This window comes from Lepidochelys kempii, chromosome 18 (genome assembly GCF_965140285.1).
Source record: "Lepidochelys kempii isolate rLepKem1 chromosome 18, rLepKem1.hap1, whole genome shotgun sequence".
Lineage (NCBI taxonomy): Eukaryota > Metazoa > Chordata > Testudines > Cheloniidae > Lepidochelys > Lepidochelys kempii.
The window spans coordinates 16,737,282-16,881,460 of NC_136397.1; the positions used below are offsets into that span (position 1 = coordinate 16,737,282).

A 144,179-nucleotide genomic window follows, 5' to 3' on the forward strand; every position below is an offset into this window, starting at 1 on the left:
AGGAAAAGGCGTAAGACTTGCCAGTGACGGAGGTTAAAGCCCCACAAATTCAAATTAGAAATGAGACACACTTTTTTAGCAGTCAGGGTGGAGAACCAATGGAACAAACTCCCAAGGCAAATGGTGGAATCTTCATATTTTGAAGTTGTCAGATGAAGACCAGATGCCTTTCTGGAAGCTGCATTAGCCAGACACGGTATTGGGCTCAACACAGGGATAACTGGGTGAAAATCTCAAGCCTGTGTCAAGCAGAAAATCTCACTTTTGGCCTTGAAATCTACTAGTCTAATGATTTACCCACGCACTCTTTATCTACAGTATTTATATGAGCCCCATCACCACAGCATCTCACAATCTCAACGCATTGATCTTTGCAACCCCCTTGTACTATTATCTCCATTTTACGGATGAGGAACTAAAGATGAGAGAGACTAAGTGACTTGCCAAAGGGCATGCAGAAAATCTGTAGCAGAGCCAGAAACTGAACTATAGTGTCGCAAGCCCCAGGCTAGCACTCAAACCATTGAACCTTCCTCCCTCTTGCCACTAGTTTCCAGAGTTTTCCTACATCCCCCATAGGATTCTGTCCTGCTTACTTGGCTTACATCTGCTCCAGGAATAAGCCCGGTCTTCTGAGTTACTAATATTGCCCAGACTCCACACTGCTGCTATGTCCTGTCATTTACTGACTTGAAGGGAGAAAACTTAACTTGCTGAAGTTTAACAGAAGGATAGAGGGGTCCCTCTACTGGTGCTATTGGGAACTATCTATAATATAAACCTAGTTTCAGAGTAGCAGCCATGTTAGTCTGTATTCACAAAAAGAAAAGGAGTACTTGTGGCCCCTTAGAGACTAACACATTTATTTGAGCATAAGCTTTCGTGAGGATGAAGTGAGCTGTAGCTCACGAAAGTTTATGATCAGATAAATTGGTTAGTCTCTAAGGGGCCACTAGTACTCCTTTTCTTTTTAATATAAACCTGAACATTTAAAAAAACCCAATGATCCAATGCTATAATACATAAGTTTTTGAGCTAATAACCCTTTCTCCCTACTTGAATGCTAATCATAAAACATATGTAGAATGTTTAAAAAATACCAAGATTTCCACTGATAGTTGAGTGTGCTAAGAGGGATTTTTAATGTAAATATTGCAGTGTTGCCAACTCCTGTGATTTTATTGAGTCGCACGCTAGTTAATGCTAGTTAAATCCCCAATTCCTAGAGTCCTGGGATTATGTGCAGATCTCCACTTTTTAGCCCTCTTGGTTTTGGAGAAAATCTTGAAAAAGGGACTTGAATGTAAACCGAAAAGCTCAGAAACCAGAAGACAATTTTTTTTAAATTGTTATTATTTTAAAATCTCATTACTTTTAAGCCAATCTCATAATTTTTGAATGTTTTGGGTTGGCTATGCTGAACACTTCATAGCTCCCTTGCACTTCATTGGGTGCATTTGCTAAACTGCAGGATGCCCTGGCTAAGCGAGTCAGACTTACAACCTGGTCAGAGTCTGCCCTCGGTTCGCCCAGCATGGGAATTATTTCGTTTACAGTACTTGGGGGAAATATGCCAGGTGGGACTGGCAGAACAGTGCAGGGTGACCCAGGCAAGGCATATAAGTGGGGTAGCTGCAGATCAGAATCGAGTGCATAGTCAGAACCATGTAAGGGCCCTGAACTGAAATAGAAGTGATACTGCAGGTCTTGAATAAGGAAATTTGGCAGAGCAGTGCATGGGAAGCATACAGAACACTTGCTTTGCTTGCACTATGGATTTCTTGGCAGTTTAAGACCTTCCTCCCTTTAAAACAATTTAAGCTGGAGGCTTTGCAAAGACACGGTTCCTCTCCTGTTGGGAGTGCTAACAAACCTCCAGCATGCTCTCATCACCAGAGTTCTGCCTTAGCCCCTAAACCTGGAGTCTCTTTCATTGCTCATTTGCATGTTCCAGCAACCAAGGTGTGAATCACCACGCAGAGCACCTTTTACACTGGAAAAACTCCTTTAAAGGAGAAAAAAAATGAAAAGAGTAGGGGGGAGGAGAACAGCCTTCAAGCCATCCCTTTCCTGTTTGTCTCGCCACATCCCCGACATACCTCAGAAGTGAACAACTGCCAAGTCTGTCTTGGCCATTTGATGGGAGAGAAAATGCAGCAGATGAAAGGATCTGGGAGCAGCCATAATGTCAGGTTCTTGTTGTCACATATCCATGGAGCAAAGCCAGAGGAGCTAGTGAGAAAAGAGAATAATGTGATTGGCCAATTTTTTCAAAAGCGTAACTAACGAATGCAGTATGCATGTTGAATATTACAGTCAAATATGCAGTCTGAAATTAGCTCTAAGGGACAGCTACCCCAGGTGCGCCTGGCTAACGCTGGTCATTCAAATATTTTAAAGAGATAGCATGCAAGCCTGAGCAGATCTTTTTCAAGGTCTGAACACAGCAAAGAACTAATCATGGGCTTAACTATAAGCATATGAGGTGTCCTGTTGAGACCACTCAACCTGCCAGGTGTGGCAAAATGAAGGCCAAAATTAAAAAAAACAACACAAAACTTCAGGCAGGAAACAGAGTGCTGCAGATTTCTCTCCTTTAACCTAAAAAGTTCTTTGAGAACCTTAGTTACAAGATTCTGCCTTTCTGATGTAAGTAATGGCCAACAATTAAAGTGAGGGGATGCCAGATTTTCATAGAACATAGATAACTTTGGGAATTATTAGCAGTGTCTAGAGCTGGTTGAAAAACAAGAACATTTTTGGGGGGAAAATTTGACCCTGTTTTTCATCAAAAAAATTTGAATTTTGTTGATCAGTGCTGGTGACAGCCTTTGAAGTGCGAGACAACTGGGAAGTTTCAAAGGGAGTGCTTGCGCGGAAAGTTAAGCATACTTAAATACTTTGTTGGAAGGGGCCTGACTTGATTTTGTTTTACTTGTGAATCAAAAGCCTGGCTTCCAGCAATATACATCTCATTACTTAGATTATAAACTTTTTGGGGCAGGGAGCTTTGTGTCTGAAGCCCTTCCAACTCAGCCCTGAAATGCAAGAAGTCAACAGGCCAAGCTGGTGAGTGTTTTATGCAAAAAAGGAAAAGATTCCTGTTTTTCATGAGTTTTTTGCCCCCCCCCGCTTTCCTTCCAGCCCCTCCCCCTCTCAGGAATAAATGAGAAAAGGGGGGAAAAAAGGTGGGGGAAGAGGTAAAAAAAGAAAAATGGGGAATGAATCAAAAATCCAAAACAATTTTGATTGTCAGTTTTGAAAATCCAAACTCTTGGAGGTTTTTTGATTTTCACCTTTTTTTGTCATTTATTGCGAAAAAATGAAAATTGTCCCCAAACATATTCGTTACAAATATTCTCTCTACAAGACAGAAAAGATGGGCCTGTGGCTGCAATGTCTGATGTCTAGAGAGGATTAGCCAGTACAGTATAACTAGATCTACAACTCATACCAGCAGAGAGTTCTTTTACTGGTACAGCTTATACCAGTTCCCCCAATAAAACAAGCTGTAGCAAAAGGACTTTTTCTGCTGGGATACCAGTGTCTACTCTTGGGCTTTTGCCAGTATAAAGAATCAGACCCCTGACATCATTGTACTAGCAAATGTTTCTAGTATAGACCTAGCATCACGGGCTGAGACAAAGTTGCATGAGCTAGAAAGCATCTCTAGGTCTTCTTGCCAGAAGCCATCTCAAAAACGGGGAAATCTAAAAAGGTTTAAAAACAGGAACTGGCTTTGTCATGCAGGTACCCACCTCAGAGAAGGGAAAGTTTCTCTCTGTCACGTGGGCAGGCTCGGTAAGAGCAGTGTGGGTACAAAAGCACGGAGCACTTGGTTATTTTCAGACTCTATGCTCCCCTCCACGTAATTGCCTATCAGCGTTTTGGGTAGAGTTGGGGTTTTACCACATGCAGGCTCTGCAATTTTCTACCCGGTGAAGAGGAAGGGGTTAAAGTTCAACTGGGCCATCTCTTTTTTTAAGGTTAAACCTAAAAAAAATAAAAAGCAGAAAGCTGAGCTTTACCGGCGCCAACCTTCAATATCAAATCAATACATTTGTCAAATTCTATAGACTGTAAGGGCCCGATTTTCAGCTATGTCATTCTCAGTAAAATCAATGCTCAGCCCACCTCAGAAAATGAAGCCCAAAAGGTCTAGATTCAGTTCTATTTTACACCATTTGAGGCGGATCCAAAGCCCCTTGAAATTAATGGGAATCTTTCCCTTGATTTCAGTGGGTTTTGGATCAGATCAGGACCTGTATGTGTTATTTGATTAAGTACATGGGAATTTGGTGGGAATTCTCCTAGTTGACTAGGGAAACCAGAGACAAAGCTATGAGATTCTGTCTCCAGTCTGCTCTCTCTCTCTTTCTTTCACCCTAACAGGAGCTTTGTGCTCCTCCTGCTTTAATTCAGTTGGTTAGATCAGTGGTTCTCAAGCGGGGTACATGTACCTGAGGCTAGGGGTACGCAGAGGTCTTCCAGGGGGTACATCAGTTCAGCTAGGTATTTGCCTAGTTTTACAACAGGCAACATAAAAAGCACTAGTGAAGTCAGTACAAACTAAAATGTCATGCAATGACTTCTTTATACTGCTCTAAAGACTATACACTGAAATGCAAGTTCATTTATATTCCAATCAATTTATTTTATAATTCTATGGTAAAAATGAGAAAGTGAACAATTTTTCAGTACTAGATACTTTTGTATTTTTATGTCTGATTTTGTAAGCAAGTAGTTTTTAAGTGAGGTGAAACTTGGGGGTACGCAAGACAAATCAGACTTCTGCAAGGGGTACAGTCATCTGGAGAGGCTGAGAGTCATTCTGATGTGGTTGCTTTTGGTAGAACCAGCTGCAATCCAAGTAAGTCATTGCTGCACCAGTTCCCCACCGTTTTGCCAACATCCCTCGAATCATGGCTTTATAGACCTGTTCACACAGCTCTGCTGATGCACCTCATTCCAGCACCCCTGTGTAATTCGAGTCCTGATCCACAGGGAAGCTGGACCAGGACAGCGAAGGATGAGATGCAGTCTAAGGCACACACACACCCTGTCCCCTTGCCTGCAACATACTTATGCACAACTACGGTTGAGCACCAGGAGAACACTTCTCTTGCAGGACCAGTTGAATGTAAACCCAGCTCTCTTTAGAACAGAACTGAAAGGCTCTCATTGTGATGCTCAGAAAAAGAGTGCTCAGAAGTGCAAGATCTTATAGAAAACACGTTGCCCTCAATGGAACTACCACAAGTTACGTCAGCCGAGGGTCTGGCCCGCATGTGAATCCGTCTCCAAAGAGGGTATTCGATTCCTTTTCTCTTTCACGATTTTATGACTGCCCAGGAAGAGGGATGAAAATAAATGTCACGGCTGTTATACCCTAAGTTGCTTGAATCCTCTTTTTCATCTAATTTTTAACTGTCCCTTCTAAATTCCCTAAAAGAAACAGGAAAGCTCAAAAAATCAACCACAGAAGCCTTGACTTATATCAGAGCATGAAGAAATTGCTCTTTTATATTTTTTAAAATGGTTAAATCTGTTCCTTATTTTCTGCTGGCAAGGTGGTTAGTCCTGGGCAGTTGTATACATTTACCAGCATTTCAGGGCTGTAGTCTCTAGAGGACATAATGATTAAAATGCAGAATGTGGGTTAACAAGAGGCCATCAGCCCAGAGAGGTATGGCACCCTATGGAGTTAATCACTCCACTCTTTCCCCAAACTCCATGGCCCAGAGACAATCCTTCCCAGCTCCCAGAGATTCCTGCTTCCTTTGATAAAGCCATTCAAGGGAGAGTGATGCACCTGTTCATCATCCTGGGGGGGAGGGATAGCTCAGTGGTTTGAGCATTGGCCTGCTAAACCCAGGGTTGAGAGTCTGATCCTTGAGGGGGCCATTTAGGGATCTGAGGCAAAAATTGGGGATTGGTCCTGCTCCAAGCAGGGGGTTGGACTAGATGACCTCTTGAGGTCCCTTCCAATCCTAACCTTCTATGATCAGTTCTTTTGTATTCACTGCGCTATTAAAATGAGGATGGTATTTGCCAGCTGTGTTGTTGCAACTCTGTGGGCTGCAGGACTGACCAAGGGCATCATTTCATGATGTTTTAATGGGCAATGCCCATCTCCTCTCCAGGACCCCTTATTATGGGGAACTGAGGCCCCAAGAGGCTAAGTAACTTGCACAAGGTCACACAGGCAGGCTGTGGCAAAGCAGGAAATCAAGCCCAGGTCTCCCACATCCTAGAACATAAGAATGGCCCTAGTTGGTCAGACTAAAGATCCATCTAGCCCAGTATCCTGTCTTCCGACAGTGGCCAGTGCCAGGTGCTCCAGAGAGAATGAACAGAACAGGTAATCATCAAGTGATCCATCCCCTGTCGCTCATTCCCAGCTTCTGGTAAACGGAGGCTAGGGACACCATTCCTGTCCATCCTGGCTAATAGCCATTGATGAACCTATCCTCCATGAACTTATTTAGTTCTTTTTTGAACCCTGTTATGGTTTTGGCCTTCACAACATCCTCTGGCAAGGAGTTCCACAGGTTGACTGTGTGTTGTGTGAAGAAATACTTCCTTTTATTTGTTTTAAACCTACTGCCTATTATTTTCATTTGGTGACATCCAGGCACACACACCAACCACCGGGTCATCCTTCCTCAGACCAAATCAATAATACCTGGTACATTCACAGATCCCAATCTCTGCTCTTGGGTGCAAGGACAGAAAAGTGACATCTCAAACCAATTGCTGATTATCTCTCTTAGGTACTTACATGGCCCCCAAATATCATGATAGCTGAGTACCTCACGATCATCATTGCATTTATCCTCACAACATCCCTGTCTGGTAAAGAAGTGCTGTTATCCCCAGTGAAACTAAAATGCATGACTTTCAATGAGATGTAGGCTCCCAAGTCATGTAGGAAGTTTTGAAAAATGTTATCCTATGTGACTTTGGAGCACAAATCCTAAAGTCAATGCTCAATACTCTCTAGGGCCCAGGTCCTCAAAGGTAACTACATGCCTAGCTCCCACTGGAGTTAGGTGCCTAAATACCTTTGAGGACCTGGACCAGGGCTTCTTTGAAAATCCCTCCCTTGACCTTCATCGTGATGACTTGCACCAGGCTACACCAGGCATGTTGAAACACCCTAATTCCCCTGTTTTGTCTAGCCAATTATACAGATTACACACACACACACTTTAGACAAACGTTTTATTTTAAAAAAAATTCCTCCATTTACGATAGACTATAATACAAAAGTTTGTATACAACGTGTATTTCACTGTAGGAAATATTAATTACACTATATGTATAACATATAACAATACATATTTTTTAAAAAACATGTTTTCAGGCAGCTGTTGTGTTCTGGAATACATTTGCCACATTTTGGCACATGTGGTGACTATTTTGTATACAAAATAAATATTTCTTTTTAACTACATATTGAAGAGGCATTTAAAATGAAAGACTTCTCAGCTTTGCTATAGCATTTGGATTTTTTCCCTTCATCTATTTTATACACTCAGGCATACGAAATTACATCTGAAGCTATTTACAGGAAAATATATTGCAAAATCGTGTAACACATTATGGGTAGGCCAAACTCACTCCAGGTACGTCCACGCTGCAATTAAAAATCCATGGCTGGCCTGTGCCAGCTGACTTGGGCTTGGGCTAAGGGGCTGTTTAACTGTGGTGTAGGAGCCGGGGCTCTAGGACCCTGTGCAGTGGGAAGGTCTCAGAGCCCAGGCTGCAGCTTGAGCCTGAGCATCTACACCACAATTAAACAGCCCCTTAGCCGGTGTCGGCTGGCACGGTTCAGCTGCCAGTGTCTAACTGCAGTGTGGACACACCCTTACAGGCATGTTAAATATTGTGATCATATATATAAAAATCACGTTTTACATGATTGTGAGTATACATGTAAAATATATTATAATATATACACAGAAGTACATACACACACAGTAAAGCCCTGATCCTGCAAACACTTATGCACATGCTTAGCTTTAAGCACAGAAGTAGTCTCTCTGGAGTCTAGTTTGTATATGTAATAAATTATACCCATTTATATTAGACAAACCAAAATATGTAGGGCATAATTAACTTATTCATTTGTACAGTGCAAGGGCAGATCCTTTGCTTTTGACGCTGTTGAATGCCAATAACAAAACTTGTCACTCCTCAGTTTTCAAAGAGCTCTGAAAGATTTTTCAGAGTACTTCAAACATGAACCCTCACCCACACGGCCAGGAGGGAGGTAAATATCACCACTCCCGTTTTACGGACAGACATACTGAGGAACAGAGGGATTCAGTGATTTGCCAAGACCAGTTTCACAGCTTGTATTTAACAGGGCACTTCCCATTAACTTTAAAACCCATTCACCCCCTTGAAAATATGATGAGCCAACGAGAAGACGCGCAGCATCTCCATTACAGATACACTTGGCAACCAGTGTACCATTTGTTCCTGCTCCAACTGAATTTAATTGCCAAACTCCTATTTATTTCAACCGGGAGCAGGATCAGGTCCAGTGCTTGGTCAGTTCTTGAGTGTGAACTCCCGCAAAGCGTTCAGATACAGGATGGCAGCCTGTGTCTGGATTGTCTATCCATTACCGGCAGGATTCTGCATAGTTGTACTGTAATGCTACCTGCAGAAAGCCCTGGGTGTCACTACTGGAATATCAATCCATTGGCTCTTCCCAGCCAACGCCACATTTCAAGAAGAAGAAATATATCTAGGGGGCCTTGTGTTTTCTGCATTGTTTACATTGTCATGTTCCGCCATGCTAGCAAGACAACACCTGCATTCCGAGTGGGGTTTGCGGAGGTTACTTAGCGAATAACGATAATCCTGTGGGCCCAGAAAGGGGTTCAAAAGCAACAGCGGAAAGGGGCAAGAACCAGTGACAGGGGAGCCTGATGGTTTGTGAACCTCCAACTATTTGGAGCTTTGAATAGTTGGCTGGAGTTTGATTGTAATTTCGTTCCGCATGCTGATTCAGTTTAATTGTAATGTCAGGGCCAGGAAGGCCTTGAAAGCTACGCCGTACCCATGGGGGCCAAACACACAATGTAGATATAGGCAGTAGGCCAGATCCCCAGTGGCACACACGTAGTTCCACTGAAGTCAGTGGGTTAGGATCTGGCCCAATAAATACTATCTATGCTTTCATTGGAAGTTCTCTATTCCTTCCGCTCCCCTCCCTTTTTTCATAGTCTCTGCATTTGCTTTTCATGCCGTCTGTTCCCACCTTTCACCTACTTTTTCCCATTTGCAAACACTCATCTTGACAGGATGTTCATTGTGATGCACATGAACATAAATAGGAAGCACAAGAGTGGGTGTGCACTGGGCATGCAGGTAAAGTAGCGGTGCAAATGCCGAGTCCTAAAGTCTGAAATTGAGACAAGTTGCATGCTTGTTCTCTTTGAGCGGCCGTCTCTTAATCTTCTCCTCACGTATCTGAATTTGCTTTCTCTCCAGGCTGTGAATATAAAAACTCTGCCCTTATACATAGACACACAGATTTGGACTACCCTCTAATAAGGGCTATTGGGATGGTATGAACACACTGGTTTAGCTTAACAGGTGTCTGACAGGCAGAGAGGAGCAGAATGGCTCCAGATCAACACCTCTCAACAAATGCTTAAAAACGGTTAAGAGGCATTGCTGGAGTTATTACCTTCCATGATTCTGTTTCCATGTCTCCAGACGACCTACAAAATGGTTTTGACCAGGAAAGGCCAAGGCCCACAAAACACAAGACAAAAAAAGGATACTAGCAAGGTTTAAAGGGGGCCACTCTCTCAGGAGGAGGGAGAGCCAAAAGGGAAACCAGACTGGAATGAGACTCGGACAGAGGAGCCACTTGGGGGTCTGCAGAAGCTAGGCCTGCCTAGGTCACCAAAGGATGGTAGGGGTAGACTGTTGTTTTGAAATCCTTTCTTGAATGCATTCTACTATTGCTAAATACAGTATTTTGGGTTCTAAAAGGTCTGCTTACCTTATACCATTGGTCAAACTCCCAAAGGGAAGAACGGTAGGTGCCCAAACTCAGTTGGACCTGCTCGGTAAGCTCAGTTGATACCCATGGTACTATAGCCCACGTCTCAGTCTAAGAGTGGGAGAATCACAGATTCCACCCCGAGAGAGGAACAGGCATGAGGCCTAAGACCTGAATGGGTGCACTCAGAGAGACCAGAAAGGAGACAGAGGTGCAGTCAGCCCTGGAACGAGCACCAGCACATACAGAATATTCCTTTACATGGGGAGTATTTGTTGCATTGCTAGGTTCCTACTGTCTGGCACAGATGACAGTACACTGTAGTATAACAGGGAATCAGTTTTTGATGAGGCTGGAATTGGAGTCGACTTGCTCTTCCTGGATAGGAATTCGAAAGCTCTTTCCATCTGAAAAACACAGAGTACAGAAACTTTGTACAGAGCAGGAGGGGAAAGAGAAGCAAATGGCTCTTCTGGTTCCACACACACACGGGCGCACAGAATTACTCCGGCAGGGAGCGACTTCTAGATTACTGCTTGCTGGTCTAGCCGATATGGGGTATCTAATAGAAGTGGGATGGGTTAAGGGAACAATGGGAACCTATTTTATTGGGGCTGTGTAACGAGAGGAGCAGGCAGCAGAGGGCTGAACCAGAACCACGCGTATAATTGGCTTTGAATTGAGTGCCCGCCCCCTGGCCAGTCAAACAATTCAGTCATTTGGAAGAGGTGAATGAAAGACCCTGCAGCAGCTCATTTGTACATGGACAGAAAAGGGTCACACCTTCAGCAGGCATCTTATAAGGTTGCCCGGCAGAGTGGCAATTTTTTATTATTTATGTATTATTGATTCCCCTCTCCCCAAGTAAGGGGGAAAGTAGAAAAGAGATAAAGAAAAAAGGAAGAGGAGTACAAAATTGCACATAGAGGGGGAAACACACGTGCTGATGGCGTACGCAGACACAGTATATTTCAGCCAGGCTGGTCCGGTGTCACAGATTCACTCAATGAGTATATGAAGCTATGTTATTTTTTTCAGCATGCTGTATCAATCCAATCCTTCTCCTCCGCGAGCTGATCTCCGTGGTGCGGGTATGTGTCAAATATTTTGGTAGCTATAAAGCCATACAGAAAAGAGAATAACGAAGTAAAGAGAAAAAGGAAGGAAGGGGGAACGGTAAGCAAGGCAGGAGGAAGAAAAGATAAAGGACTGGGAAGAGAAGGAAGGGAGCAGAGAGGGGAAAGGAGAACATCTCAGTTCCTATCCACTAGGGGTTTATTAAAGCCTTCTAAAAAGTTAAACCAAATCTCTTCAGATTTGTCTGAAGTCCCTCCTCTCTGAAATACTGTCTGTCCTTTAGCTACCAGGTCATCCCGATCACTAAGTCAAGCTTTTACCCCTGGAGGCAAATTTCTCTTCCATCTAAGCAAGCCATTTAGCTACAGGCACTGCTCTAGAAAGCCAAGCTTTCTGTGAGCTGCAGAGTTTCCAGGGTGATCAGATACATCCCCCAAAACAGATCTTAGCTCTGGCAGACCCGCACCTCCAGCAACTGACTGCACTGGCCAGACCCATGCATTATAACTTATGCAGGGACCAATATAAAAGAAAAATCATTTTCTGCTGGATCAGCCTTAAAACATAGACCACAAGCAGAGTTTTTAAATGTTTTTCAAGGCACTCTCCCATTGGCTAAGGGCCAGGGATGTATGCCAATCTTTGTTCAAGGCCCACCACAGATCATTTAAATTAGAGAGTCATGCAGCGAGAGAAAACTTTACTGTTCACCAAACTTGACTGTCCAGAGGACAAGCAAAGTTGATCAGTAGGATTGTGAAATATTTTTGGCAGACTCCAATGGGGCTGTGTCTACACTGCTAAGCAATAGGGTTGGAACCCTGGGTCCCGGCTTGACTCAGGCTCGGACACTCTACCCCATAGAGTCCTAGGATGTGAGCCCTGGGTTAGCACAATGTGTGTTTAGTTGGAAGGGGGATTAGGAATTGAGCCTGAGTTTCAACCCTGGGCCTACTCTGCAGTGTAGCCATACCCTGAGAGACCCAGGTTATCCACCCATTCTCTCCAAATTAATAGTGTAGAACAGCAAGCTTTTAACAGAGACTCACCGAGTTGTCCATTCACAGGAGGCCTCTTTGTCTTATCCTTTTTGGTCGTCTGGATAGTCAAGAGGAGGATGGACATTCCAGATACCATGAGCAACGTTAAGCAAATCAGAATGAGCGATAAGGACCCTAGGAGAAAAATAAAGGAAGAACATTACATATGCACGAGAGAGAGAGAGAGAGAGAGAGAGAGAGAGAGAGAGAGAGAGAGAGAGAGAGAGAACACACGCACTGCTGAGCCCCTGCGTTATTACCATCCCAAGTTACATAAGATGTAGGCACTCTGATGCCATGATGATGAGCATTACATAAAAACTTGTTAAATCAAATAAGATGAGGAGCATGGAATCTGGGAGACTGAATGCATGAGAAAGTGATGATTCCAATAAGGATAATGACATAACTGTGGCAACCTCACAACCATGAAGGGAACCTATCGCCCTACAATTAAGGCTACATTCATGTCACAGGAGTCAGAGTGTCCACGTTTCCCATAGTTTTTAAAAGCTAACCATGACTGCAAGTGGGTAGGTGGCTACGATGGTAAGAGATTAAATCGTTTCACTGAGTTGACAGTTCATGTGAGCTGCCAAATTCAAATCTAGCACGTACATGAAGCTAAGGAAGAGCAGGAACCAAATCAACTGGGGAAGTGGAAATGAGCTCATTCTTCCTGCCTGAGGAGGGAATACACATGGGAGGTTATGGGATGCCTGGGTGGTACAATCACCTTGTTAATGCCTTGATTTATTTTTTTAAAGATAGAATTATTTATGTGTATATACAGGATGAGAGGAATGCTCATTGAGAGGCTGTGGGAAAACAGGTCTGAGGAGGAGAGGGGGGCTGCATGGCATATAGGGTTAGGAGAAGGCATCCAAAAGCTTGGGGAAGGGACAGAGGAGCTTGTGGAAAAAGGTAACAAAGGGGGCATGCAGAGGAAAAGAGGAGGCTGGCAGGCAACAAGTGATAAGATGTTGGCACCAACAGAACTGTGTGGGGAGTTTGAAACCGCTAAGGAAGGTGATGTGGAATCTGAAGTGACTGGTTACAAAGGGGGCTGATATAGTTGGAGGAAGATGAGTTTGGCAATGGCATTTTGGATAGACTGCAGGGGAACAAAAGAGTTGTTCAGAAGAGCAGGCAAAAGGAGGTAACTACTAGAAGACAAGACTCAGCCTTCCCTTACCCCAGTTAATCTCCTTTTTAACAGGAGTGGTGGAAATGGTGTCTTTGGATGTGAAGGGGGTGGATGCTGTAGTAGATCCATTGCTTCTGTGGCTGATGAGAGAGAGGTACAAGGTGGATGTTTGGAGTGTGGTGGCCTGTTTGTCCTGGTCATCGCAGATAGCATCTTCTGTTTTTGTCCCAGGTTTCAGAGTCTTTTTACCATAAGCGATGCAGCTGCCAGTGTAAATAAATAAATGGAATTACTTAAACAGCTTCAATGCCAAATATAAAGGTGACCTGCACAGGAAAAAAGATGGAGCATATGCACATTTTTGGGAGGGTGTGTGTGTGGGGGGGGGTGGGGGGGGGCAACGACTTCTTTATGTTGTATAATGGAGGCCTGGATTTTTATTTCATTTTTTTAATTTAAAAAAAAAACAACAAATCTTTTCCTGCTTACTTGAACATTGGAAATTCAGATGAACCCTCCCAAAGTGGAGCATGGGTTTCAGCTGTATTCCCAACTTCTGCTCAACTAGAGAGAACACCATGGGAGGAGACAAAAAAGAAGAGGGGTGAAGAATTGCTCCCAGGGAAGAAAACATCATTGTTTCAGGCAATGCATGCTGGGTTAACATGAAAAGACTCCGTGCTTGTAAAACTAAACTGGCTCTTTACAAAGAAGACTGTTTACATGGATGTCGGGACATCAGCTAGCATTCTCTAGTCATGTGCACACAGACCAATTTCCTGGAGCCTCCTCCAAACTCTTCCCTCTTGCAAGCTGTGGTCCTCCCTTCAGCTTCCATGTAGTCTGCTACAATCACGAATAGCTTCTCTGTGTGAGGTGGTGGAGCCCTTTCCAGTTATGTGACATTTCCACTTGGCCATCTTTCTACTGAAACCATCATGGTGGAAAAGGGAAAACGCAGGATACCAATGCATCCCATGAACTGGCACATAGCCCACTTGCAGGCATCCTAAGAGTCATCATGAATACAAGTCTTACTGCGTTTGTTCCTGGCTTATCTTCGGGAATTCCATATACTAACTTTAGGGAAGGAGATAGAAGGGACTGCTGTGAGCAACTCTTAACTACTATGCAAGAAACAAAAAGTTTAAGCTCAGTTTGTTTGGGTGAGGGATACGTACTTGACCCAGGGCCGACATCTGTCATTGTTTCCATTGGAAAAATGCCCATCAGGACAAGGGAAGCATTCTGAAAAATAGATAATATTTTAAAACTATGGTTGTTTGATACAGATTTGGAGTAGCTGTGAACATCCTTTGGATAAACCAGGAGCAAGAACGATACATGACCATTACGACGATACCTTACATGTATAAAACAGCTTCCATTCCAGAGTGTCATGCAAAACCAGAGTACATACAACAGCACCACTGAAATTGCAGTCAACATTTGGATATGTACAAAGGGAAAGTAGCATACTGAACAAGTACAACACCCTTTTTATTCTGTTTCCTGGTGAGGTACCTTGCGTTTCCTGCAGCATTTTGCACATCCCCCTGTTAGCAGTGGTTGTCTTGGAGACGGAAATAATTTACAAAACAGCCAGCAGGTGCTTTTCACTAGGAGGAATACTGTCATAATTTTTTAAAAAAGCTAATTACTCACCTTTTCCTGACGGGGATTCCTCTGACGATCTGCTGTCGTATGGGGTGTAACCCTTCATGCACATGCAAACTGTATCGGATATCTTATCACACTTCTTCACCTCCATGCTTCCCCTATCTAGGAGCAAAGAGTTGGGGAGGTGGTAGGGAAGAAAGGAAATTAATTAAAAGCACAAATGAAACTGGCCTAGTGCTCATTGTTCTGCACTGGCAAACGAGAGACATGGAGGTCAATTCTAGTCTCTTGAAACTCTGTTTGCATGCAATGGATTCCCTTGTGCCATTTAACAAGGTAATTAAAGAGCAAATGAATGGGTTCAAGTTAGAGTCTTTGACTTGAAATATGAAAAAAAAAAGCAAAATTAAACAAAACCATTTTTTCCCCAGTCAAAATTAAAAAAAAAAAAAATCCACCAGCTCTTATAATGGCTTGAAAAAATGAGCAATTTTTGTGTGTGCAAAAACTTTGTCTCCCAGCCCTTTGGGGAGTAGGAAAGAGAAGGGGGGCCTGAGAAGAGCACCTAAGGGCTTTAGGGGGATAGTCTGGGGACCCCTTGTAAAGAAGTGGCCACTGCATAGCTGACTTACCTGTGTCACAGACGGTGCAGCTTTTGCACGAATAGTAGTTATGCTTTGAGTTATAGTATCCACGTTGGCAGGGGACACACTCCGTTTCTGATGTTGGCGAGCAGCGGTTTTTCATTTCCTCACCTAGGACAAAGAGCACGTATGGGAGAGGAATCCCTTTGTGTCACTGTCCGGGCATTAACAGCCATGACCCACTTCTAGACACCGATTAGCCTTCTGAAAACAGACAGGAACATCCATCCCCTTCACCAATGCATCTCAAACAGCATTTTTCTACAATGGAACTTTTTGAATTATTTGAATGTCAGGGTATGCAGCTGAGGTCACTGACAAGGGTCAATTTGCCACTACAGCTGTGATACAAGAGGCTGATATCTGTACAATACTGTGGCTTTCCCACAGTACCTCCACCAAGATAAAAAGTCATTTGAACTGCCTTAGTAGGGACCAAGGGGCAAACAGATGCACTGGATGCTAAAGCAGGTAGGTTGATAGACCTATTATGACATGCAGCAATTAAATAGTTAATATGAATGTCTATAGCATCTTTCTCCAGGGGGATCTCAAAGCACATTAAACATTAATGTATTAAGCCTGACAGCCTCCCCTCTGAGGTACTGATGCATCCATCCAAGCTCTTCTATTGGCACTCATCATGGTAGCAGATATTGTCGTCCCCTTTTTTTAAACAGGAAAATAGACCCAGAGAGAGCAAGTGACAAGGTCACACAGTAAGTCCGTGGCAGAGCCAAAACTCGAACCCAGGAATACTGCCGCTCTTTAATAGAGACTTGCAGCAGGTGGATGAAAGTACAGATTCTCCAGGCAGGAATTCCCAACGCAAGGAATATTTACACTGACACATGACTCATGATCTTGAGTCAATAAAGGGCTCCTATTTGAAACAGGGAGGTTGCTACAAAATTGTAAAAGAAGTTTCAGTAAATGGATAAGCACCTTCAGTTGAGCAACATTGTGCAAAAGAAAATGTTTTAAACCCAATCCTGCATATTTCCCTTGACTTCTGAGCTTGTAGGATCAGCCCCTATAGCCCAGATCCTCAAAGTTATTTACGCATCTGACTTCCATTGAAATCAGTAGACCATATGAGTCTATATAACTTTGAGGATCTGGACATACTTTTCTCAGTCTTCTCTTCAGAGCACTTCCCCCTGGCCCAAACTGAAAATACATTGACATATCCATAGAACGGGGGGGGGGGGGGGGGCGCGGAAGGTGTGGGAAATTAACTCTTCACACAAATGTTTCAGTTTTGTTTTGTACCCAAATCAGTATTAGCTCTGCCTTTCAGATTTGTGGTTTGATAGCACTGAAGTCTTTCCTAGCGTCATCCAAAGGTGGACCACCTCTAGGAGTTGGAAATTGATTCAGCCTCTCTCCTTAGACACAGGTGCCAACTATGATAGCAGTGTCTAATATGAACACCAATTCATTTCTAACATGCTCAATTAGCATGGCGTCTGTCCACTAAGAACTTGATTAATGTCACCAAAATCATTTCACTTTCACCAAAACAGCTGTCAGAGTAGTCTGGATTCAAACCACTAATTCAGGAGTGACAGGAGATGGCATCATTTCCCACAACTGAGATCAGAGGAGTGGAGTTCTTCAGCGTTTCGAGCATTGGTCCCGAGTTCTAATTCTGGCTCTGATGCTCATTTCTTCTGGCATTGGGCTTAAATGTTCTGTTTCCCCATCTGCACTATCCCACTGTTATTTAGCCCACTCACAGGTATGTCAGGAAATAATCAAATCACATTTGTAAAGTGACATAAAACACTACAGCACGGCTCTCCTTCTATTCTAGAGATTGCTGCTATCTGCTTTACTCACGGCTGTTACAGGCAGCTAGGTAACAGATCTCATGTGTCTCTCTCAGAATTAGAATTCCCCCTTTGAGGAGTACTTGTTTTAGATACACACGGCATTATACTAAAGGAATGCCTGAATGGACAGGAAGTGCCCCCTGTTAACTGTTGGTCAGTTGTGCCCTGAAACTTGCATATACTCCCCAGAGAACTTGCATATAATGGGTAGGTTTTTTGCAAGAAATGAGGCACACTCATGTTGCTGCAACAGATAGTGCAACAATACTGTACTTTGTACTTTCAGCTGAGTTCAGAATGCTTTTCAAACATTAAGTTTCACAACACTTTTGAAGTAGGTAACAATTCAATCTAGTTTGTTTTGTAGACAGATAATGAGGTGCAGGGATTAAATGACTTGTCCAAGGGCTAACAGCAGTCAGTGGCAGAACCAGGAATAGTATCAAGAGGTTCCGAGTCCCATCTTATCCTCTAGGTATCGAGACACATTTCCTGTATCTTGCTAATGGCCTAACATACAGTATAGGCCAGTGGTTTTCAAACTTTTTGTATTGGTGACCCCTTTCACGCAGCACATCTCTGAGTGTGACCTCTCCCTTATAAATTAAAAATGGGGGGGGGTAATTTAATGGGGGCTTGGGACTGTCAGCCTCATGGAGCTGACAGCTGGCGACTCCCATGTAACCACCTTGCAACCCCCTGAGGGGTCACGACCCCCAGTTTGAGAACCCGGTATAGGCTACTTGAAAATAAGGAGCAAACATTTTTATGCTCAGTACTTTTGAAGTCCAGCTGTAATTAATTTTTTATTCTCCCACCCTTGCTCTTGGAAAATGAGGATCACACTGTACTTTTTTCCACCCCACTCATTCATTTTCTCTAAGTTTCACTGGGTGCTAACAGCAAGCAGTTCTGAGAAAGGATAACTCATTATTCTCACAGCACTAAAACCCATTAACTCATTATCTTTTGCTCATCCTACACTCTCAGGAAACAGACTACTCTCCTGAATGCAGAATGTTCCAAGAACTGGCAGGCAAAATTCAGGGCATTTTCTGAGTAGCTGGGAGAGAATTCATTTGAACAAAACCACAACACCCACAATCAAATGACTTTGTATCACAGAAGATACTGTCTAGATCAACTATCTTGACTGCTGCATTTTCATATGGCAATTACCAAAGAATATATATCTCCACTGTTTTACCTCAGTAATTAATTGCAAGACATAGGAATATATTTGCCTGCGGAGACAGGAGGGAGAAAGGTTCACCCCCCGTCTAGAACTGACTCAGTAGCTTCTAACTAAGCGACAGCCAGTGGAAACTCCCTCACCACATTAAGGAGAAAAGAAGTAGCATGTGACCCATGAGGGATTGGCTGTACCCACTTTCCAGGGGTGGGATGTATCCCAGAATGAGGAACTCAAAAACCCTCATAATTCAGTAGCTTTGTGAATACCCTGAGAGGGCTCACGCAGAAGCCAAGTCTCAAGAATGGGGATCTGTTACAACCAGGATCTTTGGAAAAACACTGGTTTCAGTTTTCGCTGCAATAGCGAATGCAGTACAAATTTTCCATGGACAGGTGGATGGAACCGTGAAGAAAGAAAGAGCTCTCATTTGGAGATGCAGAGACAACTCTGTACAGGATTTTTTTTAAACGGAAACCTCTTGCAAAAAGGTGCAGGCACACAATCTAATCATCCTGCACAGGTGAGAATGTACCTTCCCTTCCTGTCAGCCCTGAACTCTACATGCAACTTTCTATTAACAGACTGCCCAGTGTGGTGTCACATGCCAGTTGTGGTTACTCTCGGTTGTCAAGTAATTTCTATAATCATATCCAACTAACAGTGCCTGTGTATTTTTTTTTTTGCACTTTTCCACTTCCTCAGCTCTGTCTGCAGAACTGTCATTCTGCTCTAACAGCAGCTGCGACAAAGAAAAAACAGACAGAGCAAAATTCATTCAGTTTCTACCAAAAAGGAGAAAGTGGGAGGAAACAAGTACTCCGTTTGCTGCCACCTATGGTCTTGCCAAATTGTGCTCATGAATTACGTGAAGCAATGAGAACTAGCTCTCTTCACAGGGAGAAGTCCACATGGCATGTGGATCATGCCTGCAGAGCCATTTAAAAATCCAAGGATGCCGGCCATCCATAAATCTTGATTTTTCCAGGGATATTTGGCACGCCCTGTTCTCTTCAATAGGACAACATATGGTCGGTCAATCGACACTTTTTTTTTTTTTAAACAAAAACATGTAAGCTTTAGCTACAGTAAACGCTGTTTCAACGGAAGCAGCTTTAAAGACATCTTGCACAGTCTTACCCTTAACTTTACTAGACCTATTTTCTTATGACGACCCACCATCGCAACTACAACGTAAGTATTAGTGCCAACAAGGCTTCTATGTCCACCAGCATTTTAACCAACATGGCATTTCCTCCTAATCAGAGCCAGGCTAGACAATAGGTTAGTTAAGGTGTTGGCAGCCAGTCTGTCTAGCATCACGGACCTGCACCAGTGGGAAATTTTAGGAAAAAGAAGCCAGCGTAGACGAGCCTTTGAAGATTTCATTCCGTAGAGTGACGCATAGAGTTTCTCACAGTTACCCACTTAAGTTACAGAAAGAGTTTATTGCAAACTAGACAGAATTCTAGACATCTTATAAAACAGTATTTTACAGTTCAGACTGTTTCCTACATATCAGTAACATTTTGGGTTCACAAGATTATTTCCCCCACCCCCACCTCATAAAGTGCTGGACTTTACATCTAACAAGGACTGTCAATATTGAGTTGATGATGAGGACTTACCAGGAGCACAATCCCTGCAGCATCTTTTATGTAAGGGATATTCAAATTGTCCACATATCAGCCCTGAACACTGCATAGCAGAGAGCAACAGGAAGAACAGAACAGCAGTAAAAGAAGAGAAGACAAATTTGGCTAATCCTCGTCCAGCCATGCTGACTCTCCACTTCCCCTGCAAAAAAAAGTAAACTCTAGGACAGGTTGAACCTAGACTGCGGAAGAACAGGAAGGCAATTCATATGCCTGCAATGGGGAAATTCCCAGCCATGTACCACCTCTTTTCAGCTCCTCCTCTTTCAGCTTTCGGGTTCCTTCAAGGAAGCAGGGAAAATAAAGTTTTCTAAATCAATTCTATGAAAGAATTATTTTAGGCCCTAAAAAAAGGGCCACATGCCATTTCTTAGCTTAAGCTTTTATTAGGAACGAACCACGTCCTTCGTGAGAAACCCCAGCCTTAGCCTCCCATTATGTGAGCTGAAGTGCTGTCACTCATTTTGAAAGCCAGAAGGAGGAACAATAGTTTTACAAGAATTCTGGTGAGCAGCTTTTAAGGATAGTGGTTAAACGTCACATATTAGCCTCATGCTTTGCAAGTATCACTTCAGCTAGTGTAAATGGGCAGGGCTTTAATGGAGGGAGAAATAGGAGACAGTGTCCACCATTATTAGGACAAAATTAACTCCTAAGTACTAAAACTAAGAGTGTGGTACATCAGGGTACAGTGGAAGTGAAATACGGACTGTGTACATGCTAATTCCACAGGGGCTAGGTGCACATGGAATCAGCCCCTTTGCCCTTAGTACAACAGTGGGGCTACTGCATTAGAGCCACAGTAGCTTCCACATCAGCTGCATTGCTCTAGCCAGGGGAGTTTGGCCTATACACGAACCAGCTATTCTGACCCTTCTCTCAAAGCCTTCCTGTGCTCTATGGGAAATGAAGCACCCTGCAGAAATGTTTCCCTTAGGGCACAGGAGATGAGGAACCCACATGGATGTCCCTTAGCGTTGTTTGGTGTCCTCCTGTACAGCAAAATCACACCAGTTCTGTTCCCTTCCATGACTGAGGAGGAGGACCTGAAAGAAGGTGTGCCTGGGACGTGGGAGGGGGAAGCCAGCAGTAGTGAGAAGTGTGGGAGAGGGCATCAGCTTGTTCTCCTTCATGCACTAGTACAGCACAGAAAGGGAGAATGAGACCGATGACAGAAGCAGCAAGGTTTCACCTACATTCATCATTCAAGTTTTATCAACAGGAGTTAGATACACAGGTTTCAGGGCTCCCAGAATCTGCTTAGCTACCCTAGTGATAATGGCCTCTAAAGGTGTTTAAGCCAAGGCCCAAATTAGAAGACAATAGTCAAAAAGGGATTTTATTTGATTTTTATTTAAAATTTGTCAAGTGTTTTAGAACCAGACTTCTAAGCCTTGGCATTTCGGATGTCAATTTACAGTTCACTTGCAAGAAACCACCACCAGGTCTCTATTGAAGGGAAGTAAATTTGGACCTGAAATGAACGACGTCCCTTATAATCTGATACAGTTGAGAGGACTGCAGAGCAATTCTATTGCTGTATTTTATTTATGCTGTTCCCCTAAGGTCTCTGAATTTTTAAAGACATACCCCAATTTTTTTCCAGTCTATAGTCCTCTCCAAATAATTGGAACGTTACAGCATTAGTAAAGCCGTTCCTTTCAAAAGAAACCAGAGCTGCAGATTTTTTTTTTTTCATTCCAAATCATCTTTTGCTCTACCTGCAATGAAAAAAGAACATGACCCACGCTGGTCTGTACATAGGAAATACAGGGGCCTCAGTCTTGCTAGGTAACATCACTATAAAAAAAAAATCAGGTAAATATAATTTTATATTTTACTGACTTATTTCTTCCCCTTGCAACTTTTGATCAAATTCAATGGTCTTCCTCCTCCTTTCATAGCAAGTAGCAGGATCTGTTTATTCATTTGGAAGGGAATCAGAACAAAAGACTTTGATGTGGATGAAATTTACAAACAACATAAGGTTGGAAATGTGCTAAACTCATTTAAAGCAAAAACAATGTAAACGCTGATGACTATGTATTCAGATGCTACTTCATTACAATTGAATGCTGGTAAAGTATCATTCAGTTGGTAAATACTGTTAATGTACACACTTTACATTGCAGTTTCAGGAAGTTGTAACTATATGCACACACCCTAAGTTATATCACACAATGAATAACTCAACGTTAGTCTACTAAAGACCAAATAGGTTTCATTTAATTCCCCCCACCTTTCCCCAAAACACAAACCCTCCCACCTGCCATGTGCCGGTGATAGCTTGGCTACCAAGCACTTTATAGCAGTAGGCAGACTGCTTTTATGTTATGAACAGTGGTAAATGACCATGGATAAAAGCTAAAAAAATCAACTACTGTAAGTAGTGCTAAATGGAAGAACTGGATCAATAGTAGATTACTGGCAGATGAAAACTGTCCTGTGGATAAAAATCTGACAGATGCAGAAATTGGGAAAGGCAAGATTGGAAGTAGAACACTAAAGAACCATAGGATGATTAAACAGAATGGTATCTGAACTTAGTTTCCTTCTTTGTAAAATGTGGAGAGAGGAATCTGAGTCTCTCCACACAGCCCAGTTGCCCCCTCTCTTCCACCAAAAGGGGTACTAGTTCTTGAAGAGGGGGAGGAGACAGACAGATTGTGTAGATCAAGTCTCAGTTTCTAATCCTCATGATGGCAACTGAACAGATTAATCCACAATGAAAAAGGTAACAGTGATGCCAGGGTAACATCAGGTGTGAGATAAAAAAAAAAAAAAAAAAAAATCACATCAGAGGTATTGTTTCAGGCCCTGTCTACACTACAAACCAACCATGTTTAAACAAAACCCGAAGTTGGTTGCAAGTCCTAGAGTAGTTGAGGTCTAAGTCAGTCTCTGGAGACTCATTTTAAAAGGAACATCCAGCTACTTTTGATTATGAGTAGAACATGAGTAGACTTTCACAATTTCCCCACTCTTTCCCCCCTTCTATTTGACTTATTTTCACTTCATGATTCAATTTCTTTAATCTGAGGTCTTAAATTAGTTTGTCTTAACAAAGAATCTCAATGCTGGAGCATTTCCAAAGCACAGAGAAAAATATTTAATGCAAAAAAGATCAATGTATATAAAAATACTTTGATACAAGCCATTTAACAAAAAAAGGGGACATTTTAAATCAAAACGAACAGCAATCTCTGTATTTACATTATATTAAGAGAATAAACTTGATCAGATAGAACACACCTTAATTGAAATTTCAAGCAATCCCCCAAAAGATGGATTTTTTTACAGCAAGGGTAAGGCTAGAATAAAGTGAAGCATTTTTTATTTTAAACATGAGTGGCTATGACCATGGTGTTACACGATTCTCCATAGAGATTACCGCCAAAACAGATTAAACCAAAAAGCTCAAGGACCCTTAAGAAGTTCTGAACTGCCTCTGCTAGAGCACAGTACAGCTAGAGAAGAGTGGGACATACATTAAACCAGTGGAGGTTGAGACCAATCCTACTTGTAGGGATTAGCTTGTGAGACCTAACCAAATAGTTCCACTCATTTAACTAGTTTTAACAAATTTAACCAGACAGACAGAGTGAATTCTAATTAGTTGCAACACAGCTCATGATTCTAAAAGCTGAATCCATTTTTTCTCCCTGCAGCTCCCTGAACATTCACAGGTTAAGACATTCCCCTCTCTGTATTTAGATATGTGAACAGTTTTGAAATGAAAGTGATTAAAATGAGCTTCTCGTTCCCACAGCTGCAGAACAGCACAAGAGTGGAACTTCTGTGACACTGTAGATCAGTTTCCATTCTGCTTTAAATCGAAAAAAGGATTTCACTTGTAAAATTTCAAACACTCCTGTTTAAAAAGGAAAGTAATTTTTCAGATTGTGAAAGCAGTGTTGGAAAAGCAGTTATTTAATAGTCTCCAACACTGCACACCCAATATCCAGACTAAAACGTATTGTGAAAAACGCAAGAAGAGGAGGAGGATGAACCAAAAAAGTACAGATCGGGTTGGACAGCCTTTAAATCAACGTGGTTGCCATTTCCTTTCTCATGGCTGTCTGTTCTTTCCAGCCATATGGTTCCTGTCAGCAGAGTGCTAAAAGAAAATACTTACTCTGTTCAAAAACTTTGACTCAGATGCAGCAGGCTTCTCATTCGTATAATGGAATGCAACGAAAGCCATGCCTGTCCAGCCAAAAGCAATGGTGAATATCAATAAGCTCCTCAGCAGTCAGAATTCAACTGATGGAGCCTTTCATTTAGAGTGAATATTTTAAGAGAGTGTTCAAATTTTTCTTTTCTTCACCCAGCTAGTGGCTGCTCTAGTACATTTAGAAGTGAGTGAGGTGAATATATATTAAAGGCAGCTGAAAACACAACCTAATCAGCCCACCTGCATTAAGACAGCGTGCACCTCTGATGCAATTTACAGCTGACATTCATGAGCTGAAAAGTACATATCCACACCCCTAGATATAAAGGATCCTGTGCTGAGCAAAACCAATGCAGCTTTTAAGCCAACTAATTCCTTGCTGGATTCTCCTAGAATGCTGTCAGAAAAGAAATATCTGAAACGATCCCCTTTAAAAAAAACTAAGATCCTCCAATGTTAATGATGATTTTCATAGATCAGCAGCTTCGTAGGCAAGAGAAGTTAGATATTTAAAGATGCCTTCACAAGGCCTAAGCTGAATTTTCAGCTATAATAACTGCACAAGGTAGTATGAACTGGTTAGTCCAGATCTTGCCTTGTTACTTACAGCCCTTTCCTTCTTTATACTGAAGGTTAAAGGAGAACTGCAGTTCTTTTATATGGACGGGGTTTTTTTTTAAGTCTAGGACAACACATCATACACACACAACACATATAGCAGCAAGGTAACTTTTTGTTTTTGGAAAGCAAGAAGGTGCTTCAGAGCTCTGCAGAGATGAGCATGATCAGAACTCCTCATGAACATTACGTGCGTAGTCCATAAGCTTGCTGCCAGTGAAGTATTCGCTGTATTTCAGGATCTCCTCCAGCTCCAAGTGATGGTTCTGATTCTCATCTGCCACAGCTATCATCTGCTTGGCTTCATTTAAGGCATTGTACTCATTCATAGGATCCATGTATTTCTACAACAGATAAGAAAGGATTCAATTTCTGCCATTGGGTGCAGTACAGCACATGCCTCGAAGCCAAAATTTGGAACCCTCAGCCTTTGACTGTTTGAGAAAATACTGAGGCCTCCATTATTTGACCCAAAAATGAATATAAATGATAGAAAGTACCAAAATACGTCAGTCTGCCCGGTCAATAACTTTCCTCTCAAAGGTCCTTCCAAACCCCATCCCCTCCTTGGTTCTACCAAAAGTCCAAAACTTCTCTGATGTTAGCTGGTGGCTGACTGCAACTGGTATTTCTACAATTTGTTTGATGTGGAAATTGGCCTCCAGCAGTCTTAGTCAGTGACAGAAAGTAAGAGACGTCTGCAAGTTTCCAGACACCAGATTAGACCTAGAATCAGGCAAGGAAAGATCCCACACAAAATAAAAGTAGTGGTTGCTCAGGCCCCACTAGACAACTTTGGGGATCTTTTTTATTTTTGTTTCCTCCCAATTTCTTTTTCCGAGGAAAATTACACCTGCAAGTAGAGAGGCTGAGTTAAGGTCTCTTTGATAGGCTAACCCTCAATCTTTTGGATTAACACTTTTCTGCATAGGCGTTTATTACAAGACCTCTTTTACAAGTAAAGCTCATATGACTGATGAGAGAAATTATCTGAAACCCACTCTGCATCATGCTTTGTTCACAAAATTGCCAGGAGATGCAGATGCCTGCTATCTGGTTGTTCATGAACTGTAGGAGACATTAAGAATACAGCTTGATTTTTAGAAAGCAAGTTTAGCCTGCAGTGCGGGTAACAAACAATATCTTTGATCTTCTAACCTGAGCAAATGTGATCAGGAAGTCTCTGATGGAAGCCCTGGATCCATTTTAAAGTCACTTCACTTCCCAACTCTAACAAATTCTATGAGCATGTGCGTGAGACACACAGGCACAATAAGCGTTCTGTTGATACTGGTTTAAGGAATCTGTGCCCTGACAAAACGACCAAACCTCAGATAAAAGACACCCGTTGCCTCTTCATTTAGACTTTCTTAAACAATGTAAAAAGAAAAGGAGGACTTGTGGCACCTTAGAGACTAACCAATCTATTTGAGCATAAGCTTTCGTGAGCTACAGCTCACTTCATCGGATGTATAAAAGTGGAGAATGCAGTGAGGATGCTTTTATACATACAGACCGTGAAAAAATGGGGTGTTTATCACTTCAAAGGGTTTTCTCTCCCCACCCCACTCCACTCTCCTGCTGGTAATAGCTTATCTAAAGTGATCACTCTCCTTGAAGTGATAAACACCCATTTTTTCACGGTCTGTATGTATAAAAACATCCTCACTGCGTTTTCCACTTTTATACATCTGATGAAGTGAGCTGTAGCTCACGAAAGCTTATGCTCAAATATATTGGTTAGTCTCTAAGGTGCCACAAGTCCTCCTTTTCTTTTTGTGAATACAGACTAACACGGCTGCTACTCTTAAACAATGTAGATTTTCATGATAAAGGAAGGTTTTTCTTTCAAAAGACAAAACCCGATTTTTTTCAATTTAAGTTATTATTGAATAGAATTTATCAGTCAGACACCACACATGTGGAAAGTAAAAACACAAGGCATTTGTAAGGACTCTCCCCCATTCTGAACTCAAAATATTCCACTATGGAGAGAAAAAAAGGATTCCATTCATGATATAGGTAAAGCTCTTCAAGTCAGATAAAGCAGCAACAAGTTCTACCAGAGTAATTTCAAGGTGCCAATGGTTTCTAAGACTTACTCTCTGCCTGGCAGATTTTTGTAAAATGGAAACTAGAAAGATACAAATTAAAATCTCTCACAATGACTAACCCAGAAACAAAAAACACATCAACCAAATGTGATCACCTGTTTTGATAAGATTGCTAAGAATGTCCCATTTTCTGTGATGACTTAGTTTCACACAAGAATTGACACTATTAAACTTTGGCTCTATTGAACATTAAAACGGAAACAAATTACAGAAGTTTCCACGACATCAGGCTTTGAGTAAATGAAAAAAATATAGATTAAGTTGTAAGAGGTTTCTTTTCTTGCATGATTTATGGGTGTGGGCACTGGTGGTCACTTTTAGGAGGAAGCATTGCTTTACATGCACTGAGGACCTGGGACAGGTGAAGCGAACAAATCACAATATTTAAAATTTGAGATGTATTTGTAACTATCAAATAACCAGGATTTCTGAAGGAAACTTTTGATCTAGATAGCCTCCTCCAAACCCAGTGTCAAAAATGTGACATGCAATACTGTGACACTAGCAAACCAGATTCCAACTTACACCAAGGTCCCCATGCTCACTTGGATACTGACAAATACATAGCTGGAATCAGTCTGGATCACCTGTGTGTTAGTACTGGTAAAACAGGTACCCAAGTTATAAAAACGTCTTTAGCATTTAGACTTTATTGAATGCTTGTAAATTGCTGCATGCATTAATCTCACATACAACATCTGTATCCCATGTTATAAGGCAACGGTGGGCAAAATTTTTGGCCCGAGGGCCACATCTGGGAATAGAAATTGTAGGGCAGGCCATGAATGCTGAAAAAAATTGGGGTTGGGGTTTGGGAGGGGGTGAGGTCTCTGGTTGGGGGGTGCGGGCTCTGCGGTGGGGCCAGAAATGAGGAGTTCACTTTCCTCCCTACTATTCCAAATTTAGATTTTGGAACTCAGAACTTTTTGCACATGTTACTGATTACTCCTTTAATAAGCATCTAAACAGAGCATCTACCTTCTGGAATTTTGTTCTCTTATTGCTCACTAATCTTATTCCTCCCCGCACCCACACACACGTGACCTCCCTTAGACGGGAGAACCAGTGAGAAAAGACTCATTAACTCTAGGACTCCTTCACATAGCAAGACAGAGCATAGTCTGCCTAATCTGATTCATCTCTAGTTTTCATGTTTTTAACAATCCAGTCTTTTCAGAATCAAAATCTCTTAACAAACAACAAATGCATGTGGTGAAGTCGATGGCGCACCTACTTGGCAACTTTTACAGGTAAGTGACTTTTGAAAAAAGTATATTCACAAATCATGGTTCTCACTTTTTTTTTTAAATGAATTTGAATACACAGGTTGTCAGTTACTCACATTCAGATCAGAAGTGTGCTTCTACTCCTATCAATGATTTGGTTTTGTGCACTACACATTTAAAAATTCCTATGCAAGGCAATATGCAAAAGCAAAACAAAAAAACCCCCCAAAAAACAAAACAAAAACAAAAAACAAAAACCTGGCATGTAAGCTAAAGTTACTCTAGCATCCTTCTATGTTTGTACCTGGTTATATTATGGTCCAAAATGTAAGCATAAGAACTGCATCTTTTCCATCACCCTTCATTTGAGGCCAGGTTTTGGCTTCCTCTGGGTTTGGAAAGTGCTGTCATATTTTCAACGATATACATAAATAAAATAATGATTTCAGAGTCACCCACCTCCAGCTCTTCCATGGTGACAATGCCATCGTGGTTGGCATCAATCACTTCCTCAAATTCCTTCTTTCTATCTTTCACCCAGTCATCATCAATATCCTGAGCTTGCTGGTTCTCTACTGTACCAACAGGCAAGGAAATGAACTCTGAAAGGGTGAGTTTCTTATCTCCATCTTGATCTGTAATGCAAGCCAAAAAACAACTGGAGTGAGGAGTCTACTTACAAGTGTCCATTAAGAAGTAAGACATGAACAATTCCTAGAGTTCAAGGCTCTTGGTGGTACCCTGTGGTTCCAGCACAAGTGTAAGTGAGGAAATTATAAAACTGATTCCATTTGTTCCTTATAACAATTTTATCCGGTCTAAGTTATGTTTCCAGTTAAAGTAGAAAACGATCAGTCAAGAAAATGGCTGGCTAAGTGAGATAAACCCTGTGTTTCAGTGTTGACCTTCTGGTTATAGGCACAAACCCAACTCCCTAGGTGCAAGAAGTTCTGTAGTTCATACTGCTCAAACTGCTTATGCCTAGGGGTGATCCATGCCATCTCTGATCTGAAGCAGAGCAGCAGAGAAAAATGAACCATATACTGCTTACACTACCCCTCACCTGCAAATAAAGTGACAAACAGGAACCAGTTCTTTCTGAAAGGACACTCAAAGGATATTAGGCCAAAAAACTCACATGCTTTAAGAATGATTCAACTGAGAAATCTTGACTTGCAAGTTATTTCATTTTTCCAACCGAAGAGAAAGTTAAAAAAAAAAAAAAAGAGTCATGCAACGTACTGTCAATTAACAGCTCACTATTGTGTGGACAGTAGAGGGCTTTGTGCACCAGCTGGTCAGCCAGTCTGGCTAGATGTAGAACACAATTGTTCCCTCCGCTTCACCGCCACTTTCATAAACCATGTGTGTCCTTTCAAACCAGCTTCTGGTTTATGAATGATGACAGCATGTTTTTAATCCTCGCCAGCATGCACACAAATTGGCCACAGTGTTTTAACCTGTTTTTAAAAGAGTCTTCACAATGTACACTTTTCCATAGTTTGTAAAGGTTTATAGTATAAATTCCCATGCATATCTTAAGGCTTTACTTGTACTTATTTGAAAATTATTCCAGTAAGTCCCTTACTGAAAGACATACAAGTTGAATTTCTTCTTGACATGCAATTTGGAAAAATGAGAACTCTGGGGGTCTCCAGAGCCCTGGACTTGTGACATTTTAACAACATTAATTTAATGCAGTAGGGATTCTTAATATATGTGACAAGTGTTTCCTTGTCGATGTTTGAAATGATCTTTTCTTGATATTGTAATCTTTGAAGTGTGCGATGTGCATTAGAAGAAACCTACAGAAGGATTTGCAGTAATATTTTTTAAGACTTACTACTGATGATTGTGAATTTGTTTTTGAAATAATGAATTGTTCTAGCACTATTATAAAAATACATCAATCATTCTAATTAAAATGGTGACAGAGGAAAGTTAAATATATGAACCAGACTCTATTAGTAGTCCAATGAGAGGTATCACAATTTTATTTTATGTATTTGATGTTTGCCTGTGAATGGTATAACGAAGGTTACGTTTTAGTCATGGGTATTTTTAGTAAAAGTCATGGACAGGTCACAGGCTGCAAACAAAAATTCATGGCCTGTAACCTGTCCATGACTTTTACTATATACCCCTGACTAAACCTGTGCTGGGGGGAGGGGGGGCAGCCCTGGGGGGCACCATGGGTACTTGGAGAAGTGGGCAGGCCTGGGTCGGGTTCCCAACCCAGCTCCTGAGAAACCAACCTCCAGCTTCTAGCTCCACCCCAAGCCCCAGTTCTACAGCTCCCATTGGCTGGGAACCACGGCCAATGGGAGCTGCGAAGGCGGTGTCTGTGGATGGAGGCAGCATGTGAAACTAGGAGGTGAAGGAGGGGAGTTCCTGTCACCCTTCTGGGGAGCCCCCCCCAGGTAAACACCGCCCTGAACCCCAAACCCCAGCCCTGAGCCCCCCACACCCAAATTCCTGCTGCTGGAGAATGGGGAGGCCCGAGACTGCCCCAGCAGCAGCCAGTGCAACTGGCCAGGAGTGCCCGAGCTGCTCAGGTGGCTCCCGGGGATCAGCTGCACAGGCTGCTGCAGAAGTCACAGAATCCGTGACCTCCGTGACATACACAGAGCCTTAGGTATAAGTGATAACATTTAAAGCTCATTTGTTTTGATATAACTGTAAAGAAGCATTGACAACCATCAAATCTGGGCATGCCTATCCTAGATAAACAGGAACATCCATCATGCTTTTAAGATATATTCCAGAACCGACACAGACTCTTGCATTTAAACAGTTTTTACATTCCAACAAGCAGAGAAGTTATTTTGCTGAACTATTAACAAGTTAAAAAACACAGCAATGATTTTGTGGCAATGAACACTTGTTGAGGTATTAAGTTCTTAGAAATATCGACTATTTCCTACTTTAACATGCGTAAAAGGTATGATTTTGGATAATCTACTAGTGGTACCTGGAAAGGACAAAGTAGTTAGTTTCCACAGCGTCCTTGTCAAAGGGCAACCGAGCTCAGAACACCTCAGTTTTCCTCCTTCAGACTCTCCAGTAACTCCATGTGAACTTTCTTGACTCACTAATACCCTCTTTGGGGCTGGTTTATTACTAAAACATAGTTCAAATAATCCATAACGAAAGTCCCAAACGTAGTTCATTTCTCACACCCAGCGCATACCATCCTCAGTCTCAGATCCTCAAGTTCAGACACAGCACATACTATGTTCTAGCGTCTTCCACCACACCCAGGCTCTTTGTCAGTCCTCTCCTGTCCTTGAACCAGGACCGCCACCCCAGCCCTTCAGCTCGAGTGCGACCCCGCTCTTCCGAGCGGAGCGTCCCCCACCCCAGCTTCTCTTATGGGAGTTAATCCTCCTCATGGGAGCATCTGTCATGCCCTCTATTCTGTTAACTGTTTTGTCTAAGACAGGCCAAGAGGTAGACCCTTCCACTGTTCCTCTGGCTCCAGCTCTCTAGCGTGGAGTCATCAGTGGATAAGCTTGTCTACTGCACCCCTGCTTCAACCCTCTCTGGCCCTCAGTTTTGATTCTTAGGTTTAAAAGTCAGCAAACAACTCCCTCTGCTGCTCTCTTGCTTTCAGCCTTCCCCCAGGAGCCACCACAGCTTCCTTCGGGGAACTCCTCCAGTGTCCTGATCTCAGGCTGCTCTCACTTGCTGATATCTCCCCCTTTAGTGCCCAGTGCCCTCTTTTAAGACTAACTGGAGTCAACTGACCAATCATGGGTGCACAAGCACCTTCCCTCTTATAGGGCCAGTGTCACCCTGTGAGAGTCCTTCATGCCATTGAATCATAAAATGACGAGAACACGCATCAAATCCATCTATGCTACAATCTACCAGATTGAGTGACCTTGTAGTAACACAGCAGTACCCAAACATACTGTAGTATGGTTGGGTCTTGCCCGTATACAATGAACCAAAATCTATAACACCCTTAGAGTTAGTATTGTGTTACAGGCAGAGTTCACCACTGATATAAGCAGGAGCAACTCCATCGAGTTGCCTCCAGAGCTGTACCCTGATGATAGCAGTTTGGTCCCATCCACACATACAAGATCAAATCATGTTTCAGTTTGTTCCAGGATGCTACTGTTAAGGAAAAGTTAGCACATGTGACTCCATTTTGGTTTGGAGCCCACCATTGTTTAAATGCCAGCACATCATACACCAGGAGGAGTGATCCTTAGATACTGATCCTTAGATACTGAATTCCTGTGAAAATTCCCCTCCTTGTTTCCAGCCTGCCTTGACTCCCAGTATCTGGTTTTTGTCAGTCTCTAACTCCCTGTCTCTTGGCCTTGACGTGAGGCCTCCCATTCTGATAATAAAAGTTACTGATGCATGGCTTTAGGACCATGCTGTGTAATTAACATACTGGTATAGCACGAGGAATGCACCAAGCAGGGATAGGTGGTAGATAAGACAAGGGTTTGTTTATTGGCTAAGGTTTCCGATGCACGAGGGCAACATGCTTTGCTAGAAAGTATATAACCTTTGTATAATCTATATTCGTGGTCCCCCCTGGCTAGCAGGGGGGCACCACGCTCGAGCGTAATAAACTTAGTGTTTTTTGGGAACTCTGCTGTTGTGGACTTTGTTTCTGTGCCTCAGCCTAGATTCGAACTGTGCGTGTCCTACCAGGTGTAATTCGCAGCATTGGTGTGCGTGTCCTACCAGGTGTAATTCGCAGCATTGGTGTGCGTGTCCTACCAGGTGTAATTCGCAGCATTGGTGTGCGTGTCCTACCAGGTGTAATTCGTAACACTACCATGATGTAACATGTCCCCAAACAGTAAGTTTTGTAGGGTACACAGGTCCCAAATAACTGACATACCTAGATCACGGATGATTTCTTTGACCATAAACTTCAGCATCCCCCTACTATGCTCCGGATGAAGAAAAGACAAGAACTCTTCCTCATTCAGTAACAGGTCAGCAGGTGGATTGTCAGCTTGGTACCAACGGTCTTTCAGGTTATCTAAAACTTCCTGTGCTAAAAAAAAAGTGTAATAATCAGCCCTGTAAACTTAATAGTAGTATAATATTCTGTATTTGGATAATATAGATTTTATTTACAGTTGTTAAAATACAACACAATTTTTCATGAATGAATTTATGTAAGATAGACTGACCTGTTAGCTGGAACCTGGTTTAATACTTCAGGGTACTAAATAAGTAATCTCTTACAATGATGGAATGTTTCACTCCAAAATATCCCCAACTATACAAAGAAATCATTTCCTATGCCACTGAAATATAGCTACCTTTGGGACAAAAATAATTTTAGCAAACACTAATACTACAAAACAATTTAGTACAGGACATGGAGAGTATTGAGAGAGCCAAAACAATGGGGTTAACACTTCTTTGTTTGAAAAAGAGTGCCATGGTATCTTTAATGGCAACAAGTTGTCAGACTCAGTATTTTGGTTTTATGGCTTATCTAAAAGATCATCTTTAGCAGCACAATACCCCCTACCACCATGCTGGTAACTGGTTCAGAAAAGACAAAAGACTGTCACCTACTAAATCACAAAAACACTACACCGCTTAAGTGTTCATTGAATGTCCCCAATCCAAACAGACTTCTCTGAACCTGATTTGCTCTTATAGATTTTTCAGCGTATCTACCAAGTTAAGTTATTGGTATTGGTACTCTGCTGGTATTCTGTGCAATCCTTACATCAAGATTTGAGGACTCCAGTAACTCAGAAAGAGGCTATGGGCCTATTACAAGAGTGGGTAGGTAAGATTGTGTGGCCTGCGACATGCAGGAGGTCAGGCTAGATGATCATGATGGTCCTTTCTGATCTTAAAATCTATGAGTTTATGAAGAAAGTCATAGGCACTCTCAAGGATCTGTTCCTTCCAAGTTTCTAAATTCTATCAATTTCAAACAGCTAGAGCCATACTTAAAGTTTGATTAAAAGAAAAAAGGGGGGGGGGATGGTTCCACTCCACCCCCCCATATGTACCATGTACCACAAATGTACCTTATGTCTGAATCATTTTTGACTCAGCCTTCAAAAACAAAAAACAAGAACACTCCAAAGACCTTGGTCAAAGACTAAACCTGTGAAATTTCAGCCCAATAGATGAAAGTTTTGGAAACTTATAAAAGACTTAAACAGCTTAAAATGGAAATGCTGTGGCAACCTTAACCATAGTCATCACTCCAGCTGCACAGTAAAAACTAAATTTACATTTCAATGAGTTTGGAACTCCTCTCAGTAATCCAAGTGTTCTATATTAGAATTGGAGTATCTGAGAATGTTTTATTTAAAAAAATTGGTTGTATTATAGAGCCAAACCTTGCAAATTCTTCAGTTATGGTTAGAATCTAGTAAGTGGAACATTTTTGCTGTAAGGAGCGGATGCAAATTTAACCACACATGCACAGAGTTATATCGGAACAAAAAAGGCCAGCTTACGCTTCTGTTCCTTTCATTTTTTTGCACGCGTCATATGGCTGACAAGCATTTTTTTTTTTTAAACGCGGATGTTTTCCTGAATTTGACTGACTGAAAAAAATTACTATCCGAACAATAGTTTCCACTGCAAGTACACTACAGAGTTGTTTTTTAATCTGCAATATAATTTACAATACACATCTAGACAGTCTGGGACTGAAACTGAACTTGAAGGGATTAAATACATAACGTTTCTCTCCTCCTATTTTGGGCATTTTTAAGGACAGAAACACTAGAAGTCCAGCCTCTCTCTCACACCCACCCACCATGCCAACAAACATTTAGCAAGACCCAACAACATTCTACATAATCCTGTGATGCAAGTCCAAAATTAATGTGTAAATTCCTTGTGACAGGGATCATGTTTTATCTGTTTTGGGAACTGTCTAACACGCTTTTGGGTGCTGTTAAATTATAAATAAGGAAGAAAGTATCAGTTGCCTCTATAATTCTAGAGCCATTTCACAATTAATGATCTTTCCCCAGAATTTAGAACAGGGTTTATCACAGAGGGCGGGAGGAATCCTTCAAATGGTCTTAGTATGTACTCCAACTATGGGGCAAGTTTGGAAACAAGCACAAACTACAGTTTACACTGTTTATTTTTTAAACTGAGGTTCCCTCTGTCCATTTCTTACAACAAGTTCTCCTTCCAGCTTTAGAACATGCTAGTCAGAGTAATACCAGGAGCCAGCCAGAAAGGAGTTAAAATAACCAACGCATATTTTGAAAAGGAGAACTAGAAAATCCAAGTTTCCTGGGCAACTTTCTTGCTCTCAGTAAGTGCCTGATCCAATGACTATTGAAGTTAATGAAAAGACTACCCACTGACTTAAATGAACTTTGGATCAGGCCCCTAAAATAGATTCTGATGTGCACATGGCTGCTCATAAGCATCACTGAGCATATATTCGTTGCAAGGTTTGCTTACAGTCTTATCATTGACAACCCTAAATATTTAAAAATCACGAGTCGGGCTCCCTCTAAAATCTACATAGGAAAAGGGCAATTTTGTCACAGGTGAAGTGAAATTATAGTTTCAACCTAGTCTGCCGCACCAAACTACCACCCAGTGCCCTTACACTTTGGATGTCCCAGTATCAGAATGGCAGGGATGTTGCAGGTCAGCCCTATGTTGCATTTACACAATTAGTGAGTAAGAGTGCCATCCTTACACATAGCCTGGACCTTCAGAGCAACATGATGAATATTTTATCTAGACTATCTAATCAAAATAAGATATTGTACAGAGAGACTAAATGAAAAGTAATTCTGCCTGTCCTCATCCTCAGGAAGTGGTAGACAATTAGCTTAATTTTCTCAAACAAAGCTCAGTTGTCTGTTGCCCAGGTACTAAAATTAACTGTACACACAATTTCCTTATTCAGCAAATCTTAAAACATTTTTATCTGATCAGCATTCCTGTAAACTGTAGTTAACCACAATGCCATAAGATATGGCAGGGAAAACACCTGTATTGCATAAAATTCAAAGGCCTATTTGCATTTTAGTTGCCTTTTGATGAGTGGAAACATAACCCACTTTCAAATGACTAATTCCTGCAAGGAAAGACTAACAGTAAATTTAATACTTTTGAGACAGGAAAAGAAATTACTCCTTAAACAGTAACCATGTTTAGAACAGCAACAGGTGGGGTTCAACACAAAACTGCAGAATGGCACAGAGCAATGTTCAATCTCACTAACCTGAAGAATCTCTTTTTGCATAATATGGAAATGAGAAGGCTTTGAATTGATCTGATTTTGCCGCTATATTTGTAGTATTCGTTGAGTGCTAGGCAGACAGTATACACTTCATATAGTTTCTTGCATATATTTTGTGTTTATATATAAATGATAATGTTCTGCAAATTGCAAATCCCACCCTCTCATCATTTTAATAAACAAAATCAACAAAAATATTGCAATAGGACTGAAATTGCACACTGTTTTACTAACTAATCAGCTCGCTATGCTATATATTTGTCCACAAGAACAGAAGAGCAATGGAAGCATTCAGCACCAAAATGGAGAATGTTTTCTGGATTTGGTCCTCATAAGAGAAAGAGACCCAAAACCCTGGCTAGTAACAGGGACAGTGTTAGTTCAAACCCACCGTTATCCTAACAGCTTTGACAGATCTTCTGTTACCAAGTCTTAAGTATCTCCTAAGAAAAGACCACCCACTATGCAAAAACTGCAGTGGAGGAGGGGCATGTCACACTGTCTGGAGTGGTTGACTGAGAGTGCCAACCTGTCAGTTAAACTTGGCTAGTCGGAAAATACCTGTCTGTGATGCTTAAAAGGGGCTAACATTTCTTGCTTTGGGGCTTTTCAGACCCTCCCACATCTCGGTGCTCTCCAGAGGAGTCTCTTCCTTACTGTCCCTGACCAAATCAATTAAAGGGTCAGTAAACGTTCCCTTATCAGCACAACAAATCATAGTCACTCCCATCTCCGTTTTGTGGTAAGCTTTCCATCTATTGACAGGTACAGTTTGTACAGCTCCCTTGCCATGGGGCTTCTTGACAATGCTTCCCAACAATTGTGCATTTTGTTTTTCCTCACTAGAATCTGCACTAACACCAAATCACCAATATCACATGATCTTTCTTCAGGACGCCTATCATACCAAGCCTTCTGCGATTCCTGACTTCTTTCCAGGTTCTGTTGCAACAGATCCATCACAGCTTGTAAATTCTCTTTAAAACAAGTGACATACTCCCCTATAGGTTGTCTTGTCTCCTCAGTACTACCCTCCCCAAAGCCTCGAATTAAATCTAGGGGTCCCCTAACCTGTCTCCCATACAGGAGATCAAAGGGGGCAAAGCCAAAAGACTTTAGGGGGACACTTCTGCATGCAAATAGCAAATAAGGGAGTAACGCATCCCACTCCTTCTCTCACCTGGTGCCATACATTTTCAGTACAGCTTTCAAAGTTCCATTAAATCTCTCCACCAGACCATTAGTTTCTGGATGATAGGGGGCAGCCTTTAAATGCTTCACTTCAAACAACTCCCACAACTTTTTAAAGACAACAGACATGAAGTTTGCACCATGGTCTGACAAGATGAAATTCAATAAGGACAAATGCAAAGTACTCCACTTAGGAAGGAAGAATCAATTGCATACATACAAAATGGGAAATGACTGCCTAGGAAGGAGTACTGCGGAAGGATTATAGCGGATCACAAGCTAAATAAAAGTCAGTGTAATACTATTGCAAAAAAGAAAAAAAAAGAAAAAAAGATCATTCTGGGATTGTTGTAAGCAGGACACAAAAAGTAATTCTTCCATTCTATTCTACGCTAAGGCTCAACTGCAGTAGTGTGTCCAGTTCTGGGTGCCACACTTCAGGGAAGATGTGGACAAATTGAAAGAAGTCCAGAGGAAAGCAACAAAAATTATTAAAAGGTCTAGAAAACATGACCTAGGAGGAAAGATTGAAAAAACTGGGTTTGTGTATTCTGGAGAAGAAAAGACTGAGGGGGGACATAACAGTTTTCAAGCACGTAAAAGGTTGTTACAAGGAGGAAGATGAAATATTGTTCTCCTTAACCTCTGAGGATAAGACAAGAAGCAATGAGCTTAAATTGCAGCAAGGGAGGTTTAGTTTGGACATTAGGAAAAAACTTCCTGTCAGGGTAATTAAGCACTGGAACAAGTTACCTAGGGCGGTTGTGGAGTCTCCATCATTGGAAGTTTAAAAGAACACGTTAGACAAACACCTGTCAGCAATGGTCTAGGTTATTACTTAGTCTTGCCTTGAGTGCAGAGGACTCAACTAGATGACCTAGTGAAGTCCCTTTCAGTCCTACTTTTCTTGGATTCTATGACAATTTCCCTGGGAAAACCGACTTGCTAAAAATGGTGAATAGGGCAGTGGCTACCATCGGAGCTTTGATATTAGATAAAACTGCGGCTTCAGGATACCTGGTGGCAGAATCCACCACACCAAGTATATATTTCTTTCCAGTCCTGGAAGGCTTAGATACTACAATATCTGCAGACACTCTGGTAAACACCTCTTTGATTATAGGCAATGGCTGTATAGGAGCCTTGCAGGGTCCCTTTAATCTCTTACACTTCTGACCATAAGTCAGAACTCTTACAGTAATTTTGTAGTGTCTCAAACATGTGAGGGCAATACAAATTCCGTTTACACCTGTCACAGGTTCTTTCCACTCTTAAGTGTCCTGTGAATGGACAATCATGAGTTATCTGCAGCAACTCTCCTCTATATTTCTCAGGCACAACTACCTGCTTGCAAACCTCACCAGTATGTCTCCTTCTACCAAAAAACAAAAACAAAAAAACTATCTTTTTCTTCCCCAGCAGGGGTATTATTCTGAGGCGCAACCCTCTCTTGGTCCAGAGAAGGGTCGGCTTGTTCAGCCTTCACAAACTCCTCTTGAGCCTCACTTAAGTTCAGAGCAGATTCTGGCCACAGCAATGGCATTTTCAAATTCCTCCTCTGAAGAAAAGTTATTACACTCAGCAAAGAACTGAGGGCATTCCCCCAGCCCCTTTCCAGTCCTCCCTGCTTTGTCTGTGGACAGAGGAGCCCTCTTTCTGGCTGCGAGTTATAACATTAACCTGCTTAGACATGGCTAAAATGTTACTACCTATTAAAATATCAGCAGGAAACAAATTCCTGATGCTACCATGACCTCACCCTTAAAATTCCCCTGCTCAGGGTGGATCTTAGCCAGAGGCACAGTCACAGAGAACTCAGTCAAAGCATTACACTTAAACTCTTACAGGGAGTTTTGTCTTCCTCTCACCAAACTCTCCTTAACCAAAGTGACTTGGGGATGCTGTGTCCCTCCAGCCCTTACAATCTATGACATTTAACTTAGCATCCTTAATACATTTTTCATTACCTTCCCAAGACTCAGTCCTCAAATAGTTCACTGGCTCTTCCTCCTCCTCTACTGCTGAGCCTGGGGCAACGGTCGTGGCACTAACACCAAGGGTTGGGAGTGTAAATTGTGGGGGAATCTAAGCTTTGGGTAACTTGATTTTATATGGCCGGAGTCGCAAGGCACCTCATCCACTTTGCCAGGCTCAGAGCTTCCCTCTCTGATAGTGGGAGTGGCCTGGAATAAATCAGCCCCACTCTGGATGGTGTTTATTTTGCCACTTGGGGTTTATTTCTCATTATTTTTGAGGTAGGTCTCGGGGCAGGCCCAAGTACTCCTCCACCAAACAAAAGAAACAAATTCATAACACAAAACAAAGGGGAATATATTTTATTACCCCCTCTCTGGGGGTGGGGTAGCCTTGTTATTGGCCCCAAGGTGCCGGTCCTTCCCCTAAACAGGCAGTTAGGTAGCTTTCCATGTAGGAAGGAGTGCAGCCTCCTACCCTAGAGAAATCTTTCTCCCTACTCCCACTAGCCCTTCAGCAGCTTGCCTCTCCTCCTCTCTCACAAGAGAAGTGGTTTTTAAAAGGTCCCAGGCAGCCTTTAACTGGACTCATATGTCCCTAGTTGACCAGAGGTAACCCCTTTTCAGCTTATAGGGAAAAGGGCTTTTATCAATCTAGAACTAGTATACCTGCCTTCCATGGAGTGTGTTGGTGATAGGAGTGCTTTCCTAGCCATCTCCAAGAGTTTTCTGTCTTAAGAATGAAGGTCTCATCTGTATGGGTGGTAGCCCTGAGCTTTGACGTTCTGGACTGGTTCTGGTCTTTGTAGTTGAATGTGGCAGGTATACAATAAAAACCTGATTTGGCTGGGACAAAAAAACAAACAAACCACCACTCTCTTTATAACTGTCCAGCCTAACTTCATCACACTGGGAGCCAAGCAGTGTAGCAGACTACCTGCCTTGCCTTTGGGTAAGGGGCTTTAAAATCTGGCCTTCCTTGAGGTTTTTTTTTTTTTTTTTTAATTAAAGTTGGGGTTAGGTTTATTTCTAGACTCCTCCTCCCCCCTCTTAACCTGGGGGACAGGGGGATTTCCCTTCCCTTGGGATTTGCCCCTACCCCCCTTGAAAAGTCCTGAAAGGATAGCTTCAAATCAGCAACTGAGAGCTTTGTGCATACATTTTGACTAGGCAGCAGGGAAAGGAATAGAGGTGGGGCACGAGTACCTTCTGCCCCAGATGCCAGAGCCACTGACTGGTACAGCTGAAGCTCCGGGCAACCCAGGAAGAACGTGAGCACCAGAGACTGATGGTGGAATTGCAGATCAAGGAGAAGACGGAAACCCAGGAGGAGGAAGCTCACGAAAGATGCATGGAACTAGAAGCTGAGGAGAGAGCACACCTGAAACAGATGGAAGCTCACACACTGCAGCTCAAAGAACTGGAGCAGCAAAAGCAGCATCCCCAGCGAGTGAGTATACCTCCACTCAGGGAGAAAGCCTGCCCAATTTATCAAGAGACTGACTGTACAGAGGAGTTCCTGTCCATCTCTGAGCGACTGTATGGTATCCACAAGATTTCAAAGGATAAGTAGATACCAGTCCTCTTGACCAGAATAACTGGGGAGGCAAGACGAGTTTTTAATGATACAGAGGAGGGTGATGCTAAGATGTATAAGAAATTTAAAGAAAATATATTGAAAAGGTTTAAGATTACATCTGAGTCCTATCAATTTGAAGTATAGGAATCTTAAAATGTTTGACAGTATCACTCATGTTGAATATGTGCATAAAATGTGTAATTTTATGAAAAATTGATAATAGGATCAGGGGCTATGAAAAACTCATCTGATGGTACAGGAGCAGTTGTTATGGGTAGTTACAACCTTCCACAATTATGGAGGCTGCAGAAATTGCTATTGAATATGTTGAGTCAAGGGGTAAGGAGGTGGGTACGCAGAAACATATAGATGATCTGGTCTGGTTTCCAGCTATGAATTTGTCAGTACTCAGCTGACACCTATAGACTTGGTAAGAGCTGGCCCCTGGTTTGCCAGCATCACAGGGCACACTGGATGAACGAGGACAAAGTTGAGACTGCCTAACCCACCTTCACTTTGGACAAAGAATTTGACCGTAAGTCTTCAGAAACAAAAAGCTATTGTACCAACCCAGCACACAACCCAGCCCAGGATAGAGAAAAAGAATTCACAGTAGAACTCCATTTATCCAACCCTCCATTATCCAGCTCTCGCAGAGGTCCAGAAGCAGGCACTCTCTCCTGTGGCTGCTAGATGGTGCTGCAGTGTTGCATGTTCCCATTCTCCAGATTATCCGATCTGGTCCCAGTCCCCATTAGACTGGATAAATGGGGCTATGCTGTATTTCTTTTTTCACACGACCATTCCTACTTCTCAAAGTAAACAATGACCTGGGCTAATCTGCACTTGCTGTAGAATACATTGGGCACAATAACCAATTTATTCTGCCTTCCCCCCCACCCCACCCCTCCATCTTGCTGTTCTATTGAGAAGTGAATTTCCCAGTTTATAAATCACAGCTAAAAAGGTGAAAATTGCAAAACTGAAATCTAGTGATCCTAAAAATGTAGGGCCCAATCTTTATAGGATTAGAGGGCTCTCAAGGACCTGATCATGCAAGGTGGTGTTTAATGTTCAGCTCCTTTCCTCTCTTCATTCTTGGCAGCAGCTTCTGTGGCATTTCACCTCTGTCTCCTTTCAAAGCCAAAGCAGATGCAGTCTTACAGCTGGAACAGTAGTCCTGTACTGAGTCTTGATTTCTAAGCTGCCAGTTCAGCCAATTTACTGCTCGTCAAAGAACTGGAGCAGTACAATGCTTTTCTTAGCAAAATATGCTGGTATCAGCAACTGAAAATACTTACTTTCTTCATCAATTTTTAGCTCTTCATTGTTTTTCATCTTCTCTGCAATCTCTTTTTCATTAAAGCCCTTGCTTGCCAAAAACTTTATTTTATACTCGTCCCAAGACACATGGCCTGTAAGACAGAGACATATCTCAGACGTCAAAAATAGTCTAACATTTTAAAATCCAAGCTTCTGGTCTTGTTTCTTTTGAAATCATCTATTAAAACCCTTTACGCATCTGCAATCTGTAAGAACCACATCCATTCACATTTACTCATAACCACCCAACACTTGTAAATTTCATTGGGAGCAGTGATATGGCAAAAATACCTCCCAACCAATCCTCCTCAAAGTGGACTAGGGTTCCTTTCCACAAAGGTAAGGCCTGAAATATTCCTATGGTTGTCCATTCTAACGGTCAAAATTATGTCTTTGGAGGTCAATGAGAGCTCAAACGCATCACCAAGGGCAGAATTTGGTCCCTACATTATTTTTAATGGGTAGGACTACCTAAGGATTCAATCTGACTCAGTGACAACCATTTTAATTTTCTTTTTAAGTTCCTTTTAAGTCTTTTCTATTATAAACTAAGTAGCTTCCCAAAGAGTGATCAAAGATCTAATAGCTACGTTTATCTGGTTAACTATACTGCTTTTGCCTTACCTTGTTATCATTGAATCTGCTCTCTTGAAAGAAAGCAAAGTCAATAAAACACCAACTCTAAGGCCCTGATAACCCTGGGGATTTTTTTTTTTTTTTTAATTTCCGACCGTTGCCAACACCAGCACATCTCAGCCAGCATTAGTAATGTTGGAAGCCCCAATACTGATATGCGTTTTTAAATAGAGTCAATTAGACCTGCCCTGAGCAAGGTTACATGATATACATGACGTTAAAAGTGACTGTGGGAGCAAATGAGAGCTCCCAATATTACTAATGTTGGTAAAGCTGAACCAGAGATAGCAATCATGGAAAATATTAAGAAAGTTTCTCCTAGTGCAGTCAAGTCTTCAGAGAAGAAAAATCCTCTATTGTCCTCCCCAGTGAATGATACAAATGTAAAGATGAAACTGGTCTCATGGACTTCAAAGGGACTAGGACAGGGGTGGCCAACCTGAGCCTGAGAAGGAGCCAGAATTTACCAATGTACATTTCCAAAGAGCCACAGGAATACATCAGCAGCCCCCACATCCCGCGCCCTGAGCCTTCCACCCACCAGCAGCCCGCTGATCAGCGCCTCCCCCACCCTCCCGATCAGCTGTTTCATGGCATGCAGGAGGCTGGGGGAGGGAGAGCGAGGGCACGCCAGGCTCAGGGGAGGGGGTAGGAAGGGGTGGAGTGGGGGCAGGGCCTGTGGCAGAGCCAGGGTTCTGCAGTGTGCACCCCCAAGCACACTGGAAAGTTGGCACCTGTAGCTCCAGCCTTGGAGTCGGTGCCTGTACAAGGAGCCGCATATTAACCTCTGAAGAGCCACATTGGCTCTGGAGCCACAGGTTGGCCACCCCTGGATTAGGATTTGGCCTATGATGAGTGCTTCAGAGCAATTAAATGTGCAGCCCATAGTCAGTTTGACCTCTAGCTATAATGTTTTTAGATGCCCTAGAATGACTATTTCACAAGATAAATGTTGTTCTCCTACCATCACCATCAGGGTCCACAGCTCGGAAATGCATTTTGTTCTCTTCCACAGCTTCCTGGAAATGCTCTTCTGTCTTCTCCATGATCCAACGCTGCATCTCTTTAGCGCTTATTTTTTTGTCCCTATTAATGTCTACCCTGCAGAGGAAGATATGAGAACAGTTAAGAGTCCAAAAATACCCCAAAACACTAGACATGTCACTTCACTGCCCACTAACAAGAACAGAAGACAGTTAAAACAGAAGTGAGATGGTTCAGTTTAATTACAGAAAAAAATATTACTCACCACTTGAGTAATATATTATTTAACACTGAGCCATTGACTGAAGAGTAAACATTTCAGAGACAGCTATAAAGTTACCTGGGAAATTAAAAATGGCTAAATGTAAAGTCTGAATAGATGAGTGGGCAGAATGAGACAAACTCCCTTAATAGGATCAGTTATTTTCATTTTAAGATTATTTCTTTCACTGTTCAGGACGGCCATCGTGTTCTAAGTACGCCACGCTGTTTTCCTTCAGTTGCAGCAGTCAGCCTTTTTGCTCTTCTCAAGTGAAGAATAATGTTCGTGGGACTGCCCAGTGAAGTAAGGTGCTTAATTATCTTTCATTATCCTGTAAGTTGGCAACATCTACCCAGCTTTTAAAAACTGCAAAGTTTTTTTTTTTTAATAAAGAAATCACAGACAGAAGTACACTGCATGGTCCATGCTACGCTAACTCTACCTTTCCTAAACTTAAAGTGTAATTGTTTCTGATTTTTCAACTTGCTTGCTATTGTAGACTCTCACTAGTGCAGATGTCTCAGCATCTTTTACTTCTTGCTTCCTTCTAGATCCTTTCTTCCTCTGAGTTCACTGCAATATCTCAATTCAGTGTACTCCCAAGATTGTCTCCTGCTGACTTTCAGGATTTAGCATTCTTTCCCCCTCCTTTTTTATTATTAAATTCATAAACTCTCCCTCATTTACTGGGAAGATGAGATGTCCCTTATGCTTAACCATTTATTAGAAAAAGCTATAGTCATTAAGAGAATGAAAATAAAGTGAAAAACCTTGGTGCATGAGCCTCTAAAAAGGTTTCTCAATTCCTTTAATGTTATTGCTGTAACCTTAAGAGATATCCAGAAGGTCTTCTAACAATTATTTTTTAACCCTTGATCCATGAAGACGACCATTGTTTCTACATGTTTATAGGATGGTTGACTGAAAAGCGATCTTACAAAAGTTAAAACTGAGGTAATGGACATCTGCTCCCTGTGAGTCTCGCCAGTCACATCTGCTTTCCTTTTTTAGTACAAAGACAAGATATTTTTATGTTCACTACTGGTCAAGTGCAGAACCATAATCTATATTACATTCAGACTCATTGACCAAATTGCAAGATATGTGCTAATTGTAAAGTCTGTTGGCAATGATGGATAAAAGAGCAAGAAGTTTGCTCAGTTTTTAGAGAACAGATGAGACTGTACCATTGGCAGTTAAAATAAATCATATTTCAGTTACGCAAATTTAATATATCATGAAATGAGAATAAGTACGATCACCCAAATGTCATTTTTAGAGTCCCTTTTCTGAACATATCAACAATCCAAATGTAAGTGAGCATCAAAAACAGAGAAGACATTTTGTTGACATTTAAGAACCTATTTAAAGTATACCAAAACCACCCATGTTAAAATTTTAAGAAGCGTATACAGACACAGGCTTTACTTCATCTTTTTATCTGTTTTCATCACTATCTTAAGACTTCAAAAATTTATCATTGACACTTAGGTTATTTAATACGTTCCTCCACCTTTAAATGTCAACTCAAATGTTACAGTTAGAACAACCCAAACATCTGATCTTTTTTAAATGTTCATCTGTATTAAAAAGTGCAACATTAAAGTTTTTAATTACTGTACTGTTTTCTCACAATGTAAGTACATGCACACACAGACTATCAGACTCACTGTGGCAAGCAGTAATTTAGAGCTGACAATAGTAAAATATGTTCATCACACTTGTACATACATTATAGTTAAGCTATCCGAGTAATGATATTTGTGATATTTTGGTACTGAATAAGTAACAAAATGGCAACAGAAAGGTTTATCCTTAACTTTGACACCTCTCAATTGCATTAGACCAGATCAGAAGCCTACAGCCACTGCACATGACCTCTATTCAATATAGAAATGTAATAATGGCTCCCAAATAAGACTGTCCATTTAGTGATTGTAAAAAGGCAGCATTCTTGCATTTGCCTCTATCTAGTGGCCCATTAACCCATTCCTCAGTTCTCTATATGGTATTGCTTTTCTTCACCACTGTGGTTCCCAAGAATCATCCAGACATATTGATTCAATGAATTGGTACACCCAGTGGTAAGGCTGGCCATATTCCTTCTGACATCTATAAAGCATCATATTTTTTAGGCAAACAGTGCGCTTACAACTGTACAGAACAAGACATGGTCCCTGCTCTGAGCTTATAATCTAAGAGGCAGAATGGACCATCAAAATAATAGTGCGTGAAGATATCTTATTTAGAATGGACTATTGAAAACGATTCCCAGTAATAGTAATGAAAGGTTAGCTACTGGGTAACATGGGGCTAAAGCTGTACAAACAAAGATGACAAATGATACTAGTACAGCCTACAATTCACGAATATTTAAGTAATAGAGAAAGTTTTGCTAAGAGCTCTGAGAAGACGACAGCAAAGTGTTCAGCTAAAGGGGAAAAAACCCAGATCTTAGTTCAGAAATAATGTATATTCCACAGAACTGTAGCCTACATGATCTTAAGAGAATTTAAGCTTCCATGTAAAGTGAACAAAATATACAGAAGAAACATAACTCAGCGTAGACATTCCTCAGTTGTCTCTGGGTGGAAAATGCCTGATGCAGGATGATAATCTTTCGACACTTTGCCATGCATCAGCTCTGATAAATACATTGGTTCCTCTTGTTCTTCAAGAAATACCATTAATATTACAGCAAAAATTAATGTAGCATTTCATAAATTCTGTAGAAATCTCTCCAAGAAATTCCAGAATAAGAAGTCAGACTGAAACACCTTCCTCTGACAATAATCCTGAGTTCTCAACAACATAAAATACAAGACAAATGATATTACATTATAGTTCACTAAACTGTGTGCTTTTTCCACAAGAAAATTACAGATTTCCAAAAATAGATGGTAGCTGCTGCAATATGTGATAACTGTGCCATGGTCTGAATGCACTTTAGTGACATCCAGTGTAATTCACAAAAACTGTTACAAAGACCATTACACTTAATAAGCAAACAAACCCAGTCAAGGTTAGCACTCTTAACTGGTGGCAATAAGTTTAGGTATAAGGGAGAGTCAGGGAGTACACATGTACCATATTTCATTGTCCATGCACAGCAAAAATAGTTAAGAAACATTAGTATTAATGTTTATATCGGGCCTTTAAAGATAAACACAGTATTTCTGTTAAAAGGAACAAATGTGGCCTTACTACAGGTGTTCCATAGGAGAAGGCTTATTACAGAAATCCAATTTATTTGTAGTGAATCAAGCACAGTACTGACCAAAGTAACAAAAACCAGCCACCAACTGAGAGTTACCTAGTGGCCTACATGAAATGAGCTTGGTGATCTCAGCCTATTTTCCGCCCAGCAGGAATCCACATCACAAAGCATCACAACTGGACCTTTGTGGCAATCTCAGCAGACAGGTCAATGACTGAACTCCCTTCTTATAACTAGAGTCCATTCCCCACATCAGGTTTCCAGGCACATTGACATAGCCATTTGGGGAAGACTGCATTGCTCCTGCTGTATATATTAAGATTGTCAGACTAGCAATTTCCATTAGCTCTAAATACAGTTTATTTAAGAACAAGACTATTCCCATTGCATACAGATAATGAAAACCAGACTCAAAAAGGTAATATTTAATAATGAGAACAATGTCATTTATTTACAGTTAAAGTGATATACAAGAGTTTGCTAGACAACTTCTTTAAATCTCTAGATGCAGCATACTTTAAAAATACACAGATCATGACAAATAGGACAACTATCAAGGTAGGTAAGGTTTTTAGCTAAACAACCCATCAAATCTAAAAGTCTAACTTCATAACAACAAGCAAGCTAACATGTCCCCTGAGCTTCATTCTACTTTCAGTATAATTGTCCAAATCTACCACTGCTATGGCTATAATCTCATCATCTGCCTTCCCTCACAAAAGGATAGGCAATGACATTATAAATGAAAATTGTGATTAGGTATACCAGATGTACTTCAACATTATCCCCAAATTATGCCCTTTTTAACTACTACATTAAAACACTCCATTGGTTTTGGCAATCCCCAACATAACCACTCCCCTACTTCTATTCTGAGCGATAAGAATAATAGACCTCAAATGCTATGAGAGCTTACAAGCATCACTAAAGTTCAACCTCTTCCCTTTCAGTGCTTGTACGAACCCCACATGCTCAGCCTCAAGAAGGAGTGAGCTCAGGAGTTTCACAGGAGAAAGAGGGAAACAACCTTACCCCTACACATACTGGAAGCAAACAGGATGCAAGTTTTCTGGCTAGGGACCCCATGAATGATTAGTCAAGGACTGGCATTCAATTGCCAAATGTGTGTGCTTATAAGGGGTAGGAGATATCACCAAAATATGAGAAATTAAAAAGGTGAATACTCACTTTCCAGACACGCACAGTGGTAGATTATTACCACAAAGACATCCTGACAGGAAACCACATGTACTACATTACTGAAATGGAATTACAAAATTCAAACTACAAAACAGATTTAATTTAATTAAACTAAGAAAGCCCACCCTTTACAACTGAGATTTGTGGTTTGAATTCTGGCATCCAGTCTAGTCTATGGTAATTCATGGTATGGCCACACATTGAATACTGAATATCTTAACACACTTCTTGGCCCATCAAGTGCCCAGATACTCACCTTCTTACAGAAAGATAAAAAGATAAGCAGATATGTTTATATGTTATGATAATCTTATGTTCTTATGATATGCAGCAGGAATTTCTGCATGAAGTGATCATTTTTGGCCAAGACTTCAATGACAGATGTCTTGTCAAAATTAGCCCTTATCCCACTGTACTTCCACCAGAAAACAATTCAGAGGACTTTTTTGCTGTCGTTGGTTTTAGAGACAGATAAATATGGAGTTTTTTGCATTGACCCAGAAATTCAATTTAGCATGCTTTTTCCATAACAAGAATAAAAAAATTAAGTAGTTTGTTTAATAAAAAAAAAAAAAGAAAAAAAGAAAAGACTACTTAACATCCAGGTTTCAGAATTTATGAAAATATCTCAAGTCTTTACAACAGGCAAGTTACTGTTTAAATCAATTAGCCCATTGGTATGTCTGAATCTTGAAGATCATACCCTCTCAGTTAATTCCCCTGTGGAACCTGATAATTAGAAATAACTTTGCTCTTATCACAGGGAGAAATTGAAGTTTGCTGTACCTCTCCCTGCTTTCTCTCTCAGTAATTGGACAGAGAATGAAGAGCCTTTTAATACCAGATTCACAGGGTTTTTTTACTTCCCCATACACCCCAAAAAACCCAGAAAACACCACCGCCCCCTGGTGATGCCACCAAAAGTACTGGAACAGTCTGTTTTTAATACATATTAGTCACTACATTTAGAATGACTTTGTGCTAGCGGGACATCTTATCTCCGCTAAGTGAGAGTAGCCTCAGAAACAGAAGCCAAGACTGTTATGACAAATACCTTACTCTCTTCAATTACATAATCTTATCTATTCCAGGCTCTCGAAAATCTCTGAAAAGAAAAAAAAAAAGTTTATGAATGTAATTCAAAGAAACCTAAACTGTATCACAAGGAGCACAGCCTTAGAAAACCGTACAGGCTAATATGAGAAGAGGACTAGTTAAAATGCAATGAGACTGCAACTGTCTGTGCTACATTGAACACAGAACTTATCACCACATTTTGTCTAGCTCACCCCATCATTTTTAAATATTACATAACGTATGACTGTTGGAACAGCTACAACAGTGAGACATTTCATAGGCATGTATTCTTACTTCTTAGGTCTAGTTTGTTATAGATGGTTGATGTGCAAAATCTAATCATATTATAAAATTTGTATTTTTCAGATCTGAAAGTTACCTTAAGTTCCATTTAGATATTCAGCAAATTACATCATTGGGCTTACCCCACAAGACAAACGGCATTTGATCAAAAACATTAATTACTGACCACAAAAATGTCAGCTACTATTTTGTATGAAAGAATGGCTGTGTCCCTAATTAACTTGATCAAAGCACACTTTGGCTGATAAGAGTGATACCAGAGAATAACAGACAAGGCCAACCAAATTTTCTGGTATGGGAAAAGTCAAGTAGAACATGAAAATAACACATTTATTTTAATATATTTAAAGAAGAGTCAGCTGCAGAACACAGCTGACAGATCTACTTTGGGCACAGTTTACTCTAAACACTAGTCCATTAAAGGGGCTTTAGTTGTACTTCGCTAAATATAAAAAATTCCAGGCTCAAAATTATAGAAAAAAAATTCTAGTCCCCTGAACTTTAGTCACTTCAGCCCCATTGTTGGTTCAAAGACCGCATCAGTTAAATATCTAGCTATTGGGTCAAGTTATCCATTTAAAAAGACAGCATCCCCCAATTGTACAAGACATGGGAGGATGCAGGGGAGCCGGGAACAGTCTCATCTCCAATCTCAATCTCCATCTTTATGTAAAACTGGACCTATACAAGATTACTCCCTCATACAGCAACTGCTGCTTTTACCCACTCATCTCAGAGTTTCAAATTTCTGTCTCAGTCTTTAGATTTGAAAACATGCCTCTTTTGATAAGATCCTAAAAGATCCAATAGATACTAATTTATCTAGAAGAATGTGGATAGGATAAAAACTCTACCTCTGAGTTACTATTCCTTTTTTGGAAAAGGTATAGTGTCTCACCTTGTTCCTTAATCACCCCATTAGACAACATGCTACATACTTTGAGGGTACCATTCCAAGTGGCATATAAATAGATCCAGGAACTTTAGCTGCTGCTCATTAAAAAAGAAAAGTAATTTTTTTTAAAAAAGTCTTTAAGAGAGGCATTTTCCTTTTCCCAAAGACTCCTTACCCCTGGTGAAAGGAAGGTCATTTTTATCTTCCAACTCAATCTTTAGGAGTACATCTGGAAAACAAGCTTAATTCCCTAAAGAATTTGGCAAACCTTCTAATCTGATCTCTCCGAGGGAACACAATGTGGAAAAGCACTTGAATTAGGTCGATAATCATTTCTAAGGTCAGGACAGAGGTGGCCAAACTGCTTTTGACCTACCAAGGCAGCCTCCATTGCAACAAATAGATAAAAGCAAAGGGAGACTGCAATTTGTGATTTACAGAAGTCACTAATCAACATCTGAATCTGCTAATCAGCTTTCAGTTTCGTTATTGCCAGATGTTTATTTGATACAGGCTTAACAATAAATCCTTAATTTGTAAAACTGTCAGTGGAGTGATTGGTTGAACAGATTAGCAATAAATGATTTTAGTTTAAGTGTAGAAGGGTAAGCCAGGATAAGTATACAAATTGGTTAGCATTTGAAAAATAAGCTTTGTGTTAACCCTTTCAGACATCTGCTGTTGAGAATACAGCACAGATACAGCAGTGTTTTTCATTAGTAAGTTATGTTTTCAGAGCTGGGTTTGTTGCACTGGCTAAAGAGACAAAAAGTTTTGCAAGGTTCTAGTCTACCATGAAAAAGAGCTATGATCCAAGCAAACCAGCCGATGAAGTGAGCTGTAGCTCACAAAAGCTTATGCTCAAATAAATTTGTTAGTCTCTAAGGTGCCACAAGTACTCCTTTTCATTAGTTGCCAGGAACTCCCCAGTCTGACACAAACTCTCTTTAGCCTTGAGCAATCCTCTTAACATCTGTGCCTCAGTTCGTCCCAGGTTTAAAAGTAGAACAATAAGTGACCATCTCATAGGAGCGCTGTGATAACTAAAGTTTAGTTAGTGATACAACATTTTAAAGGTGTAATATTAACTATTACAAAATGCATTTCTTATAATGATAATTAGAGTCCTGTAAATCCATGGATATTTGCTTTATATCCGTTGAGGCAGCTATCCGCAGACCATTTTTGCAGATTGGATGCGGATACAAATTTTGTATCTGCACAGAGCTCTAATGAGAGGGGTGGTGTCATTACAGCATACCACAGAACTATCCTGCTCCCAGGAATTGCAAATCAGACATTTCATGGAGCAGATTGCTTTGTTTGGCAGGGAGAACTGAATGCTAAATGAGGACCTTAAAAAAAAATAAAACAACCACCCTCAATGGAGTTGCATTGACAGCACCTACTGAAGAAGCAACACCCTGTTTTCCAAGTGTTGCAGTGGCTAAAGAATAGAACTGCTGCATGGTGATAAACAGAAATATCTGGGGAAATCAGCAGTCTTCAAAATTGCAAATGCATAGTCACCTCCATCATTGCCAGATACTCAATTACAAACTGTTCCAATAAAAATTGATTTCAAAGCCTCCCTGCCAATTCCAGCATAATTAAACAAAATGAAAAAACTTCACATATTCAAGATTTTTTTTTACTGCCACCAGAATTACCTACAAATATTAGAAGTACCAACTCAGTCCACACTGTTATAACAAATAAATCCACGGTCACAAAACACAAAGAGAAGCAACTCTGCCATCTAGTGGTAGTGACAATTCACTGTGGTTTTATTCTTCATATGTTCTAGTCTTAAAACTTACACAAGTGCACTTTACTGCACTGATTTCCATGTCTGCTAAAATAGGAATTTATCTAGTTATTGATTTAAGCCACTCCTAATAGAACAAAAGGTGCTTTATAAACAAATACAAGAAGTGGGCACATTTTTATGCTTAAAATAAGATTTTTTTTTTGTTACATTAGAATAAAAGCCCATCTAGTCTGAGGACCTTCAAGTAATGATGTTTAGCATGGTGTCATAATTTAAATATTATACCTTATCTTTCATTATACTTCCCTTTCTAAGCTCTGGGGAGTTGCCTACATATGTTTAACTGCAGCAGTAACAGAATTTTATAAGCTCTTCAGGAACTCATGAAGAATGAAGAAAGGGAGAGAAATTATTTCAGTTTATAAATACTTGGGATGGACCAAGATACTAAGGTTACAGGAGTTATTTAATCATTTAAACATATAAAATACAAGGAAAAAAAAGAGTCAGACATAGTATCAACTTCAAGGGGCTTTTGAACAAAAAGGGACTATACATGCTATGGGAAAGTGAGCTTTTTGCTGAGTTTGTCTTTTTTCTTTAGTCCTGATTCTCTCCAGAATATTTTCTTTTCCACTGATAGTATTTCTGTGGATCATACCAGAAGGGAAGTAAACCCAGGCCCAACAGCACCTCTAAACAACATATATTTACACATTGATTAAAACAGAGTAACAGAGAAATGAAGCGACTTCCCCAAGGTCACAGTGCAGGTCCAGTGGCAGAGTATAGAATAGAACCCATGTTTTCCAATTCACAGTGCAGTGCCCTATCCTTTGGAAAATTCTACGACACTAATGCATGAGACTAGAAAATGAGCCTGACTATACCCAAAGCACTCAAAATCCAAAAAGTAAACAAGCTGGGAGGGGGGAAAAACCTCCTAAAATCTTTCAATTTTAGTAATCCAAGAAGTTACTTAACATTAATTTTTTTCACGTGGGAATTTCATTTTCTGTGGTGGATTTTAACAACAATCTAAGGCCCCAACCCTGAAAGCTGATTAAAGTGGTTCTGCATGGGCACTGGAGGTGGGGAGAACCGCACATATTAAGCCCCACTGATTAGTTTAAAGGGTCAGGGCCTAAGTTAGTTGAATACTTTACTAACATAAATGTAATGCTTTAGGCAAGGTTGCTCATTCCTCTCATTGTAATCATCCTTCAAAAAAATCTTTCAAGCTTGTTTTTCAAAGAAGTTTAATTAACTGAACATAGAGGAAGTAGAGAAAAATATAAATGCAGCGGGATTGGTTGCATATTTTTCTTGATACACTACAACATAACTTACTTTGAAAATATGGCCATAAGCTTCCTTCTGTTTCTTCTTGGTTCAGAATCTTCATCAAACTCTTCCATCTCCTTTCCTAGAAAAACCTCTTGATGAAACTCCTTGTTAAGATGTCCATCCATCTCCATTTTGACCCCATTCAGGTGGTCTGGGGGCAGGATCTCATTATCATCTTTGCTGTCAACAGCTTTCTCTTTTAAGACAGAATTATTTGCAGGCCTGGCATAGACATCCATCAGCAGGAACACAAACAGGAGGGACAAATAGAGAGAGCCCAAACTGCAGAGGAAGGCTTGTTTTGACATCATTGTTGTTGTTCTTGTCCAAAATATTAACAAATTAATTTATGGTGAAAGAGAGATTAAATGACCTGAAAGTAGGGGGGGGAAAAAAAGCAGAAATAAGGAACCTAAAATTGTAAAGCTACAATTTTATTTTAAGCTCCAAATCTAAATGTAAAAATCCAGCATATTCTGTTGGTCAACATTAAAAGCTTATCTTAAATGACAGAAGCCTGTTTTGCAATTAGAATAAACGAATGTTGTACAAGTAACTAGAGTAAGAAACAGGTTTTGCAAAAAAGTGTAGTGCAGTTGCAAAAGCAGTTCCAGCTACCAAAAGAAAAAAAGGGAGGGGGGTAAAATCTGATGATAGGGAATGTCGAGAAGTTCAATGTATGTCTGTTTCAGAAGAGCACATGTACAGATCAGATGACAAAGGCTGAGGCAAAATGTTACATTACCGGCATAATTCTAGCATACATCAGGCAAGTCTGAGACATATGAAGCTACATTCCACAACCAACAGAGAAAACAGTTCTTTCTAACATGGGGCTTTGCTCTGAGAAGTGTCTAATTTAACAGATCTCATCCCTTTATGGAGTCAGAATCACATCAGCTTGCTGCTAAGACCCCCCCATCCTGCTTTGGGCACCATGTAGGCCAGGAACGGGCAAACTACGGCCCATGGGTCGGATCCGGCCGTTTTAATCCGGCCCTCGAGCTCCTGCTGGGGAGCAGCGCCATGGCCCCCCTCCAGCTCCTATGGCTTCCTGCACCCCAACCCCTGCCCCAGCCCTGATCCCCCTCCTGCCCTCCGAGGCACTCAGTCCCAGCCTGGAGCACCTTCCTACACCCCAAACTCCTCATCCCCAGCCCCACCCCAGAGCTTGCACCCCCAGCCGGAGCCCTCACCCCCCTCCCCACTCCACTCCTCCACCCGGAGCCCCCTCCAGCACCCTGAACTCATTTCTGTCTGCACTCTGGAGCATGCACCCCTAACCAGAGACCTCACCCCCTCCCACACTCCAAACCCAATTTTTTTGAGCATTCATAGCCTGCCATACAATTTCTATTCCCACATGTGGCCCTCATGCCAAAATGTATGCCAACCCCTGATGTAGGCAGATGCTTGTGCCTGCACAGAGTATCACTTGTGGTTGATTATGGCATTGCGTGGTCATAAAACTCACTGAAGAACTAGGACCTAAGGCCCCAATCTTGCAAACACACATATACGTACATAAGAAGGGTCTGACCATTGGGTCAGACCAATGGGTCCAGTGTCCAGTCTTCCAACAGTGGCAGATACCTGGTACTTCAGAGGGAATGAACAGAACAAGCAATCATCAAGTGATCCATTCCCGGTCATCCACTCCCAGCTTCTGACAATCAGAAGTATTTTTACAAATACTTGTCTAGTGAATCAGGACCTGAATTAAGTTTTTACTCCTTTTACTAACTTTATTTCAGTGAGCACTCCAAATCCAGTTCAACTCTAAGAGAGAGAGCTGATTCTAACCTAGAGTGTGTGCCAACAACAGACTGTTTCAAGACTTTTTGTGAGCAGCGCATGACCAAGTTCCCAAGAAATGTTTCTAGGGCTGGCAGGTAGGAAAGAATCTTTACTTAGAACTGAGCAAATCTGATGTGGAATCAGTGAGAAATGAACATGGAACATCACAATGCTTTTTTTTTTTGTTTTTTAAATAATTTTTCAGACTAAAACAACATTTTAAATCTCAAGAGATAAAGTGATTACCAAAAGTGAATTTACTAGAACATCCTGGTAAAAGGAGATATAGCTAATTACAGAAGTAAGTTTCTGACAGAATCCTGGTAGAGTCATAAAAGTATTACAAGTTTCAGCAAATATGATGTAATAATTTAAAAAAAAATTTTAAGGGATAAACAGTGGAGAAACACTATACAGCACCTACTAAACCTGCGCTATTCGCTACTGAGGGAAGATTTAAGAAGAATATAGATATCTACCTGGATAATTACAACAGACAAGCTTAGGACATTTGCTCAGAGGTTTGAGGAATATCAACCATAATGTTTCAGAACTTAATACGATCACATTTAAGATTAGAAGAGGACATTTCTCCTTCCTCGCTGAACTACCCAATTAAAATCAACCTTGTAAATTTCTGTTTGCACACCTACCTGGACAGAACTATTATTTTGACATGTGAGAAAATCCCCACCATCACCATTATACAAGGACAATAATATCAATTTCAAGCATCACTTTTCCATCTGAAAATTTTGTATCTACTATTGTTACCAATAATCCCTAAAATTACTGTAACTGCAAGAGATTGAAAAAAGAAAATATTTTCTCTAATTTGTTCGTGCATTTGACATAACTTTGTGTGTAGTGAGTGTCACTATTTGTTGACAGTGGATGCCATTATCCAGCCACTGCAAGAGTGTTTACACTAATTATGCAAGGAAGCCAAAATTGAAAGCGAATAGCTAGCTATGCATCAAGAAGGAGAGGAACAAGAGTCCAATAACATTTATTATTATTACTCTCAGGCCCAGCCAAAAGATCTTTCTAAACATGGGGGGGTAGGGGGGCGAGAGAAGGTTTAATGATTTTGTTTTTAACTAAGGGAAAGCTGTTTAGATGGCACTCTATTTTTTTAGTCAATTAAAAAAAAAAATAAAAATCAAGCTACCAGAGTCCCATCATCATGGTAAATTTAAGCAAATTCTGTTAGGGCTGATACAGTTTCATGACCATTTTTACAAAGTTGAATTGAACAAGTCCATTTCGAGTTTCCCGTTTTGCAGGCTAACCCCACTTTCTACCAAACTCTGTTATTGAACCTTCACCTGCCCCATCCCACCCAATAGCTCAATTATACAGCAACAACTTGAGGAAAAGCTGTCAGCATGCACAGACTGTACACACTGTATACAGTCACTTACTCCTGAGGGAATTCTGCAGCACTGTACAGTGCAGAATTTGCACAAAGATCAGTGCTCTGTGCAAAATTTCCTTCTTCACCTGCAGAATTGGCACTGCATAGCTACTGGCCACCACTAGGGGCTGCTGGACCCAGCAGATCCCAGCTGGCAAACAGCCGACATTGCTGGAGGAAGGGGAAGCTGGAGGGATCCAGGCATTCCCTGAAGGAAGGAAGCCGTGTGCAGGAAACTCAAGCCTCGGATCCAGCGTCAGGCAGTTTCTCCATCTGTATCCCTGAGTGGAGACAGGGCACGCAGCTGGGCTCTGGGGGTAGGGGGCACCTCTCAGCTGGGTTGTGTTTAATTTGTGCCAGGGCTGAGTCCTGGCATCTCTAGGCTCCACAGTTCATAGCCCCGGCACCTCTGGGCTTGCTGCATCAGTTATGAAAGTAAAAAAAATTGTTTGAGCCCCGGCACCTCTTTCATTACAAATGAAGCACTGGGGAGGGGGTGTGGGTGTTTGCCCCCCCCCCAAGCTGGGATCTGGGGGAGAGGGGGCACAGCAACAAGAACTGGGCTGGCGCAGGGGTTTCTTTAACTCTCCTCCTAGGGGAATGTTGTCATCGGTATTGTTACAGGTATTTTGAAATAAATTACCAAAACAATTGAATCCGGCATGATTCTATAGGGTCATTTTGACAAATAAAAGAGACAGATTTTAAAATACTGTGCACAGAATGTGCCATTCTGGGGGCGCAGAATCCCCCCCCCCCAGGAGTAAGGGCCACGTGCACGAACACACAACTAGGGGCAGAAGAGACACTGGGGGAAAGGGAGCTGAAGGGAACGGACGAGGGTCGTCGAGCGACAAGGGGGGGGGGGGGAAGGAGCCCCTGACACCTCCAGGTCCCAGCGTTGCCCCCCTGACCCACACGGCCATCTCCAGACGCCAAGTCTCCATCCACCCTCTGTCTCAAGGTCCCAGCGCAGCCCCCCCCCCGCCGTGTAGGCCCCTTCTCCCCCCCCTCCCCAGGTGGGTACAGAGACACTCAGCTCCCTTCCTCCCCCCAGCCCCTCAGAGCTCCCAGCCCCTCTCCTTCGCCCAACGTCGCAAGCGCGGGGGGGGAGGGGGCTCCGCGGCAGGCAGCCCACGCCAACGCCGGTACCTGTGCGGGAAGCGGCCAGGCTCCTCATGCCCACCCCGGCCCGGGCCCCTCGGTTCCGCTCCCCGGCGCGACCCTCCTCCGAAACCCCCTCAGGCAGCGACGGCTGAGAGGGGGACAGGAAGCCGGAAGCGCCACTCAACACTAAGGCAAGGACCCCGGGGCGTCCCACCCCGCCTGAGTGGATGGATGGAAGGAGCCACAGCGCGGGGCCTTGGTCCGGGGGCTACACACACGGAGAGGTCGCGCTCCGGAGAGGAACGGACACCCGAGCAATGCCACGAAAGAGCGAGTGCAAAGCAGGCACCGTCAAGGCCACCTTTGAAAAAGGACCCGGGGAGTGAGCGACCATCTTGGATTAGGGGAGGGAAGGCGCTCCCGTAGTGGGCGGCCATCTTTGTTTAGGGCAGGGAGCCGTATAGTCGCTATTCCTTTGCGTGGCTGTGGGCGGCCATCTTTGTTTGGGGCAGGGAGCCCTATAGTCGCTATTCCTTTGCGCGGCTGAGGGCGGCCATCTTTGTTTAGGGCAGGGAGCCCTATAGTCGCCATTCCTTTGCGTGTCTGTGGGTGGCCATCTTTGTTTGGGGCAGAGAAGCAAATGTTATCTGAATACCGTTGGCAACCATCTTTGATTGGGGCCAGAGGACCCTCTATGCAGCTACCAGGTGACACTGGTCAAGCTGAAAGAACAGGAGGACTTGTGGCACCTTATAGACCTAACAAATTTATTTGAGCATAAGCTTTCGTGAGCTACAGCTCACTTCATCGGATGCATTCATACATGATAATATAAAATAGAAATATTAAGAAATGGAATTGCCCAGCTCCCCTTCTTCTTCCTAAACTTCCCAGTTCCTACTGCTCCTCATCCTTCCTCTACCCCAAAGTAACAACAAATACAACAGCAAAGTGTAATTTACAAAACCCTTCCATTTCATCCTCATATTCATTTACTTCTCTGCCATATCCCTACCCTCTACCTCTTGTCTGCTCTGTTTCTGTCAGATGTAAGTCCTGACTGCACTGTACATATATAAGAGGCAATCGGACCTCAATCCCAAGTGGGGACTTGGGGGCTATCATAATGCAAATAATTGTTTACTACTAATGCTAATTTTCAATAGATGGGGAATCTCAATAGATCACACAAATATAATATAAGCCAGTTTTTGTTTTGCAAGAGGGTGGCAACTTTTCTATCAAATCAGTACCTTAGCGCCCTTCTCCAGGCCTTGGTCACCTTGCCTCTCAGAGTGATTGTAGAAGGGTGTCTGCCGACTCAGGCAGACATCGCTGTGTCATGCTTAGTTCACAATGTGCAGGTTATCTTTGCCAGCCTAGGGGCAAGAGGGTTAATTTTTCCTTTTCTTTAAGTTTAGTTTCCAAAGTACAACATGGAAGTCTCCAAATAAACTGCTATTCCATCGGAAAGCATTCCAATGCAACCCCTGACTGGGAAGCCCCGGCTGACCGTTTCTAAATTACTTCACATGGGGTACTAAGGTGCCTAATTCCCACTGATTTCTATGGGAAGGGGAGTTAGGCACCTCAATACCTTTGAGGCTCTGGGCCTTGGCGTTCAGAGTTACCGGTGTCCAAAGGCCCCGTGTCAGCCCCCAGCTGCCCACCCTCCACCGCCTTCCCACAGGAGAACCCCGGGCGCCCGAGTCTCGGAGTTTTTACACGGGCGGGCTAGGGGGCTCCCTCCCCACAAGCGGGGACATCTCCCCGCGCTGCCCCCGCCACCCGCGCCGGCTCCGCAGCTCCCATTGGTGGGGAACGGCGGCCAATGGGAGCTGCGGGGGCGGGGCCTGCGGGCGGAAGTCGCTGCGGCGCCCAGAGCCACCTGGCCTGTCCTCTGCCTAGGACCCAGCGGGGGGACCCCCGCCGCTTCTGGGGGAGCCGCGCGAGGTAAGTGCCGCCCGGCCCCGGAGCCCGCGCTTCCTCCCGCGCCCCAACCCCCCCTTACCCCAGCCCGGAGCCCCGGCCTTGCAGCGGGGGCCGGAGCCGGGGCCGTGCGCCCCCGACCCGTGGTGCTGGGGCTGCGCGGGGAGAGGGGGGCCTCGGGGTTCCAGCCGGGAGGGGGGAAGAGAGGGGGGCTCGGGGTTCCAGCCGCGGGGCGGGGGGGAGAGAAACAGAGGGGGGGGCTCGGGGTTCCAGTCGCGGGGCGGGAGGCAGAGGGGGGGGGCTCGGGGTTCCAGTCGCGGGGCGGGAGGCAGAGGGGGGGGGCTCGGGGTTCCAGTCGCGGGGCGGGGGGCAGAGGGGGGGGCTCAGGGTTTCAGCCGCGGGGCGGGGGGGAGAGAGACGGGGGGGGCTCGGGGTTCCAGCCGCGGGGCGGGGGGCAGAGGGGGGGGCTCAGGGTTCCAGCCGCGGGGCGGGGGGGAGAGAGACGGGGGGGGCTCGGGGTTCCAGTCGCGGGGCGGGGGGCAGGGGGGGGGCTCAGGGTTCCAGCCGCGGGGCGGGGGGGAGAGAGACGGGGGGGGGCTCGGGGTTCCAGTCGCGGGGCGGGGGGGAGAGAGACAGAGAGAGGGGGGCTCGGGGTTCCAGTCGCGGGGCGGGGGGCAGAGGGGGGGCTCGGGGTTCCAGTCGCGGGGGGGAATAGAGAGGGGTTTCAGCCTGGGGGAGGAGAGGGGGGGCTTGGGGGTTCCAGCCTGGGGGGCCTCGGGGTTCCAGCCGCGGGGGGGGGAGAGAGAGGGGGGGGCTCGGGGGGGGGAATAGAGAGGTGTTCCCGCCGCAGGGGGGGCCTCGAGGTTCCAGCTGTGGGGTGGGGGAGAGAGAGAGGGCGGCTCGGGGTTCCAGCTGCAGGACTCGGGGTTCCAGATGGGGGGGAATAGAGAGGGGTTTCAGCCTGGGGGGGGGGCTCGGGGTTTCAGTCTGGGGGGGGAGAGGGAGGGCTTGGGGGTTCCAGTCTGGGGGGGGGAGAGTGTGGGGGGGTCCACGTGTTGCCCATCTCCCCCCCCCCATGTGTCCCGATATTTTAATTCTTGCATCTGGTCACCCTAGGTGCGAGCCTCAGCCTCTCCCCCGTCCGAGTCTCTCCCCTGGCACAGGGGCAGGCGGCCCCGCAGCGGGTGCTGCTGACGCTGACTCGGCAGCGAGGGAGTTGCTGGCACGGCTCCGTGAGCGAAGAGAAAGAGGTGGAGGGACCAGGGCATGAAGCCGCCGCTGAGGGGACTTGTGGCGCCCTCACTGTGCTCAGAGAGGAAGAGTCTCCCAGCCTGCTACCCGCCCCAGACTCCATCCAGGACATTCTGCGGGAAGGGGGCAGGACTGCTGCGATTCCTGCCTAATCCTCAGGGCCGTGCAAGGTGCTGAGGGTGGGGCCTGTGGCTGAGGGGCAGAAGCCATTGTGGGGGCCGAGGTTTGCCCTGCTCGCTCGGGAGGAGGGAGGTGTGAGGGCTGGGCCTGGCCTGGTGCTGCTCTAGAAGGGGGTGCCCATAGCAGCCTTGGGCCTGGTTCTCGCCTCGGCCTCCGAGGAGGCGTCGGTGTCTCTCCCTGCCACGATGAAGCTGCTGCGGCTCCTGTGTCGCCACAAGACAGCGCTGGGCCTCGGTGGCCTGGCGCTCTTCGCTGTAGTCCTGCTCTACCTGGCCAAGTGCACCTCAGAGAGCCTCAGGCCCTTGCCAGGTCGAGGTCTGCCCCACAACCAGGCACTGCAGCCACCCCGCGGTGGAGTGGGAGCCGGGCCGCCCCTACTGGCAGCCCCGCTGCCCCCTGAGGAGACGGCTTTCCTGGCTGTCCTCATCGCCAGCGGCCCCAAGTATACAGAGCGCCGCAGCATCATCCGCAGCACCTGGCTCTCGATGGCTGGCCGGCCCCCTCAGGATGACATCTGGTGTCGTTTCGTGATTGGCACAGGCAGCCTGGCTGGGGAGGAGCTTCACAGCTTAGAGTTGGAGCAGAGCCGTCACCGAGACCTGCTGTTGCTGCCTGAGCTTCGTGATTCCTATGAGAACCTGACTACCAAGGTCCTGGCAATGTATGTCTGGCTTGATCTGCACTTGGACTTCCGCTTTGTCCTCAAGGCTGATGATGACACCTTTGTACGCCTGGACGTACTCGTGGAAGAGCTGAGGGCCAAGGAGCCACGTCGTCTCTACTGGGGCTTCTTTTCTGGCCGTGGTCGAGTGAAGTCGGGTGGCAAATGGAAAGAGAGCACTTGGCTCCTATGCGACTACTACCTGCCTTATGCCCTGGGTGGTGGCTATGTGCTGTCTGCAGACCTGGTGCATTACCTGCGACTCAGCCAAGACTATTTCAACATGTGGCAGAGTGAAGATGTCTCGCTGGGGGCTTGGCTGGCTCCTGTTGATGTGAAGAGGGTGCATGACCCACGTTTTGACACTGAGTACAAGTCACGGGGCTGCAACAATAAGTATATTGTCACTCACAAGCAGAGCATTGAGGACATGTTAGAGAAGCATCAGACTTTGGCCAAAGAAGGGAAGCTCTGCAAGGAGGAGGTTAAGCTCAGGCTATCCTACATGTATGACTGGGGAGTGCCTCCTTCACAGTGTTGCCAAAGGAAAGATGGCATCCCCTGAAAGTTTTGGAAAAAGGAAGGGCAAAGTGTCAAAGGATAACTCTCTGGGCTGGATCAGTGTCATATGGGGACAACCTTGTATGTAAAGCTTAAAAATTATTCTGAGATTTTACATGATTCATACGTCAAGACTGTGTGCAGGACCAACATAGCACCATAATTCATAAAAGCTACTGAAGTGCTGTGATTTGTCTACAGATACACAAAATACAGGAATAAAGGGGGAAGTGAGGGAAAGGTTATATGATGGAATTTAGTGCAAAGGGGGGAAAAAAGAAAACTTTTTTTTAAATAACTTGGATGCAAAGCAGGTTGGAAGATGTGCCCCAGATTCCAAAGTTTGTTTGTTGAGAACGTGTCATGCCTTCACACCATCCCCAAGATTGTGAAAATAATGTCTACTGTTTAATTTTTTCAGGGAAAAAATGTCATTTTGGCCAACCATTTTGGCAAGTTTTTAAGACTGTAATAAAGAGATAGCAAATCAGTTGCTAGTGCCAGTGGAAGCAGGTGGCTGGCTAGAACCACTGGCCTGGCATCTAAATGAAGGGAAGTGTTGTTGAGATATTTGCACTGGTTACTTTATACTCTCAATGAGGGGGAGGATGGTGTGTCCAGTCTTTGGAAAGAATTCTGATTTAATTATAATAGGTCTTGGGTAATATCCCTGAATTTAAATCTTCAATCATTTTTTTTAAAATAGTTTATGATGTACTGTGTAATCTGGATGATCTGGCAGCTACTAAATAGGTCTGTATTTGGAAAAGTGTATGTGTTATGCCATATTGCAGTATTAGGGTAGGTTCTCAACTATCTTGATTTGGAAGTAAACATTTATGCTACAAACCTAGCACTCGGTTATTGGGATTAGAAACTGCTCTTGTATTCTCCAAGTGCATTGTGTACAAAGAAATCTTAACTTCCTAATTTTTACAAAAAATGATCCCACTAAGAAGTATATGATCTAATTATGCAAACAATAGGACTACTTACATCAGTAAGGATAACCTATGTGAGTAAGAGTTAGCAGGATTAGACCTATAACGTCTCAGATTGGAAGTACAAAACTTTATCAAGTTATCTGGACTAGATTTTCAAAATAAAGCAATAGATCTGTTTAAAAAAAATAAATCTGAAGAATTGGCTATTTTAGTTGCTAATATGGTATGTAAATGACTGGGGTTTATTTTTTCACTTCTCTGTAGTCCTGTCTACACTACAAATGAATCCATTGCTGACAAGGATTGTTGGGCATGTTTGGTGTGTAACTGAGAATATAAATGGGCCACTTTTAGCACAGTGACAGAATGCATTACACTCTCAAATAATTCTAACACATTTTCTGTGCAGACTTTTAGTTGTGTGACTGAATAATCCTGATATCCTGTAATGGTGTTGAAAATGGTTCCATCTGTGCACACAGTTACACCTTTGTCCACACTGGTCCAGGGGGACTCCCTTCTGAAAACCCTTGTCAGTAACAGATCTCTTTTCTAGTAAAGACACATCAGCTTTAAAGTTGATGCCTAAAGGGCATGTTCACATTCTTCAGTCTTTCTTACAGTTTGTTGCACAGTGCACTTTCATACTATTATTATTTCTTTCTCTCACTGGACGGTACACCTTTCTCTTACCTGTGTGGAGGGAGACTTCAACTTCAAATAATAAGATTTGGTGCTGATATCATAACATTTTTGCTTTTCAGACCCAACTTAGTAATTTATTCCAAAGGAATCAAGTGTATTTATTTTCTCGTCATTAAAATCCACTTCTTCTATCTAGTTTTAAACAATTTCTTGAGAGGATTAAGTGGAAAAAAACTCTTTTTGGAAAGGAAAACAACTCCTTATTTACATTAAGTATTTCAACAAGACATTCTGTAACTTTCCTTCTAAAAACAAAATTAGCTAATGAAGACATCGAAAAAGTAACTTATTTAATCTGATGCATCCAGTCTTTTGTACTTTGACATAGTGATGCTTACTGCAGATGTGCCCTTAAGTGGAATATATTCCTGCAGAACAAAAAGTTTAAGACTTCACCCGGTTGCAAGACATTAAATTGGTTTCAGTAATCCTTTTAAAGTCTGTATGTCTCTTTGGTCTTTGGGCTAAATTAGTATTGTACACACATAGTTCAGTGTTTGTAATTGTGATAATTTATTTATAAATATTGTAAATGTACTATGTATTGTTAAAAGTTTAAGATAGCTAAGTATCATCTTATTTTATAATTATTTAAGAAAGTGTGTTAAGTTTCACAAGTATTATTTGTGAAATGCTTTAATTTATTGATGTACAGTTCCTAATTTAAATAGGGTCTGAGTTGTAGATCCAAAAATCTGCTGCATGACTCTCTTAACCTGGTAAGAATGTACTAATCACCCATTTATCTAAATATCAATGTTTATGTAAGTCACGGGCATTGTCGCTTCTTTGTCGTTTTGTTTTGTTTTTGGTTTTTTTTTAAAGGTTCTCTTTTCAGAGCTTTCATGTGAGGATGAGAATTTGAGGTTCAGAAGAATGGAAAATTATTTGTCACATCCCAAGTGACATCTGGATGGAAGAAAACATACAAATGCGCACACACACACTGATGGTTAAATTTTTTGTAGAATGCTGAGTTCTTGCTGTGCCCCTGAGTTCCAAGAATATTGAGCTTCATCCTACAAAGTACTTACTTAAACATATGAGTAGTCCTCTTGATTTCATTGGGACTATTCCCATACTTAAATTAAAATCAAGACCAGAGTGCCCAGCACCTTGAAGAATTAAGTCCATAAATTATTGTGGTAAATATAGTTCTATTTGAAATCTAACAACAAATTTGAGTAACAAAGTCCTTCTGGTCTAGAATTACCTATGTTTTGCCTCTCAGTTCAAAAATTAATTGTTTTGGAAGGTATGACTTATGTAAGTTGATCCATTTTTTATGTTTCTGGAATATAGAAAAAACATTTTCCCACATGTTCTGATCAGAATATTTATGCTTGAAAAACTCTCAAGTGCCTCAAGACAAAAGAAATTCAAACCTGTCTGACTTCGTAGATCTGATTGACACTTTAAAAATTCCAAAGTTGAATTTTTAATGACTGCTATTTTGCATGTTGGATGCTCAGTCAAACTGGCAAAGTTTGCAAGATTTGCAAGCCAAATAAATTGCAGTTCAGTGAGTTTAAAAAGTCTTTTAAGGTTGGTTCTGTTAGTCAGTGGGGCAGAGAGTCTGCTGAGTTAATCAGCAAAGAGAACTGGTGACCCAGAAGTCATTATTATAAATCCAGGATCATTATCAGCTTCACAAGCCAAATAACTCAAGAGTTGTATTTCTTTAATTAGAAAGTCACATGTAAAAAACCTATTGTTAATGCAATGTTAAGGTTAAATATCAAGTAACTTTATGCAGGCAATGTTTTATATTGCTTGACTTTCAAGTGCTTGATGTTTCAACCCTAACTATTGCACTAAAATGTTTTGTTTGCATTTAATTATGAACCTATATTTTAAAAATTGCATTTAAGATCCCAGATCCGGAACAGCACATGCATGTGCACACACACACACACGTATATAAAATATAGGGTTAAACGACAAATATATTTTAAAACAAAAGAGCTGAAAATCGTTTTTCTGACCTTATGACTGAGTTTGTATTTCTTTTACAAGGGATGTTGACATCAGAAAAATTTAATGCAGTATAAGGATTTCATGGTTTAGGTGATTAGACGTCCTGTACTGCTGTTTGAAAAACAAAGTGAAAACCTGGCCCTGTTGAAGCTAATGGGAAAGTCCATTGTCTTCGTGGGGGCCAGGATTTCACCCAGAGTGCCTAACTTCTGCTCCTAACAAGTAAAAAGTATTTTGGCCTTTCCTTAAAGATCCTTGTATTGAAGTTAGTGGGAGTTTTGCCACTGATTTCAGTAGAAGCAAGATCAGGCCCAAAATATATTCATTTGTAATTTTTCATGTCTGTGTTAAATTAATTATATGGAATCAAACTTTTATTAAATAGCATTTCAGTTGACTTCTAAGGGAGTTCCTCATTTAAAAAAAAAAAAAGTCAGCCATTTATACTTGTTACTATTATGGTGTTGCAGAAAACGTCCACAGGACTCTTCCCTGGAAGACAAGAGGAAGATGGCTCACCTCAGTTGACCTAAACAGTTTTCTAAATATCAGTTGATGTGGGCTGCAAGTCACTGTTTATTTGAAATATTATATTAATATTACACTTGTGTTCTTTGCAGGGCTATAGTAAAACTGTGCTGTTTGACAGAACATTAAAAGCATTTTTAACTTTTTTTTTTTTTTGTTATTCACTGGATGATTTCTTTAATAGTTTAATAGTTTTCAAATTGTACATATAGAATTGTCTGTCATCCATGTTAGAGGTTGCATGCCGTAAATTAGGTCCTTTATAAAATCCTATTACCACGATAGTGTTTCAAGTACAAGACCGAAAGATTTTGGTGCACCTATTGAATTCCTCTTAAAATGGTAACTCTGATATAAATTCAAATAGAAAAACAGAAATTTTGCTTTCCTTTGGGTGATTTTTAAAATGGCATGCAGAATGATTCGTGATCTTGTTTAATGTGTAAAAGTGAGCTAGCTGAGTCTTATATTAAAAATTTAACAAATCAGTTAAAAATAGTTTTGCTATTTTAAAAAACATATTGCCCTTTCAGTAAGGGCCTGCATCTAGAAGTCAGTTACCTATTTACCTAAACTAAATACTCTTCTTGGAGTTGCAAGAAACCGCTACCAGGAAAAACAAACTTCCCTGCTGTCTAATCTTGTCCATATAAAGAATGCAGAAGTTCGGCATTAAAATGTGCTATTTGTGGCAGATATTACATTTTATATACTTACATCAGTTGATTTTAGCCTTTGAACTGCTGTAGGAACGATTTCATGCCACAGCTGTGTTAGCCTTAATGCCAGGAAAAAGAAATTATTAAGAAAAACATTAGGGGTATTGGAAGGTGGTTATGCTTTGCTCTTCTATGAATTTCTGATCAACTCCAGAATCATAGCTGAAGTAGAATTTAATGTCGCTGTATACTTGACATAAGCTGACAATTGAGCATGTACAGAAATGGTTATTTTGGATGTGCTATCTAGAGTATTCCTGCAGGTGTTCCTTCATATACCTCTGTGAAATATCTTAAAACTATTTCATTCCTGGTATGCTACTTTGCTAGTTAATTCTTATCTTCTAATACAGACCACCCTCCGTTTTTATCCAATATCTAGTCAGCTGTGGGAGTGTATTAATTTACTTACTGGACCTTCTTGAAGCTGGAAGTTGCTGGTTATAAAGTGTGCCTTTAGAAACAATACAATAGTTGAGGTTTTGTGCCCAGTATAGTCGCCCATTTTCAGCTATGCAGCATTGCCAGTTAGAGGTCACAGTTGTCTGTTCTTTCAGCCTTTGTATAGAGAAGAATGGTAAGAAACTAAAAGTACTCGTGATAAGAAGCATCTTGTATACTGCATGGTATAGCTATCCATCTCCTTAGTTTTATGCCTTTATTGGCCAAAAAATGTCTCTGTGCTAGAACTTTTATTAAAATTACTGTTGCTGTCATGGTCACTTCTTGTAGAGTATGGAAAAAAGTCAACTTCACTATGAACTTTGGTTACATTTAATTTTTTTCTATACTGTTGCGAAGTAGCGGTATAGGCAGTTGGCCCAATCATGCAGTCCTTGCACGTGCAACATTTCCATAAATTATGTAATGTTCCCATCATGCCCAGAATCCCAAATCAGCATGCAGGCTCCATTTATTAAACACAATGCAAACAATTCCAAAACATGGCTCAGTGCTTACATCAACATTCTTCCTAGGTTGTCTCTTTTTTCTGCCTTAGCTCTGCAAGATCAGGTCCAATGATATGGACACATTTATACAATAAATAATGTACAGAATACACAGAAACTGGTATTTGGGCAAATATTTACCTTCATTTCTAATTGTTAGCAGGTATGAAAGGGTTTGATCCCAGTACAATGAAGTAAGTAGAACGACTCCCATTGATTTAAATGGGCTTGGGGTCCTACCCTAACTTCTCAAAAACCATTCCATGTCTAATCTGATATACAAATCCTATAGACAGTGGGTTTTAAAAATTCTGGCAAAACATAAGACACTTCACTTTAATATCTGCAGGTGATTTTCAGATGTCAGTAGAATAATTTGTTCAACTGAAAGCACATTTTCAAAACATCTTTCCTGTTTGCTGAGTTCTGCTCCTACTGGAAAAGTGTCTATTCTTACCCATCTTCTCTCTTACTGCTAAACTGGCATTGAAAGAAACAGATCAGAAAACTAGCACTGACAGAGTCTTGTCTTTATTAGAATAATCCTATGTGTTCGACATTTTACAAATGAATTAGTGACAGGTCCAAAACGAATTTGAGTTAGAACCGGTTATTCCTTCCAACTATATACAAATTTTATATTTTGGTTGTGAAAGGCTACCGGTTTTCATTGGCAGCTCTGTGGTCACCCGTTTGTTCTTTCCTGTCAAGGAAAAACTTTCACACATGCTACCTGGAGTACCAATACTTAATGCCTCCTCTTTACTATTTTAATCTTCCTATAAAAACAATGCAGTTATTCCTGGTATACAGCATTTGGAAAGGTTTAGCAAATTTAAGGCATCACTAGCCATATTGGTTGATTTCTAGTGTGGAATAAAAAGAACAGCTCTGACCTAACTATGAATAGCTCTGACCTAATTAGAAGAGATGACTCAGATACTCAGCACAGTGTGACACCTGTATTAAGTATATTATTGCATTTGCTGATGTACAATCCTGGGGAAGTAATGATTTGATAGATAAAGACTGTGCTTCTGAAATAGCGGCAAAGAGTCCTGTGGCACCTTACAGACTAACAGACATATTCGAGCATAAGCTTTCGCGGGTGAATGCCCACTTCGTCGGATACAGGGTATTCCCCCACGAAAGCTTATGCTCCAATACGTCTGTTAGTCTATAAGGTGCCACAGGACTCTTAGTCTGGATCTGTAAAAGCGGCAAACACGGCTACCCTTCTGATACTTGCTTCTGAAATGCGTACATTAATCATTTATAATTACTTCTGTGCTTGGGATCTGACAAACCTGTGTTACCACTTTAATGACAGCCAAAGCTAAAGTTAAGATTGCAGTGTGACATCCCTTATAACACACTGCTGTTACTCATGCCTTATTTCAGTATATATTTCAGTATATAGTTTCAGCCCCTTTTTATGTAAGTTAAGAAATCAACTGAACTCTAAAATGACAATATCCTCTGTGGCTAAAGTGCAAGAAAAATGGTTATGCAAGTTGTTAAAAAATGACAAAATTGTGTGATGACACAATGTGAGCCAATCAATCTTGCTATACAAACCTTAACATGTTCATTATGTAACTTTTGTGCTTAAGGCTTTGAGCCAGAAAAGCATTTAAGCATGTTTAAATTTAGACACATAAGTAGTCCCTTTGACTTCATTGAGATTACTCAGGTGCTTAAGTGCTTTGCTGGATCAGGGCCTAAATTTGCAGATTTAATATTATATTAATGTAGGACTTTACATTTTGTTTAATAAATATCTGCAAGAGCAAATTTAGACTGGAATAGAGGTTTCACTGGCCATCTGGCTCCCTATCCCATGAAATCGGGGCACTAGGTCAACAGAGGCTTCTCCAGACCTGAGGAGGATGTAGCTCTGTTGCTTGGGAAGGAGGATTCTTTGAATGATGTGTTGTGATGTTCTTTAAGAATTTAAAGGTTGCTACCTGCTCAGTTTTCTGGGGTGGTCTTAAACTGAGGACCAGTTTAAATACTAGTAACACTCTTGTCACACCTGCTTGTATGTAGCATGCGAGCTACATTCAATGCAGTGGAAAGCAGGGCAGACTTTCAACACTTAAGTTGTATTTTGGTGGGTTTTTTTCTTAAACACCAGAAGAAGCGGAAGCCGACTTTGCTAAAGGACACCTACCATAACTTGTTTTGAGCATCTTTGGCTTGTTCATCTTAACTTAGCAAATCTACATGTTTGTTCTCATGTCCTTGTAGTTCAGCTACTCCATCAGTTGCCTTACCAGTCAGTTAAATTCTCAGGGCTGGCTTGCAATTTTTTTTCATGCTCTAAATTCTGATTTCAGAAATGTCAGATCTGTCAAGATGTTAATTAGATTATTTTAGGATAAATATACAAGAAAAAACAGGTGTATTAGTAATGCCCTAAGGCATGTTAACACAGTTGTTGTACATCCTGACCTACGGCAATAGTGTTTCAGTGGTGCACTTCATTAAAGTGCAGTTATCGATGTGCAGTGATGCACACCTCATGGGGCTGTGATTAGCATCTGGCCCTCTGCATCTATCCTGTAATTTGTAGTATATTAATATAATACCTTTGGGGGTTTGATCCTCTACCATTAGTCAATGGGAGGTCTGCCATTGCCTTTAATGGGAATTCCAGATGCTAAGGAATTCGGATAGTCAGGCCATAACTAACTTGTCACAATTGAAATGCAATTTTTATTTATTTTTTTGGACTGGCATGCCTGCCAGTTTTTACCTCATATTCACACTTGTATTTATCTTTCTCCAACTAGTGGGGAAAAAATCTTCAGGGGAAAGAAATCCATTAAACGTTCAATTCTGCATTACATCAAGGAAAATAGCTGGCACCAAACTGAACTGTGAAGTGGGATTGCAGTTTTGGGATCCTGATAATACAAAGTCAAGCCATGTGCTTAATGGTCTTGGTTTGTCTTTAATCTCTCAAATGTGGCAGCTCATTGTAGAGAATGGTTGAAAGCAATAGTGCCAGTAAATAATTAATGGCAAACGTTGATGATAATTCCTCTGGGAAATGCCCATCTCCAGTAGGATAGGCTGCCCACTTGTAAGAAGTTTCTCCTTCAGATCTCTTGAATGCCATCATGACCATACAGAACCCCACAATATGTGTGCTAGGCACGTAAAAGGAACCGAAAAAGCCTGCACCAATTTAAGGTGGCCCTGCATTACGTGATCATAACTATAACCCCAATCCTGCAATCTGATCCTGTCAAGCTGGGTCTCTTGCACCAAAGTGGAGCCCCATTGACTCTATTGAGACTCTGACAACCAGGGCTCATCCGTGGAGAGCGAGTTGCTGGATCAGGCCTTACTGTCATATAAACCAACACTCTGTCCGTTGTGTTTTCATGAACTGAAGTAGCTTGAATGTGTTGCCCTTAAGCACATGCTGCAAAACCCATCTCTTTTCTCCAGCTTTTAGAGAGTGAGGACAACTTTGATTGTGGTGGGAGACGGGGAGACTTTCGGTTTGTATTGCCTGGCTTTGCTGGTTAACTGTTGGATGGGAATGCCGGAGTTGTAATAAGGGAGCTGTTTAAATATTTGTACTATATTATGCCATGGGCGCCTACAACAAGCTATTGAATTTTGTACTGATAACATAAATCTGTATGTTTTGCCTACTGGCTGTGCTTGGAGCTGAGGGCATCTAGTAAAAGGCCATCACTAAACCTGCTTTCACTGCATTAATGTGCATTTGCTTTAGGGGAGACTTGCCTGCAGCCTGAATTGAGCCCTGTATTTGTGAATAGGCAAAGAGGTGTTTGTTTGCATTTGGCCTTATAAGTGTTGGATGAATTGTTAATGCGAGTACATGAAAATTAATTAGGGCTGGGCTTTTCAAAGGCATCTATCTCATTGTTTCTCAATCTTTTTGATACCAGGGACCGGCTTGCTACCTTCCTAAACTGTGTCAGGGAGATCTCAGGGACCAGCACCGGTCCGTGGACCATTCATTGAGAAATACTTACCTGTGGGAACTGAACACCTGGTTTCTGTAGACTTTCAGTGGGAATTGTGTGCCTAATTGCTTCCAGCCCTTTTCAAAACTATAGCTTTGTGCTGTGGCTACTGTAGTGCGGAACACATGGTCATGCCAATACATCAGATCTGGCCCAAGGGCTAAATGTTTGGCACCCTGTCTCTACAGCCCATGCCTTGTTCTCTGTCCACAACAAATCACAGACAAGCAAGAGTTGTTCTCTACTGCGATTTGTGCAAAACTCAAATGACCACAGGGAATGCTGCGAAGCCAGGAAGAAAGTAAACTTCCATGAAAAATTCCGCTCAATAGACAACAGCTATAAGTGATCTAAGATCACTGCTAATGTTGTGTAAAGTAGCCTGAACAAGAAAAGAAAATGTGGAGGGGAGGGGATGTATGCTTTTATGCATCTTGCTGTTGCATTGCACAGGAAAGTGGTTATGGGAAGATGTATCCTGTGGTGCACTCTCTCTTTATGGCATGCAACATACCCACAGTGTGGCAGGTGGCAATATATATACTAGCTTTAGAGCCATAATGCAAGTGATGTGCACTTAGGTAATGATTTCCCTTCATGTCTCTGGAACAATTGATTGTAGGGCTGTACTGCAGTTAAAAAGACCTTGCATTCAAAATGCATTTCATAATAAGAGGAAAGATTATTCTTTGGTGAATGAAAGCAGTAGCAGACGTTGGGGCATTGCTGGCTGGTTTTCAATTAGAGGAGAAATTAGTGATGGAGTCTGGGTATATTCTTAATTCAACTTGTTTATTTACACTATACAAACCAGTCCTGGAACGGAGATGGTCAAACAGCATGGAGGTAATCTCCTTTTATAAGTTTCAGAGTAGCAGCCGTGTTAGTCTGTATCCGCAAAAAGAAAAGGAGTACTTGTGGCACCTAAGAGACTAACAAATTTAAAATTAGTCTCTAAGGTGCCACAAATACTCCTTTTATAAGAATCTCAGTTAAAATATTAATCCCTGGTTCCCAGGGAACAACTCTATCAGTATATAAATTGACCTGTTTAATATCAAGTAGCAATGCTACATAGTCAACTAGTCTCAAAGGAACATTGTGGGTTATTGGATGTTTGGTAGAATAAAGCTATCCTGCCAGAGAGGACAGTTAGAGCACAGGTGTAGATGACTCCTGGCTCCTGTTCTTGATTATGCATGTGCCTTTGCTCTGTGGCCTTGAGAAGATCATTTAGGTTTAAATTTTCAATTTTGGGGGACTCATTTTTTGAGTGCCCAATTTGAGACACCCTGGCTCTGGCATTGCATGGTGCTGCTGACCCCAATTTAAGTCAATAGGAGCTGCAGATGCTCAGAATCTCTGCAAATCAAGCCCAAAGTGTCAATTTGGGCACTTAAAATTAGTGGGCATTCTACAAAAATTAGGCCTTACCTTTCTGTGTTTGATTCTCTTTTTGTAAAATGGGTATCATAAAACTTATCACTGAGGAGTAGTGTTGAGCTTAATTTATATTTGTAAAGCACTTTGCAATTATCAGATTATGAACACAATCTATTATTTCACTAGCATGAAGTCAAATAATCTCTCATTTGTTAGCTATAAATACAGTGGAGTATTTAAACTTTAATAACACATTTAACCTGATTGCTCACCCATTCTCATTAACACCCCTAGATTATGTTATGCAGAGTGGGGAATGAAGAAAAATAAATCAAGAAATCCATTATTATTTTATCCAGGGCAGCAATTATGTGCTGGAAAACTCTCCAATTATTCATTTCAATTGGTTACTTTCATGTAGCTTGCCATGTTGCAAGTTCAAAGACATAAAAGAGCAGAATGTTAGTAATAGTTTGTCCAAGGATCATAAGCATTTGTATATTATATGGCTTGGAAAAATGATTTTGAACCTAAAATGCAACATGTTCCGAACTCTAATGAACTTTGAAAATTATAGACAGGGATCCTGACTGCAGCAGAAGAATGGACCCAAACTCACCTAAAATTGGAAGCAACCCTGAACTGAATCTGTTTTTGAGATCTGCAAAAGCCCAGTGAATTTTCTCCATGTTATTTTTCATCTTGAAGCCTGGAGTCTTTGTTTTAGGACCCTTTCTAATTCCTGGAAATGGAAATGGTCCTTTGACTTAAATGGGAGTTGGATCAGGGATTTGCTAGTTCTGACCAGGAATAGAAGTAGAAGTGTCTTGAAAACAGGCTGGTTTTGCAAAAGTTGCATTTCAATATGCAGGCCCAAGAGGTTTGCATAGTCCAGATTGATACTCAGATTTTGGAGGGTTCATCCAATTCAATCCTCAGAACCTTTTGTTGTTCACACAATAAAATCTTGCCTCAAATGAAGGGAAGGAATTCCTGTTGCATTTGTCAAACCAAACACATTTCCCTGCTCAACAGACCTTCTCCGCTCAATGCAGTCATCAGCCTTTACTCCCATTATTCAGCTTCACATTGGAAGTTATGTGGGTTCATTGAGCTGAATTTATGTCTCTGCCAGAGATTCCTTTTGTGATCTCAGATAAGTCATTTAATCTTTCTGTATCTCTGAGCCCCTTCTGTGCAATGGAGATGACAGTATTTCCATTCACCTACACGTTGTCTGTCTTGCCTTGCTAGATTATAAACTCTTCAGGCCTGGGAGTGTGTCTTACTGTCCATGCGTATAGCTCCATTGGGTCCTCTAGGTATTACAATAATACAAACAATTATACTCTTTTCTAGTAATTTTGCCCTAGATTTGCTTCATGGTCTCACAATTGACATATGACCTCAGTGGCATGAGGTATTAATGCTCTTCAAAGGGGACATATACAAACAAATAGGATTTCCTGGGTTAGTTTTAATTTCTAAGGGCAAATTGAATTAGCAAGATTAATTAATTTAACTTATTTACACTGCCTGTACCTCTTCTTCTGACAGAGAGCCTTGCTAATAATTTTCCCTCAGCAAATGTTCACTCTGACCGCGGTTTAAAATTCGACATCATTTGCAGATGGATTATTGCCTGGAATGAAAGCAAATAATAAAAGCAAAGCACCAAAATTGATTTAATCTTTTCCATTTAATCTCAAAAATTTTATTCCTGGGAACAAAAATGAACACTGGGCAGGTTATCGGCTCCCTGTGGAGAGTTCCTGAGTACCTGTTTGTGCATCACAGTTGCTAGGCAAGCAGCCAAGAGTGAGGGACAGATTTTTAAAGGTATTTAGACTCCTAAAGATGTAGATAGGTGCCTGGTGAGATTTTCAAAAGTGCTTAGGTTTCAGAGTAGCAGCTGTGTTAGTCTGTATTCGCAAAAAGAAAAGGAGGACTAGTAGCACCTTAGAGACTAACCAATTTATTTGAGCATAAGCTTTCGATGCATAATGCATCCGATGAAGTGAGCTGTAGCTCACGAAAGCTTATGCTCAAATAAATTGGTTAATCTCTAAGGTGCCACTGGTACTCCTTTTCTTTTTTCAAAAGTGCTTAGGGGCCCAATAGGAGTTAGGTGCCTAGGCGCTTTTGAAAATCCTACTCAGTGCCTAAATAGCTTTAAAAATCTGGCCATAAGTGGCTCAGGAGACTGGCAAGAGATTTTTGTGAGGCCTTCAATGTTTAAATTCAGCCAAGGTCACTGGAGTAGAATTCCAGGTGCGTGTGTTGGTCACAGAGTGAACTGGATATCTGGCTCACTCAAAAGGGGCTGTAAAGGCGAGTCCTGCTCCCTCTCCTCTGCTAAAATCTCAGTCCGGGAGAGTTCCCCCTCCTCTCCCTGGTCTGGATTACAGCAGTGCTCTGCTACAGCCCCCCTCTCTTCTTTAGCCCACGCAGTGAGAGGGCCCTTTTCTATATCAGTCTAACCCACTGCCAATAGCATTTCTAAAGCCCCACCACCATTGTGTCCAAGTTCCACCTTTGGCGTACAAAACAGAGAGAGCTGAATCCTTGTTCCTTGCCCTAGCTCACCATGAGACGTACAGTCACGTCTATATTGCTTTTCACCCAAATGTGGATCAGCACCTGATTTTGGTGCCTTGGCTTATCCATCACTAAGAGGGGGCTAATGACAAACAGGGTATAAAGGGGTGTGAATTCCTGTGAGCTCCTTAGCTGACAGCTAAACACCATAGGGAGGGGCAGGATCAGCAAAGCCTAGATTACTTGATAGCGAGAGAGAAGGCTAACACATCCTTACCAAGAAGAGGAAACTTGAGTGGCTCCTCTGTGCTGGCTGGTACTTCGGTACTCAGGGGAGGTGAGGAAACTTGGGTATTGAGGGGACGAAGAGGGGTTTCGCATCGGGGTGAGTTCTAAACCCAAGATTGCTTTTCCAGTCACTGGAGAGGCAAAGTCCCTGGCAATAAACGATAGCCCAGCTCATCCCCGAGAGCCCTGCTTTGCCATTGCACAGAGATGCAAATGTACCAGACTCCAGAACACTCAGGATAAGAGCTTCAAACCACCACCATTTCTGCAACCCATCTTCATTATCCCAGACCCAGCGCAGGAGACGTGCGGCCTTTCACCCCTGCTCAGCATCTGGCTACAGATTAAAGGTCTCAGCTTTCCCCCTCTCTCCTCGAGCGCTCCATGCAACCTTATGGTTTTCAGAGTTAGAGTAAGGGTGGGGGGAATGAGCTTTCGCAGGCACACTCTCACATCTTCATCGTTTTAATCTCAATGGTTCCTGAGGAAACTGAGAGCAAAGGGCTTGGATGGTGTATGGCTTTTGCATAGTTCGCTGGGAGGCATTGTGAATTATGCATGAGTTATGCTTTATGTAGGCCCTGGCTGTGTTACATCTTTAATTTATTGTCTCTTTGGGACACGCCACGTCTTCATTGCTGGATCGGCTCTGGTTTCTATGGACTTGGATGACTGAGTTTCGATCACTTCAGAAATTATTCCAAGCCCATGCAATCAAATAGAAATAAGCAGTCGCAGCCATAAAGCACTGAGCCTAAACTCGGAAAGGTTCCTTGCTATCCTCCTGGCATACATGAATGCAGGTTGATATATCAAAGCAAAAAGGGGTAAGAAGAGGGAAGAATGAATAGAGATAATCAAGTAACAACAGCAACAACAAAACTTTCATTCATAACAGGCTGGTCTGGCCATGAACAACTGGAGCATATTTCAGTGGGCTTATTACAAGCTAAAGACAATTATGTAGTTATTTGTATTAGAGTAGCATGTAAAAGCCCCAAACTGAGAATGAGCCCCTTTGTGCTAAGCACTGTCTGTACACATAGTAAGAGACAGTTTCTGCCCCCAGAAGTTTACAGTCTAAATAGACAAGACGTACAAAGGAAATATTATTGTCCCCATTTTTAGGTGCCTGTGGCAGAGCCAGCAGATGAACCCAATCTCTGTGGTCCCAGTCCAAACCATCCTCGCAACAAAATTAAGAGCAAGACTGACATTATCTGACAGAGAGACTGATTTTAAGACACTATCAACATAACAAATCACGATTTAAAATAAGTCCTTTACCTCTCTTATTATTAATGGCAAGAACATTTAACCCCAGTATTTTTGCTATTTGTTTAAATTTTGCATTTCACCATTTGCGACTAGTCTGTTCAGTTTCATTTTTATTTATAGTGAATTTTGCTTTCCAATTCTCATGCAAAACCTCAGCTATAATGTGTTTTGCTTTCACAAGATTGTAGGAGGATATGTGAATAGAAAGGTCTTTCAATTGGACTTCTAAACAAATCACAGAACACCAATGTTCATGTTTGATCTGTAAACACACCCCCACGTCTTGTTTGTATTAGCTAATAGCTCAAGTTAAGCCAGAAGCTAGCCTATACTTAAGGCAATACATTTTCAAAGGTAGCTGGTGATTTTAGGGGCTCCAACTCAGACACCTGCTAGGGGGTCTCATTTTCAGAAAGTGTTGAGCACTCGTCCTCTGAGTATCAGGTCCCTTTAAGGTGTCTCAGTTTAGGTACAAATCACTAGTCAAATTTTAAAGTGTGGGGTTTGCAATCTCTCTGTTGTACTACTTATACCCTTGTACTACTTGTATATCATCCTGGTATCTGAGCACCTGTCACTGCTCTGGGCATGGGCACTCTCTCTCTGGCCTGGAGAGAAGAGCAAGCATAGCCTTCCATGGTTCTTCATTGTCTACATAGCACAGGATTCCCTTGGTAGGCAAATACGTTGTTAATTGAATCTGCCTTGAAACCAAACCCAGCCTTCACTGCTAGGAGGTGGGGGAAAGGGTTGTACAAACTGGGAACTTGCTTTGCAAGTTTGCAAAATAGTAAAAGGTCTGAGGCGCTCTCCAAATTGCCAACTCCTATGTCCAAGCCTTGATGATTCTTACAGTATGTCTAAACTGCAATTAAAAAACATAGCTGGCCTGTGCCAGCTGACTTGATCAGGGCTGGTCATTCTGCATTGCTGCCAGGGACCCTCCATCTCCTCTGGGAGAGTAGTTCTAGATATCCTCAAGCAAGCCAAGGGGGCTAATTCACTGGTCCCTGCACCAAAGAGCACGCTCCAGCTACAGGATTCCAGTCACCTTTTCTTCAGGGCTTCCCTGTTATTTCTTCAAAATAACACAAGCTAAATGCCTCAGTCAAGTTCCTTCTTCCCCTTGGGTCTGTAGGGACCTATCTGCACCCTACAGAATTATACTCCCCAGGCCACCTGCTTGGGAGTCCCAGCAAGCTCCCATCTCTTCCATTACCTGCTCCCTGCAGGATAACACTCTGCAGGCTGTTCGCCTAGAAGTCACCTGTAAACTAAGTTTGCTTGCCTGTCTCTGCTGGTTTTTATGAGGACCAGGTGATCTTCAAGCTATCACATGATCACTGGCCACACCACCTCCGCTGGGAGGCAGCCGATGAATTACAGATGGGGGCTAAACTCAGTTCCCGTAATGGGCCAGCTACCCTGTGACACTGCCCCTACCTGCTTTCTCTGGCCTGTGTAAGACTAGCTGAAAGGTTTTTTCTTTGAAAAATGCCTTTTTGTTGAAGTAGTGTGAACATTCGGTGTAACATTTTGATGTCAATGACATTTTTTAAACTTGTAGATTGAAAAAAAATTTGAAACAAAAATGAAACTTTCTCTTTAGTTTCAAATGAATTTTTCAGTCGGTTTTTGAAAAGCAAAACAAAAATTTCACTTCAAAATGAAATGAAATTTTTCTTTTCTTTTTCTTTGCCATTAGAAAAACTAAAATTTTCTGTAGCGCTTTAAGAATGAAATTGGTTCATTCGAAATTTTTAATGGAAATCAAATTGGATTTTTCAACCGGCTGTATGATATATTTACCTGCAGTATATCATTCAGCCACTAGATGTCACTGTGTGTTTACAGAGTTGCGGACAGGACTTGGTCTCTGGTTAGCAAAGGAAACAAAGCTGAAACCCAAGCTGCGTGGAATCATGTTTGGTGGCTAGAATTGTTATGTTTCTTAATAAATGCTGTCTTTTAAGATAGACTCCTGGAGGCGGGGGGGAGGGTTGCCAGCAGGGAGCCCACAGGAATCAATGGGGATTGAGCCAGCATTATTAACTCCCAGGTGTATTCCTCCATGGAATTGAGGGTAGATAATAGGACCTTGCTCTCATCTCAGCCATGTTCCATCCCCATCCAGATAACCCCCTGCTTAAACCAATGGAGCTTCCAGATATACAGAGAGAACATAAAATATGCTCTTAATGTCTCAAAGTCCAGCATGAAGAATATTTCATGGAGGCCACATGGCGAAGCTGGAAATGAGATCAGTGTTTGACTGGTCCCCATCTGAGGCCCAAGTGCCTGGGTTTTACACTATTGAAGTACTTACGGAATCCAGTGACATACCGGGGCTAAAAGGTTACAGGAGACTATCGAGTTTTGCCCTGTTTGAGAAATGAAACCCAGTGCCGGCCAAAGCCTTTGGAGGATCGTGTGCATGCGTGTGTGTGTGGTTAGAGCTGGTGGGAAAATTTCCATCAAAGTATTTTTTGACAGGAAATAACATTTTAAAAGAACTGGACATTTCTGCAAAAAATATTTTCCATTTCAGTCAAAATTTTCTGGGTTTTTGTAAAAATAAAAAAGTGTTTCAACAAAACCTGCAAAATTTTCAAAGGAAAAAAACATGTCCTGACCAGTTGTGTGTGTGGCTCTTTTTTGCCGGTTTTGTTTAGTTAATTAGCAAGCGGGAACGTGACTGATGGATTTTTTAAATTAATATCGATGTGCTGAGCTACTCCAGGAGTCTCTCTGAGAGAGAGTAAATAATCACTGTGCACTCAACTCAGTCACCTGGAAGAAAAAAATCCATTTGGCATTGCAATGCTGGCATTCGGGGAGGGAGGGGTGGAATGAAGGATTTTTTTTTAAAGCAGGGTGTGTGGGGGTGACGTTACCGTTGTTAGGGCAACACTTCTATTTATGCTGAGCCCGATTCTGTGTGATCCTCACTAATTTTGAGGAATCCTTTCCCACGCACTGGGCCTTCGTGATCAATGACGCCACTCTTGTGAGTAAATACCACTCCCTCTGAGAAAGCTCACCGAATCAGGCCTTCTCTGCACAAGTACTTACACCTTCGCTTGGAGAGTCAGAAGAGATGTGAGATTGTATAAAACGTGGCCAAACAGGCCCCTGTTAATGCCCTGGTGCTAAAGCATACAATGCCATGGCACAATGTGCTCAATCCCCACCCTCAGGTTTGCAGATCCAGCTCCCACTGAAAGCAGCAGGTGTTGCACCAACTTATCTGAGGACAGAATTGACCGCAATATATTTCCATATATTCTGGCACAGCAGAGAACCTGATCACATGTAAATAGCTGGTAGGGGTTTCTTTGGTGCTTTTCCTCCCAAGTCTTGAGACACCCACAGGTCAGCTGGCAAAAATGCTCAGCAGTGGGTGGAATTCCCTTTGGCCACTGCACATTCCCAGGGCTGACAGGAGCATCCTTTACTCTTGCCCAACACAAAGCATTTTTCTTGTGAAATCAGGTCTCCACATGTCAGTTACCAAGCCCGGGAACCCTGTATGAGATCAGACAATTGGTCCTTTTAATCAGGCCTGCTGACTACCTGATGTTTCAGAGGAAAACAAGAAAAAGTTCTGGATTGCAAAGGGCCTGATTCCCCTTGACTCTGATGCTTATCGAATCAGGTGCACCCGGCCAATTGTGCAATACAATACATGGGGGAGAAACTCCTTCCTGAACACTGCAAAGATTAGTTTACAGTCTGGAGAATCAGGGTTGGTTACACTTATATCACAGCAGGTTGCACAGTGTTGGTGTAGGTGCTCCAGGGAGGGACAAAGTCTTCCTCATTATCGCTAAATGTGCGGTATGTCTTCATGCCACTATGTCAGTGGGCCCCGGTCCTGCCATCTGACCAGCATGCTGGGACTAATGTGTTAGCAGAGAATCCAGTTAAAGTCTCTGTGGTGTTCTGCCCATGCAGTTCAGATTGCAGGACTGGGGTCACAGCTATTCATAATAATAAGGATGCAAATGTTGTCCAGTGGCTATGCAATTATCTGGTCCTGGTTTAGGTCCAGCCCTGTTATCTGACTTAATGATCTCTGGCAGCCGTGTACATTTACAGATGGATTATAGTCTCTGCACGAGCAAATGTACAACAGCTAAAATATTATCATTTTCATTCACATTTTCTTTATGTTCTCTCTCCCTCTCCCTCTTCCTCATTCCTTGCTGTTGATTTTGGGGGAAAATATGGAGAAACTTAGAAAATATTTAGAGGTTTTATGAAAATTCAAAAGGCCACAATTATCCCATCTGCCTCCTATTTGCTTATCACTCCAGTCCTGAATTCTGCAAGCCACCACCTGAACGCCATCTCCTGATATGGAACAGCATATTGCACCCGAGATGTCACCACAGGAGGGTTAATGAAGCCACAGGCCCCTTGTGGCAGCTCAGTGTGTTTCCCTCCTTCTGTTTGCCACACAAGAGCTGAGGATTCTGCAGGATCTATCTATTTATTTATTTATCTAAATATCCTGCTGGATCTATTTATTTTTCAAGCAGCATATTCATTCCAGCATAAAATTCAAGAATGATTGATTATAGCACAAGCCAAGAAACCATTTCAAGAACTGACAGGACCATATGTAAACAATAGAGGGGAGATAGGTGGAAGTAAAAAAATAACCCAACCATTTTAAGCACAGGAATTATTATTATTTATGAATGTGGTTATTTGGCAGAGTGTTTAAGGGCTCCAATCGGGGTTGAGACCTCACTGCGCTAGGCACTTTACAAACACTTATTAAAAGACAGTCCCTTCCCTAAGCTGAAAATATTGGATTGCCGCTCTAGCTATCAGACCTAGATTCCAAACTCACCGAAGTTTGGGGGCGTGCAGAACTGTCGTTTTGGTTTTGGTCTGTCGGTCTGCCTGGTCACTCTGGCCCTCCTTTCATCCTATGACCCCAAGACAAAGAACGTCCTTTGCTCTGGGAAACCAGCTAAAAAAATCACTCTTTGCTCAACTTCCAGGGTGAAGTCCTAGCTCCACCGATGGTGATGGGAGTTTTGCCATTGACTTCAAGGGGATCAGGATTTTATCCTAAGCGTAGATCAATTTCTTTATCTTCAGTAGCAAGGAGCCCTTACCTGGCAGCGAGTACAGGTGAACAACTCGCTCAGCTGTCTGTATCTACGCCTGGTAGCACAGGAGTAATAACCACTCCATGTAGGCTACACTGTGTTCTTAATATGAATATGATCCCTCTGCATTTGAATGGTGAGAATTGCAGGGGTAAGACCTTGGCTGGCAGTGGGATATTTTGGCTGCAGTGTGGTGCTGATTACAGTGAGTTAGTTGGGCAATAACCTCTCCATCTGGCTCTCCTTGTCATTCCCGCCATATCCCTTCTGCAGGGACAGTTATGGTACCTAAAGGGTCTTCCTGCATCTCCCTCTGACCTGCCTTTGCTCTAGGAGCAAGAAGTTCCTTAATCTAATAAGCCACCTACCTGATTTGATGGGAACCCCAGCAGCAAAGTTCTGAGGAAAGGAACGACGGGTCTCTCGCCAGCTTTTCTAGCATGTTCGTGGGGAGCCATTGAGGTGGACTCTAATGGGGATGATGCGGTAAAGAGGTGGGTGCCCCATGCTGCAGTTGTGAGAGGGAAATGAAGTGCAGAGGGCTGCCGGGGCACATGTGAGCTGGGGGTGGGGAAAGAGGAGAGGGCCCCTGGAATTTGGCATGAGCCTGGGGAACATCCTGCTCTGGCTTCAGTCTTAACAGCCCATTGTAGCCAGTTTTTTTAGTACGATTCCAGGATATTTGGTTAATTCTGGGATCTCCTCCCCATGCCAAGGCTGCTCCCGAATGCTGCATCTGGAAAACGTCAGTGTCCTACACTGGCAGCCATTTGCTGCATGGCTAACTGCCTGGTCTTTAACAAGGGAGAGCACTGCCCAGAGGTTATAGCAAGGGACTGGGAATCAGGACTCTTGGGGGTCCACTCCTGGCTCTGATGCTGACCCACCACGTGGCCTCAAGCAAGTCACCGAGGACCCGATGTTCAGAGGTGCTGAGCACCCACAACTCCAAGAGAAGCCACTGAAAGCACCTCTCAAAATTAGGCCGTAGCCCCTCCATACCTCAGTTTCCCCATCAGTAGAATGAGGATGACAATGCCTCGTGCAAGGCTGTGGCGAGGCTTAATTCACAAAAGGCAGTTGGAAGTCTTCCATGGAAGGGGCTATGGAAGTGCAAAGCGTTATTACATTATTGTTATAAAACCCCAATCTGGCTCCTGAAACGCTGCACTGAAGGCAGATCCCGAGCCTGCAAGGTTTATGAGGACAAGCAAAGGGGTAAGAAAACAACAACCAAGATCTAATTTCTTAGAAGTAACAGATAGTCCGGGGAGGATATAATTGAAGTCTATAATAGCTGCAGATAAGATCAGCCTGGGTTACTATTTTCAGCTAGTCCCAGACACTAGGACTGGAGACACCGAAATAAATTCTAAAACCTGAGACAAATTAAGTGCAGTGGTCAGGAAGCTGAAGGGTCCCAGAGAGCGAGCACAAGAGCAAGAAGTAAATGAATATTGCAACAGGGTGGAACCAGCTACCAGGCAGGCTCCCATCCCGAATGCTGAGGTCACTGGAGAAGACAGAGAGACGCCAGTCTCAGGGGGAATCCGGAACACAGGCAAGGGGTGAAATGACCTCTGTTTTATTCCCAACATGTCTCTTCTGTAAGAAAAGGGACTTTATCCACATAACAATGCAATAGAGCCTGAGCTCTCCTGCAATTGGGAGCTCTGTTTGCTGATAGGAACAGAGCCTGGCACAGGAGCAAAAGAATCAGAGTATTGCTTAGCCCACTTTAAGGCCAGATCCTCAGCTGGTGCAAAGGGGCATTGACGGCAGTGAAGTTGGTTTCAACCAGCTAAGGCGCTGGCCCAAGGCATATATTCCAAGTGGACAGTGCTGTGTGAATAGTAGCCCTTGCTGTTTATGATGAGGTAGTGGCCACAATGTGTTCCTGTAGGTGTCTTCCAAACATGCTCATGGCCAAACAACCAATGGATTCGGCGGGGGGGAGTGAGGGGGGGAGAGGCAAGGATACAACATCCAAACAGCGTGAACAGGCTGATGGTAGGTGCCCACACTGTGATTTCCAGAGGGTTTTTGGGTGGTGGGGAGGAGGTCATTGGTTGTTTCGTTGTGTGCTTAAACGTGTGCAATGAACTGGCAAATGCAGTTTTTATGAATGCAGGCAACCAGGGTATTTGCATCTGCCAAAGGTCCCAGAGGAGTCTCACCAGCCCATTGTGGCCATTGCAGAAAATATGTGGACTAACTGTGCAGTTGTGCCTATGGCCCCAGGCTTCTGACCTTTGCAGATATGATCCTTAATGACAGACAATTTGTATATATCTGCAGTAAAGGTTTTATATATGTATATATATATGTGCAGTAAATTTTATATATATATATAAAAATTGACTGCATATATATATATATATATATAAATTCTCTCTATCTAAAATATTTGTATGGTATATTTACTGTGGCCTTACAGTGAAGAGCAGAAAATCCAAAATACCATGTGCAAACCTATTCCTCTGAGAAATCAGGCTTACCTCTGCAGTCCCAAGAAGTTCAGAAAATCTAAGTAAGCATAATAAAATTGTGCCACATATGTACAGACACCACGGTTAGCAACAGAAGTCAAACTTGGGAATTTCAGCAGCAGAAACGCAAACCTTTACCATCTGGGCTTAATGAGCACCTCCTCTAGGTGAAAGGAAGGAGTAATCTGTTATAGTCACTAAGGACAGCCACGAGAGGGTGACATGATCCCAGACACGCATCTACTGTATTACACAAGCCTCTAAATTTCTGGATGCTTTACTGGAACCAAAGTAATCCTCCAACTTTTTTGAGATTCATCCAAGCAGCTGTGCTGGCTTCAAGCTTCATCGCTTTAGATCCTTGCACTCCATTTGGATTTGCCTTATGTTGGCCATTGTTCTTTAAATGAATCCAGGGCCCCCGAAGGGCTCCCAAGCCATCTGCAGAAGACAGACACACACAGAATTGACAGAACATGAAGGAAGTGTGATGGGCACTTCTCCACCTGCCGTTTCCCAAATCAAAGCGGTGGTGCGGCATGAAGCATGAGGCTGCCTCCGCAGACCATGCTCGTGCTGAAAGATCAGAAGCGAGCAAAGCCGATGACAAATGGGAGATGGCATAAGTAGGGGCGGCGGAACATTTGGGCGGCATCCCGTCACTTGTCTCACCTCCCGTTGCGTTCTGCCCCGTGTGGAGAGCACCCCACCCAATGCATGTGGATCCCTTCACTCCCTACCCCTGACAGCTTGTTTATTATGTTGCATTTAGCTTTCGAATGTCTTGCAGATGATGTAAAAGATCAAAGACCCTGGATTTATATTCCTTTCCACCCACTGATTTTCCTTCCTCCAGTCAACCTTTGCATAGACCCGAGCGGTTCCTCTGGGTGCTGGAAATCCATCCTGTAAAACCAGCTAGATAATTAACAGTGTCCTGGCATGGGAGGCGCTGTGGCCGGCAGTGGGGAAGGTGTACACGCAGGAGACGTGGCTGCAGGTTTACATGGATTCTTTGGGAAATATGTGGGAGTGTGACCGTTCAAAACCAAATTAAAATGATGGGCTCAGAGTCTGCTGGGCAGAAGCTCTTGTGGCCCTTTTCTGGAGGCATTAGAACTAGTAGTGGTGGGCAAATTCTTCTACGAAAACCATGGGATCATGGGCACCATTTCATTTTGGGTGGTCATGCGCCCCCAAAGAGACACCCTCTTTTTACAGCTAGGGAACAAAGAGGTGGAGTGACTTGCCCAAGGCCATACGAGAAGCCTTTGGCAGAGCCTGGAGCTGCCCCTATGTCTGCTGCTCCCGAGGCTAGAGCCCGATGCAATGGAGCATCCTTCTCTCTATGAAATGATCGGGGACAGTGAGCTCGTAAGAGCATTTCTACAAGCAGCTTGGTCCAGCCACTAAGTCCTGGGGCAGGGCATCACCAGACCTCACTTCTATCCCTGGCTCTGCCATTGACCTGCTGTGTGACCTCATGCCAAGTCACTCAGTCCCTGTGTCTCAATTTGCTGTACAATGCCAATAGTTCTGCTTTCCAACCCACATTTTGCAGCCAGAACAGTCACACGCAGTCCACAGTAATGGTGTAATTCAGGGCGGCTATGGCAGTGGCAGGGTTTGAACCCAGCCCTCCTGAGTCCAGGCTAGACCAGCCTTTCTCTCTGGATGGAAGCCAGCTAATCTCAGGGTGAGAGACCCAGAATAAAAGATGTTGGTGACCACAGTGAACAGAACGGTGTTGATAATATTTTTTAAATGATTTTAAGATTTAAGCTATATCAAAGCCACCCAATGCCATTGCAAAGCCCCAACCGGTGACACACTGAGGCAATGAGTAACTCTTTGGAGACACTTATTGATCTTAGGTACTTACACGGCCCCCATTCCCACAGCATCTGAGTCCCTCACCGTCTTTAATGTATGTATCCTCCCAATACCCCTGTGAGGTAGGGCAGTGCCATTATGCCCATTTTCTAGAGGGGAACCGAGGCACAGCCAGACTCCGAGGTCACCCGAGTCCTAGGTTAGCGCACTAACCACTGAGACAGACTTCCTGTCTTACAGCCCTGAGCAGAAGAATTGTGCGTGTGATGTGTGTAAATCAGGGGCAGGCGGACCACGGGCCAAATCCAGACCGCCAGACACTTTCCAACATCTTTTTATTGACTTATGATCATCCTTATTGTTATTATTTTTATATTGTTTTCGCTGGAGTCTGAACCTTGACTGAGAAATGTGGAGCTTGACAAAAAATAACTGATTACCCCTGGTGTAAATGTTCCCACTGCGAGAATTATTCAGGATGTGCTCTTTCCCTTCTCCTCCTCCTCCAGGGCAAACAACCGGTTGTGATTCACTGATCTCTTTCTAAGCAAACACACAACTCCTTCCATGTAATCAGAGTTTGTTTATTCCACTGCCTTCCCTTTCATGTGGGGCCGATGGCTTTTCATTTCTTCACAGCCATCAAATGCTGATTTCACTTTGCTTTTGTCAGCTAAATGGGCTGTAACAGAGAGTCATAAACAACTAGATCAGAAACGTCCGTGTTTATTTGAAGAGAAGTTCTGATTTGCGCTTTTTTTTTAAACTATCATTCATGATTCTGGAAAGCCGGCATCTTTTTCAGATTTGTTGCTTACTCTGCTTCTGCTGAAAGAAAATGAAGGAGGGAAAGAGAGAAGGAAAAAGGAAAAGAAAGCGAAATCAAGGTGCGGCTGTCACTCAGAATCCACTTTGATGTAGGTCTTGATCCTGCCAACTCTAATGCATGTGCCTTCAACTTCACCAGGGCTACATTTGCTTAAAATTAAGCACCTGCTCAAGTGTTTGCAAGACCAGCACCTTATCGCCTAGAGAAGCTAAATAAACAATGATGGATGAGGGTAAAAGGGCACCTTTAGGGATTTTTTCTCCTTTTTTAAACAAAATTTGGGTAGTGAATTTACAGGGCCCATGAGTGTGAGAGTGTGATATTGCCAGACACCGTGCCTCTGCAGAGAGATGGGCTGCTTAGACATATCAATGGACAGTTCAGGAACCAAACGGACAAACGAGCATCATAGTGACATGCACCACAGAGGGTAAGTACAAGGGTCATTTTCATTCACCGTTGCAATGCAGGAGGAGGGAACACAGCTGCGGAGTTGCACATAGATGGCAGAGCTGCTCAGGGAAAATATATTTCTTGTGACATTTTTCAAAGAAAACCTTTTTTTTTTTTTTGCTTTGGTTGTTGTCTAAGTTTTCCCAGGGAATTTTTTCAGTTTTTGGAAACTGAAAAATTTAGGCAGGCTGGGAGTTTTTCTTTTTGGTCACCCCCCCGCCCCAAAAAAATTGTTGCAAGAGACTGAAATTTTCCTGTTAAAGTTTCCATTTTGCACAATTTTTTTAGCAGCTCTCCTCAGTGGGGTTTTAGTAGATGGGAAACGCAGACTATGGCATACTGTTCGAAGCTCTGTTTTCTGAGACGAGCATGCCTGAAGTCAGTGGGAGCTGCCAGCATGTAGAATTGACCAGGGGATTTGGATAGGCCTAAGGTAAAGGCCTGCCTTGGAAGCTTGGGAATAAGCAGGAGGAACAGACAGGCGTCTAAGATAAATATAGGGCAAGTACCGCCTGGGAAACATAGTCGAGTTCAGGCTTCATGGCCCATTCAGCCACTGGCTCCAGCTGCCTGCCGGCAGGGGGCCAATGAGTGCCAGTTGCTCGAATGGCTTTGTTGATGTGGACACCTTGCTCGCTAGGAATGGCTGAGACCATCCTCCCTGGCCACTTAATGAGATTCCAGCATTACATTACCACTGACCGGCTCCAACGCTCACCCAGAGACCGACAGGTTAAAAAGCTCAGTGTCACCTTGACAATTGGCCGCCCTGAGCCTTCAGCTCAAGGTGCTGCCTGCAGACCATTTGCTTGTCCTTGGGGAATGTTGGAAAGAAACCGGGGCTGTCGAGACGAGCTGTGGACGGGGTGCGCTAATTCAGATATTTAATACCGGCTGTGAGTGCACCAGTGCTGAAACCATCGTAACTTGGCTATAAAAGACTCTAGTGTCAGAGATACAGTAGCGTTTTTCATGCCAGCAGCTGTTCTGGTTTATGGCTCCAGTCTGGCTGCACTGCTCTGTGGAATACGTTATTAGAAAATTAAACCAACAAATACTAGATTAAAGCAATGCGCAGAGTCTGAGTCCAGCTCTCAAAAGGCCAGGGCATGCACTGGAATCCCATCCTTCACCTGCTCTCTTCTGCCTAGATGGTTCCGTTCCTACAGGGTCTAATTCTGCGAGGCTGAGTGTTCCCAACTCCCATGGACTTCAGCGGAAGTTGAGGGCACTCACAGGTGGTGCTCAGCACTTGGCAGAATCGGGTCCATGGTATACAAGAGATGCCCCTGCGTGCTAGGCCCAGTGGGATGGGTTGGCAGGGGCCAAAGAGCACTGAGAAGTTCATCTGTCATCTTTGCTCTCAAAGGTTCTTTGCCTGGCTAAGGGACACAGGAGGCTTCTTATGTCTCCACTCAGATCCTGGACAGCTCCACTCACAAGGGTGTGAGCAGGTTCCTATAGTCCCCCCTATCCTGCTGTGGGAAGAGGAGATAATTCCCATTTCCCGCCTCTTTTCCCTACCCCTAGAATCCAAGAATTATGAGTCAACATAATGCTGGTGTAAGGTCCCACAGAACAGGTATAGCTTGGGCAGCAGGTCTGCCAGCTTCCAACAAGCTCTGCTCTGCCAAAAGGCCCTCCCAGTCCCATTGCCCATGGATGGGACCCCTCTGAAGACGAGAAGGCAGGCTGTCTACCCTTCAATGCCCATTCCATAGTGGGTCTCTCTGCTTAGGCTGCTAATGCCCAGGGAGTGATGTTCCAGTTGTGACGATGGTTTGTTTTGATGTGGACATCTGTCAGCTGACTAGGACAGCTAGCTCCTTTCATGCTGGCTGCCCAATGGCCATCAGATGCTAGCAACATTCGGTCAGAGGACCAACCTAGGCAGGATTTGAACCTAGAGGCAGAAGGCTCCATAGTCCATTGGCACCCCCGGGGCTTTTGATTGAATAAATACTAGTTCTCTCTTTATGCTCCTGTTTCCTATGCTGATCTCCGCAGCCTACATGTGGGGCTATAGTGCATTTGGCCACAATCCCCTTGGAAAAGGGCTTCATTTGGGAATGATGACCACAGCAAGAGGATTTTTTGTTACCACACGCACAGCACAGAACTGACCCACTAAGGCAAAATCCTAGGGGTGGGAATGGGGGTTGGGAAATCCTTGATGGAGAAATAATCTGTTAACAAAGCGGGCTCCAGGGCCGTGGGAATAAATCAAAATTTGATTTCATTTTTCCTCCGCTGAGCGGCAGATGCCGTAGATCCACTTTGCAGGCTGACTAGTGCATTTATTGCCAGTGCAATAAATGAAACCCATAGAATTTTGTTTTTCTCCGCAGTCAAAGGAGTTTTTAAAAAAAAACAACCCAGGGCCCTTCAATCTCCAAACCGCTAACTTTCCTTCCTTTTACATTCTGGAACTTCGCCCTGGCCAACCTGATCCCAGCAATGAGGGGGTGGGACAGGAAAAGGGTATGGATTCCTATAGCTGTATCCGAAACCCCTAAAAGTAGGGCGTTTACCGGAGAGACAACGAGATGCAGCGTCTCTCTGGTATGGCAGTGCTCGCGGGCGCCATGGTAATACTCTGATTTATACATTCATTTCCTACTTTCATATGTGGTTTCGAGTCCCAGGCTCTGCAGTAGCATGCTCTGTGCACACACACAGGCTCCCAGCGAATGAAAGGAATAACTCTGCCGCAAGGGATTAGTCTGATAAGATCCCACAAAAAAATAAATGGATTCTCTTGATTTTTTTTGCAAGGGCTTTACTCAAAGGGGGATGGGATTAGACCCACCCGGCCATTCCAAAGCAAATCTCCATGAGTTTGTGGGGAGGAGAGAGGGGATGCAGGAGCGGGAGCTGAGGGCTGCATTGTCCCCGGGAGGCATGGGGTGAAGCAATGCTGCAGGGGGGGCACTGGGATAACCCCTAAGCTCTGCAAACACACAACCTGCTTGTCCAAGGTCTGCTTAGCCCTCTGGTGTGGGCTCATGTGGGATGCTAAAAGTTTCCACCCCTGCCCAGGAGGGATGCTGCACTGACTTTTAAAGTTTCGTTACCTGTCTACAGAATCTGATGTCATTGCCGGTTTGCTGGTTACTTGTGGCCAAAGCTCCCCTCTGCACAGCACCTGAGAACGCTCAGCAGAACTCATTACTCAATAGGCTCAAGCCTCTGACAACCCTTGGCTAGCGCCTTCTCCATGGGTCTCCACAGCTCTGCTAGTAGACCTTAATTTGGACACCTCCCTGCCATGCCATCTCTGGGCTCTCTGCACAGCTCTGGGGCAGAGCTCAGCATCTATGAAACCTCTGTGCTGTTCAGTGCAGGTGAATCCCGATACAGTATCTGCTTTCCTCTGTATGCTAGTCTTGGGCCCCTTACCGGTACAGCTCTGGCAAGGGCCCACACGGAGGCAGTGTGGTCTACTGGAAAGAGCACCGGACTGTGGGTCAGGACACTCGGATTCTATTCCTAGCTTTGTGACCCTGTCCAAATTGCTTTACCTCTCTGCACTTCTCTTTCCTCTCCCATCTTTCATCTTGTCCGTTTACATTATAAGCTGTTTTGGACAGACACTATCTATCACTATGTGCATGCAGCCGCTCTCAGCTGGGGCAGCCAGGTGCTACTTTGCTGATAACGCTCCTGCTATTCCAGAGCTTCCTCCCATCTGGACCTATTCAGAGTTCTGGGTCCTGATCTGCAAACCCCCCTCCACCCCCCCCCCCCCCATTATCCCAGTCCTAAACCCGAGCCTTCTGCTCGGGCTTCTCAACCCTGACCTGCAACGCCCCTGCTTCTGGAACAGCACTGGGCCTCTCTTGATAAACAGAGAGGCAGCCCAGCCTTGACTCCTGTGTGTTTTTAAGCTGGATTTACCCCACGTCTCCAGGCAATAAAAGATGAGTGCATTACTCCCCGGCCCGTTCTCATGGCTGCCTGCGCTTTTCAGCAGAGTTTGGGAGTGGGTAGCTTTCGGTGGGCATCAGGTGGACTTCGGCCCCATCTCTGTGATTCACACCTGCACTCAGTCGTGTTCCACCAGAAGTTTCCGAACAAAGGCGGCTGAGGGCAGTTGAGGCAGGTGGCTCCCAATCCCAAGGAGGATTTTCGTGCCTCAGCTCCGCCCCACGAGGCTGCCATTTAGTGCGTTCCATCGGCGATGAATGAGGCGCCATCAGGATTAAAGACAACTGATGGGAGGAAGGACACGCTCTTTACGCCGCAACACGTGCACACAGCTTCTTTTACGGGCGTGAGCCCATCGGCAGTGAGCAGAAACCAGATCTTTTGGGCTGTCAAATCAAGGAGACAAAATGAAATGAAGAAAATAGTGTGCTCCCTTTCTGGGCTCCGATCACGTGACCACATTACCGGAGACGGTGGGCCGGTGGGAACCTGGAGGTGCCCTGGGTTTTCATCGGAAAAAAGTCCTGTGGGAAGGATTCCCCTAAGTGGTTGGTGGTGCGCACGTCGTACAAAAGAGGGCGCTAGAGTGTTTTTAATTGGAGACACATGGTTCTCAGTGGGAGGCTGCTCAAGTCAGTTCCAGCTCATCACTAAAAGCAAAGGAATAAAAAAAATTGAGGCTTAAATTTGACCACAGTACATAAATTATGTTTGTAAGGCTGTCCCCCATTACACACATGAGAAGGATTTTTTTCAGCATAGGGGGACAATATTTCACCTCTAAGGAGAAGCTGAAGGGTCAGGTTCTCATTTCAGTTCCATCTGTGTGAACCTGGAGTTACTGTACGAAAGCCAGTGGCGTTGTTTCAGATTTATGCCAGTGTTGCTGAGAGCTGCAGCCCTATGCTGAAAAAAATCCCTCTCATGTGTGTTCATATGTCGACCTGAGCTAACCCAAAGGAATATGTTGCACTTGACTGTGATCCAGATTGAGTTTGTGTTTGGTTTGGGTTTGTGTCCAAACCTTGTTTTGGGTTCCAGTTTATCAGCACTGAAATTGTGCAGGCTTCTAGATGGGAAGATGTCAGTCCCACAGTGGCAGAAGTTTCACAAAATTAGCTCAACGAGCAAAATATCTGTCATCTTGAATGGTGCAAATCGAGCAAGATGAGCTGCTCTCGTGAGATTTCCATCATTTTACAGCTGAAAACTTCGCCTGAGATTTTGGCCTGACCTGAACCAGAAAATAGCACCCCCTTCTGGCTTTGGATTCTCTCCAGAACCAAAAATCATAGTTCCCAGGCTCTGTGTCAGAAGCTGCCCTGAAAAACAAAAAGACTTTAGATTTGAAGTTCTGGGTCGGGTTCTCTCTGGTTCTGAAAGGGACTGATTATTTTAGCTCAGAGTGCCTCTTTCGCGGGGCTTTTCGCATATCTGTTGCAAGAAAAATCCTCTCAGATGAGGAAATGGCGCCTGACAAAACATGCCGCTCTGCGACAGGCAACGAAACCCAGCAAAGCAGTGATACATGCGTGCGCAGCGAGCTTCCGTAGTGCAGTGACACATGACGCGCAGCTGTGCAGTGACAATTCCCTTCTCCAACAGCTGGCTGTGCAGTCACATTTTGGAAATGTTTCAGAGGAGCAGCCGCGTTAGTCTGTATTCGCAAAAAGAAAAGGAGGACTTGTGGCACTTTAGAGACTAACCAATTTATTTGAGCATGAGCTTTCGTGAGCTACAGCTCACTTCATCGGATGCATACCGTGGAAACTGCAGAAGACATTATATACACAGAGACCATGAAACAATACCTCCTCCCACCCCACTCTCCTGCTGGTAATAGCCTATCTAAAGTGATCACTCTCCTTACAGTGTGTATGATAATCAAGTTGGGCCATTTCCAGCACAAATCCAGGTTTTCTCACCCTCCGCCCGACCCCCACTCAAACTCACTCTCCTGCTGGTAATAGCTTACAGTGGGGTGGGAGGAGGTATTGTTTCATGATTTCTGTGTGTATATAAAGTCTGCTGCAGTTTCCACGGTAAACATCCGATGAAGTGAGCTGTAGCTCACGAAAGCTCATGCTCAAATAAATTGGTTAGTCTCTAAGGTGCCACAAGTACTCCTTTTCTCCTTACAATGTGTATGAAAATCAAGGTGGGCCATTTCCAGCACAAATCCAGGTTTTCTCACCGCCCCCCCCCAAACACACACACACAAACTCACTCTCCTGCTGGTAATAGCTTATCTAAAGTGACCACTCTCCCTACAATGTGCATGATAATCAAGGTGGGCCATTTCCAGCACAAATCCAGGTTTTCTCACCCACCCCCCCCCACACACACAGACTCACTCTCCTGCTGGTAATAGCTCATCCAAACTGACCACTCTCCTTACAATGTGTATGATAATCAAGGAGGGCCATTTCCAGCATAAATCCAAGTTTAACCAGAACGTCTGGGAGGAAGGGGGGTAGGAAAAAACAAGGGGAAATAGGCTACCTTGCATAATGACTTAGCCACTCCCAGTCTCTATTTAAGCCTAAATTAATAGTATCCAATTTGCAAATGAATTCCAATTCACCAGTCTCTCGTTGGAGTCTGCTTTTGAAGTTTTTTTGTTGAAGTATTGCAACTTTTAGGTCTGTAATCGAGTGACCAGAGAGATTGAAGTGCTCTCCAACTGGTTTTTGAATGTTCTAATTCTTGACATCTGATTTGTGTCCATTTATTCTTTTACGTAGAGACTGTCCAGTTTGACCAATGTACATGGCAGAGGGGCATTGCTGGCACATGATGGCATATATCACATTGGTGGATGTGCAGGTGAACGAGCCTCTGATAGTGTGGCTGATGTTATTAGGCTCTGTGATGGTGTCCCCTGAATAGATATGTGGGCACAGTTGGCAACGGGCTTTGTTGCAAGGATATTGTTTCATGGTCTCTGTGTATATAATGTCTTCTGCAGTTTCCACAGTATGCATCCGATGAAGTGAGCTGTAGCTCACGAAAGCTTATGCTCAAATAAATTGGTTAGTCTCTAAGGTGCCACAAGTACTCCTTTTCTTTTTGGAAATGGAGACCAACATTTTGGGATCATGCACAATGGTCCATATCAACTCACCTATGGCAGAGCCAGCTCCAGGAATGCCAGGGCCACTGCCCAGGACCTGGGCAGGCTTGACATTGCTGGGGGCCCTGAGCAACCCAGGCTTGGGTAGTCCTCCCTATCCCATGCAGGTGTTTGGAAGAAACTTGGCAGCTAGGAGAGTGATCAGAAGCCCTGGCCTGGTGAAACCAGTTAGAGCCGGTCAGAAAATGGTGAATATTTTCCATGAAATTTTTCAAAAGAAATATAAAATTTGGGGTGGGGGGGATTTGTAGAAAATGTTCACAAACACTTTCTGGTTTTTCTACCAAAAATCAAAACTTTCCCATTCTTCCAAAAAAAACATATTTTTTTTCCAAAATGTTTCCAAAAAAGGCCATTTTCCAGCCACGTTTTTTCTCTGATTAGCTCTAGAACTAAGTCAGCTGGTGCAGGTGAATGGGCGAGATTGGACATCGGTCCTGGTCTCAGGGTGGCGGTCATGGCAAAGGAAGTACTAGACTTTTCCATCTCTAATGTAAGTCTGATTCCACGGTTCTCTGTGGGTCTTGGTCTCGTTCCTCTTCACACTCCTGAAGTTACTGGCCTGTTGTCAGTTATTTTCATCATAACCCTGCCCCCAAAGGCACCGATCAGCGCCAAACTCACTTCTCGCTGCGGTCTCTGCTATTCAGTGCTCATGCACCAGAGGGTGACACACTCCTGGCTGAAGGCGAGCATCGCTCAGAAACAACGTGGATGGATCTTGGGCGTGATTCTAACCCAAGGAAATGGGCTCACGCTGAAAAATGGGAAGGCTCTGAGCAGAGCCAGCTGCCCAGGACAGCACCAGCGCCGGATGAGGTCTGCGTGCAGGGGGTATTGGTAACAAAGTTTGGGTGGATTCTGAGCAGTGAGAGGCCGCAATGGAACTGTGGATGATTAGCTCTTCCCGCCCATGGTTCACAATACCAGCTGTCTTTCTAGGCAAATACTGGAGGCTATTAGCAGCAGCAGGAATAAGAACTTCATTCACTTTACTCCCAGTTACTTTGCTCTCTGTAAGTGAAATTCAACCCATGCAGAGGAATCAGCATGAGGCCTAGACACCAATTAAGTACCACTTCAGCCCTCTTGGCAGTTCTTAATTGGTGTCTCCCGCTTGTGCTGGCCTTCTGCAGAGGAGAGAGAGAGAGAGAGTGTGTGTGTGTGTGTGTGTTTCAGAGGGGACCCAGAAACTGAGATTCTATCAGCTCTTAAGCCCCTGGCACTTTTCACAAAAGCAGGGGTTTGTTCTGTTGTTCCTGACCCTCCTCTCAGTATGATCCAGTGTGTTGTGCCTCATCGGTCTGCGGTGCTCCACCCCAGAGGTGGCTGCACATCAGCCGTATGTATACATTCTGAAGTTCTTACTCTGGCAAAATTCCTTTTGCCGGTAATGGGCGTTTTGCCTGTGTAAGGAATGTAGGATTCAGACCATAATTTGCAAAGTGCTTTGGGATGTTTCGGGCTGAAAGGCACCCTGTAAATACAAGATGTTAACTCAATTACAATTACTATTACTGTGCACTTCTAGAGCACATTTTACTACTCATCTGGAGAACATGAGCTTTGCTGTAGCAAAAGGATATGATCTGATGTTGCAGTTCAGATTCCAGGGGAAAGGGGACACTCTTCCAGTCTAGACAGCTCTAGGACCGCGCTGTCATCACATATCTAATCACCTCTTCTGAAGCTGAACTGTCGACTCAGACTCCTCGACTCTAAGGTCAAGAGGGACCATCAGAATCATCTAGTCTGACCTCCTGTAGACAAGTGCTGGGGCTGAGCTGAGCCTGGGAGAGGTTCCATAGGTTAACAGTGCAGGAGAGCTAGGTATTATTGTTATTAAGTAAAAGCTATGCAAAATGCCCTCCTATTCTCAGCTCCGAACTTGCCCCCCCATGCTCTGCAGGTTGACAGCTCTCTCTGCATTTCGTTTGCTCTCCCTGTTGGAGTTGCACTGCAATGGATATAGGCTGGTCCCACTAGCAGCCAGGAAGAGGTTAACTAAATGCAGTAGAAAGCCAATAAACATATTCCTCCACATTCCCTATGGAAGCAATCAGGGTGGCTACACATGGGTAAATAAAGCATAGCCAGGGTGGGTGGCCAGATCCCATATAATCCATTATAAAGCATGAACCTTCTGGGCCTGGATAAACTCCCCTCCTGCTGCTCTGATCTGAGGGCTGTTAACACTGCAGCTAATAAATAAATCTCCAATCTCTATCATTAGCAAGGATTTCCCTAGCTGGGCACCAACAATTCTCTGTCACCCATTGAAGTGAACAGAAAGGCTCCATCTGACTTCAGTGTGCTTTGGATCAAGGTTTAAAGACCTAATATTAGGCAAAAGATCAGTGTAAGGGTGGATTATAAAGAACGAGATTTCAGTGCACTTGTTGAAATAGGTTTCCTTTATATTCTCTTATTATTATTTATAGCAACACCTGTCCTTGTACAGAGGTGGTCACAAAGACCAAGCACGCAATCCCTTCTTTCAGCAATCTCAGCCCAAACACGAGTGCTAGGTTGCCAGGGAGCAACTGCACCAAGAATTGACTGTCCTTAGCGAGATCAAGGCAGAGCGCAAGCTCTTCTGCTGTTTGCAGAAAGGTCCCTCAATAAATAAACAAATAAATAAAATCCAGCATCAGAAACTAACAATACTGCATTTTTTTGAGGACTGAATACTGATCATATACTAAGAACAAAAATTGGGAAGACTATGTGTGATAGCTCCATCTGGGGACATCGGCTGTAACAGTATATCCAAAGGGATCCCATCACCCACTATTGACATGCAGCCAACTGGACAGAAAGAGAGGAATCCAGTTGGGATTGCAGAAAGAATTTAGATAGGTGGAGTGTAAAACAACCCAAATTAGGAGTTAGCCAGGCTACCAGAGTTAATTTACCACCATGACTCATACAAGAAAGTCATGGGATCTCTAGTGAGCACCAGAGCTTATTTGCCCAGGATGGTATTACAATCATTTGCCAGCCCCAAGAATGTACAGTACAGTATTGATCTGTACCATGTCAGAAATATCTGGGGGTGCTCATTGTTGTCAACACAAGCCAGGGCATCCAGCAAGCCGGTGAAAAAGCCAGGAACAGACCCCAGCAGTCCTAACTCCCAGGGCCTCCCTGTGATTTTCCCGTTGGTCAGAATAATCCCATTCTATTGAGGGAATAAACTATGCAGTGTTGTGGGAGGTGGCCTGTTCACTTTCCTATTCCCTCACACCTCCGTTCCATAACAGGTACCTCCTGCCTTTGGCCAGTTAACCAGCATGCGGAATATCTGTCTATTAACAAACAAAGGAAGAAAGACAAACAGACAACCAGCATTCCTGTAGGAGCAATGCTGGGGAAATGGCTCGTGGATAAATCAGTTGCAAACATACCCCAGCCTATTCTTTCTTTGTAGTGGTGCGACGTTTTGGAGGTTGGCCGCCAGGTGTGTACTTGCTGGCAGGGCCAGGCACAGGGCTCGTGGAAAATACCTCATTTTCCAGAAAAAAAAAAAAAAGCAAACATTTAGATCTACTAAATACATCCCTTTGTAGCTCAGAAAACAACTGCCTCAGTCTCCACTGTTTACTTTAGAAACAGGAAAAGAACATGGCTCTCAGTCAAGGGTATTCTGGGCTTTTTTTTTTTTAAAGGGTAATTAGAGCCTTCCATGGCTAATTAAATTCGCCAGTGAATGAAAGCATTTTCTGGAATGGAAGCCAGCTTGTTTCACTTTGTGCGAAACACGGCTCTTGCGCATCTCCTACTCCAGTTTTCTGCGGGTGTTGGCTGTATTTCTTAAGTGCCTTCTGGTCACCACCACATAGACGATCTGTATGAGTGATCGTCTAATGTAGGCGGCTGGTGTCTCTGGGCACCACTGGATGGGATCAGACTTGTCCCCGTGTGAGAATCTGTCGCCCCCTTGTAGTTGGTTCACAGAGTGGAAGTGAACTTTAATAATATTGCTAAAACATCCTGTCAACCTTCTGTCGCAGGCATGTTCCTTTAACTGAGATGGCCGAGATCTGGTCCCGAGTTCTAGTCCTGATGTTGCATGTGGACAGTTTTGCTGGGGACCTACATGTATCCAATTAGGGATACCTGATATCACGTCCATGTGATTTAATTTTTTTTCTGTGCCTTCTGCTTCCACTGCTTCCTTCTGTAAGAGAAAATAGGCACATTTTCCTGTTGTTGGTTTTTATTGCTGACATGATGCCTACCTTGACAATGTGCGGCAGGCACCTCAAGGTCTACTAGCAATCAAGAAGGATGTTCTAGAGACATTAACAATGAAGTCCACTGAATAAAGGCCTGCTCCCGCTTCCATTGAAGTCAGTGGCAACTCCTGTTGTCTTTGATGGATGCAGGCATAGGCCCTTGCTGTGTACGTGCAGCATTGGATGGAAGGCAGAGCTGATGGGATGCTGATCAAATACATTTTTCGGTGAATTTCAGCCAACTCTACTACAGATCAGCTGATCAACGACTATTAGCTGAATTCATAATTCAGTGAACAAAGTAAAAACTCCACACTGCTCCTTCTGCAGAGAACAAAGTCCCAGTTCACTAAGACACCTCTTCCCCTCATTCAAATCCCCATATCTTCCAGAGTGCCCACAAGAAGGGAGCATATGGCAATGAACAAGAAAGGGGGAAAAAACCCTAGAAGGACCCAGTTCTGTTGCCCTTAGTCATGCTGCATAGATCAGTGAGTAGCCCCTGTGCGTCTTAACTTCTGGAGTAAGGTCTGATCCGGCATGATTAAGGCCTTGTGGACATGAGAGAGTGGTGCCAGTTTACCCAATTTTTAGCCGATTTAGTTCTAGTGGTGCAAACTCCTTTGTGAATGCTCTGATCTCTATTTAACAGTGACTTAATTTAGCTTAGCTTAAATTGGTTTAAAAACTAACTGAAGTTAAACTAGTGCAAACTTTCAAATGGGGCAGACAAGTCCTAAGAGAAGACTCAGCCCCAAAGTTATCCCCTGCTCTGGGTTCCCATTGCATCCTCACAGCGAGGTGATTATGTTTTTACTGTAAGTTCTTTGGGGCAGGGTAGGTCTTTCCTGTGTGTTCTGCAGCAGGCTGGGCTCACTGGCCGTGCTGAGCATGTAATAAATCATCCTCACAGTGAGAACATCAGCAGATGCCTTTGGAGGGAGTCCATTTCAAAGGCAGATTCTTTCCCTCTCTGACGTTGGCTTTCCTGTTTATTCCTCTCCAAACCCCAGTAGATGGCACTAGGCTCTTCATCATCTTTTGACATGTAAAGTATTCATCTACAATTTGCTTCCCATCCTTTCCCAGTGGTAAATACCATCATGTTCCCTCGCCCACTGGAATGCTTCACACTCAGACAAGCTTCCAGCTTGTCATTCTCTCGTCTGTTATGTTGTCCCACTGGTGAGGAGGAAATTTGGCCCACGCACTTGAAGAGAAAACAGAAACCAGGTGCCACTTCATGGATGATCAGAAGCAGGTTGCCCTAGGAATCAACTGCATCCCACAGATTACTTATGATATTGTATTGGGCAGACAAGCAAAGGAAGACATCTCATGGTGTTTGTGGTGGTGGTGGTTCCCGGGGTCTGATCATGGGATAAAATCCTGGAGCTACTCAAGTAGATTCTGGTACATGTGGAAAGGGGACTGGGTCTGAGCAATTGCAACGTGGGGGGAGATTAGCAGTTACTCCTTTCTTGTTTCATCCGGGCTGCTCCAGTTGCCAGTTAGCTCCTGAAATATGATCAGCAACAGATGGTGAGTTGAGCAGCAGCTATGCAAATCCTAGCAGGCTTCTGCTGTTAGCAGGGACCTTGGCTTGTACGTGCCAAGGGTCCAGTGGGAGATGACACGATCCCTGACATGAACTGACTCCCAGGGAGAATGCTTTTCCTCCATCCTATCCACATCCTATCCCCCTTGTACATTCTACCCACACTCCAGTAGAGGATCTCCCTGGTTCTGTCGGTAGCATGGAGCTGGGATGTCAGGGGAAGGCAGAAATACATTTAGTATTAAAGCCATTGCACCACAGTTAGGTGCTGGGGACCTTTGATATTCTTCCCTCATTCCCATGCTACATTTCACAGGTGCCGTTTACCACAGGTTCTTAGTAGTTCCTAGGTGCTCAGCTACTGTGTTGATATAGGTATAAGTAGAGTAATCCTCTAATGGTGGGTCTGAGACCCAGACGCTTGGAATATATAATACACACCCACACACCCACACCCCTGTGATGTGCACCATACGTTGTTGTGGGGAAAATGGCCTCAACTTTGGGTAACTAAGCCATAAGGCCTTGACGGTGGTAGGAAAACTTCTGCAGTTTCATTGGAGCTACCAATGCTGGAGGCCTGTCTACCAGCAATCTTATCCATGTGTCATCTGACATTCTTCAGTGCAGGGTAAAATCCCCATGTCCGGTCTATAATCCAGCTTCCACCCGTGCCGAAAAATGCTTACAGAGTTTCCTATGTAGATGGACCCTTAAAGCAGTTTGCCACTTCCACCAATCTCCTGAGGTGCTACAAAGAAAGGAATATGCTTCCCATAAAGGTCCTTATGTAGCAGGCATGGTCAGCAGAACCAGAAGTCCGTGACCATATTGAGACCAGGCTGAGTGGCAGTGGACACTGGTGATTTTCCTTAGTGTCTCATTCCTGCTAGGAAAGTTGATCAAACTTTTCCCTGGCCTTTCTGAGTGCAGAGAGGAGAGAATAATCCTGTCCTGAAAGGTCTAATATTTACTACAGCTGCAGCCGGGGGCGTAGCAGTGAACACACCTGAAATATACCTGGAAACAAAAACAGGACTGGGGATCACTTACTGCCTTTGTTATCTTAATTAAACAGCTCATCGATAGTTGTGAACACCCCAACCTGATTTTGTCTGAATGGGGCTGTAGTTTCCTGCCACTTAGAAAGCATTTCAAAAAGATGAGTGAAAGGAAGGTTAGCTTGCCTGGAATCCTATTCACTCAACAGGACAATCCCTAAGAGTTTCCAGGGCCGCCCAGAGGGGGAGGCAAGTGGGACAATTTGCCCCAGTCCCCAGGCCCCGCAGAGGCCCCCACAAGAGCTTTCGGCGGCGAGGGGTCCTTCAGTGCCGCCGAACACACCCGGAGTGAAGGACCCGTAGCCGCTTCTTCCGCTCCGGGTCTTCTGCGGCAATTGGGTGGCGGGGGTCCTTCCGCTCCATGTCTTTGGCGAAGTGCCCCAAAGACCCGGAGCAGAAGGACCCCAGCCGTCAAAGACCCCAGGCCCCCTGAATCTTCTGGGCGGCCCTGAGGGTTTCCCAACTCATTCACAACCAGGGGGTCAGGAAGGTCACTTTCAGCAGAGAAGAGCAGGGCAGAATTGTATTTGTGTTGCTGTGAGGGCTTGATCAAACCCCATTAAAGCCAGTGGGACTTCAATGGGCTTTGCATCCAGCCTTAAACCCCTGTCTTGCCCAGGTAGTAGGAAGGAAAGTATGTTTCCCTGAGAAAAATCATCTCCGAATATGGCTTTCTTTGAGGTTCCTGCTTTTGAATAGCAAGAGGTGAAGCCGGAAAGATTCAGCAGCCCAATTCAGCTAAGCACCCAGATATCAGGGTGTGAACCAAAATATATAACCATCCCACCTTGGCCTGTAAGTGTGGGTTGGCGATCTCATGGGAATAGGCTCTCTCTCCAGATCTCTGACTGGTCCTGTTCCCAGCTGGGCCTGGAATTGCCAGGCAGAACCAGAAGTGAAGAGGTGCATAGAAATGAAAACAGAATTGCAGAATTAAACAAAACTCCAAAAAGTCTGAGTTGGCCCTAATTTTACTGATTAGCCCATAGCTGTGCTTTACCCATCTTAAAGGCTGACATATGGGATGCACAAAGAGGTAGAGTGACCACACAGCGAGTCCTGCATGTTCACACGACTCAACCTCTTAGCATGGGTTAAAACCCCTGTGCCTAAGTTGAACCAAAAAGGCTCCTAAACTGGTTCTACTTGCAAGAGTGGTGGAGAAATAAAGTACATCCAGGAAGAACATTCCTGCTGTGCTGCTGAATGTACCACCCGCGTCCAGTAGAACACAGCTCAGCTGCTGCTGCATGCTCCAGGTTCATCTGGAGACAATGTGTTCTGTGTAATGACAAATATTGTGAAACATCCAGGCTAAACTCCCCTGCTGAACATACCAGGTAGTACATTAGGGGAGAACACACCTGAACGGCTATGGAATATGCACCAGGTACAAACTGATACAGCTGAATGTATCAGGTGCATCCTGTTGATGAACACACAAGATTTGTCCTGGTAGAACACACCTGGATTAGACAGCACTTGCTGTGTTGCAGAAAGTACCAGGAACAGCTTCCCATTCTACTGATGTCAATGAAATGTGCCTGGTAGCACAGAAGGGCTGTGGGCGAAGAGCAGCAAAGCAATCACAGGTTTCAGAGTAACAGCCGGGTTAGTCTGTATTCGCAAAAAGAAAAGGAGGACTCGTGGCACCTTAGAGACTAACCCATTTATTTGAGCATGAGCTTTCGTGAGCTACAGAAGGGAGCTGTAGCTCACGAAAGCGTATGCTCAAATAAATGGGTTAGTCTCTAAGGTGCCACAAGTCCTCCTTTTCTTAAAGCAATCATAGACATTTCCTTATTTTCCTTCTAATGTTTCTTTCTTTCTTTCTTCCAAATATGGGGCCAGATCCTCGACTGGTGTAAACAGGTGCAGCTCCATTGAAATCAATTTGCACCCCTGGAGAATCTGCCCAGAGCTATTCATTGTGGCCAGCCCAGCAGCCAGCAGAAGCAGATCTGTAGTGATATTTTCTTCCTTAACCAGCGTGTGCAAGGATGGCTTTATTCTGCTTGCGTTTCGCTCCGCTGTCTGACACCCTGAGAGCAAACCAGCTCTGTTTCACTCAAGCACATCTCCCTCCCCCATCCCCAGCCCCTCCAAGAAGTCTGGCTTGACAGATGACTGCTAATGATCAAATGAGCATGCCAGACCTCGCTAGGCAGTCATCGTCTCTGAGCAAACACAATAAAGAGCCGGGTCTTCTTTTGTCAAAATGTGATAGGTGCTCACAGCTGGTAGGATAGCCCCAGGTTGCAATGTGACACATTTGCTGTTGTAAAATTGATGTTATCATTCCAAGGGGGTGTTGCATTCAAAGCAAACAGACCCCCCTCTAAAGGGATATTGGTAGTGACTCATTTCACTAAATGTGTCTTAGCTGAGGGCTGTAATATTTTCTTTGAATGTAACCGTTAACAAAGCACCATTCTCACGGCCATGAGGCACTTTCCATACCGAGCCCATCTGTGCATGCCCTACATACAGACAGAGGCATCCTGCCCCTCGCGATGGGATGGGGCAGTAGGTCCAGTCCCTCTGACATGTTTGATGGAGGGCCCAGAGAAAACAGAACAGAAGCAAAAGCAGCATTAAGAGAAGAAAAGGAGGACTTGTGGCACCTTAGAGACTAACCAATTTATTTGAGCATAAGCTTTCGTGAGCTACAGCTCACTTCATCGGATGCATGCCACAAGTACTCCTTTTCTTTTTGCAGATACAGACTAACACGGCTGCTACTCTGAAACCTTTAAAAAACATGAGATTATTAAACATAATCTATGCAGGGGTCTTTGTATTGGCCTTCTAGAATCGGAGGCTTTGGGGGGTTCACAATTTCAGGCTTTTCTCTGCAGCCACAAAAAACATATTTATTTCTTTTAAAGGAAAGCTGAGATTCTCACATCATCATAGGAATCCGGAAGCTGGAGCTTTGAGAACACCCCAGATCCTCAGCCTCGCAATAAAATAGTGAGCATTGACCATTCTGCAGTCCCACTTAAATTGCATTTCAAAGACTTAAATAGTGCCTAGGTCTTTTGCTAGTTCTCTGAGTTCAACTCAGTATGAAGAATTTTAAAGGCGCTGTGCAAAGGTAGGTCAAGATTTAGGGTTAAATGCCTTCACGCTGAGTGTTCTTGGAAATACGTCGCTTTCAAAACCGAAGTCTAGTCATTCCCAGCCCCCTGCACACGCACACACACCTCCAAACACAGTGTAAGACAAGTAGAGTTTTTACCCAGGCGTCAGGCCAGCATAAAACAAAAATACTGTGTTAGAGTCAGACCGGACATGATCTCATGTTGAGAGAACTGGAGCTACCAAACGATGCTTGTTTGTTTAGCAACGTGTGAGCCGTTATGTGTGAAATTGCAAGTCGACCAAGTCAATTAACTTCATTCTGCCATGAAAGATCAGAGATCCTGACAGTAAAATGCTGATTTCATATATTGGCTGGTTCAGCCAAGAAGTTAGCTCATGCATCTCCTCAGATACAAGGTGGAGGAACTCCAGAGGACTAAGAACCAGGAGATTCCTATCCCAGATCTTCCACTGACTCTTGCTGTGGCTCTGGATATGTCATTTGACTGTTCTCTGCCTCAGTTTTCCCATCTGTAAAATAGGGATAATGATTCTGACCAGCCTCGTGGGACAGTTATGAGAATTAATTGGTTAATGTTTGCAGAATTCGTAGATTTTAAGGCCTGAACGGAATCACTGTGGCCATCTAAGCTGACCTCCTGCACAACGCAGGCCACTGCACTTCGCTGTAGTCAATTCTTGCTTTGCAGATGAAAAGTGCTGTGGACGTGCACTCTGTGTTTGGCTTCAGACTGTACTGCCTGAGCTTGTGGCTTTAGGTTGTAAATTTGTTGGTGTGTTCTTCTGCAGTCCGCTGTATTTTTACTATGGATCACCCACAATACCAGAGCTCTGTGCTCTTATGGCTCTGTAAATAACGTTCATATGGCTAGCTTGTAACGGGGTGCTCTGTCCATGCAGGGAAGTAAAAGTCTCCCTTACACCGCTGGTTGGGTTACCCACACCGTAGAGCTGGGCTTACAGGAGTAAGATGTGCAGAGCAAGTGGGCGAGGAGGAACAAAATGGGTGAACACTTGGTTTCTTCCCCTTCCAATGTGCCAGCTGACAAACTAACACAAGGGATATTGTAATTTGCTGCTGAGAACCTGCCGAAAAGTCCTGTTATTTATTAATTTCTATTGGACTTTCCACACAGGTTCTTTGTGTGTATTAAAAAAAATGCACTGTAAAACAAACTGATGAAAGACCAAGCTATCAGTGGCTCTCTCCATCCTTAACACATCCACAAGGTAGGTCAAGGAGCACAGCCCCCATTTTAAGGTGAGGAAACTGAGGCACGGAGCAGTGACGTAATTTACCCACGGCCATGTGTTGAGTCAGCGGCAGTAGGGCTGCTGTGGAAACAACAGGGATAATCATGATTTGAGTTAAGGATGATATTCACCCCTGTGCAGATTTCCAGGACAAGACCTATGTGTCACTTAGATCCATATAGGCCCTAAAGTGGGATGTAAGTGGTGCTTAGGTAGTGCTGGCCTTCTGCCCGGGGCGAATTTCACCATCAGAGCCGAGACTCGGCTTTTTTTGATCATGAATGTTCTGCCTTTTTGTGAGTTTATGTTTTATACAATTTCTCTTCATGGAGCCTGATATAACTCATCAGAGAGAACAGGAGGACTTGTGGCACCTTAGAGACTAACCAATTTATTTGAGCATAAGCTTTCGTGAGCTACAGCTCACTTCATCAGAGAGACAAGCTGGGTGAGGTAATACCTCTTATGGGACCAACTCCAGCGGGTGAAAGAAATAAGCTATTGAGCTACACAGAGCGCTCCTTCAGGTCGAAAGCTCGTCTCTTTCACCAATAGAAGTTGGTCCCGTAAAAGGTATTACCTCACCCTCCTTGTCTCGCTAATATACTGGGACCAGCATGGCTACAACAACACGGCAAATAATTCATTCGAGTTTGACCATTTCCTTTTTCAAACCTGAGTCCAGATAAGCCCTCCTGGAGTCAGGGTGACTATTGAATATTGCCAGCTATTATACTTTTAAATCTGCCTTCGTTCAGCAATGCAGAATGTCTCCACATTCTTTACATCAGCAGCAGCCGCAGCTGCTTGATCAAGCACCACAGAACGCCATCTGCATAGCTGAGTTAACCGGTGCATCTTCTCCATTGTGGCTTCAGCCCATATCAGCCTCCAGCTGGGTCACAGTGGCAGCAGCTCCTGCTTTAGCTTAAACCCAGCTGGCGTCTTTTGCAAAATTATGTTGAGTGTGTGCCTCGGTGGCCATGAAGTGGCATAATCCCATTGACCTGATTGGGTCACCCAGAGTTACACCGCCTGACGGTCTGTCCTGTTTGAGTGAAGGGCCTTTGGATGCTTTCTGAAATGAGAGAAGGCTCCTCTACCATGCTTTCTACAGGTCACAGCTTCTTTTTCCTTTGTACCTTCCCCTGCCAGCTTCACAGACAAAATGGCAGAGTACGTGTTGCTCTTGCTTAGCCCTCTTAGAGAGCTAATTATGAGAAGTGTAGGAACTGCCAAGAATAATCTAATAACAGGAAGGCCAGCATACATCTGCTTGGGTAGGGTACACCACACACGTCGTGAAGGATGGAGCCAGGGGAGGTAATGAAGGCAATGGACAGGGAAGACTCAAAGCTGTGTTGTGCTGACAGACTGGCCTCTGATTCTCCCAAGGAGTGGCAACCCAGGGCTGTGCTGCTTGTCTCCACAACTCAATCCAACCTCCTGGGACCATGAGAGCTACTTTATCGCAGCGCTGTGTTGCATGACCATAGCTCTGCTGGCTGGTCCCCTCGCTCCTGGAATTAGATGTTACCTCCAGCTATACTCGCCACGCTGGGGTGTCTTGTCACATGGCGGCGCCCAGAATCCCCACCGCAGCTCATGGCAAGTTCTCTCGGTGTGAGTGTTCACGCGGACAGACCCATGGAGTTTACCTAGACACCCCTTGGAGAAATGAATAAACAAACCACCGACATGGAACCCAAACACGCTCTCGGTGTGGGGCCTTTGACGGAGCGTCAAAGGGCCTGGGAAGCCACAGGCCCACCGGTGGCGCCAGGCACAGCTCATCATGTTCATGCTCCGTCTTTGTGCCTCATGCTATTGAAGTCTAGAGGAGATGGAAATTTCCATCAAAGAAAGCCACTCATGGTCTGCTGCTGTAGGTTTTCGATAAAAGATGCAGTCTCTGTTTAAAAATAAAATTTGTAAGACAGGGGAAGACAGCAGCAGCTGCTACAGCAGCTCTAGACAGGGAACTCAGTTTATTCCAGGATGAATCCTGTTTTGCAGTAGCTTATAGGCATGATCTGGTGGTCTGGACACGGGATGGGATCAGGACCTCTAATCCTGTCTATCATCTTATGAATCTACCCAGCCATCCATTCAGATATCCTCCACCGCATTATGGGGCAAATGGCCTTTCAATGGGCTTAGTTTGCCCATGACAACCCTAGTCTGTACTCCACCTTGGAGCAACTGGCTATTCCAGGGGGTGGTTTATTGGCAAATCAGGACTGGAGCACAGTAAAGGGGATTCACCAGGCGGGCAGGAAGGAGGGGGTCTCTAGACTCAGAAGAGGCCTGTGATGGAAAAAATAGTGCTCAGGGAGGGAGAAGGGAATTGGAAAGACACTCTGAAGGAATACACTCCCAGCAGATGTAGACAGGTGAGATACAACTCTGAAGAAAAGATTGGTAACCCCCAGCTTTCAGGGATGGAGGGAGGGCGTGTATGACTGCTTTTGAGGAGGGATGAGTCAGAGTACAGAAGAACACGCTAGAGACTAAAGGAAAAGCCTGTTTGGGCTAGTTTATGCTGAGGATAAGGGAAACGGAGTCATGAAGCCCAGGCAGGACCCTGCACACATGGTACCAGCAGTGGGATGCCGGGACGCTGTGGTTCTGGCAGCAGAATCAACAGCAACTGATGTAGAAGCAGATAGGTCAGCAACCTGCTGCATGTTGAGGCAGCAGCAAGCCAGAGGTTTTTAGGACCTCCAGAGCTGGCGGACGCAGTTTTCAGGGGCAGCGTACTGAGACACAGGGGGTTATCGACGACTGGGGGTGGACGGAAGGAGAAACCCAGGAGGGCGAATGTCCACATGGGAGAACTAGCTGGGGCTCACCCCTAGGCTGTTTGGCTGGGGAGTTCATAAGGAAGGCAAAGGCAAGGGGGGCTCATTGGAGGAACCCCACCGCCTAAGAACAGGGGGATCCTCATCAGCAGAGGAGCCCATCACACCACAAGGAGTGTGTGGGTGGCTGAGAACGAGGAGGCACGCTCTAAGGAAGGGTTTGCTCTGGGGCAGGGGCGCATGAGAGGAAGGGTGGCGAGTTCCCAGGGGAAGCCTGCTGGGGAGGGTGGTAATGGAAAGGGATGGCTTGTGAGGGGTGGGCATGACACCACAGGGGGAACTTGAGGGGCTATAGGGAATACTATGCAGGTAGATAGAATGGCCCTAATCCCAAGTTAGCGAGGGCAGTGGTTGCAGCATGATGGCCCAAGAAGCCAGAGGTAGAGTCCTGAGGAGAAAGGGACAGGATGGGACTCTAGGGCCAGGGTCAGTGAAGAGAACATTCAGGGAAGGAAAAGAGGAGTCCTTAGATTTAAAGGGTAGTTAGGAAAGGAACGTCTGACCTGGCTGGGAGGGGCAGTTAGACGAAGGGATTCCCCTCCATCCCCCCAGTGCACTGAGGATACTCGGTTCTATGGAATCCCGAACCCCACCAGTACCGAGGGGGAAAGGCCCTACATTTTGTGCTCTGTTTTTACTGCTCTCCAGGTCTCCTGTTAATGTCTCAGCCCTGCATTCCTGCTGGCCTGAGGACATCTTGAAGTAGCAGGGATTAAGTAAATGAGTGTAAACATTACTCATCCTGTGCAGACAGAAAGACGAGGAACCTTGCAGATTGGCAGTCTAGACGACCAGGCGGGTGGGTGGCTGGGGGCAGGGAGAGAAACAGCAACTAACAAAGGGGGGGGGGCATTGAAGGGGGGACATCTTCAGAAAGCGAGAGGATGAATTACAGCTACAGTAGCTGCAATGTCACCCCCTCACTGTAATGTCATCCCCTCACTTTCTGCACCCCCTCCCTTCTCCCCAGCAGCCGTAGCCAGTCCTCACGGGGAGCAGATCTGTTTGAAGGCTTCCACTTCCAAACCCTCCAGGAGCTCTCATGGAGTTAATGAAGATCTGACTAGCCCTAGGTGTGGAGTTCCTGTGGCAGGGAATGATTTAAGCATTGGCAATGCTAGGACTCTCTAAGGAACACATGGCAGCTCTTAGTTGAAGACCTTCCCCATCAAGTACCCCTAGCTCTGGATGAATCTGATGTGCCAGAATTCCACTGATTACTCAATGGCTTGAAATTCTATCCCATGATTGTTGGACTGTTGGGGTAGGGTTACCAAGCCTCCAAGATTGTCCTGGAGTCTCCGGGCATTGAAGATTATGTCCTAGGACGACATGGGATGTCATGGCACTACTTCCAACCAAAATTGGCAACCTGAGCAGGTGGTGGAGAAAAGAGGTGTCAAATTCTGGATCTTAATCCAAATATTGCAGCTCTGGCCCGTTTTTGGATTGGATTGTGCAGTTACTACAAGTCCTAGGTGAAGGACAGTGCACAGCTGCCTCAGAGCAGACCAGAGACCAAATTGCAACAGGAAAGGTTGCAATTCAGTCCTTGATTCCTCCCTTGCTCCAGGCAGGAAGTAAACTATGCCATGCCTGAACCCGATACAAATTACTGGCCCCATGTACCAGTTCAGCTCTACTGGGCAGCCCATTGAGCAAACTCAGCCTTGGCTCCACCCACTTCTTGCCCGCTCATTCCTGCATTGGGGTAGGGGAGCAGGGGCTGCTCTGTTCTGCACAGACTGCTGGCATGGGTAGCTCACTCAGCGTTGTGCAGTCACTCATGGCCAAGCTCTCTCTCATCGATGTATCATGATCAGCGGAACTAGAGTCCGAGGGGACAGCCGGGGACTGGGGAAGGCAGGGAGTTAAGCAGGAAGCAACTGACGCCCATAGACAGAGCAGTCCATAGGGTTCAATGGAGTGCCACTTGTTCAACTTAACCAGCATCCAGCTTCACTTTTTCCAAATGAAACAGACTCAGGAAAGATCCCAAGACAAAGCAATGCCCTTGGCCAAATGAGAAGCTAATCCAGAGCTGAGGAAATCTATTTGAACCCCCTCAAAGGGTGGGGAGAGAGGGGCAAGGGGTCCAAGCCACGCCTAGCCCACAGCATTAGATGGTGAGCTCATTAGATGGTGAGCACCTTCCCTGCCCACAGCATTAGAAACAGACTCAATCATCTAGCTGGGTGGGCACGGGACGCAGGCTCCGGCAGGGTCTGTCCCTTCTTCAAGTCCCCTTTGCCATGACGCCGAGGTCTCTGTTATCTGAGGGGTGGGGGGAAGCAGGGTATAGGGAGGGGAGGGCTCTTGTGAAAGCACAGAAGCCCTTTCCTGCTGCAGCATGGCTCTCCTCCGGCCAGCTTTGGCAGGCTGCGCGCAGACAGAGCCGAGGCAGTGATGGAAACAGTCAGAAATACAACTTAAGCAATTTTCCGAAATGCGATGTACAAATAAACGCATTAGCCATCTTTTCCTCCGCGACCACAGAACCTGCTCCCAAAAGCAACACAGCCAGGCACTTATTATAGGCTTAATGAGCTGTCAAAAAAACCCACTATTCATCTTCGGCTACTTATTTTGTCCCTTGCCCCCCCACCCCCTTCTGAAGTCATAACTCACACCACCACAGAACCACACAGGCAGCCTACAGGCTCGTGGGCAGAGGCACAGGCCGACTTAAGTGCACATGCCTCTGAATAGCCATGTGCTGCCTTGTGGGCCTGGCTCTGACCCGATTTGACTCTGACCCCGGCTGCGTTAGCCCTAAATCTAGTTTGGGTTTGGCCTTTCAAGCCAGAAATTGTACAAAAGGGTTGATAGGGGCGTCATGATCCTTTCTCAGTTTATCAGACACTAATAATGGGAGAATGGTCACTTTGGATGAGCTATTACCAGCAGGATAGTGAGTTTGTGTGTGTGGTTTTTGGGAGGGGGGTGAGGGGGTGAGAGAACCTGGATTTGTGCAGGAAATGGCCCAACTTGATTGTCATGCACATTGTGTAAAGAGTTGTCACTTTGGATGGGCTATCACCAGCAGGAGAGTGAATTTGTGTGGGCGGGTGGAGGGTGAGAAAACCTGGATTTGTGCTGGAAATGGCCCAACCTGATGATCACTTTAGATAAGCTATTACCAGCAGGACAGTGGGGTGGGAGGAGGTATTGGTTCATATTCTCTGTGTATATATAAAGTCTGCTGCAGTTTCCACGGTATGCATCCGATGAAGTGAGCTGTAGCTCACGAAAGCTCATGCTCAAATAAATTGGTTAGTCTCTAAGGTGCCACAAGTACTCCTTTTCTTTTTGCGAATACAGACTAACACGGCTGTTACTCTGAAACCTTTCTCCCCTTAGTTAGTAAAAATCAGCCACTGATAGCACTTTTTCATGCAAAGATTCAAAGTGCGTCCCACAGATGGGTAAGTGTCGTTATTCCTATTTTAAAGATGGGGAAACTGAGGCACAGAGCAATGAAGTGTCTTGCTCAAGACTGCAAAACAAGTCAGTAGCAGAGCTGGGAACACAACCCCGGACTGCCACCTTCCCATACCAGCGTGCTCATAGCTAGACCACAATGCCTCCACCTGGCTAGATTTATTGCTAAGACGAAAGGGCGCTTTCCCTCCTAACCTCTGCATCTCACCATTACCGTTGGTGCTAAGCAATGTCTCATCTTCCATAACCTACTAGCCGGTATGGCACTGGGGCCATTCTACTCTGCTCCTGTGCCGGCAAGTCACAGTACCACCGAGTATTTGTGTGTGTAAGCACACGCTTGCTACTTGTGTTTTCTGTACTTTTTCCTTTATCAACAACTCCTGGATTGCCAATCCCAGTCTGTTCCCCAGCTCCAGATTCATTTTCCAAAATAAAATAAGCAGCCATAATAAAGCACACTCTACCCTGTCTCTTTGTCCCTTTATTGTGAGCTAAACTGCCAAGAGGCAGATCCTGAAAGTGCCTTTCCTTCCTCCAGCCTGGCGCCGTCTGCTCTATGCCTGAATTCTTTCCAGTCACAGAATGGTCTTTAGATTGCAGCTGAATGGCAAGTATTAGCAACATCATCTGCAAATGGGATATGGGATTTGGCCTACCCACTTTTCAAGAAGTTAACAGACCTGACTAGCTCCCGCAGCCCAGTTGCGGTGAGTCCTTATCTTTCTATCACCAAATACACTTCACGAACCACCTCTTATTATGATTTATTTGTATTACAGCAGCACCCAGTGCCCAGCTGTTAGCTCCTTAGAGCAGGAGCTATCTACAGAAGCCAAGTGGGGAGATTAATTGTAGATCTTTCGTTCCCTCTCTTTAATTTCTTTTTAAAAAGGAGAATGACAAAATGGATTTTATTTATTTTTGAGGTGGTATTTTTTTTCTTACTTCAAGGTGTACTAAAGGTTTTCGAAATGAAACAAACCAAATGCCTTGACAGAATTTGCACAATGGCAGAATTGAGAAAAAAAAATCTCTCCTCCATTGATCCTTTTCCCAGAATTTCATAGATGAAGACATTTTGAATAAAACCTTTTTGGAGGCTGAGGAAAGATAATTTACTCACTCCACTCCCAATATTGTTCTGTTTCATGCTCTGCGTGTCTTGCCAGGTGTCAGGCAGGACTAGAAGCTGAAATTCAGAAATACTACAGGAAAAGCTAATCTCCTAATATTTTGTTTTCCAAACAATTTTTGCCGTCTGGAGAAGTTCCGAGACACTTCAAATCAAAATTGTGTCTCCTATCCACAGCTGATCCCAAACTTGGACCTTTTTCCTGAACTTCACCCCCTGTTACAGCATTCCTGAGAGACTGAGTTGAGCTGCAAAATTTGTATTTTGAGCACACCAAATGTGTGTGTGTTGAGATCTGGAGTTTAGTGTGAGCCTATCTCTAACCTACAGGCTTATAAAGATGAGGGAACAAGCTGAAACCAATATTGACTGCTTGCTTTCCACAAAAAGTCTATTAAAAAGGAAAGTTGTTTGAAAACCACAAACTTTACGCAGAAGTTGGTCCTGCTCCATCGTCTCAGTCCACAGAGCTCAGGGCATCTTCAGACACTGTTGCTAATAGTGGGATCCAATTTATAAAGAGCTTCTAAGGAGACATCTCCCATTTCCTTGTGATTATCCCCTCCTAGCCCTTTGTAAATTAGATCCAGATATCCTTGGCAGATGCATGCTTGCTTCCCCTCTAGATGCTCTGGGTGTTGCATACTGAAACGGTGAGCTTGGTGCAAGTTTTATTGTTTGTTTTCCTTTTTGTGATAAACAAAAAGAGTTTGTTTATTATTAAGAAATCTTTGCACTTATATGGAATACATACAAGGATCTCAAAGCACTTCATATACATTGGCTAATGCTCACAAAATCCCTGTGAAGTAAACACATTTTTACCGCCATTTCACAGATAGCGGAAGGCCTGAAAATCTCACAGTCGTGTCTGCTTCAGCCCCCACTGACATCAAGGAGAATTTGGATCTAGCCCCAGGTTAGTGGCAGAGCTGGAATACAACCCTGCATACCTGCCTCTGAGCCCCTTTCCCTAACCATTAGACCTCATCCCCAGCTCTGCACCACCCTTTCCCTCCAGGACAATGACAAACCCTCTATTCTGTGGGAAGAGGCCGAATGCCAGGACTGCACTATTCTAGCTTTCAGGATAACAGGAGCCATGATGATATCCCAGCAGGGGCAGCTCTACCAATTTCGCCACCCCAAGCAGTCGCCGCCAAACTGCCGCCGCGGGACACGGAGATGCTGCCCCATTCTCAATGCCGCCCCAAGCAGCTGCTTGGAACGCTGGTGCCGGGAGCCGGCCCTGCATCCCCGGCTTGTCCATCACAACCTCAGACTGTTTTGGTTTAAAAACAACAACAAAAAAATAGTCCAGGCTACATTTTGCTGCCGACTCTGCCGGCTGAAAAGTCCCCCCTTAGCCAACACAGGCTAGAGTATAACCAAGATGCTTGGGCAGAATCCTCAGCAAGCGACTATCAGCCTGTGGGTTCAAGCTTCCCTGTTCAGGAGAAACACAGCAAACTAGGGACGGACAAACCTGCTCGGATGACATAAGAACTGGCCGGCACCTTGACCCACCACTCACATGGAGAGCTGGGCAAATATAGACAAAACTTATTCATGAAAATTTGCCCCTTTGCTGCTATTCACAACCCCTTTTACAGCAACCAGTACAAAGAGATCTTGATTGGAGCCTCAGGGTGCTATTGCAAACAAGAATTCTTAATAGCGAGACAAGGTGGATGGTGAATAGCTTTTCCTGGACCAACTTCGGCCACTGAGAGAGAGAAGCTTTCACACTTAGGCCTGAAAAAGAACTCTGTATAAGCTTGGAAAGCTTGTCTCCCTCTCGCCAGCAGAAGCTGGTCCAATAAAAGAAATTCCCTCACTCCAGGCTTGCCAACAGCAATTCCAGGCCCCACAGCCAGGGCCATCTCTGAGGCGGGGGTGGGAGAGCATGGCCCGGGGCAGAAGTGATGAGTCCGTCACTTCCGGGACCACCTGTCACTTCCGGGACCAATCATGCTGGCCTGCAAGGCCCCCAAAGCGCAGCACCTGGAGCGGTTACGTGTGCAGGGAGCCCAGCAGCCCGCCCAGGTGATTTCAAAGGGCCTGGGGCTCCCAGGCCCTTTTAAATTTCCTGGGCCCCTGGGCAATTGGCCCCTTTGGCCCCCTGTCGGCAGGTCTGCCGCACCCACCTTGTCTCTCTCATATCGTGTGACCAACAGGGATGCAGTAATTCTTAACAGCATTTCAGAGCTTCATACTCCAGCATTCAGAGTAACAGCCGTGTTAGTCTGTATTCGCAAAAAGAAAAGGAGTACTTGTGGCACCTAAGAGACTAACCAATTTATTTGAGCATAAGCTTTCGTGAGCTACAGCTCACTTCATCGGATGTATATATGTTGTCCCCAGTGTCCCTTCGTTTGCATTATTGATGGCGTGTCTCATTCACAGCTCATCAAGGAAACAACCCCTCATCTCTTCCCTGGGGGGATTCCCCATTCTGCAACATGCTGAGTGGGCTGGCCCTGATCCAGCCAAATACTGAAGCACGTGCTCACCTCTAAGCATGGGAGTAGGCCCCTAACGCCAGGCCATCATATGCTGACTCTGAACGGCTGCTGCATCCGTTCACTCCTGTGTTATCAAGAGAGGCCCTGGGTTGTATGTTTCCTGGTGTCGAAGGTTGCTTCATCAACATAAGACATTTCTGTGATATTTTGGATCTTTGAATATAAACCAAACCAAAAGACCTCCCTCCCCTTCCAGCATACCCACCCGCTTTGTTCTATAAACCAACATATTTCTGGAATCTCGGTTCTCGTAAGCAGGGCTGAGCTTCATGAATACCAGAGTTCCCAGTGTGGATTACAGAGAGCTCTATTCCGCACTTTCGGAAGGGGCCGGGCTCTAGCTAAGAGAGACTGCCCACTGAGCAGCCTAAAAGCTGGTGGCGTGGGATCTCAGCATTCCTGTGGTGGCATGAATTACGCCACTACTCCAGAAAGTGGTTTACAATGGATTAACCTGAATTTTAGGATGGGGGAGCTGAAGGGAGCACCAGAGGGATGTGATCTTTTAGTTTTGTATTTTTTTAAGCCAGGCATCATTATATTAATTATTATTATTATTTGTACTGTGGTAGCATCTAGCAGCCCAAGTCACAGACCACAGTTCCAGCATCCTACGGGCTGTACATATGCTGTTCACTTAGATTGTGAGATCGTTGGGTCTTGTTGGTCTATGTTTGTGCAGTACCCAGCCCCATGGGGTCCTGGTCCATGATTATGATCAAAACAATAATAACAACAACATTTGATATGACCAGAGCTGGAGCACCGTGATCTGTTTTATTTAAAATGAATATAATGCCAGCCTGTTTGAAATCCCAGAAGTGTGGGTGGAGCCCACTAGAGCAAAAAGGCCAGAGCTGAATTTGTGCCAGGACTAAGCCCCGGCAACTTGGCTTGGCAGTTCATAGCCCCAGCACCTCTGGACTTGCTACATTAGTTATGAATGTAATAAACTTGCACCTCTTTCATTACAAACTAAGCACTGCAAATGGCCCAGCCCCTGAAACACAGGTGGGGCCAGAGAGCCAGGAATGGACTAAACCCAGGGGATAACAAATGCTAAAACATGGACTTAGAATCATAGAATAGAATATTAGGGTTGGAAGAGACCTCAGGAGGTCATCTAGTCCAATACCCTGCTCAAAGCAGGACCAATCCTCAACTAAATCATCCTAGCAAGGGCTTTGTCAAGCCAGGCCTTAAAAACCTCTAAGGATGGAGATTCCACCATCTCCCTAGGTAACCCATTCCAGTTCTTCACCACCCTCCTAGTGAAATAGTGTTTCCTAATATCCAACCTAGACTTCCCGCACTGCAACATGAGACCATTACTCCTTGGTGCCAGCTTGACAGCCCTGGAGACTGAAATCCTTTTCTTATCCATGGAATAGGAACAATGTGGATGGGGCAGAGGGAGCTTCTCAGACATCTGACCCCCTGCCAGTGTGTCTCAGCCTTGATCTGCAGAGGCAACCACCCCCTGAGCATCTAGGATCTATTCGCTCTGGGGCTTCCCCACAGAGGGTAACAACAAAGGACTCAATAAGTGCAACTGTGCTGCTGATTATAATGCAATGCAGATATTTGTCCACGAGGAGCCTGTTCCCAGCTCATTTCACTCAGGCCAGGTGCCGTGTGTTGTTTCCTAGGTATTTGTCCATCTCCAACTACACTAGTAACTACACAGTGTAAAGGATCACCAAAAATTCACACCTGGGATTGGATAACTAATAACATCCCAAAGCACCAGCTCACCCCTTAGTAATTTGACAATAGCTGCTGCTCACGACAGAGCTCTGGGGGTACCCAGAGGTGGACTAGCAGGGGGTTGCAGGTCAGGACTAAATGTGCATGAGCAGAAATGCTCACCTACATTCTGCCTGGTTGCTGTCACTGCTATCAGTCCTTCAGTTCACAAGCCCCAATGTGAAAAAGGAAAACAAAATCTCTGAGATCATTTGAAAAACAAGTCCCACTGTCTGTCAAACCCAGGAGAAGCTTTTGGCGATTACATGAGAAACACATTGAGTAGTTCAGTTCATCTGCCACTGCTTCCCCTCCACCACACGCCCATTTCAGTTCATCCCAATCTTTCTATTCCTCTTCTGGTTCCAACTTTGAACTTAGCTACTTGGACAGAGGGAGCCTGGTGCAGAGAACTCACCACCCGCTGTCCAGACGTGTGGGATATTTGTGGATTTTGTACCCATATTTATTTAGCAAGGGACTCTGATAATTCTCCCTTTCCAGCAATGAAATATTTCCTGAAAGATGAGAGCTGCAAAGTATTCTCCACAAACCAGAGGACAAAGCCAAGTGGCTTCCTTCCAAATGCATCGCAGAGATGGTGACTGGCTGTCTCTGCGGAGGTCTAAAAGCACTGTACCCTCAACTCCTCCTTTCCCAACCAACGGCATTAACATTGAATGTTCATTTCATTTAATCCCCAGTGCTACTGGTTACCTAGTTAACTACTGGTTATTCACATGAAACTTCTGCCCAGTTGTATTGAGGCCAAGCAAACAGAACAAGCCCAGAGAGTTGTGTGTGCTGTGCATCATGGAGTAGGTGGGCAGTGTTTGCATGTTATAAATCATTCACTCTGCTTTATGCAAAGCTAAGATTCTGTCCTGTAATTTGTTCAATTATATAAGTAGCACCCTCCATTCTTGCCAAGTTGGCTGTTACAATGGGATTTCCATCAATGGAAAAAAACTAAGTTTATTCATAGATAGCACTCCTGGCAAATCACACCTAAGGCCCACTGAACTGAGCAGGGGTGAAAACCTACATTGCAGTATACAATGGAGAACACCAGAGGGTGCTAGAGTAGGGCAGAGAAAGACAAGATGGCAGGCAGTATGGCTTTTACGTTTGCCCAAATAAAGTCTTCGGTTTAATCTCTCTGATTGCTGCTGGTTGCTTTCGGTCCAAAGCTGAGTGCATCAGAACTCTGGGCTCTTGTATGTTACAGCCTCTTGCTAGCACCAGATGGAAGGGAAAGCAAAATATGGCTCATGGCCCATGCACCCACGGAGACCAACTCAGTCCTACCGCTCTCCTTGCTGGGTCACGCAGCTGAGATGTTCAGATTTCAGCAGCCAATCTGCAGGCCTGATTTGGGAGGGATGGATAAATTGTTCTCTATTAGGAAACAGATCCCAAACTAAACTAGGCGTTGGATCTTAGGCATGTCAACCTTGCCAGTAACCCTTAGATGAAAGAAATACCTGAGAGGAAATATTTATTTTAAAGCACATTCCAGGCGATCACATTTCTGGCAGCTTGACTCCAGCACTCTAGGAATCGAGAGTCTTGGGCCCAGGCCAAACATGACACTATCTCTGTGCGCTCTTAATCCGGCTTCACATGGATTTGCGGCTGGCCGCGGGCACTCTCCAGAGACTTGCCTCTCCTCGTACCTTTGACTCCTGTCACCTCAGCAGCGTCTGACATTCCAGATGAACTTTCCAGCGCTGGAGCTGGATTCACTGGCCATAAGACATTACAGTCTTCGGGAACCAAGGGAGGGAATGGGATCTAATGGTAGAGCAAGACATTGGGGATCAAGACTCCCAACTTCTGTTCCCAACTCTGACACTTATGATGGCATCAAATGTCTTGCTCTGGACAGACAACAATGGAAGAAATGGTCATCACTAGGCTCAGGAGGTGTCTAAAGCTAAAGCACTTGCTCGCTCCGTCACCTTGGGAGAGTCACATCTCTTCAACTAACTACGACACAGAGGTCAGCAAAATGGGACTGTACAATGTGGTCCCCTTGTGTCAGGGTGCAATGCTGCAAGGGGTCCTCACCCCCGACATTTCTGGGCAGCTGCCTCTCACCAGGTCTTCAGTCCTCCGGCCCAATCGCAAAATGTTCGGTCCCCTTCCAAGGTAAAACAGGATCCAACTGAAAATCCAAGCTAAACAGCCCAATAATAATTCTTGCACCCGTCTTAGGCTCCACTGAAGTGTTTTTACTGGCCCTCCCCTACAGGAGCGGAACCTAGTGCTCCTGGATTGAGCTTGCATGCTCCTCTCTCAGGGCTCGTAGGGGAACCCAGACCCACCCTCTACTCCAGCCCAGGGACCCTGGATTAAGCAGCTCAGGGCTTGTCTACACTTACAGCGCTGCAGCTCCACCAGAGTAGCTAGAGCACTTAGCGAAGACACTGTCTACACCGCGGGAGAGCTTCTCTCGCCTGCGTAGTTAATCTACCTCCCCCAGAGGCAGTAGCCATGTCGATGGGAGCAGCCCCCTCTACACAGCACCGTCTACACCGGGAGTTCGGTCGGTATAACAACATCGCTCAGGGGTGTGGATGGTCCCCTGAGCAATGTAGTTGTACCGACATACGTTTGTAGCGTAGACCAGGGCTAAGTCTGCTTCTTCAGATGTGCTGCTGTTTCTGTAGGCCACTGCCTGCCTCTTCTTGTGCTTAACAGCCTCCCTTTGGTGCTCCAGCCTCTGGCTCCTCCCTTCTCTGCTGAACTAATGAGTCTTCTGCCCTTCTTGGGTTTCACTGACCTGCTTTTCTGACCTTGCTCCCTGGGGGTTCGCCGGCCTGAAGGAGAGAGCCCTAACTTCTCTGCAGCCTCTGGCTCCACACTGCAGTCCCAGTTCTATTTAAGTAGTCCTTTCGGATTCCCTGCAGCTGGGGTCACAAATTATCATTAGGTTTACCATATCACCATCAGCTGGGGACTAATTCCCAGGCCCGGCTGAGCCTGGCTTGCCTTAAAGGGCCAGCCAACCTGCTACAGACTAAAATACACTGCCTAATAATTCATCATTATTTAATTATATTACAATATCAAGAGCCTAGAGGCCCTGGTCAAGATGATCACTGTCCCATTATGTTTCTCACTGTATAAACACATAGTAAGAGGCAGCCCCTGCTCTGGAGAGCTTACAATCTAAATAGACAAGGGAAGGGGAGAGGAAAAACAATCACCCTCTCTATTATATATTTTAAGTGCTTTAAGATCTTTAGATAAAAGTTGCTAAATACTTGCAAAATATTATGATTGGACATTGGCAGTTTGGCACCTCTCCTTAAAGAGAAACCGTCAAGATACAAATCACATATTTTTCATAAGCAAATTTCTTCATTATGTTATTCACAAATAGAATTGGTGGAAGAAATTTTTGTTTTCAATTTAGTTTGATGAAAACTGGCTCTTTTTCTAAACAAGCATTTCCAGGGGGTTATTTTCTAAATTTTCCATTGTTTCAATAAACGACGGAACTGAAAAGTGTGCAAGTTTTTGCTTTTTGCTGATAAAACAGATTTTTTTTTGAAGAAAGTGTTTTGTTTCTTTTAATTTTTTTTCCACAGAAATACTGTCCAGTTTCAGATCAGCTGTGCTCATAATACCATACCTTATTAAAGCTGAGACGTTTCATTTACATTTTCTTTTTCATGATGTCAGTTTGCTTCTTATGTTTGTTTTTTCTCTCTCATAAAGTAGGCAATGAAATAGACAGGATAGTTCCACTTCTGTGTAGGGTTCGTTTCACTTGCATTGTTATTAATTATTTGTTTCATTTGTATTATAGTAGCACCCAGGGGTGCTGGAACAATTTGTATAGTGGGGATGCTGAGAGCCATTGACCAAACTGTAAATTCTTTACATAATGGAATCCACTTCAAGCCAGGGGCTGCAGCAGCTTCCCGAGCACCACTACGTCCAGCCCCTATGGTAGCACATAGATGTCGGCCTGAGATCAGAGCCTCATTGTGATGGGCAGTGTGGAACAAGTGTAAAGCTGTCTGTGCAGGAGAGAGAGCTTTACAGGTCTGAGACTGTGGAAAAAACTCCCATAAGAACTAATGACCATCACAAACCTCACCATCTTCCACTTCAAATGCAAGGTGCACTTCTCTGACCTGCCTTCTCCGATATAAACACATTAGCAGCATATACATATAAAAAAAAATTGCCCCAAGCAAAATCCTATCTAAACAAAACACACCATTGCACAGAATTCTCCCCCTGGAGATCAGAGAAAGAATGAACCGCAAGTGACAGATGTTAGTAATGCTACTTAATACAATCTTGGAAGGTGATCAGATTCTAGCAGGATGAGGCAATATAAGAACCTCTATAGAACAGACAGGAAATGTGTAGGCCCCTCGGAACCACCAAAACCCTGTAATACTTGAATTGCACAAACACGGGGGGAGTGTTTGTTTATTTTTGTTACTTAAAACTCCTTTGTGTTCAATATTTTCTAATGTTCTGCCACATGTATGAGCTCATTCTTAGAAAAACTAAATCAGAGGGTGTCAAATATAACTCAACAGTGTCCCTTTAAATAACGACATTAAAGTAAATAAATACGGGAACCATGCCACCATCTGAACTTAAAAAAAAAAAAAAAAGCTTACCAATGTTTTCCCTACCTTGGCTGCATTGCTTGCAGCAAACAAGGCCATAAAGCAATTTATTGGGCCGATACGCTGCCCACATCCTGTCAGGAGAAAGATTAAGCAGGAGTCCTATTTGTGACATGCGGAAACCTCATCTTGCTCGAACTCTCAGTGGCAAGGAGCTTTGTGTGCATTGGCAGGAGTCAGCGGAAGAAACAAACAACAGAAAGGTGAGCACTGCCTCCCCGCCTGAAATCATTATTTCTCCTTGGCATGGGTACAATATTTAACTATTCAAATGTATAACAATGTCCCACCGCCAATGAAAATAGTACCTCTGGGTTAGCAGGAGAAGCCCACAGGTCAAATGTGGCTCAAAGAGCTCTAACAGAGCACTCACTGGGAGGAAAGCTCCTCTTGTGGTTACGGCACTGGAGTGGGACACAAACCCTAGAGTCAGTTCTTGACTTTTCCACAGACTGGCTGTGTGACCTTGGGCCTATCACTTGATCACTCTGTGCCCCAATTGCCCATCTGTAAAATGGGAATCATGGCACTCCCCGGCCACATCAGGGTGTTGTAAGAGTAGAACCCACTTGAGTGAGGCCCAGATGTGAAGGTGATGGGGGCCATCTAGGTACCGAGCTAGACAGACAGCCTCATTTCCAACATGGCAGGTGCAGTCTACTGAGACTGCAGGTCCCAGCATGCCATGCATCATCTGGATCTGAGAAGCCTCAGAATTGCAACCCAGCATTGGACACAACTCGGTATTTCTGGCTGAGTTTCACTGTGAGTTTGTTTCTCCCGGGGGGGGGGGGAACTGACACAAAATGAAGGTAAAAACTGTTATTGTAAGCTCCTGTGGACTTGAGATCTGCAGAAGACTCGAGTGAGCCACAAACATTTAATGCTGGCAGTGACCTTCCTTCTGTCTTCCCATTTATATTAAACCAATCCACTCATTACTAACCAGGGCTTGTGCTCATCCCATCCCTCCTCAGACCAAGCTGTGAATGAGTGGGCGAGTGACTGTATCTGTGTAAGATTGCAGGATTATCAGGGTCTGTGTGTGTCATTCTAAAGCCTAGAATGTCTGCTGAGTCTGTGTGAAGCGATGGAAACAGCTACAAACATGGCTATGAGCTCGTTTTGTTTAGACTATCACCAGGTTCAGCGATCACTGGGATTCACAGCCTGTTACTATCCAGTTTTACAGTTGTCAGCCGTTTTGACTTTATGAATTACATCGGCGCAGCATACAGCTACAGTAAGGGACGCACTGATGCCGTGCTAAGAGCCCTGGACCATTGTGATATCAGAGGTAACTCAACCAATCAACACCCATACGCTACAGCTAATTTGCATGCAACAGTTTCATTGGTTGTACGAGGGAGACTCCACAGATGGTGGATTATTTGCTCCAATCGCCACGCCCTGCAGCAGCTGTAAATGATGAGTTTACAATAATAATGCCTAGCTCTGTTCAGCCGTAGATCTCACAGCATTTTACAAAGGCATGTCAACACCATTAGCTCCATTTTAAAGATGGGGAAACTGAGGCACAGAGGGGTGTTGCGACCCTGCAGCACAATGGCAAAGCCAGGAATCCAGGTCTCCTGAGTCCCAGTCCAGTGCTCTATCCACAAGGTCATCCTCAGGGCCGGCTCTAGGTTTTTTGCCGCCCCAAGGCAAAAAATTGGCCACCCGAAGCTCCGACAACACAACTGCTCAAGCATCAAAGGGTGGCCAGAACGCTGCCCCTGGAATTGCGCTGTCCCAAGCACGTGCTTGCTTTGCTGGTGCCTGGAGCCGGTCCTGGTCATCCTCCTGCTACGTTTTGCCACATAGCCCCTAAGGGTATGTTTTAATAGGGAAAAAATGATAGCCGTTCAGAGACCAACTCCAGGCCAAATCCCCGTGGCGTCTGAGTGGTTATCGCCAGGGGAAATGTTCTAAGCTTTAAAACTTTTTTTTCCTTTTCTTTGAATATTAAACCTTCTGTCAACGAAAACAGCGTAAAATTAAACCGCAGCAGAGAAGCGTTAAACTGCTAAAGCTGATAAATCTGCCAGGTATCAATTTGTGAAATTCACAGAGCGTTTGAAGTGTTTCCAATACGTTGCAGGATTTGTTTAGTCCCGTGGGGCAAAGGAGAGATCTGATGCTGCTTATATCAGAACTCTGATATAAGGGCAGAGGGAAGGATGAGATACAGTAAAAAGATCATAGCACACACTCTACTGGGAAGAGACATAGGCCAGGTGAGTCAGAGATTTGCACACACTGGTTTTTTTGAGCATGTGCACCCCTAATTTGCACACACATGTGCAGACAGGTCATTTGAAGCACACATCTCAGCCATGCACAAAAGGGCAGACACACTTTTGCCTGCTCGGGGCATGTTTTCCCTCTTGCTTATGTTTTACACAGACGGAAGCCAGTGAATTCAAAGGAGCTCCTCTCTCAATTTATTCGGCTGTGTGACAAGCATCAGGAAGAAGCTTCTTAAAATGTAGGCCCTCTCTGCATGACTGTCTCCAATGGGGATGGTGAAAATGAGTCTGAAAAGGCTGTTAATGCCCCAGAGTCTCTTCCTACCCGAACTCTCCTAATATCTTTACTCGTTTTTAGAAACAATCCCTTTTGAAGACTCTGACACGTTCAGCTACACTTTGTCTTATTGTTCTGGAGACCTATGCACTCCAGCGTGCAGGAAATGGAAAGTTTCTGTTTGTGGTATTAGCTATTATCTGTAGTGCCAAGAAGCCCCAGTGACAAACTGGTGCCATACAAACACAGAACAAAAAAATGGTCCCTGCCGGGTATTTCCAGCTGGAGCGGAAAGGAGAAATACTGGAAATCTTGCAGGGAAGCCTCTTCTTGAGATAATTGTAGCCCAGTTTTACACACTCACCAGGTGCTAGTTCAGAGAAGCAGCCACGTTTCTGGGGTGCTTCTCTAAGCCCCAAACGTTTTGCAGTTCTCCCATTTCTAGCTCCAAAGCTCAGCTCCTTTGGACCCATTTGGCCTGGGAGAAGAGAGCTCCACCTCTCTCCATCCTGGATGTGGGAGCAGCCATCTGCCAGGGCGTTAGACCCAAGCATCTGCAAAGTGCTACAAGCAGATAGACTTGGATTGCCGAGGGAGCAGGTTTGCTTTGTAGTTATGCCAGTGCTGGCTCTCAGAGCTCAGTTCATGAGCAGCGAGTTGGCTGGAACCTCATAGGCCCGGGTTCATTAACTTGTGCCTCTACAGGCAAATTCAGTCTGCCCAGGTGCTTGTTAGCTCAGCAGCCATAATTAAAACCACCTGTGCGAAGTGTGGGCAAGGCCAGGATGACACATTCCCTCGGGGGCACTGCAGGGGACACAGATTTGGGGAAGTCCAGGTTCTGCCTCTGAGCCCTAAGCAGGGGAAGGTACTTTAATATTCTCTCTGCTCTAAGGACATGCAGCCCGAGAAGACAGATTCATCACCTTCGGATGCTGATATTTGTCTTGGTCCCCTCTTCCCTAAGGTGATTTCCCCACCCTAGGTAAAGGGATGCTCCATGCCTGTCTGAAGCAGCCATACAAAAAATAAACACATGCAACAACAAACCATGGGCTGTTTCAAGAAATGTGCATATGGCTACCAGCATCAGGCCTCTACGGCTTCGCTGGCTGGGGCCCAAAATTGTGGGACTTACCACTAGTAAGACAGGAACATACCAAGGGGCTGGGCAAGGAAGGAAGGTCAGATACAGATCTGTAGGCTGTGTCTTCTAAGTACATTTCTTGGGGCCTTGCTGGTGCTGGAGCATGTGATGGGGGTGTGGTTCAAGGGAGCAGGCTGGCAGACATGGATTCTCTTCCCAGCTTTCCCACTGACCGGCTGTGTCATCTGGAGCGAGTCACTTTGCCCCTGTGACTCCCCTCCCCATCCTTTGTTTCTGCGGTACGAAGTTCAGGGAAGTCACTGTCTCTCGTTATGGGGTAGGACATGCACAAGGCCCTGATCCAGATTGCAGCCTCCAGGTGTTCCTGCAAGATCAATAATAATGAAAGCAAAGCCCGAAACTCAAAGCATATTTCCCAGTCGTGGACCCTACGTGAACCAGAACCAACACCAAAGAGAAGGGATGAACCCTGCTTCGCCCGGCAACACATGAACTCAAACTGCTGGAACAGCTGAGGACTGGGAAGGTATCAATCCTCAGCTCAGTGAGGTACCAGTCCTCAGCTCAGTGGTTTGCACTGGAGCATCCGACTTGAAGTGTGTGAGCAATTTACTCAAGCTCTGGCCACGTAGCCACAGTAGCTGGATGTTAAAAATGATCAACAGCAAAATAGTTAATCATGATAGTTAAACCGCCATGGTTATGTGTCAGCGCCAATGCCCCATTGAGGGGAATGGGGACACTTCACACCTCTCCTGGAAGCAGGGTCAGATTTAGGGGCAGGCAAGCCAGGTGACTGCCTCGGGTGCCGGACTTGGGAGGTGCCGTAAGGTATTCAAAAGTTTAACCAATGGAGTGGGGGAGGGGCGCTGCAAACACTCCTCACCTGGGGCGCCATTCAGTCTAGGGCCAGCCCTGCCTGGAAGTGTCATTTCAGGCAGACTATCACCAGATTGAGGAAGACTAGGTCTACACGTAAACCAGTTCAACAGCCCAGCTGCAGGGCTTGTGTGTGGCCACTCACTACCCCAACAGGAGGGGCTCTCCCCACCCTGGAGCGAACCCACCTCTCCAACGCAATTCTTCCATCGCCAGAGCACTGTCTACACCAGGGATTAGGTCATTTTAACGACATCACTCGGGGGGGTGGATTTTTCACACCCCTGAGCAACGTAGCTGGGTCAACTGAACTTTTTAGTGTAGACCTGGCCTAAAACAGCGCTGCCCTGGGTCCCAGTCAGAACGGTTTCCTTCGCTCCTTAGGGCAGGTGCCTTCTTTTTGTTCTGTGTTTTGTTCTGTCTGGTCCATGACTAGGTCTCCTGTGCGCCATGATGATGCAAACAATAAATAATAACAAATACAAGGGCTAGAAATGTAATATATTTTTTAAACGAAATCTTCAATTCTGCGGAAACGGAGGGGAAGAAGTGTCGGTGCCATACACCACGCAGTCTCTGCGCCATTTGATCCTTGACTGCCATCATCACCAGCCCAGAGGCCTTCCTTCGACGGCTTACCGTGGGCATTTCACTGAACGGCTCAGATCCCATGGAAGCCTGAGCAGAGCGATAAAACCGAACGAGGGCTGTGTTTGTTTCTCCAATAAGTTACACACGGCGGGAGAGGCACTGCCAGACCACACAGTTCTGTTAGTCAGGTATTTTTTAAAGAGGGAGACAACTTCATTTTTGTTTCTTTAGTGCATAAATACAGCCCGTGGGTGGTCTCCAAAGGAACATGCGCGCCTGTTCTCTAACATCTCCTGCTTTCTTTGGACCCGCTGTCAAGCAATGCTAATACCTGCTGGTAGTGTATTTAATGTATTTATGCAGGCAAAACAAAAAACAAAACCCCTGCTCCACATAGAATGACATGAAGGGCCTCAGCTTTCAAGGGATACCAACCCAGGATCTCTTCTTGTTGTTGTTTTTGCGGCCACATATATTTGTGCCAGCAGTTCTGGGCCGGCAGTTCAATGTGCAGGCATCAGCACTAGCTTTGAAATCGCCAGCTAGCTGATTGGTGAGCCGTGAAGACAGCCTATGCTTTAATGCCAGTGTTGGCCGCAGCAGTTAATCGTGGGTGCAAACGTGTGGGGACAACTGAAAGTCAGACTCTTTTGGGTTTTGTACTGGAAAGCAGCAAGAGCAAGGGCATGCAATGCTACGCATCCTGATCTCAGATGTTGCATCTGTGTAAGAACCATCCTCGCGATCATCATCAGTGATTGAGCTGAGGATCCGCAGAGCTAAGAGCATGACCCTCTACTGCTTGAAATAAAAGACTGAGGGTTTGATGCTACATCCCTTGAAATTAATGGGAAGACTCCCATTGACTTCATCTGGCATTGGAGTGGGTCCTCAGACCCCTAGCAAGGAGCCCTAACAGACTCATAGCTTCTGTGGATCGGACAGAGAGAGGGAGACACGTAATATACACTGAACAGCGGGTTACACCAAGGGCACTAGGATGCTGAAGGATAGCTCAGTGGTTAGGGCACTAGTCTATGACTTGGAACATCTTGGTTCAAGTCCCTACTCTGCCACAGAGTCCCTGTGTGACCTCGGGCAAGTCACTTAGCCTATCTCGGCCTCAGTTCCCCCTTCTGTTACTGGAGAGAATAGCAGAAGCGTTGTGGGGACAAGTTGTGAGGCACTCAGATACCATGGTGATGGGGGCCATGCAAGCAACTAATGCTACGTCTACACTTACAGTGGCGTCTAGAATACAGGCACTACGTGTGTAGCGACGTGCCGCAGTGAAAGGCTCCGTCAGTGGGGAAAGGCTCTGGTGAGGGGGAAGGCAGCAGGACATTACATGGCTAATTTTAGCAGTGTAGACATGGGAGGCACTGCTTGGCCCATAGAGAGCATGTGTAGGGTATATACCTGGGGGTTCAGGCGCAGGGCATTGTACTCACCTAAGCTGGGCCATGGCTATTTATACCCATGGTAGGTGGGCATGCAGTGTCTGTACTCCATGTGTTGCTGTAAGTGTACATGTACCTTGAGGTAGCGTTTAGCACCCCAAATATACCTACGTTAGGCACTCAAATTTGAAAACTGGGCATGAGAAGAGGGAAAAAGTCATCATACACTCCCCTCCCCCACCCAGGGTCTTTTCCAAAGCCTGTTGGAGTTAATAGCAAGAAAGACTCCCACCGATTTCAGCAGTGTTTGACTCAGACCCTTCATCTCCATGGAGAAATCCACAAGTGTTCCTAAAACATCTGAGGCAGACCATCTGTAGATATAAGCATCTGAACATGAAATCACCTGGCTCAGCAGGAAATTAACAAGGAGAGGAGGAGGACTCAGGGAAGGACTTACCAGAAGTCTCTCCCTTTACAAGAGTAGTCACAAATGCTAATCTAAACTGGGCCTCTGTACCAAATTAAAACAACGAGGAGTTTGGTGGCACCTTAAAGACGAACAGATTTATCTCTCCATGCATCTGAAGAAGTGGGTTTTTTTACCCACGGAAGCGTATGCCCAAATAAATCTGTGAGTCTTTAAGGTGCCACCAAACTCCTCGTTGTTTTTGTGGATACAGGCTAACACAGCTACCCCTCTGATACTTTGTACCAATTTAATAGATCTTGGTTAACCAGACATTTCCCCTCCTCAGCTCCCCACCCCCTTTCTTGAGAAATCGTGTTAGTATGCGTGTTTCCACCTCATTCACATAACTTTCCTTCTAGCCCTACTGATCGCTGTTCTACTCCAATTTTCATCCTTAATGCAAAGCAGACCAGTCTCACGCTCCTTTCGGCGAGCTGATGGGATCACTCCCTCCTCCCATCTTTTAAACATAAAAACATGTGGCATAATCTTCCTTTCAGTCATGAAAAATACAATATAATCTTAAGTAAATATTAGCGTTCCACTTACGTAAATACAAACTGCAGTTGAGGGCTGGAGCGCTGAGCCTTATAAAACCCCCGGCTGAAAATATTTCTTTGGAAAGGACAGTAAAGGTCAGGAGTGAAAGATATTTTGATGTTTGCGATTAAATTAGGGGGAGAGTTGTGCTTGAGAACGCAAGGAATGAGCAAGAATTGCACCGTGAAGCGCTTGGGGAAAGTGAGACTGCTTTGAATGAAGCTTTCTTGTTTTGCTCCTGAATAAATTTCCCGGTGACTAGTGATCTGCCCCATTTGTTGTTGGCTACTGGGCATGATTATGTAACAAACCAAGATGGCCTGCCCCTTGGCACCATGATAATCGGTGGTGTGGAGATTGAACTCATGACCTTCAACACTTGTACAAATTGAACAAAGGGAGAACTCCTCTAGCTATGACAAAATAATAGGCTGTTATAGCTACATGGGCCAACCACCAGAGGGAGACATCATCACACACCCACTCAGCTAATGTAGTTACTAAATTAATATTACATTTGGTAGCCATTTGGGAGAAGAGCCTCTCTCAACAGCTAAGGTCACAAATGACAAGGAGTTGGGTGGTTTCTGAACATTTGTGTGGCTGAAAGCAAACCTGATCAAGCCCTGACTGAACACTGTTTGCTCTTCCCAGCTGGGAAGGTAATTCCCCATCGAGGCAGAGATGGGGCTGCTATAGCAAGGAGGAAACCTGGGCCTGATTTATGACTTGGGGTGCAGGTGGCATTAGACATGTATCAGGCATACTCAGGTATCTCCAATGCCTGGGCAATACTCAGAGCCATAGCTAGGCTATGTATTTTTGCTACACACCCACAGTATGATGTTCTTTGTCAAGTGTCCACCCATCCTATCTGGCACTTCTGGAAAGACAGTGTCACTCCTGGAGGTGAAGCCCTGTTTCTGGAACCAATGCCTACCATTAATGAGGGAGGCGTGCAGCTCATTGAAGAGGACAGGCACATAAGAGGAGGCGCATGCAAACAGAGGTGTACCCCTAACAGTGGCCAGGCAGAAAGGCTTGGGCACAAAATGCTACAGAGAAAGCACGCATGACTCATGAGGCATGACAATGGCGTGCGGTTGGCCAGCTTGAATCCTTCACATGGCAGTGGCTGGAAATGGTTCCCGCAGGTCCAGGGGAATGAGTGAGCGGCCTCAGTCCAGGTCCTAAGGGACAATCAAGCAACTGGAAACAAGCCTCGTGCCATTTGGAAGCTCCATCGGCAGGCTCAGCAACGAATCACCTCATCATGCCCCTGAGAGGCTCCCGTGGGTAGGTGTGCAGAGAGCTGGCTCTGCTGCACCTTACCTAGAAGGCTTCGTTCTCTGGTACCTTAAATCCAGTGCCTTTTATGAGAAGTAAGCTCATTTCAACTGATTACTTTAGGGTGGGTGTGAGCGGGTGCATAACACTGACAGGGACTGACTGTGCCCTGAGGCAGCCCTGCCAGTCATTCATGGTAGGGAGAAGGGCTATAAAACGCTGTGGTCAGCCATGGAGAAGCCCTGAGGAGGGAGTGGCTGGTGACTCGCCAACTCTGTAAAGAGTCCAGCGAACCCCGGGGCGAGCCCAGAAAGGAGAGAGGGATTTGGCTGCCTGGCTGGAAGCACTCCAGTAAAGCGAGCCCTGCAATCACTGACTTTTCCCCTTTGTGCAGACCCGGGAAGGGCTTGTTCTCTTCTGAGTTTGAACTTTTGCTTTTCCCCACCTGTAAACAAAGGGAGACGGCCTGCAAGGGTGGGGCCCACTTCCAGGGTTCAGAGGCTGGGGCCTGGGACCATGCTGTGTTGGTAACTGGGGCCTGGGCCCTGACACAGCTAGGGAGGCACCCCAGAAACGCTCTTTTTAGGTGGAATTTTCAAAAACATTTTAACGTGCTTTAGGAACACAAGTCCCTTTGGCTGCAAATGCGGCAAGTGCTGCTTTGGAAAATTCCATCCTTAATTAATTAATGTAAAATTCCCAGAGACTGTTAACCTGTTCAGCTCCTTTCAGACACCGGCAAACAACCCATTCACCCTCACACTTATATATATTTCACTCCAGATAAATGCAGCTGGTTTTTTATTAGTCTTTAAAACATGAGAGTCCTTCTACATTCAGCATCTGTCTGAATTTTTCTCCATTATTACTTTCTTCTAACATTAATTGCACAATCTTTCCTTTGTTTGGTGCCCTATTTTTCTCTCTCCTGCTCTGAGCCAGATTCCCATGGGTTTTACAACTACCACGCCTTTGATGCTGATGTTAACTGTAAGAGGGGAGCTTTGTCAAAACCGATTTCTGCTCATAGCTGGCATCAGAAAAAGAAAGTAAGTGTGTGTTTGATATCTCTGCTCTTAAGGGTGATGGTTAGCAGAAGTTCCTTGGGAGAAAGGACTATCTTTTTATTGTACAGTTGTACAGTGCCTAGCCCAAAGGGGCTCTAGTCTCAGGTAGGGACTCTAATGATTAATAATATGCACCAGAGTTGGGAATCTTCTGAGTCCCCCACCAGCTCTCAGAACTTTAAGGGTTGGAATAAAATGGAATCCTGATCTCCACCACCTGGCTTTATAAAACCGTACCCAAGCAAAACCAAAACTGTGGCTTCCTTGTGCATCTCCTGTTGCACATTGTACCATGTGCAAAAAGGATCAGGCTGCAGCATTCCCTGTGTGAGTTATTTCCCCAAAGCTCGGTTTGGTTAGCGGTTTTGATCTGGGGGCAATCTCCAGTTTAAATGCAGCTAAATTGTACCCAAGGCCTACAAGTAAGAGGAGAGTATTCAGCTCCCGGCTTCCCCTTCTTCCCCTCTAGCAGGAATGTGGCTTCAGCACAACATTGCTCAGTGGTGCACACCCAGGGAGGATATTACTAGCATCGGGAAGGACTTAAAGGCTTTGCTTTGCAAGGATTTGTGTGAATATCGCCTCTGGCATCAGTCTCCACCAAGATCACATCCCCTCCTATGAGTTTTGCTGGGGGTTGCAGGTTCAAACACCTCAGAGCAAAACTCAGGGAATGTCATGTGTTTATTCTGTTGCCGTAGTGCCTGGAGGAGCCCTAGTCCAGGGCCAGGTCCCCAGGCTGTACAAACACAGAACAAAAAGGCAGTCCCCGCCCCAGAGAGCTTGCAGTCTGAGTACTAAATGCATCAGGGGGGTTTGGAGACCAAAACTATGTGAAAGAGCCAATTTCACAGGGACTCTGAAGCAAACCCATAAATCCTCCCAGATTTGCTCGGGTTTGTGAACATTTCTTTGAACCTGGGCTGAATTTGGAGCTGGTTTTGGAGGAGGTTTTAGCAAACATTTTGCATGGCTTTGTTTAACACAAGGATTTCCATCAGCAATTGTGTTCCTCCGGTATTACCCAGCAGGGGATGTCAGAGAGCAAAATGACAGGTTTCAGAGCAGCAGCCGGGTTAGTCTGTATTCGCAAAAAGAAAAGGAGGACTTGTGGCACCTTAGAGACTAACCCATTTATTTGAGCATGAGCTTTCGTGAGCTTTATCACAGCCTGAACGTGGCTTTGACTCCCACTGCCCTGAGAGGTCTCCTCTCCCCTTTGCAGGGTAGTACAGCTAGAGCGTCTCTGTAAGATTTTTAAAAGAAAAGCGGGAATTGGGACCAAATCCTGGAAATATGGGCAAATGCCCAGACAGCGTGAGCCTCTGCATGGCCCCGGACAAACCGTGCAGAGTACCTGGTACAAGCAATTCTGATCACCAGGACACTGCAGCACACAGGAACTGCCGGAGTTACCACTGCAGGGGTGAGCCGCCGACATAGAAAAATGTCCCCGACAAACGTTATCCGTGACGTTTTTCACACTGGGACAAACCTGCTGCAAAGTTTTGAGCTTCCCGGCAGCCTCTATGCGTGGGCCCCTGTGCATCCGCACTGGCTTTTCAGCTGCCACAGCTAGCTAGCTAGCCAGCCAGCATGTGCCAAGGATGGCTTGGCAGCAGAGCACTAGCCCAGGCTTGCAAAAATTCTACTCACCCACTTCCCCAGGGTGAGCCACTTATTTGACAGGAAAGAAAATCTTTGTGGGTTTTCGGGAATTACTGCAATAAAGGGCGGGCTGGGAAATTTCGTAGCTGGGCTAGCAGATCTTCACAATGGGTCTGCTAGGCCGTGTAACCAGATCCTGAATTAACCACACCTCCCTGGGATCTGGATACACAATCCGTCAGCATTAGACTGGCACAGATCTCAGGGCCAGATGCACAATAACTCAGTGGCTTCTGGTCACTCATATAACATGTATGAGGATCTTTTTGCTGCTTCCACTTACTGTTTCACCTGTGGGCAGGTGATATACCCTGTGGGCAGGATATACCCTTTATTTGTACGCCTTTGGCGGCCTGACAAAAATAACGCCAGCTGCCACTGATGGCTGAAAGAGAGAATTTGTGAGCTAAACTCCTGGCTTTGCAGTGTAGCTTTGAAAGAGCCAACCTGCCCTAGACTCTGAGGCTCACATCACCCCGTCGAGCGCCTGCGAATGCCGGAGACTAACTACCTAAATCCAGGTTTCTCTGTGAAGTTCTCTCTCCTCTGTGGCTCTGATTCTGCTTGCAAGCGTGCAAAGCCCATTTTAACATTTTCCAGCCCGAGAGCTGTCGTCCAACTGGGGTGGGCAAACAAACGGCTTGTCACCGCCAAGTATGGACCAACCTTGGCTCCGGCAAGAAATTTCCAGCCGCGATGGAGCCAGACACATTTACATTCCTCTATTTGAAGTAAAACCCTAATCCTCTGGAAGATTTGCTGTCTGAGCGGGAGCTCTGCTCTAGGGTTTCCATCTGTCTGACAGCACGGGGCAGCAGTGGGCTTTCAAAGAAAGAAGGGGCTATGGGAAAAATAGGGTGGGGGCATACTACTACTTAGGGGGTTCTGTCGTGGAGGAGTCCAGAGTTCGCGGCAAACGCAGAGTCACTGCGCTCTAATGAATTGCGTTGTGTGCCCTTAGGCATTTTCACTCTGAACTAACTGCGGATTAAACTCCTGGTGTGTGAAAGCCTGTGCTTTCGTCTTCAAATTGCATTACAAACATTCCCTAATTAACCCTCACCATCTCCTCACTCTGAAGTGGGACAACATTATTATTATCCCCATTTGGCAGATGGGTAAACCGAGGCACAGGGAGACCGAGGGTCTTACCCCCAAATCAAACAGCAGTCAGAATTGGTGCCTGGCTTCATATCCCCTGTTTAGCTCATGCTGCCTAGATACACAGGAGTATTCCATATATTTCTGATGAGTCCAAAGAGAATTTACTCTCCCGGATGGTTTATCCCACATATGCTTTTTTTCAGAGGGTCGCTTCCAATTTTATCAAGGTGCAATTCACCGGGTGTTTATTACTCCTCTTTCTTCCCCATGGGTAATGGGGGACTCCTCCTAAAGAGGGGCTGGGTGCCTCTGGAAGTCAGAAGGGCTGTTCCAGGCCTACTGCAGCAGGAAAGGGTCCCGCACACCTGCGGAGAGTGGAGACATTTTGCTAGTGGACTCATGGGGAAATGGAAGGGTAAATCTAACAAGCCTTGCAGTGTCATTCACAGCTGTACAACATGAGTGCTCAGGATACTCCCCTCTGAGAGCAGTGGTGGATTTTGTTCTGTTTGTACAGCTCCAAGCACCACAGGGTCCTGAGCTACAACTGGGGGGTCCCTCCGTGCTACCACAATCCAGCTAATACATACTACTACTGCATGCCCTGTGCCCAAGGGGACACGGTGACAGAATGTAAAAGGCAGCAGAGAACCTAGCCCAAAGGGTTTATTAAGGTCCCACCATAAGCACACTGGGCCTTCTTTTAGCCTAAGCCCGAAGTGAAGGGACAATGCACAACCTGCCTCAGCCAAAACAAAGGCCTAACAGGTTAGACTAATACTCTTTAAGGTCAGAAGGGACCATTATGATCATCTAGTCTGACCTCCTGCACAATGCAAGCCACAGACTCTCACCCACCCACTCCTGCAATAAACCTCTCACCTATGTCTGAGCTATTGAAGTCCTCACCTCTTCCTCTTATCTTGTACTGGGCAGTGGGGGTGGGAGGGAGGAGGGGAATTAACAAATTTCCCACAGCTGGTCCAGGCCCCGCTGCCCTCACAGCTAGCAACCATGCTCCTTCTTCCAGAATGAAGAGGGTTTAACCCCTTATCTGCCAAAGTCTGGGCCTGGTCCATTTACGTACATAGATGTCCTGTTATTTATACGTGTATTACAATTGTGGCGAGAGGCTGCAGCATGATAGGGGCCTTCATTATGCTAGTACTCCATATACCCATAAGAGTGAGACAGCCCCTGCCCCAAAGAACTTACACTATAAATAGACAAGACAGACACAGTGACTTGCAAAAAATAACTTACTGGCAGAGTTGGGATTAGAACTCAGGTCTTTTGAGTCCATGCCTTCGCCACCTAGTTATGCTAGCACCCAGACCTGCTCCAGCAAGGCAGAGTTTGGGTTTAGGTCAGGAGGAAGCTCAGGTTAAGGGTTCAGGTACGAAGTTGTGTCACAGATTGGCATTCAGCAGCAATGAATGCGATGTACTGGTTGCAAGAGATTTCAGGCACCTTGATCTGCAATCCTCATACAATCTCAGCTACGTCCCAGTGCCAGTAGCAAGGCTCTTTGGCAGGTGCCAGGCTGGCCCAGCTTCCAAACCAGATTCTGCTGTTCAGGAAAATTAAAAATTAAAAAGGGAGAGAGGAAAAAAAAAATCTTGACAACCACTTCCCTAGTTTGGCACCTCTACCTTTGAGGCACACCAGGCACAGAATGGCTGTCGGCACCAGCACTGGAGACAAACAGAAGGCCATGAAAGGAAACAGGTGCATTTTTAAAAAAAAAAACAACACCTGCAGAAAGAACAACCTACTGGTTCAAGTGAGTGCTGAATTTATAGCTGCGGATGCATGTTTGTTATTTTGAGCAGCCAAAGATCTGTTTGCAAGTCCAGCTGAGCCTATCTGGGTGAGGATTTCTAGGGTAAATTAGCACAGGGATGAGCCTCCAGTAAATGGGAGTGATGTGGAGCTGTTTTGCTCCTGCATGGCCGACCACACAGTCTCCTTTGAAGGAAGCGTTTGGGGTGGGGGTGGAAACTGCATCCTCCGCTTGGTTTTGCCTGAGATCGTTTTTAAAACTACTGCACTGAACCCTGCAGATGGTAAATCCTCCCTGTCTCCTCAGAAGAGAGATTATTAGGAGTAGCATTACAGTAGTGCCCCACTGAGGCCCAGTTCCCTTGGCTTTGGTACTGTACAAACAAATAGTAGGACAGTATCCTTGCCCCAAGGAGATTACAGTTTAAATAGACTATACAAGAAGTGAAAGTGACTTGCCCAAGCTTGCATAGCAAGGCAATAAATAAAACAGGAATAGAACCTGGGTCTTTGGAGTCCCAGACCAAGGCCCTAGACCACATTACCCCAAAGACATAATAAGAATGCTTTATCACGAATAAATTTAATCCACTTTGGAAGTGGCTTAAATTAATTCAGAATAAGGCACTCTTATTTCAGAATAAGAGTGTCCACACACAGGGTTAATCAGGAAGAGTTAACCCACTTTAAATTCACACTCTACCTTATTCCAGATTAACTTTCATGTGTGTAGACAAACCCAAACACAGCCACCACCATGCGGGGTCTCCCAAAGTCCAAGCGTGGACTAAAGCAGTCGCATCTACACTCCATACGCTCCTCTTGTGCTACATAAATAACAAGAATATCAAGGAATCGGTTGGGTGTTTTCCTGTCTCCTCTGCATTAGCCAAGTGCTACGTTGCCATTTTAAAGCACTGCACGTTTATGTGGGTTGTTCCCTGAAAGGGCTAAGAGTAAATTCCCGTATTTCATAGCTAAGTATGTAGTGGCTATTTGTGGGTCTAATAGCACTGACTTGAGCCAGGCGTCATGCTGGCAGGTGCTATGCAAGGTTCCTATGTGCAGAACTGCCAAAATGCCCGGTCTGCTGGCAGCCCCATGCCTGCACCTCTCTGAGGACCTCCAACACCCTCTACTATTTCAGGCATGGGCAGAGATTGCTGGTTGCACCAGATTGTGCCCAGCAGCTGAGATCAACAGGCTCATGTTGCTTTTAGCCAGAGCTATGTTTGAACCCAAGCCTCCAGGCATGAGTCTCGTTAATGGCGGGCCCCTCACTTCCTTATGGTCCAAGTTCTGGGGCTAAATGAACAGAGAACAGTCTGAGAACCTGTCAGTTGATGTCATTTTACTACTGAACTCTCATAAAGATCGCCTAGCGAGCCATAAATTAGTCCTGCTCTGGATTTCCTGTCAAGGGCTTGGACTTGCTGCCCCAGGCTCTCATTTCTTTCAGTCCAGACATTGTGAAACTCTGATTTTCCTGTTTTCTCCCTTGATCCCCTTAAAGGTCCTATGGCTGGCTCAGATCACCTGTGCATTTTCCAAGCCATACTTAGCCCACTCCACGACAGCTCGGCCTATGGGTATATTGCTGCAACGGGCTCTCTTCTAATGTCAGACCTCAACGCTCACACCTGTTGACATTTGCAGATGGCTCAATTGCCCTTTGCAGTAGGATTTGGGATCATCTGGTTGTAGGGGCAGAATAGAATAAAAAGGGGGAAACTACATTTGTGCCACAATCTGCCTCAGAAGCAAAGCACGGTTCTGCTGATGCTCTTTCGCACCAGGGAGCTCACCCACCAGCAGCCAAAGTAGCTGTGAAAAAGCAAAACAAAGAAATCTCTGAGACAAAGTTCACACATACAGTGCTGTGATTAACTCAAGCCCTGGCCAGCTGCAATTACATGTAGGTAATAGCACTATGCCTTCCCAATAGCCATCAAACCAGAGCAAGAATGTTTAACCAATTTCCTGCTATAAATACCCTGTCATGTTTGCAGATAAGAAATCCTTTTAGCAGAGCACCCCACTTAGGGCTGGTTTATTTCATGTAATCAGAGACTCTGGATTCCTTATTTGGTGTAACAGCTTTTCCCCTCCCCAGCAGATAGAAATGCAACACTACATCTGTTGGTATCTGGATTAAAGCCCTTCCTCATTGATCAGAAATTGGAACCTGTGAATTACTGGAGACCCCATGTAAAACAACCTGCAAATGTGGCTCCTAGGAGAGAGAGGGTTTAAGATGGTCATGTGCAAAATAGCCAGGATCTGGCTGCTAAACCTGCTTAATTATCCTACCCACCATAGAAACAATACCACTCGGGACTTCCTACCTATGCTTCTAGGCTGGCGATCGTGGCCACGGTTCAATTCAATGCAGGATTTGTGTGCATGCTTTGGCTCTGTGCCCCCCTCCCCGCCCCGCTAGATCCCTTGAGATTAGCACAGGGCTCAGGGGGTCCACAAGGTTTTAGAGTTGGATTTCCTACTTCTTCCAGGGTCGGGGGAGGTAAGCTGTAGTGGCACCAGAGAAAATACCAGGAAGCCTCAGGGTCTGATCCAAAGCCAATGGAAAAACTTGCATTGGCTTCAATGGGCTTGGTTCAGGGCCTCCGTGAGAAATGCCTTGCAGAGATTCCGTCTCATGATTCTCTCCTGAGGACTTCACCCACGGGAGGGTATAATCCAGGAGATTATGGCTAAGCTTGTCATTTCTAGCACATGGGTACAAATGGAGAGTCAGGGATGGAATAGATGTGCTGGGCCTGTGACCCATTCTCCAGCCCAACCAAGCTAGCTCCAGGCAGTGTAATCTCTCATCTACAGCTTTAAGTGCCTTGAGCCATGGGGCTTGCTCTGCTGTCCTTAGGAGACCATTCCACAATCTCATAGCTCCCCAACCCCACCCCCACCCGGCAATTCTCCTTGAAATGCTGCCTCAGTTGTCCTTGTTATCCCACCTTGCTGCCACCCTTGACAATTCCTCTGCCTCCATTGTGCCTGCTTTGACGTTTCTCTCCCTCTGCCATCGCTGCTAGCTAGACATGTTCTTTTAATTTCCCCCTCACAAATCAGTCCCTCCCTCCAGCCCCTTTTGATCCTTTTCATCGCCCTTCTCTCAACCCGCTCCGAGTCTGGGCCCTGCGTGACTCAGTGTTGGCAGGCCTCTCCAGGTTCCTACAAACACAAGGGTCAGCGCCTAGCTCTTGGCCCTTGGCACCCATGCCCGCTTTTGAAGTCCCGCCACAACCAGTCTCCAGGCTGAAATCCTTGCGTGCTCATTTGCATAACAAAGAGCTTCAAGGAAGAGATATTGGGAAAGAAAAGTGTTTCTTTGTAACAAATCCCCAAAGCATGTCAGAGCCGCCCTTCTCCCATCACAACTGAACTTTTCCATTTCCCCTCCCCAAAACCTTCCTTTGAAACCCTCACATTAAATAACGTACACACATTACCATGCTTGTGGTCAAGTATTAATCACGCCTGTTAGCGTCTCAGGCTCATAAATAACTTATGCCTCCAAATGCCCTCGTAGCATAGGCCTGTCCGGGTGAGCTGAAAAATACCACAAACCCCGACAGCTCTCTTGCTGAGGCTCAGATCGCTGGATATCAAATGCTCTTGAATAAATTAATGATTTAAGATTCAGATCTTGTAGCCTGTTAGGGGACTCGTTCTGGAGACAGGGACATTCCAGCGGCATTACAGCTAAGTGGTTAATAACCTGTGATTCGGTTGGTTACGATCTGGAGGGGGAAGGGGAAAAGACTAGTGAGCACTAGTGCCGTCATCATATAGCATCTGCTGGTGAACAGCCATTAGTACTCGGCCAGTTGAAAGGCTGCACAAATGGTTCAAGCTCCCTGCATTTTCCAATCACTTTAAGGCCAAGGGTTATGGGTTCATTTCAGACTCTAACTCGTGTTTCTAAGTCCTTCATTGTCATCTGAGTTGGGCCACCCCCAGGGCACAAGCACTGAAATCCAGCCCATCTTCTATCTCCTCTTCCTTCACTGGGTGAGGGAGTCATCTACCTACCTGAGATGGCCAGGACGTCTTGCCAGTGCCAGCCAGGCATAAATGCCCAATCAGGATGAATGTCCATTGGCACAGCTCCAGGATATGTTCCTGTTAAAGAACAGCAAGAAGAGATGGCTGGATGCCAACGGCTTGGAGGTACATCTGGCCGCTGCGTGGGCCAGTTGGCTCCCCCAGTCACAAATGCTGTTCTGTTCTAGTTTCTTGATGAGGAAGAAAGGCAGCTGTAGAATGGAGACCTTTCCACCCTGCCAGCTCTTTAACTCTTTCACACCCAGAGCTGCTCCCTGCCACCTCTAATGGTCAGTCCATTAGGACACACTCACAACCCTTTACATCCATTCAGACACCCGTGCCTATAACCCAAGAGCAACCACCTCTTAACGCTACCACACAGCTGTGTCGCCATCCTATAGACCTGTCTCCCATCCTCCAATGGTTTACTTACCTTTGTGTTGTACGTCTCCATTGCTATGATGCCTACAAAAAGCGGACCGTGGTTAGAGAGCTGGTGTACTGAGCCACTACATATCATGGTGTCATTGGTATTCCTGCACTCCACCCATCTGCCTGCGGCATCCACTTGTTGTCTTTTGTCTTGTATTTCAGTTGTAAGCTCTTTGGGGCAGGGACTGTCTTTTTGTTCATGGTTTGTACAGCGCCTGGCACAGTGGGGCCCTTATCCATGGCTGGAGCTCCTCGGTGCTACCACACTATACATGATTCATAATCAATATGGTATTGGGAAGAGATGGTTGGAATTTTTCTCACATTATTTATTGTGGAGAAAATGGCATGCTGCCTTTCAAAATCTGCTAAACAGAAAACAGAGCTGGCATTTTTCACACAATCATTTGCCTGGGTTTTGACCAGCTTTAGGATGGCATCTGCACTGAAGACAGGCCCAAACCCCAACACAGATCGTATCCACTTCATTGTGGCTGATCCTGTAAGGCAAACAGAACTTCACCCCTGAACTGGAAATTCTTTCAAGCAGAGATCATGGGAAGGGGTTGATTTTCAGATCTGTTGAGCATCTGCACCTCCCATTGGAGTAGATTCTCCCCTGTTCCCAGCGGGGATGTCAGAGAGACACTTCAGACCGTAACCCTCTGGGCAGACCTATGCGGCTCCTGGTATTAGCATGAGTTAGCAGCCATTGGCTGGCCCAGTAGACTTGTCCTGCCTCCGCGCAGAGAGCTTGGGGACTTCTCAAGGTTCCTCCAGCCCTACATTTCTATGATTCTACAATTTAGACAAAAAGGCTTTTTTAGGTCCAAAATGATCCTTTTCGGGGGGGGGGGGGGGTTCCCAATGAATCATTTTTCCCCAGTAAATATATCCAGTTAGAAACAGAAAACTTTTACTGAGGTTTTTTTTTAATGCCAAAAACAATTTTTGAAAACTAACAGCCCCAAAACAATACAAACCGAACCAAACCCCAATTTTCAGTATTGGTTCTTCTGTGAAAAGTTTTCAGTTTTTCAATAAAATATTTGTATGGGATATGTCATATTAAATAATAGTAAATAATAATAGTTGTTTAGGTTGATAATGGTAGCACCCAGATGCCTCAGCGAGGGTCAGGGTCCCCACTGTGCTAGGTGCATAAGACACACTGTAAGAGACAGTGACTGCCATGAAGAGCTTTCGATTTTAGTTTAAGTCTTTCATTGTTTGTTTATACTTTGTTTCACTTCCAGGTGCTCATGCACGAGCAAGATGCTTCAGTGTTTGAATCGCCAGCGTGTGGGGAAATGTT

At 44.5% G+C, this 144,179-nt stretch overlaps 3 protein-coding genes across 6 annotated transcripts; 1 reads left to right on the forward strand and 2 right to left on the reverse strand.

Moving 5' to 3' along the window:
• Positions 1-7,193: 7,193 nt before the first annotated feature.
• TNFRSF4 (TNF receptor superfamily member 4) lies at positions 7,194-22,085 on the reverse strand. Of its 2 annotated transcripts, XM_073316919.2 has the most exons (7): positions 20,211-22,085; positions 15,544-15,666; positions 14,957-15,073; positions 14,473-14,539; positions 13,340-13,554; positions 12,154-12,279; positions 10,474-11,141 (listed from the first exon to the last, which is right to left on the reverse strand). In XM_073316919.2, exons 1-7 carry the CDS (start codon positions 20,359-20,361, stop codon positions 11,062-11,064), a joined length of 879 nt encoding a protein of 292 aa, XP_073173020.1. In that variant the 5' UTR covers positions 20,362-22,085; the 3' UTR covers positions 10,474-11,061. The 2 variants fall into 2 exon arrangements, with proteins under 2 accessions (XP_073173019.1, XP_073173020.1); XM_073316918.2 differs by lacking the exons at positions 10,474-11,141; positions 20,211-22,085 and adding an exon at positions 7,194-10,434 and having other exon boundaries at positions 15,544-16,770.
• Positions 22,086-25,098: 3,013 nt separating this feature from the next.
• On the reverse strand, positions 25,099-58,861 carry SDF4 (stromal cell derived factor 4). Of its 3 annotated transcripts, XM_073316915.2 has the most exons (9): positions 58,721-58,861; positions 57,576-57,986; positions 55,879-55,953; positions 54,358-54,727; positions 44,263-44,399; positions 42,641-42,754; positions 33,237-33,395; positions 28,829-29,004; positions 25,099-25,373 (listed from the first exon to the last, which is right to left on the reverse strand). In XM_073316915.2, the coding sequence occupies exons 4-9, from the start codon at positions 54,663-54,665 to the stop codon at positions 25,197-25,199; spliced, it is 1,071 nt and encodes a 356-aa protein (XP_073173016.1). In that variant the 5' UTR covers positions 54,666-54,727; positions 55,879-55,953; positions 57,576-57,986; positions 58,721-58,861; the 3' UTR covers positions 25,099-25,196. The 3 variants fall into 3 exon arrangements, with proteins under 3 accessions (XP_073173016.1, XP_073173015.1, XP_073173017.1); XM_073316914.2 differs by lacking the exon at positions 57,576-57,986; XM_073316916.2 differs by lacking the exons at positions 55,879-55,953; positions 57,576-57,986.
• Positions 58,862-60,515: 1,654 nt separating this feature from the next.
• On the forward strand, positions 60,516-66,766 carry B3GALT6 (beta-1,3-galactosyltransferase 6). The gene is made up of 2 exons (XM_073316552.2): positions 60,516-60,628; positions 61,721-66,766. Exon 2 carries the CDS (start codon positions 62,221-62,223, stop codon positions 63,259-63,261), a length of 1,041 nt encoding a protein of 346 aa, XP_073172653.1. The 5' UTR covers positions 60,516-60,628; positions 61,721-62,220; the 3' UTR covers positions 63,262-66,766.
• The last annotated feature ends 77,413 nt before the right edge of the window (positions 66,767-144,179 follow it).

Bases quoted from the DNA above. Each gene is read 5' to 3' on its own strand.
- TNFRSF4 (XM_073316919.2), bottom strand. From the start codon at position 20,361: ATGGCTGGACGAGGATTAGCCAAATTTGTCTTCTCTTCTTTTACTGCT. The intron at 15,667-20,210 runs GTAAGTCCTCAT...TCTTTGTCCTAG, and splicing joins CTGCAGGGATTGTGCTCCTG to GTGAGGAAATGAAAAACCGC. The intron at 13,555-14,472 runs GTACGTATCCCT...TTACACTGGCAG, and splicing joins AGATGTCGGCCCTGGGTCAA to CTGCATCGCTTATGGTAAAA.
- SDF4 (XM_073316916.2), bottom strand. From the start codon at position 54,665: ATGATGTCAAAACAAGCCTTCCTCTGCAGTTTGGGCTCTCTCTATTTG. The intron at 42,755-44,262 runs GTAGGAGAACAA...TCTGTCTTACAG, and splicing joins TGTGGACCCTGATGGTGATG to GCCATGTGTCTTGGGACGAG. The intron at 25,374-28,828 runs GTGGGTGACTCT...TATCTGTTGTAG, and splicing joins TCACCATGGAAGAGCTGGAG to AAATACATGGATCCTATGAA.
- B3GALT6 (XM_073316552.2), top strand. From the start codon at position 62,221: ATGAAGCTGCTGCGGCTCCTGTGTCGCCACAAGACAGCGCTGGGCCTC.